The 142,402-nt window shown below is 37.1% G+C and overlaps 11 protein-coding genes and 1 pseudogene across 16 annotated transcripts; 2 read left to right on the plus strand and 10 right to left on the minus strand.

The window, feature by feature from the left end:
* Positions 1-1,221: 1,221 nt before the first annotated feature.
* LOC133868488 (protein TRANSPORT INHIBITOR RESPONSE 1-like) lies at positions 1,222-7,192 on the minus strand. Of its 2 annotated transcripts, none has more exons than XM_062305391.1 (4): positions 7,068-7,192; positions 6,302-6,815; positions 4,120-4,612; positions 1,222-2,316 (listed from the first exon to the last, which is right to left on the minus strand). In XM_062305391.1, the coding sequence occupies exons 2-4, from the start codon at positions 6,805-6,807 to the stop codon at positions 1,561-1,563; spliced, it is 1,755 nt and encodes a 584-aa protein (XP_062161375.1). In that variant the 5' UTR covers positions 6,808-6,815; positions 7,068-7,192; the 3' UTR covers positions 1,222-1,560. The 2 variants fall into 2 exon arrangements, with proteins under 2 accessions (XP_062161375.1, XP_062161374.1); XM_062305390.1 differs by having other exon boundaries at positions 6,911-7,190.
* Positions 7,193-15,541: 8,349 nt separating this feature from the next.
* Positions 15,542-22,596, minus strand: LOC133868650 (external alternative NAD(P)H-ubiquinone oxidoreductase B2, mitochondrial-like). 3 transcript variants are annotated; one of them, XM_062305587.1, is made up of 11 exons: positions 22,368-22,596; positions 21,079-21,355; positions 19,532-19,738; positions 19,057-19,307; positions 18,262-18,481; positions 18,015-18,119; positions 17,166-17,438; positions 16,951-17,072; positions 16,551-16,670; positions 16,099-16,217; positions 15,542-15,734 (listed from the first exon to the last, which is right to left on the minus strand). In XM_062305587.1, the coding sequence occupies exons 1-10, from the start codon at positions 22,454-22,456 to the stop codon at positions 16,130-16,132; spliced, it is 1,752 nt and encodes a 583-aa protein (XP_062161571.1). In that variant the 5' UTR covers positions 22,457-22,596; the 3' UTR covers positions 15,542-15,734; positions 16,099-16,129. The 3 variants fall into 3 exon arrangements, with proteins under 3 accessions (XP_062161571.1, XP_062161570.1, XP_062161569.1); XM_062305586.1 differs by lacking the exon at positions 15,542-15,734 and adding an exon at positions 15,755-15,887; XM_062305585.1 differs by lacking the exon at positions 15,542-15,734 and having other exon boundaries at positions 15,755-16,217.
* A 7,532-nt stretch (positions 22,597-30,128) lies between these two features.
* LOC133869479 (uncharacterized) lies at positions 30,129-31,246 on the minus strand. The gene has a single exon (XM_062306504.1). The coding sequence runs from the start codon at positions 31,198-31,200 to the stop codon at positions 30,271-30,273; it is 930 nt and encodes a 309-aa protein (XP_062162488.1). The 5' UTR covers positions 31,201-31,246; the 3' UTR covers positions 30,129-30,270.
* Positions 31,247-41,914: 10,668 nt separating this feature from the next.
* Positions 41,915-46,260, minus strand: LOC133869636 (uncharacterized). Its single transcript, XM_062306685.1, has 9 exons — positions 46,068-46,260; positions 44,488-45,251; positions 43,958-44,146; positions 43,742-43,850; positions 43,553-43,611; positions 43,309-43,480; positions 43,149-43,216; positions 42,435-42,972; positions 41,915-42,323 (listed from the first exon to the last, which is right to left on the minus strand). Exons 1-9 carry the CDS (start codon positions 46,198-46,200, stop codon positions 42,226-42,228), a joined length of 2,130 nt encoding a protein of 709 aa, XP_062162669.1. The 5' UTR covers positions 46,201-46,260; the 3' UTR covers positions 41,915-42,225.
* Positions 46,261-56,512: 10,252 nt separating this feature from the next.
* Positions 56,513-57,947, minus strand: LOC133869383 (F-box protein SKIP27-like). Its single transcript, XM_062306359.1, has 3 exons — positions 57,362-57,947; positions 57,198-57,272; positions 56,513-57,089 (listed from the first exon to the last, which is right to left on the minus strand). Exons 1-3 carry the CDS (start codon positions 57,617-57,619, stop codon positions 56,844-56,846), a joined length of 579 nt encoding a protein of 192 aa, XP_062162343.1. The 5' UTR covers positions 57,620-57,947; the 3' UTR covers positions 56,513-56,843.
* Positions 57,948-61,213: 3,266 nt separating this feature from the next.
* Positions 61,214-64,012, minus strand: LOC133868803 (protein BUD31 homolog 1). Its single transcript, XM_062305815.1, has 4 exons — positions 63,856-64,012; positions 62,390-62,491; positions 62,079-62,266; positions 61,214-61,591 (listed from the first exon to the last, which is right to left on the minus strand). Exons 2-4 carry the CDS (start codon positions 62,481-62,483, stop codon positions 61,436-61,438), a joined length of 438 nt encoding a protein of 145 aa, XP_062161799.1. The 5' UTR covers positions 62,484-62,491; positions 63,856-64,012; the 3' UTR covers positions 61,214-61,435.
* A 1,476-nt stretch (positions 64,013-65,488) lies between these two features.
* LOC133868889 (putative FBD-associated F-box protein At1g61330) lies at positions 65,489-67,522 on the minus strand. Its single transcript, XM_062305893.1, has 3 exons — positions 66,566-67,522; positions 65,941-66,105; positions 65,489-65,842 (listed from the first exon to the last, which is right to left on the minus strand). The coding sequence occupies exons 1-3, from the start codon at positions 67,520-67,522 to the stop codon at positions 65,489-65,491; spliced, it is 1,476 nt and encodes a 491-aa protein (XP_062161877.1).
* A 1,946-nt stretch (positions 67,523-69,468) lies between these two features.
* LOC133868510 (uncharacterized) lies at positions 69,469-75,231 on the minus strand. The gene is made up of 14 exons (XM_062305421.1): positions 74,880-75,231; positions 74,720-74,782; positions 74,005-74,060; positions 73,657-73,737; positions 73,451-73,524; positions 73,059-73,141; positions 72,617-72,723; positions 72,384-72,526; positions 72,245-72,292; positions 71,469-71,521; positions 70,906-70,990; positions 70,726-70,792; positions 70,512-70,625; positions 69,469-69,856 (listed from the first exon to the last, which is right to left on the minus strand). The coding sequence occupies exons 1-14, from the start codon at positions 75,089-75,091 to the stop codon at positions 69,732-69,734; spliced, it is 1,311 nt and encodes a 436-aa protein (XP_062161405.1). The 5' UTR covers positions 75,092-75,231; the 3' UTR covers positions 69,469-69,731.
* A 1,215-nt stretch (positions 75,232-76,446) lies between these two features.
* Positions 76,447-82,161, minus strand: LOC133869748 (bifunctional riboflavin kinase/FMN phosphatase). Of its 2 annotated transcripts, none has more exons than XM_062306826.1 (11): positions 82,032-82,161; positions 81,528-81,642; positions 80,954-81,140; positions 79,911-80,041; positions 79,712-79,781; positions 79,534-79,599; positions 78,053-78,207; positions 77,866-77,961; positions 77,216-77,367; positions 77,055-77,138; positions 76,447-76,777 (listed from the first exon to the last, which is right to left on the minus strand). In XM_062306826.1, exons 2-11 carry the CDS (start codon positions 81,601-81,603, stop codon positions 76,631-76,633), a joined length of 1,164 nt encoding a protein of 387 aa, XP_062162810.1. In that variant the 5' UTR covers positions 81,604-81,642; positions 82,032-82,161; the 3' UTR covers positions 76,447-76,630. The 2 variants fall into 2 exon arrangements, with proteins under 2 accessions (XP_062162810.1, XP_062162809.1); XM_062306825.1 differs by having other exon boundaries at positions 81,528-81,640; positions 81,985-82,142.
* Positions 82,162-104,314: 22,153 nt separating this feature from the next.
* Positions 104,315-106,547, plus strand: LOC133868890 (uncharacterized; annotated as a pseudogene).
* Positions 106,548-122,634: 16,087 nt separating this feature from the next.
* On the minus strand, positions 122,635-124,855 carry LOC133868695 (uncharacterized). 2 transcript variants are annotated; one of them, XM_062305673.1, is made up of 3 exons: positions 124,028-124,855; positions 123,545-123,873; positions 122,635-123,511 (listed from the first exon to the last, which is right to left on the minus strand). In XM_062305673.1, the coding sequence occupies exons 1-3, from the start codon at positions 124,850-124,852 to the stop codon at positions 123,166-123,168; spliced, it is 1,500 nt and encodes a 499-aa protein (XP_062161657.1). In that variant the 5' UTR covers positions 124,853-124,855; the 3' UTR covers positions 122,635-123,165. The 2 variants fall into 2 exon arrangements, with proteins under 2 accessions (XP_062161657.1, XP_062161656.1); XM_062305672.1 differs by having other exon boundaries at positions 122,635-123,873.
* A 4,093-nt stretch (positions 124,856-128,948) lies between these two features.
* LOC133868891 (uncharacterized) lies at positions 128,949-131,370 on the plus strand. Its single transcript, XM_062305894.1, has 4 exons — positions 128,949-129,245; positions 129,312-130,532; positions 130,611-131,199; positions 131,294-131,370. The coding sequence occupies exons 1-4, from the start codon at positions 128,949-128,951 to the stop codon at positions 131,368-131,370; spliced, it is 2,184 nt and encodes a 727-aa protein (XP_062161878.1).
* The last annotated feature ends 11,032 nt before the right edge of the window (positions 131,371-142,402 follow it).

Genomic DNA, 142,402 nt, shown 5'->3' on the forward strand with positions numbered 1-142,402 from the left:
AATTGATTGAGTAGTAAGATTGAAAATTTAAAGTTTGAGGGGACATTTCAAATTGCGTAATAATTTGGTTGAGTAAGTGTAATTTATGTTAATACAAAAGAAAGAAATAAATGTTGAAAATAAAATATTCCCTACGATTACTCAGCCTAGTTTTGAGGGCATGAGCTGATGGTCCAGTACTTCAGCCGAAGGGCTTGAAATAATGAATGAATATTAAGTGAACTTCTTTAAGGGACGCCGACATCATGCACATTCTAACGTCATTTTAATCCAAAAATTGAAAGTCATGGGTTTGGAAGCCCAATCACATTTATATCAATTTATTTACTTTGTCTCGATGTGGTACTGCGCTCATTCAGTTAGCCATCTTTTTCTTGGGTGCAGCAAACTCATTCTCTCTATTTATGAGTTGGGGATAAATCTCTTTCGTACCAATATTAACTCCCTTTCACCTATCTCGAGTTGAAAAATATTAAAAATATTAAATTTTTTATTAAGAGATGAATGTTAAGATGATGAGAAATTTATTTATTGGTACTCGTAATATTTCTTTTTATTAATTATTTTGATAATCTATAATGAATCAGCTCCACATCATCTTGGTACCCATCTTTTAGTAGTATTTAACACCTTTAACAATATTAGTTTTTGGGACTTTAGTGATGCTTGGACTCAACTTGGTTATAAATTTTGGGTCACTTAATTAGGCCCCATGAGCCATGGGCCATGGCCACACTCTTTTGGTTTTGTTTTCTTTTGTTTGAGCTATGGCACTAGTTGTTTCTTGTTGCAAGTTAGCACCCTGAAGAGTCTTCTTTCCAAGTGTTGAGACAGTGCTTCAATCTAAAACTTGAAATCAATAGGTTTGAACTCTATCATGTATATCGATTCTCAATTTCTTTACTTTTCTTCGGTGCTTAGACAATTTTGAGATCTGGAAAATTGTCACTCAAAATATGACGAAACATCCATGACATCAAAGCTATAAAAAGACATAAAAAATCGAGCCTTACAATAACTCCAAAAGAAAATAGCTATTGGAGTCTTGGAGAGTAGGCAAACAACAGTTATTTGTTGTTAGATATAGTGTGAAATCAGAAGCCTAAAACAGTATAGAAACGCTCAAAAGATAGGAAAAATGAAGGTTACTACAAACAAATGTTCAAGAGTTCAAAACAAATGCTTTTAACCTTATTATGACCAGTCACATTAGCTAGATAGTGGGATTGAAACAATGTCTGAAACATAATCTTAAACAATATTGTCTATGTTCATTTACAAATGAAAAGACACCAAATATCTGAATCAAGATCTTAAACAATATTGTCTACATTCATCTACAAATGGAAAGACACTGGTTTTGGTACCATTTTTAGCATTGCCTTTTGCTTTGCGAGCATAATTGCAGCCAACACGGGGAGACCGAAAGCAAACCAAAAGGAAAAATATGACCGTGATCAATGGAGTCGATTCTACCAGGCAGCTGAAGATGGCAATTGCGCGCTCTTATACCTTCTTGTGTGTAAGAGAGAGAAGGACATTACATGCACTCTGCACACCTCAGAGAGTGAGAACAAAAGGTGGAGCATCCCTTCTTGGTCCTGCAACAGAACGATAAACATAAACTTTGTCAGCCTGACTGTCATCATTCCCGTCTTCCTTCATTACCTCCACATTCAACCTGGGCATCTCTTTTGCCAAGAATCTACACCCATTCATTGTCACTTTGCAGTCTGACATCCATAGTGACCTCATGGATTCATATTTCTCAAAACCTGATAGTAATGCTGCATTCCCAAATGGGCAGTCCCTTATCTCAAGTTTCCTCAGCTTTGGACAACCTCCCAATACACACTGCATACCCCAATCACTGCTCCCAGCAAAAGCAACCGAAAGAGTTTCCAAGTTTTTGGCATACTTCCCAATGTACTCAAAAGTCAGGTCAGTCAATAAACCTGAAACTGCAAGCCTCCGGAGTTTAGTGCAAGTTTTCACCACTGCACAAAAAGCCTCATCCATAGGCTCATTTGAAAGGTAATCTGGCTGGCATGGGTTCATTATGCAAAGCCTGAAGTGGGTGAAATCGGGACAGTTCTGCACAATGGTTGCTACAGCAGCATTAGTCATCTGTCGACAAAAGTAGAGAACATAGTGTAGTCTCCTGCAGCCATAAGAGACAGCAATGAACCCAGATTCAGTCACCCCATGTACAATACCCTCCTCAAAGGGATCGGATGGGAAGACACGGAGTTCCTCAAGCAGAGGACAGTTGGATCCAATGGCCTCCAAACCCTTGTCTTCAACTGTGTCAAGGACCTGTATCAAAAATTTTACTTGAATCTCCAAAGTTGTAATGTTATCAAACACACTGCTTTTTATGATTAACATGTTGCTTGTGCAAGTCAGAGCAGTTAGAACTACAAAAGTTCTACATAAACTGGGATTTGCCATTAGAGCATATGCAGAGTGAGCTTTCAGGCATTTTGTTTACCCTAATAGGGTAAATACTATGTAAGAGGGCAGCACAAAATTCAATAGCGGGGGTTGATAACAGCCAAAAGAGAACTATGATACTAGTGGTTGTAATGGGTACAGATATTTAACCAGACAAGATGTACACGAACCCAAAATTGTAGATTACATGCATTGCTGACAGTTTGAGAATCACAGTTTAGAATATCTATTTAAAAATTGAGCAATCATGCATGCTACGTGAACCTTACTGAAAGGTGGTATGTGGACAATGAGATCGAAAAAAATTAGCAACCACTACTTACATTCTCTAATGCAGGATGAATATTCATGTCTAACAACGAGTGTAGGTCTCAATCACAATGAACAAAAAACCTTACTATTATTGTCCATTATCATACTCCGTATGATTATTCAAGATGAAACTAGAACAGTAGAAGTCATTTATGATGACTTTGCAATGCTTGTGAAATGCATGAGGTGGAGGGACTAGTGAATATCCACCGTAATTATTCCTTCTTGGAGAAGGGGAGGACTACTTCTTCAACCAGCTTTCTGATGGGACATCAGACATAAGCCACCGATCACACCTGTGTATGGATGTCGGCGTCGGAGAATGGCCCAGCCTACGACCACAAGGTTGGGTGACTGAGCGCCATAGATATTATCATGGGCTACTTTTGTTATTTTCTGCATTTTATTTACGTTGTTATTTATCTTTAGAGTAGTTATATTATTTTTACGATTTTGGGTTTTATGTTTTTTTAGTGGGCTGTCAGTCCAGGTACTACTAGGGTTAGGGTTAGGGTTTGGGTTTACCCCTAGTTTATTTAAACCTATTTTTATATTGTATTGGGAGCTTTTGATGTGTAATATTATTGACATGGTTTTGTCGTCTTCTCCCCTCTCCCGATCTTCTTTTTGGCTTATCTTCTCCCTCTTCTCTGCTTCTTTCTCTCTTTTCATTCTCTTTTCAATCTTCTGTTTGTCTTGCATCACTTTTTGTGTGTGAAGAGCAGTTACGGATTTTTCCTCTTGTGAGTTTTGAGGCACCGCACAGAGAGAACTAAAGCTTCATCTCTCGTTTTTTGCTGCACCGCACAATTAGAGAGACAAACAGAGTCGCTGCTTGCCTCAACAAAGGAGAAATTTGTGCTTTTATTTTCTTTTCCGTAGTTTCATTTGGGGAATAATCTCTTTTTTGTGAGAGTGAGATTTGGGTGTATTGAAGCTTTTGGTTTTGAGTGATTTTTCTTTCTACTATTTTTGTACTCCATCTTTGGTTAGTGAATTTCTTTGCAGTTGCCTCAATCTGTGGACGTACCTCAAATTGAATGAACTATGTAAATTATGGTGTTCTTGTGTGTGATTGTTTTGTCTTATTTACTTTAACTGTAGCCTTTTGCTCAACAAAAGGGGGAAGACAATCTAAGTTCACAGTTGTGGGGAAGTATATCTCACTTTTAAAGAGGACACCAAGATGGAACTAAGGTTTCAGACCACAAACAATGAATTTAGAAATTTAAATTGTGCATCATGATAAAGTCAAAAAGAAATGTAGCTTTTCTCCTATTTTTTCATTATTTGTACTATTTAACTTTTAGAAAATCAAAATAGAGGGAAAGATGGCAAATAGAAGTTCCTTACCCATAGGCGCTGAAGACGTGGACAGTGAACAAGAAGCTTAGCAAGTTCCTCACTTTGCAGAGCAGCATCGCTCAAATTCAAGAAAGTCAAATTTGTACAGGCAGGGTATAGAGCTGGGAGATATATGGCTGCAACTTCTGACAAGCCAGAGAGTACGTTGAGATTATTGCAGTTGTTGAATGACCTTTTAAGTTCTGAGTACTGGCGGTCCGTAAGCTCATGCAGAAATGAGCCAGTACCAAGCTCTGCTAATTGAGGTGCACAAATAAGCAGCCTTTGTAATTGTTCCAAGGTTATATTTTTATTAACCTTTAAAACATTCAACGATTTGCACCTACTAACCAGTCTCTCAAGAGCTTCAAAATTGACATCATTATGCAAATAGGCAAAGTTTAGTACTTCCAATGATGTGAAGTTTTCAGGGAAGCAACTCAACCAACTACCACTTTTATCATAGATGTCATTCTCCTGTATGTTGAGCTCAGTCAAATTCCTGTAACCAAATCAGAGGTTAGAACTTTATCTTTTAGATGAGGAAATGCAGCATGAAGAGTAAAACATTAAATTTTAAGGAATCCGCAACTGTTAAGATGGGAAAATTGGTACCATAAGAAAGTCAACTTCAATAAGGAATAAGTATCAAGATTCCTTTATCTCAATCAATGGCTAGCTTTTGCGTAATAATAAAAGGAAAATCTCAACTGGTGTCCCCTCATTTGACTCAAGTGTCATACTACATCAAAGACCAAAAAAAAAAAAAAATATGAATCCAAAAATTACATGTTGATTGGTGTGATGGTTCATACCACATATCAAAGCTCATAGCAAAATCTAACCCTCATTCACAAATGCAACAAATTTGGATCCCTAGTGAGGTTCCCTTAGTTCAGTTTATAGAATATTTATGCCCACAAAGTTGCACAGGTGCCCTGAATTTGAATGCAAAAATTCTTCACATAAAGGATCTCAAATTTGAAAAAATATATCGAATTTGTATACAACTACTATGTAATACAAGTCCACGATTTACTGTCATACCTTGACTACTATCCATACCCATTCATAATTATGGTTTCGCTACTAAAAAGTGGTTGGTACATGACACCTACTGTTCACCCATTTGATTAACAAAACCATAAAGATACTGAAGTTCTGGATAAACCTCCCTCTTTCTAGATCTGTAATTTCTGAATATATAATTCTTTGCAGTAATAGATGGAGAATTAAATACAAGAAACATATAACCGATAAGTCAACTTATTATGTTTCACTTCATCTCTAAGACAGCAGACACTCTGTGAGAAGCAAACAAGGGTCCTCCACGTTTCAAATGAAATTGATAGTATTCATTTCATGGTCAAAATTTAAAGTTTGTGTATTTAACTGTGTATGTGAGAAGCAACTGGACAAGTAGTTTTATAAAATCATATATGAACCATCCATTAAATGCCGAAATGCTGGTCATCCATCACATCAGAAAAACCAATGAGGGAGGGGGGGGGGGGGTTTGTGAGAAATGGAAGTTAATAAAATAAAATGAGCCACCCTTTCTTTTTTCACTTTGGACTTCACTCAAAGCACACAAGAAGATACTAATTGGGTGGGTTCTAAAACTGTTCCTTTACCTTATTGGTGGCACAAAAGGACTACTAATAGCCAAAAAAAATTTCACCCGATGGGAATATTTGCGTAAGTATCACAACATGGATGTACAATCCACTGAATGCTCCATAACAGGAAAAGCATCTCAATTTTTTTTTTTATCTGTTCAAAAGCATCTCATTTATAACAATAACAGGAGAGATAAAAAGTGGAAGCACTTTCATTATTAATTATTTATACAATAAGCACAACTACCCCAACAAAAATTGTTTAAGCAGCCGAAATGGAGCACTCATTAATAGCAAAATTGATACAAGGTTTTTGCTTTTCCAAAATCATAACTAATAGTCTAAATGCTCAGATCTCAGACACATTGAAAGTTTGAAACCACATCCCAAAACAGATTATAACACCCACACATAGAAAGTCAAATAAAACAGATTAAAACTTAAAAACACAAAAAACCAATTTAAAAAAGTCATCAAATTTGAAGAAATGGGGATCAAAGAGCATAGATAAGTTTCATAAAAAAGAAAATAAAATAAAAGAAAATAAAATAAAAAAATAAAAATTCACTCACTTGCAGTGACTGGCAATGGCGGCAAGCCCATCAGTACTGAACCCATCACAGCTGAGAAGCGAAAGAGCCTTGAAATTGGGAAAAGAAAGAGCCAAAAACTCCAAGCTCTCGTCGCTCACAGTCATTCTCTTGAGCCTCAGCTCCTCAAGACACCGGTACTTAGCCCCAAAAACCACCAGCCAACAACGAATATCAGCACCCCAATTGGGAGGAACCAGATTAAAATCTGAAAACCGGGGCTTCCCTTTCAGAGTCACGCTCCGAACGTTCGGGAACCGCCGGACCACGATCTCCGGTGACACCGAGTAGCAGTTTCCAATGAACACGTGGGTCCTTGACCACCGCTCGGCGTCATACCAGTCCTTGCAGACCAGAGAAACCGAGCTCCGGTCCTTGTGGGACTTCACCAGAGCCAGAACTCGCTCCAGAACCTCGTCTGGGAATGTCGAGGCCACCCGGACCGACTCGCCCGAGTCATGGCAGTCCTTCTTTCTCATAGGATCCATAGTGTGATCTGGAGCTCAAGAAATCAAACCAAAAGCTCCAAAAGTTAAAGAACAATGATGAGAATTTAAGACAACCAATATGATAAATCTAAAAACTAAAAACCTTTTCAATCTGGTGTCTCGCAGTGGGGAAAAAAAGAAATCACAGAGCCAAATGGGTGTTTACAGAAAAATAGGGAAGAAAAATCAAACCCAAAAGAAAAACTAACAGAAATAAATTTATAAAAACTCAATGCCCCTTCAACAATGCTCTAACGAACATTTCTTCAACAAGAGCTGAAAAAATATATTTTTGGTACAATACGTATAGAGATGTATATATTTTCGTAGAGCAACCGGAAATAACTTGATGGAGTAAGGATCTTATTCAGAGAGAGAACAAAAAGGGAAGATCCACGAATAATGAAGCACCAAATGCTCGGACCATATAAATAGAATAAACAAGGAAGCAGAGCCAAAAGATGAAAGCGACGCGGCTCCTCTGTGTCGCTGGCTCAAGGGTTCGCTGGCTCATTGTTTCATTTTTGTGTTATTCAAAAAAAAAAAAAAAAAATTTTAAATTATTATTAGATAAAATTCAATAATAATTAATTACAAATTTAATAATTATTTTAAAAATTACTTCATTATTTTTTAAAAAACACAAAATCGATATAATAAAAACTTCTAATATTACTTGTGCACCGGGAAATGATAGACAGAAACGGTTGTCCGTCTCTTGTCTATTTTTTAATATTAAAATAATGTATTATATATTTTTTTTTTAATATTCTTTCTGATTTTTTTATTTTTTATTTATATAATATATTATTTTAATATTAAAAGATGGGGAGGGGCGGACAACCGTCCCTGTCTATCATTTCCCCTCGTGCACTATAAGGTCATTAAGGTGTGCTAGTGCGCGTCTGGTGTAGATTACGAGGGATGATAATGATAAGACACGGACTTAGGTTGTAGTTGTTGGCTTCTTTTTTTCTTTTCTTTTTTTAATTTTTTTTCGATACCGTAAAAAACTCATGTGCATTATTATTTTCAATTCAAATTAAATTTGGATGATTTTTTTAGTAGTGCGTGCTTTTAGCATGCTCAAAGAAATATAAAAAATTAGGTTAAAAAAAATTATAATCTAATAATTCGTTTATTTATACGTAAAATAATTTCTGCTGTAATATATTTTCAAAAAAATTAAAAATTAAAAAAAAAATTCTAAGAATATTTTTCGGTATTTAACTCGTGCAAAAAAAATACCAACGGCAAAAAATATCAGTGACTAGATTCTGTTCCTAACCGACAGTATTCCGACTACTGTTGGTTGATTCTAGAGATGAAGGTCAGAATCCGATCAGTTTCGCTAGAATTTGGATTGTCGGATTCCTGTAAATGTGGCTGGAATTTGGCCATTTGTGCCAGATTCGGGCAAAGGAGGCCGGAATCCGACCATTCTAGCCGGTTTCTGGCTAGTTTGGCAGGAATATGGCATAGTACAACTTGATTTTGGCCAGTTTAGTCAGAATCCAGTGACGGTGGCCGGACATCGCCGCGATAGAAATTTTCAAATTCCGGCACCCACCGGTACTGGAATCTAGCTTGTCGAAATCTAGCAATAGTCGACTGTTTAAACGTAAAGGTTGGCTGTGTTGTTTAAAATATGATCGATTGCGTATGCCGTTTAAAGAAAATGACTTGTGAGGGGAGGCCGTCCCGCTGTCTCTTTAAAAAATTTGAATATATATATATTAACTTTTAATTTTTATTTAATATATATTTATAATTTAAAATAATTGTATTACATGATACGTATAATTGGTATATAATATATTAAATGAGAGCCACATAACAATAATTAATTATATAATGTGACATATAACATTAATTGATTATATAATGTGATATACCATTAATTAATTTGATGGTAGATCGAACAAAAACACCTATTCAAATGAGAGAAAAATGTATGGAGTTAATTGTTGAAATTAAAATTTAAAGACTAAATTTAATTAGAACTTAACACTTTCTTCTTTCTAATTGATTGTCAGAGCTTCCTGCAAGAAAATTAGCTGTAAATCGAGTAGGTAGCATCTGACACAAAACCAACCTCACGTGGGCACATCACGTGAAGCCCTCAACCGCACGAGTGGCATTTCATTGTCGCACATCCCCCCAAAAAACCAGAAGAAAGAAGAAGAAATCCTTTACAAGTCACAGCGATTGATCTCGAATGTATATGATTAAGGATAAAAGAATTATTTACATCATTTTTTGAATTTTTTTTTTTTCTTTCTTTAAGGAATTACATAACATAAGAAAAAGCAACCAAGAACAATAAATTAGGTTAGACAACCCAAGAAACATGAGAATATCTAGGAAAATCAGAAATAAAAATGAAGTGCATTAAATGAATGACGCAAGCTTATTAATACTAGGTACGAACACTAAAAAAGGAGACCGTCAATAAAGATGGTAAAACAAGGCACGGATAGGAACATGACCGTCGCGAAACCCTTCAACCTTACTTGAACTCCAGTACAATGGATTCAGGTAGGGCATGACACTCAAGATATCCTTCAACCTTACCCAAACACTTTAAGGGTAGCAACTACAACAAATACAAATAAGCAAAAGGAAATACATAAAATAAAAACAATAGAATGACAACAAAAAAGTTATAAAAATCAAAGACAATTCAACAAGACCATCACAACAAACGGGCAGCATTGGTACTGTGGACCACCGCAAAAAATTGACGACAGCAATAGGGGATGGCTGGAAGAGGAATGGAGCCGCCACGCGCCAGAACATGGATGTCTAATGGAGGAGCATCTGGTGCCGGCGGATGGTATTAGAGAACACGGTGGAGTGGCGTGTGTCAAGATGGATATGGAAGAGGAAGGTAGATCTAGCTTCGAAAAAATCGATTAGAGATCGATCCTTGACAAATCCGACAGAGGAGGTAGATAGCCGATGAAGATTGTGGTGAGAGTAGAGATATGTGAGATAGGGCTTCCAAAGAGGCATAGGAGGGAGGAAGAGGGGAGGGAAGCACTTCCCTCCTCCCATGGCGTTTGTTGCAAAAAAATGGTTGAGAGAGAGAGAGAGAGGGAGAGAGAGGGGAAATGGATTTTTTTCTCTATTTTATTTTATTTTTTAATCTAGGAAGATGCTCATTGGCTTAATCAAAAAACTAAATTTTTGTTCGTTGCTTAGTTAATGATATGAACCAACTAGTAGAAAATATAGGAAAAAAAGAATAGATAGCTACTTAATTTGAGGATGCTTTGACCCTTATAATCACATTAAACTATGTTTATACCACACAATAATCAACTCATTCCTCTTCATTGATAGTTTCTCATTTAAATAGAAAAACAATACTGATTGGTTACAAAGAGAATTACTAATCAAAATAGGACTCTTATACCACCTAATTGACCGACTAAGATTAAGACTGACTCTATTACTTATAGACTATGAATCTAACTCTACTTAGAATGTTTCTTATTGGACTCTAACAATATACTGGGGTAATACTAAATAATTATGATCACATCAATTTTTTTTTTTTTTTTTTGACATGTCCACACAAGAGGGTAAAGAGGGGTTTCGAACTAGTGACATCCACTTCATGAGGCGTGGTCCCTCAGCCGATTGAGCTATTCCTTGGGAACAATCACATCAATTAATAATAATAAATAAATAAATAAAAACATTAAGAATAGTTTTCTAAATATGATCACAAAAACAGAAAAAGACCATTCATGGTGTAAATCTGTGCAACCAATTCCACGCCTAGAAAAATCTGAAAGCACTGAAGTAAACTGGCTTTAGATATCTACCTACCGGGATGAGCCATTGGGAATACCTCTAAGAAAAAAAAGAAAAAAAAAAAAGAAAAAAAAAAAAGAAAAGAAAAAGAGTGAAGATCTTACCTTATTATTTATTTATATCCTTTCTCCATTCAATCGAAGGTCATTCATTTCTTGCACAATCTTATCATGTGCTGTCTTTCAACTGAGTTGCATATGGTTTGCCCGTGAATCACGGTGATCAACTCTAGCAATGGGCGTCCCCGATAATCTCCCCTCTGTTACTGATCAGTACTCCGGCGTGAGTTCTCAAAAAAAGCTGCCAACAATCTCAAGGTCCGAGCTTAATATAAGTAACGGGAGTGATTAGGTACTTGGCAGTCTACTTTATTTCTTTTGCAGCCGCAAAATAATGCTGCTGAACCGATCTAAATGGAGTGGCTGGCTCAAGCTTAATTAAAGAGGTAAAAAAGTGCATGCAGGCTAATCAAGCCTCCATATAAAGAAGATTAGCACCTTAATACTTTACAATCATTCTCAATTATTTTCGTAATTGACAAAGTCATTGGTGCAGAATATAATAATGTCTCACAGTGATTGACAACCACAAATAGCAATCAGTTTCTGGACTAGAGAGGAGATAATGAGGTATCAGGTCTGATATGATATAGGGATCGAACATATTGTGGGAAGAGACCTATTGGACAAGGTTGGACGTGCACCACAGCTTGAAGTGAGGGATAATATTTAGGAGGTATGCATAGGGTGTACCTATCCGCTATTTACTAAATAATTTTTAAAATCGTCTAAAATAAGTCTAAAAGATATAAGAAAAATATCGAGAAGAAGAACTTCAACTTCAATTCTATTAAAATTAACAAGCTAACATTTATCTTAGAAACGCCAAAAAAATAAAAAATTTCAATAATATTCATTAAATTTGTAAGGCATAATGGAATGACATAAATTTAAAAATAAAATGTATGTATAATAATAAATATATAAAATATGTGAAAATATCATTGGTCTTTGATATTTACTGACACCGAAAAAGGGGGTAGCCGTCGTTGATCACATCTCGTACGTATTTTCTGTTGATTGGTCGCGATTGTGATGGCATGAACAGCGATCAGAGAATTTGGTCTTGAAAATGATATATGTTACGTGGCCGAGACTAGTGAATGAGTTTTCTGTGATTGTCAGGAGACAATTATAAAGATTTGTTGGAGGATTTTAAGAGGCCCAAACATGGGGGACCGTCAAATTAGTTTCGACAAACTACTACAGTACGTACTACTTAAATGTACAGCCTGTATAGCTATTATGTCGAAATTCGGTAATAAGGTGGTCCATTTAGCAAATAAACTTCGGGACCATTTAAGGTTATTCACCCAATTATTGTTCTTAATTATCTATACCCTTCTATTTTGCAATGCAAGTGGCCAGCGGGCCTTCAACTAAGACATGCACGTGGACACGTTTTGGGTTACTCCTTTTTGACTAAAATTATTCAAAAATGTTAAAGTTTTTTTTAGTTTTTTTTTTTTTTTTTTTGAATCTTTTTATGCTGACATAACATCTTATTTTTAATAAAAAAAAATTATAATATTAGAAAAAATATCGGTCCCTTCGGACACCAAGCCCAATTGACCCAACTGGGCCAACCAACCCGAACACATTGCACTAATCGAGATCGTTGATATCTTAAATCTACCCAAGATTCAAGGGATACAAATCCCAAATATTTCGCTCCAAAACATGTGACTGAAGTCGTACCAGAGAGATAAGGATCTCGATAAATCCGTACAACCGAGTCATATGACTACGAATCTTGAAAGATCCGTGCATCCGAGCTCACCTTGCCTTCAACTGCAAATCCCTAGAAATCAGGGGTTTTCAGAGCAACTTGATTACACCAAAATCTTTATAAATACAAAGGTTTCTCAGGTATTATACACATTCTGTCTTCTAAAAATGACTGAACATTCTCTCTCAAATTCAGTGACGGAGGGGGGGCGCTGGTAAGGACCATGGCCCCCCCAATTTCTTGAAAAAAAAAAAAGGTAAAAAACTAAAATGTTAGCCTATTGGTCCTTGCTAAGAAATTTTGTTGGCCACTGGCCCCTGCTTCTATAAGAGCTTCTGTCTCCGTCCCTGCTCAAATTGCCTACTAACTTAGGCATCGAAGAGAGATTGTCGGTATTTCCCAACACAGTTCTTCATTTTGTAAATCCCAAGAGAAGGAAAAATCAGACGAAAAACTGCATCAACATACAACTTGATTTCTCTCTTGTTTTTATTAAAAAATACATAGTGTCATGTCAGCATAGAAGAACACCAGAAGAAGTTCTAACATTTCTCAAAATTCACTTAAAAAAAAAAAAACATTTCTCAAAATTATCAAGGATAAATGAATCATACTCTAAAAGTGATGTTTTTTAGAATTATTATTAGATTTGGAATATATTATTATTAAGTTTTAATTCAATAATAATTTTAAAAGCCGTATTATCTTTAGAGGGACAAGAAATGAACAAAAGCCTTCTTTCTATCATTACCCGGAGGCAAACTAATAAAATGTAAGAACTTAATAAAAATATTTTTTCATAACTTTTAAAAAGACACTTTCCCTTTAATACGTAACATTTTTCAATACATAAAACAACCAAGCAATTCAGGAAGTCATTATAGGCTTATAGCTTGGAGCACTTTAAATGGGGCCCCAAAGAGACAAGCAGCATTCCAGCCATAAATAGAGGGGTTGCTGGAATTTAATGTCACTTATCCCAACAGGTCTATTTCTTTTCTTTTGCGCGTTGTTTTGTTCATATTCACAGGAAGGAGAGAAAACGAGATGATGGTTATCTTTTGGACACAAAGATAACACGAATGCATGTCACGAAATTCTTCAACTACGTACACTTGAAACCATCAAGAGATCGATCATGAGGGGCGACTGTTTTCTCCCAAGGCGGGAAGGTTTATATTGTGGTACCCCTCCCCCACTTTTTTGTCCCCCAAACCTCAAGAACACCATGTTCTTCGTCTAAACCATCCTTTTTTCTCATCGTTATCCATTTGATTTTATGTCCCCTCTCTGTCTACGCCTCCCAAAATATCACAGGGCTAGTCTCAGGAATTCACATGTAGCAGTGGGACAAAATGGGGCTGACTTTCTGGAACTAAGAGCATTAGGAACAGATGATACTGTATAACTCATTCCATTCCTTATATATAGATTATTATTATTATTATTATTATTATTATTATATATATATATATATATATATATATATATATATATTTTTTTTTTTTTTTTTGAAAAAAGTCACAAAAAACTACCCACATCAATTTCTCTATATATTCTCTTAAAAATTAGCCATTAGATTAACACTTGTAAAAAAAATTCAAATTTATTAACACATCATTCCAATTGTATAACAGTTGTATATTAGTTTACGAAATAGAAATACTCATTCTACCGATCCCAATTATTTTGCTGTTGAGCTTTACTTGATTCTTAATGTTTATCTTTATCTATTAGTTGATTGTGGTAAGTGTTATCTCTTAAATGCCCTTTCAAACTCGAAGTAGATGGACTTATAATTGAGGTTAACTTTGAGTAAGTTGAACCTTTGTGACACGAGGTTTTGTGAGTATATTAGCAAGCTGATCTTTGCTTGATAAGAAGCGAACATTCAATGATTTTTTTTATAACACAATCTCGTATGAAAGTGGTAATCTATTTCTGTAATACCCTGAACATTTATTAGAGTTATGCAAGCCTTAATTAATGTTGATGAGGGTTTGGAATTGGATAAAAAGGTAATTTTTGATTTTTTGTCCTAGCCAAACATTTGGCTAGGGTTAACGAACGTTCGATATTATAGTACATCGAAAGTTCAAATCCCCAACCAATAAATTTTCGACGACCTAACGTATGTTACTATTCACGCATCGGCTTTGTGTTAGAAGGAACCACCAGAGATTCAACTAAGGACTATCAAACGTTTGATCTGACCTAAAGCTGTTGGATATAACAGTACACCGAACGTTTGACAAAAGTGAACAAACGTTTGACGTTTGGCAGAAATGCGTAAAAACAGCTCATCCTTATCTTCAGACGCCACAGGCCTATAAATACCCCCCACTCTCGCCTCTTTCACCTCATTTTCGTCCCTTCCTTTAGTGTGATCTTAGAGTAAGAGTGAGAGAGTGTTTTTGAGAGAGAGAATGAGCTCTCTTTGTTCTTGATCTTCAAGAAGGTAACATTCCTACCCCAACTCGTTTCTTAAGTTGTTATTATGTTGTTTAGTTAGTTTTTGTGCCATAGTTTATGGTTTAGTATCGCTAGTCTACAAAATATTATTTGAAGCAAAAATGCTTATGTGACACAAATGGTCTACAGTAAACTTAAATGCAAACTCACGGAAGAATCTATTGCGAATAATCGAAACTTAAGTATCAAATTTTCAAAATTAAAATGTCAAGGAGTGAATTCAAATCGTGCATTTACTTATAAATTTATCATACATTTACCATATATATTTTTTCTTTCTTACCAATAGGTTCTTAATATTTTATAATTTACCCACTACCCCAATATTATTTCCCTTCTTTTCCTTTTTAACTAAATCAGGCAACTCCTATTAACTGACTAAAGTATTTAATACTAACTAAACTAACTATTATTCCTAATTTTATCACTTAAAATTTTATTATTATTATTATTATTATTACCCTTTTTGTATTTTCCCATAATAGATATAACTTTGGAACAAACTGACCCTTCTTCAACTAAAACAGATAGAAGAATTATTTTGAAATATATATTTTTTTTAATGAAGTATTTTGAACTATTTCAAAAATATAAAATTATTGAATCTACCACAATTATTTAAATCATACATGTTGTGTCCATAAGATTCACATTGATTTAATACCAGCACGTGGTTTGCTATATCATCCACTTATTTTCACAATTGCACCAAAATTTGTAAGGCGCCTGCCATACATCATGATTCATACATGACTGCTAAGTCCATAGAAGGAACAGCCTAGCTTTTTTGTATACTCGATGAAGAACCATTTCTATCTTTGAATGTCAGGTAGCTTATTCCCATGCTGTAAGGAAAAAATATAAATAAAGAGAGAAAAAAAGGAAAAACTTTCCTTATTTTCAAATAAGATGCTATATTAAAGATCAAAACAAAGCTTTTGCACCCTAATTGACATGGGTGACTAATCATGTAGTTCGATTGTCGAAGAACATTGTAGCTGCAAAATCGGAAACCTCGTTACCCAGTATTCTAGTAAATGAGGAAATACGTATCAATGGGACCAACTAATACCCACCAAAGGCAACTTATCAAGAGTGCGAATGAACATATTCAACAGATCAGGTAAACTAATCAAAAGATTTAGAAACAAAATTTTCTGGAAATGTAAAAAATTGTAAATGATGCTCAAAAGAACATGGGTCACGTACAGGTCCAATATCTGTTGGCTGCCTGCCTGCCTCATATGCGACTTGAGTCCCTCCCAAAAATATAACGCCTTCCCCAGTCTGAGACCACCAATGCTCTGTTGCGCCAGCTTACTTGCTTGCTGAAAGTTAAAAGAAGGAATTTGGCAAGAATCAAAAGCTGATAAATTGAACTCCTACAAACATTTCACCAGCCCGTCCGGCTTTGTTTTTCCATAAAAGGGTTTACTATGCATATAGATCTTATCATCTTCTGGATAGGAGAGTTGTGTTTGGTATCCAAATAATTAGCTTTTTAAATGTTTATCCTTTGTGATCTATTGTACCATAGAATTCCAATCTCGAAAATTTTTGCTTGTTCACTATTCTGACAATTTTTTGATGTTATAAATAAATAACTTCAACATTTTGTATAACAAGAAGAATATGGAGGAGGAGGAGAAGAAAGAGATTACCTTGCATAGACTGAGTACCAAAGCCACTGGCTGCTGCGGCCAATCGATACCCAATCACCAGGCAGTTGTGCTGCTGTTTGCTCTCCTCCCAAAGGAGCAAACTGTCCAAAATGCTTGTACCTTGAAGAAAGATCAGCCACAAAGCAAATGAGTAAGAAATTCACTAATTGGTTTTTGAACTTTGACTTTTCATTAATGCCCAAAAATATGGATATAACATATCTATTTCCATATTAAACCTTATTACTACTGTACCACTGAACTGAAGTCCTAGTTTAGACAATTAACCTTCTGGACTTGATCCAAAATTTCATGATTATGATTAGGCATCATCTGGCTCTAACACGGTTGTGAGAGAGAGAGAGAGAGAGAGAGTTTGAAATATTAATTCAACTTGTACCTAAAGGGACGAAACCGATGACGGCCTGTTCCCCTGAACCTGAGAGGACCCTCTGGATATTTTTCACACTCTTCCATACGGTTAAAACAGTTGGCGAGGTAGTCACCTTGCTGAGCCGCAACCTGAATGGTCATTTTGGAAGAAGACAAGACATGTAAGAATATATGTCTAAGATATAATTAAAAAGGCATGGACTAAGAAAAATAATATAGTACCTGAGCTGTAGCTGGAAGATTTTTCATCTGAGAATCCACTTGGGAAAGAGCTGATTTAAATTCTTCAATATTCAGTTCGATGGATTCTTTTGCAACATCTCCTGTGGATTCCTTCAAGAGCTCAGTGATATTGCTCATCTGCTTTTTCTTCAAATAAAGCTCCACTTGGGGGTATCTTTCACAGATGTCATCAATGACTTCTTGAAATTCTTTAACTGTAAGGGTTCCCGAGTTGTCCATGTCTGCCTTACTAAATATTGCTGAAATATCTTCCTGAAAAGCAAATTGTCAATAAGAAAAAGAGAAGAATATCATTAGTAGAATGCAAAACTTAAATACCGACCGAATAGGAAAGATATATATTGGACTCACTGTTATTAACCCAAAGTCAACCATGACAGTAATTTTTAAACTATTCAAGCAGAGATTTAACCAACATAGTTCTCCAGTAATTACATAGCAAATGGTGGGGAATTCCATATCAATAAAAAATCATGTAGAATCTGGGAACTGGCAATTGCCGGCAAGTATATTTACGAAGATTTAGAAGAAAAAATGTTTCATGATTCCATTTTGACAGAGATGTTTTATCAAATCTTTGAAGTAGAGAAATGATTTGGTTGTTATCTATCTATGGTTGAGTTAGTCATGCCCACACTACCAATTTTTGCTAGTAAGGAAGAAAAAAGAAGGGAGTTACAAATTGGAAAAGATTGAAGCCACATTTGCAGTATTAAATTCAAATGAAATACAGACATCGTTAACAGTACAAATATCTATTCATTGAAAATTCAATGATTATTGGTGTGATGTGTAAATATTTAATAGAAAAGTAAAAGGTATAGGTACCATGACTTTGCGCTGATTTATTGTGGCACAATCACCAAGTGCATATACATTGTCGCATCCCTCAACCCGCAGCCATTCATCAGTTGCTAAAACACGCCTATTACCCTGTTCTTTAAAGCAACTCACATTTGTCAAATGTAGTAAACACATGTAAAAGACCTCTTCATATAGACGACATTAGAAACTAGTAAATGATAAAGTACTCAATATAAAGCGGAACTTTAATAGTTTCAGAGGCAGAACACACCTGACCAATTTGCTTCATAAAATCCATTATGACAGGACGAGTCCCAATGCCGGTTGACCAGACAGCCATTCCATATGGCATTGAAGAAATTTGCCCAGTTTTCATTTCTTTAGTAGAAATTTCTTTTTCTGCTACTTTAACAACCATTGATCCTGTTTTCACATTAATACCATCTCTTTTAAACTTCTCTAAAGCAAAACCTGTGATTCTTTTGTCAAACCTGAAAAAGCATGAGAAAGCTTCAATGAAAAGAAGAAATGATTCCACTATGGCACCATCAAACTCTTAAGAACTGCAATGCATATCTAGCGAATGAGTGATTGCACATCTAGCAATGTACATGCACTTGTGTAGTGGTTGTAAAAGATAGTCAAGCATCTAACTTGGCTACAATGAGAGAGCTCTAGAGATTAGTTGTCTAGAATACACTTAAGTAACAGCCATATTATGGGCATGATGATTGCCATACTTCCAAGAAATATTCATTCCAAATTTTTGGGTTAGATTAAATTCATCACTAAGATTTTACTCTCACTACTCCTTAAAATTTACTTTCAAAACCGTCATGACATTATGGTCTTTCTTCAAATTGTGCAAATTCAAGATTTTTAGATCCTGTCTAGAATTAACAAGATCTAGTGCACAAACTTCACATGATCCCGTACTTTTTGCTCACAATATTTGAGGAATGGTTTGAGAAGCCTTACCAATGAATTTTCTTAGTTTTTTTCACCTTTTTCTTTGAAAGAGTAAATCCAAATAAATGAAAAAGTGTTTGATGTGCCACATTCTTACATGTTCAGAATATAGTCTCCTGCCTCGAGAATTGTGATTTTAACTATTCCTTTGACTCCAGGATACAGTTTCACTAAATCCTCATTAACAAAATCATGAAGCTCTGCAGCAAACTCCACGCCGGTTGGGCCACCACCAACAATAGCAAAATGAAGAATTCTCTTCCTCTCTTCATCACTTACAGTTGGGAGGCTTGCTTTTTCAAAGCAGTCAATAACTGTTCTTCTGATCTTCTGAGCATCTTCAACTTCCTGCACTAAGATTTACAATTAATAAGATAAACAAGAAACAACAGACATGCACACATTTAACGAGTTCTGTTCCCCTCAGTGAAATTCCTAAAGAAATAAATAATTTCTTTTAACCTTTTTTATATTTTTTCCAGGGGTGAGAGCTTGGGGAATATTCTCTGTAAAAGGAATCGTTGATAGGAATACGTCAAATCATTAGTTAACAAGCTTGCCAGTGAGGTTACCTTCAAGAAATGGCAATTCTCTTCCACACCAGGAGTATTGAAAGTATTAACACGGGCTCCAATCCCTATTACAAGGTAGTCATAGTCCAAAACAAATTCTTCTACCCCATTCAAATTTTTGTCTTGAGTAGATCGACAATAGATTTTCTTGTTTTCTGCATCAATCTTGTAGCACTCTGCTTCACAGAACCGAACGTCTACATTTTTCTGCTCGAGAAAATAGGAAACACGTCATCCAATTATGTACATCATATTGTAATGACAATACCTACTAATATGTGAAAATGGCAACCATCAGCACAAAGCTACTAACCATAAAAAACCAGAAATAGTTTGATCAAACTTGTATGTGTGTTCCAAAAACTACGGGACAAGTCAGGTTCCTTACCATAAGCTTTTTGCATCCCCGTCACTTGAGCAATTCATTTTGCAGGCCTAGCCTAAAACATCATGTCAAGTTTTCTATAGTCTCTCATTTTCACCCTCGTCATTTTAGTGGTAACTCAAACTGGTTGCTTAAGGATATACCAACCCTTTTTTTGCATAGTTTTATCTGTCTTTTTGGCTTCTATCCTCCCCTTTCTTTTTCCCCCCTGCTTTGGTTTATTTGATACATTAATCAAACAGTTGTTATAAATTGCTCTTGCTTCCTAGATCCATGAACCAGAAGGTTTATTATGATTGCAGCAATCTACTGTTACTCATGGATAGTTATAAGTAACCTTGTTTCTCCAGAAAAAAAACACTTGAGCATAACCTCAATTAACTTACACCTTCCACATTCTTAACTTTTAATAGAGCAAATACTTCTTGTTCCACTACATCTTTGTACGTATACGGTAATACGTAAATATACAAACATCTACATGAAAACAAGTTTATAGAAGCTTGATTCCTGCAGTACATACGATGCAAACATTAAGTTTCAGAGATTAAGGAAGGCATCCAGTAACTGCAACAAGGTCCTTAACTACATACGCAACCTTTAAAAAAGTAGTATCAGGATAACAGTTATAGAGTACTTTGTTGAGTTGGCCTATGCATATGGAAAACATATAATAAGAACTAATTCATCAACGGAGGCATTTAACCCAGAACAAGATGAATTCTCAAATTTTTATGCCACAGTGCAACTGTAACTTGGTCTTTCTTCAACTGATTTTCTATAGCTACTCGAGAATTTTTAGTTTATCCTTTTCCACTTATGTACCAAATCTTTTACCAAGAGATGGGTACCGAAATGATGTAGGGTACCCATCTCTTGGTAAAAGATTTGATACCCTTAACATTTATCTTTTTGTGTTACTCTATGAGGATGTGTTTGATCACCAAAATTTGCAGCGCTAGTTATGTTTTCTTTTACACTAAGAGCTTGTGATATCTCATATTGTAAATTTTCAGTCTACTTCAATTGATTCTTGCCACTGGCACTGACAAGAACTGCATGCTACATGACCCAAGGCTCAAGCTAACTCCATAATCAGAAAGTAGTCTCCGTTATGCCCACAAAATAGAAGAACATTCTTATGCAATTGAAATTCATTTACCTTACGAACAATGTTGCGAATCGGTTCAACAATGCTGCGGGCTTCCACCGTACCACATGTAACACTTGGTAGCAAAGGGGTAAATGCAAAATAATTACGAGGTGATACCACTTGCACTTCGTATGAGGGGTCTTTTAGATTCTTCAAAAAACTTGTTCCAGCCCAACCAGTTCCAAGCACCACCACTTTCTTCTTCTTGCTCTCTGATTCAGAAGATGCAATGGCGTATGCACCATTGGTTGGGTTTGCCTCAGCATAAGCCACAAGACCCCCACCACTGGAACAAAAAGACAAAAAGCAACAAGCCCAAGCCAAACAACAAGAAAATTCAGAACACAAGTTCCAATACCATGTTATAGCAGTTTAATTTAGAAATGAAGTGAAAATATACTATGTTCGAGAAAGGGAATAGCATAGAAACAGTCATTAATCTTTAAACATAAAAAGAGGCATCAGAATGAATTTTGACTATAGATTCACAAAATTTACTCCGTTTACTTTACAATCTTATAGAAGTCGAGCAATTAGTATTCAGTACGCGAGCACCACACTATTAGAAGCACGACTTTTACTTAAGCAACATTGCAAAAAAGAAAAGAGTAAAAAAAAAAAAGAAGAGGAAAACAAAACTTTTGTGGAAAAGGCCCAGTACAAGGACCATACCATAAAATCATATAATTGAATCGCTAAAACTGTCCAACATGCCATAAGAAGAGACACCAAAAGCAAAAGGCGAAAAAAAAAAACAAAAAAAAGTCGCTCCATATGTGCCATGTTTATGGCAGAGTTAGACGGATCTGCAGGCGGTGCTGCTCTAAAAAGAATGCAACATTTTAGGCTCAACATGTTGATGTAATTCAATTTCCTCAAACTTCGAGTTGTAGATCTAATACTCTAAAAAGTTGCTCTTCGACGCTGTTTTTTTAAACAATCTAGAAGAATCCGATTCCGGAAAACTCCAAAAGAATTGGAACGCTACAGGGTATATCGAATTCAGGACGAGAACGCGATCAAATCCTAGAACCACACAACAATTACAAAAATACAATTACCACCAAGTATTACAAGATCATCCACGTTCTTCACGCATTTATCAATATTTGAATCCCAAAACACGTAAATGTCAGAAAAAAAAAGGTCAAAAAAATCAAACAGGAACTGAAATCAAACTAAGCCACTCTCTGAATCAAAACGCTTGTATAATCAAACACAAAACTCAAAGAAAAAAAAAATCATATAAGGACGAAGTGAATGGAACAAAGTAGAAGATGAAAAAGCAGAGGGAGTACCTGACGGTGAAGAGCACGAGCACCTTAGAGAGCGAAGGATAGTCGTGGAAAGCTCTAGAAACTCTCTCATAGAAAGCGAAGCTCCGCATTCTGCTATTTTTCTCGCTTCAAGCTTTTCGCTGCCGAGATCTGTAGCCAAACAGCCTGGAAGAAAAAAGAAGAAGAAAATGGCAGAGAAAGAGGAAGGAACGGTCGTTGTAGAGAGAGAAAGAAGCAGTTGCTTGTAGTTTTATATGTATATGACAGTAAGAGGCGTGGCGTTGCTTCTAAATGTTACAGACTTTTTGGTCAGAGTCCACCCACACCAAAAAAAAAAAAAAAAAAAAGATATGGAAATCCGGGGAGGTGGGAGAGCTCGCGGTCACGATGGCTCCATGTTTCGCTGTGATAGCCTTTCTTGACTTGGCGGGCAAAGTAATTGGCGGCACGTGTGTTGCGGAGGGGTTGCAGGAGTTTGACACGTCGGTGTTGGGTGGCCCACCTCTTCTGCTGGGCCTGATATTTCAGAAAAATATAATATATTTATAATTTTTTATATTTGCTGCACAATTCTAACAATTTTTTTTTTAAATGAATCATTAAATATGTAAAACCTACTTATAAAAAAAAAATTTCAATAATTAGTTTTTAAAAAAAAATTGAAGTTGTATAATAATTATTTCAAAAGTTATACAACAATTACTTTCTTATTCCTTGAAGCCGAGGGCCACACACTGCATTAGTGTATTTACAACTCTATGTTTCAAAATGCAACTTATTTTTCTTTTTATTTTCTTCCCAAAGCATCCAATAAATAATTTGCTGGTTTGTTTAACATTTTTGTTCTGTCTTTTTTTTTTTTTTTTTTAATCAAATATGTTCCCTCTTTCTCTTGAATCTAATTTTTTAAGGGTGTTATATTGAAATAATTTCAGCATTCTAGTATTTTGATTAGCCTTTTCGTAAAAATTGGCAAAAATTCATATCCATTTGACTAGTCAATTTAGCTAAAAGAAATTTAACAAACATATTTCTAGAGTTTGGTTTTTCTGTTTTGTATTTTCTTTATTTTGGTTGTGGAAAGAAGGAAAGGGAAAACTAAAAGATTATAATTACTCATAATTATTTTTTACTTTTCTTTTCTCTTCCACATGATTTTTATGTTTTTTCACCGAGCAGATTTGAACTCTTTTAAGGTCAAACAAACAGTAAAATGAGAAAAAAAGGACCAAAAAGACAAAAGCAGCCAAGCAGGTAGGAGGCTTCAATTGAATGGAAGTTGGTTACGGCTGCCACAATATTGGAGAAAGCTGTCCATCTGGCACAGTGCATAATTGGTACAGGAATTTTCTGGCCTCGATTTCTAGAAGAATGCTAGTATGAAGTTTCCTTACATGCCCCTCAATTTGGAGCACAAGTCCAAAAGTATTACTTTAATACTAATATTCTTTGTTACAAAAATATTGCATTGATTTTGAATACTGTGAATGATATTCTAAATCTAGAAAGAAAGTTTGTTGTTATCATATTAATTATTTTTTATTACTATTTAAATAAATAAAAAATTACTACAAAAGGAAGCATTTTTTATTTTTTCATAAGAAAATTATAAATTTTTTTTCTAGTTTATTTTACCTCAATCATTTTTATTAGTATGGAACAAAAATTATTGCTCCCGGAATTGTTACTAAACGGTGCCGCACTTGTTGGAATAGCAACGTGGCCGTGGAACACGCCTTTTCCCATCAATTTCCACGTAAGCCTCTTTCTTAGAATAATGAAATTACGTGGTTGGTATGAAACATGAAGAAAAGGAAAAAGAAGAAAAAAAGAACCTTTTCTCTTGTTGCAGGCTTGCAGCCACAGCGGCACGAATAAAGCATTTTTTTTTTTTGTGACTTTCATTATTCCAAGAAGTCATATCAGGCGCGAATATTAATCAAAGAGAGGGAGATTGAGCTGAAATGAGGGAATTGGAAAAGTAGGGTGGTAGTTTTGAAGTATTTTGTTTGTGTCGTTTTAAAATTACGTTAGGTATGTGAGTAATCCACGTCGTTTTGTTGTGGAAACGACATGAATAAAATTGGTGTCTTTATTCATGTCATTTCGAAAGATAAAAATGAACGTGAGTTATATATTCACTTCCTTTCTTTAAAAGGGACTTGGAATTTACGTCTTTTCTTAAAGGAAGTCATGTTATTTGTTGTAAAAAAAAATCGTAATTTATTATGTTTACGTTGTTTGTAAAAAATTGACGATGTGAAAATTACATCATTTTAAAATAAATGACGTCAACTCACAAATTAATGTCGCTTGATTTAAATGATACAAAATAACAATTTTTTTTATTTATTTATTTTGTTTGTAGTGATTGGCATGGAGTGATGGAGAGCTTGCATGACTCGTGAGGATGATTTTAACGAAAGAAAATGCCACCTTTGTATTTATAGTAAATGACTTTTGTTTGTTAAAATTTTCTTCATCTCGCTTTTGTTTTCTTATTTTTAAAATAAAATCATTTTCACTTTTATATGACATGAAAACAATTTTTTTTAAATAAAAAACAACCTCTAAAACACATTAACAAAATAGAATAATATAAGATTTGCACTGAACAACTTTTATGGGTATCACCGTCCTGCGTCCAAGACTTGATGAATATGTGCGCATGTCCTTTCTTTAGTACAGCAGTGGGGCAGTCACATTTTTATTTGTTTGTTTGTAATATTTATTTTTTATGCTTTTTTCAAGTGGAATTTCCGTAATAATAAAATTGTACCAATCTTTTTTTTATTCACAGGTAATGATAGATTTGAGGATAATGAAAAAATGAGTAGCACAAAAAAAAAAAAAAAAAAAAGGAAAAAAGAAAAAGAAAAAAAAGGGATTTCAAGAATGAACCCATAGCATTCACAATCATGATTGGGAATTTGGGGGAGTGGCGATGGGCTAGGTTTGGGTTGGACGTACCTATGCCTAACATAGGCCCAATAAAAATGAATTGGGGAAGTGGGCCCTTGGCCTGTCTTCTGAATATGATTTGAAGCTTTTCAAAAAGGAAAATTCATACTCTTTCAACATCGTATTGAGGCTATCCTCTTAACCTTTTTTTTTTTTTTTTTTTTTTTTTTTTCCAAAAACTAAACAATATTCTTATAAAGTGTGGTTATTATATCTATTATAAAGTAAAATATACCATTTTAAAACACATCATCTATTTTTAGATGATGAGAGTTGAGTTTTGAATGTTTTAATAAAATATAAAATATCTAGATGGATTCGATTTTAGACTCGTTTACGTTTGTTTTATCTTTTATTCTTTTTCAATTTTTATTTTCAAGAAAATGGACATGAATATTTTCTTCCACAATCCTTGGAAAGTTGGTTTCCTAATAGATCGAGGTCGAAGTAATTCGATTCCTTCACATTTAGATCAGGAATGCTTGGAATCCATATCATGCAAGAAGAAATTGGTTTGCTAATTCGAATGGAAGGATTATATACAACCGGTCTATTAATTTCCGGCATCATATCCATAGTCAGCGTATTCGTCATGGTTAGAAGTTCCAGCTCCGTATTAGGGTCACAGTCACCTCTTCCTCATTCAATTTTCCTAAAACATGGGATTGAGGTGTCGCAATTTCTCTCTCTTAAATCTTTGATGTTCTTGTCAAGACTATGTCATGCAACTACAACACTATATAGTGTTATTAGATGATTTTAATACCATTTGTAATACTAAAAAAAAAAGAAAAAAAAAAAGGTGATATTACTTCAAAAAGAGTAATTAAATTATTAATAAAGCTTTTTATAGATAATCACTCATAATTAAAATTTAGTCTCACCTAATTCATAAAAAAAAAATCCATAAGAAACTAGCATTCATAAATATCTTTTATAAATACACCCAAATATGTAAAACTATTCATCGCTCCAAATGACTGTTTATAGCTTGGCAAACCATTTCTGCCTGCCCAGTGGTTTCTTTCTATTTTCTCCGTATTTCCTGGAAATATGAGCCAAGTGGTGTGTATTGTCATAGAGGGTAAAGTGAGGAAATTAAAAGATGCATAAAAAAAAAATAAAAAAATAAAAAAAATAAAAAAATAAAAAAATGTGGGTCTTCGGCGTTGGAGCTGCTGCTTGGTGTTCCCGGTGTCGGCGCATGTTCTACACGCGCTGCCACTCCGGCGAAATCTGCCTTTTCTCCGCTGTTTGGCGCCTTGTTTTTTTGGTTTTTTTTCTGCTTTTGTGTTGTATAATTTCTTTGTTTTCCTGGTACAGACTGTCTTTGTATTGTATAAATTTTATTGAAATTTGTGTTGGCTAATTGCTAGATTGATCTTCTTTTATTTTGAGAGTGCGTTAATGTAAAGAGAGGCTCCAATATAATTTTTGTAATGTTTATGTTTCTGTTTTAATAATTATTTTTAAGTCAAATCCTTCTTAGTTAAAGTTATAAGGGTCTTAAACCTCCTTCTCGTATAAGCCTTCGGGCCTCATCAGTTAATACACTGGACAGCATACGGTAACATGTTCGAAAAAAAAACAAATTGGTTCAATGAAGGAGAGAAGTAGCATGGTTTTCAGGTGTACCCATATATTATGCAGATATTTCTATGCATTTAGACATTTGTATTCATTTTCAGCAGCACTGTTTTGTTGCCATTTCAGTAATGGCAACGCCCTCATGATGCCACCCTTTGCTGGCCTAATTGGATGCAAAAAAGTTGAGTTAACCAATATGGGATACCGTGATCACGTGAATAAGTTTCTTTCGCCATCATTGATCTCATCGTTAAGTCGTCGGAAAACTGTTTAAGATGGGCGTTTAGTGAAGCTCCGTCTAATCACGCTTTCCCAATTGACCACTGTTTTGTTCTCATCGAAAATGGGAAGGATGGCGCTCCAATCGATGTTGCCAGGTCTCCACCTTGAGAGTTGAGACGTGGAAAATTGATCCCTAGATTCACAAATGTCATTGCTTTCATCTTTTCATTCTTTCCGGTAAAATTCTCTGAAATTATTTGTTTTTCTTAAATTACTTGTTTGGATGCGAAAGAATTCCGTGAGGTGATCATAAGAATTAATAATTTTGAATTCCAACCTTAATTTTTTTATTTATTTTAATTTTAATTAAATATTTTATGTTTGAAGCTTCACTTATTAAAAGAAAATTTGAACTCATACATAAAAGGAGCGTTAAAATTTACTTTTTCTTATCAACTTAAATTTTTAAAATAAATGATAATTTAACATGATATTAAAACAAAGATTTTGAGTTTGAACTATGTCTCCTTCATTTACCTCCCAGAGTGAGAGTGTCAAAATATCAGCATATAAGTGGTTGGTTGGATAGATTAATTTTTATTTGTTCAAGTAGGTCCTATAAATAATTTCTCACAATTACCTTTTTAAATTCGAACAAATAATTTGAAATGATCATAATCCCGGTTCTTTTGGGTCCATTTAATGCGCACCTTATATTACAATAAATAATCATAACATTAAATATTATATGTCAAGCATGCACCATAGATGAAAAAAGTGACGGGAATTGAGGTGTAAGATCATATTTCACCATTTTTTATATAGAAGTTTTACCAATCTTGGGAAAACACTTGTTTATACACCAATTGGTGTTAATTATCTCATAGAAAATGTGCATGAAATAATAATAAAAAAGTTTCTCTATAACCAACTTCTAAAATGGATTTTGAATTGAAGATGCAAGAAAAAAAAATTATATAAAATTTTTTTTACTGCCCCTCTAATTCAAAATAATGTCTTCCCCACTTTGACTAATTATTTTACATTTATTTAGTTGCCTCCTTTTCAAAACAAACAAAAATTATTACTTTATGAAAATCAAAGTGGCCGGCCCTCCTCCTAATATTTTCTCAATCTATATACTCTCAAGTAATCAAATTATCTTTCTAAATTTTAATATTTGAATTGTTCTTTTAAGTTAATGTGCCAAAGAACATATAGACATTTCAAAATATGAAAAAAAAGACAACAATTAAATAAATTAACGTAAAAAACAAATCACAATAGTTAGATTTATATGTTTTAAATTATCATTTATTTATTTTGTTACTCACATAATCTAATATATTTTACAACCAATTTTGTTTAAATTCTTTCTTTTTATTTTGGCTCCTTTGAATTAAAATTCTAAGATTGCGTTTAAGATTGCTCGTAGACAAAAATTGTGATTTTAAAATAAATTGTAAAATACAAATTATTTGAAAATTACGTTTTTAAAAAATTGCCAATTAAAAACGCAGAATTTTAAAAATTAGCCTATAATTTTAAAGATCAAATTACATTTTTAAAAATTATTTTTTTAAATTATTATTTTTAAATCACACTTTTTAATTTCGTAAACCTAAATAAACTCTAATTCGGCGTTAAAGATGACTAAAAAGGTAGAAAGCGAAGAGGAACCGACTTGGTTAATCTTTACAAAAGGCAATCGGTTTGAAGATTGAATTTGAAAAAGGATAAAAGACCAAAGCGCGTAGACCTAAGTCGATCACCACTTTTACACTAGATTTTTTCTCTTCCTTTTGTGTGTCAAATCTCTATCACTCACCTTAGTGACATGCCCATTTCATCGAGTGCACTTTTGAACCAAATTCCCTGCAATCCCTCGTTTTTTTCAAACCTACCACGTGTCCATACAAACCCCAAAAGTTTCATTAATCCTTTTTTAATAACAAGGAAAATCATGTATATATATAGTCAACTAATTAAATGTTGTATTGCAAATAAGAATGAAGGTTCAAATCTTAGCCAATAATGTGAAGAACGTACCAATTTGCCAAGGCCACGATCGGACTCATTAATTTGAATCCACGTTCAGATGAGGGTGGCTGAATCATCCCACGGCCGGTTTGGGATGGCTAAACCACCCTAAGAGCCAAACCCTAAATATTTTCTTTTTTGTTTTTAGCCATACAGGAGTGATCAAACCATCCTTATGGGCCACATCCCAGACCGGCCAATCCAAAGTGGTTCAGCAACTCATATTTTGCCCAAAGGAATGACTCGAGCTGTCTCTTTTTGATTTTTCAATTTTTGTTTACTATTTTTTAAAGTTTGTATTTTAATTTTAGTTTTTATTATTTTTAATTTTTTAATTTTTAATTAGGCATAGGACATGCGTTAGCTTATTGAAAGTGTTGACGTAGACTTTCGTCAATTTTTAAATGAAAAGTTAGATAAAGATACTAAGGGTGCGTTTGGGATTGCGATTTCGTAGACAATAAGTGCGATTTTAAACTAAATCGCAGAACATAGATCGTTTGAGAACTGCGTTTTTAAAAATTGCGATTTGAAAACGCAGGAAATCTACTTTTTCAAATCGCAGATAAGATGGTACTTTTTTGAAAACGCAGAATTTTAAAGGTAAATTCACGATTTTAAAGGCTAAATTGCGATTTTGCCAAACGTTTAACTGTGTTTTTAAAAATCACTTTTTTCAAATCGCACATTTTAAAATCGTTATTTTAAATCGCAATTTTTAAAATCGCAAACTCAAACGGACCCTAACTTTGTTTTTAACCATAAACGATATACTATTTACGGTACGAAATGAACAGAAGCATAAACGAATTTCACCATAGTTTTTAACCCAAAAAAAAAAAAAAAAATAGTTTATTAATCCTTAACTGAACCTAACCTTGAGCCTGCCGCATGTCCATACAAATGTAAACGTCTCATCAATCCTATCCAAAAAACAAAAATGAGGGTAGATTAGTCATTCCAGCCAATCCATTTAAATCTTTGGATTTAGTGCTTAATTATACCTCCACATTGTCTATTACACAACGGTAAACCAGATGTCAAAAGAAAAAAAATCCAAAAACCGAAAGCCCAAAATCCCATTATCTCTAATTGATTCCTTTATTAATCCACATTAACTGAACCTAACCTCACCGGCAAATATCAATTTCTCGCCGGGTAATTCATCGTGTCTCGTCGGAGAAATATCAATCTCAATCAAATTCTCCTCCTCTACATGGAAACCCAGACCTCTCTTGTCGTTCCCATCCAAGGCAATCTCTATCAAACCCTCTCTGTCCTCCTCATTCCACGTGAAGCTCGTGCCCTCCGGCGAGTACCACTTTCCGTCAGCTGGAAAGTCGCCAAGGTCGCCGTCCGACGAGTCTTCCGAGTCCGATTCCGGGTAGTACAATGACAGCGAGGGGTACCTCTCAATACCTACATTCCGGGTCGCTTCCCTCTCAGTCGGGTCCGGACCCATTTCATTCGGATTCGGATCCCCTGTTTCTTCGCCTTCGTACTCTTCGTATATGACCTCCAATGGTGCCCTCACGTCCCATTCCACGAACGAGCCCTCGAAGCACGGCGTCGGGTCGAAACCCGTTTCGGTTTCGTAGTCTGTTTCGGAATGGGACGTGACCCACTTGTAATCTTCATCGAGAAAGTCGGGTTTTCCGGGCTCACGGGAATCGATTTCCTCTGTTTCTTTGTTTCCATTGACTTCGTTTTCCAATCTCTGAATCGCACCGAGTCTGAGTAGAGCGAATAACAGAATCCCAGTTGCGTTGAGTACCGGCGAGAAAACAATTTTCAGGAAAAGGTGTGGGAAATAGAGGAGAATCAGAGCGTAAAGACAGACAACGGTTGAGAAAATAGGGCTCGAGGAGACTGACGACAGTTCATGGGAAAAAGATTTCATGGTTACCGCAATAAAAACCCAATTCAATTCCCATAGAACTTTCTCAGAAAAACATGTTTTCATTAGAAATTTGTGAGTGAGAAATGAAACCCCATTAGAGACACTTCCTAAAGGATTAGAACGGTATGGGACATAAAGAGGCATAAGAAAGAGAGAGACGTTCAGAGGGCCAGTGTGTTGAAAAATGAGGGGGGTGTTTTAGAGGCTTTTGGAGTGCGTGGGTGAGAGGCATGGAATATCAAGAGGGGCAGGAGGGGTGGATGCTGCAATTACCGAGATGACCTTTGTCAGTTTGTCCCACAAAATCTACAAAATAATAATTCTTAAAAGATGTATGCATTTGATCACTGGTTTATCATCTTTTTCTTGTTTTTCAAATTATAATTCGTCATCTTATTTTATGTCTTTTAATTGTCATCTTTTCTTTTGGTGTAAGGATTTTCAGTTGGGCTATTTAGTTAGGCTGGATGGTTCTTCGATTCAAGAACCCACTCCCCCTTGGGATTTCAATTTGTATATGCATGATAAGTACAAGTGTTCAATTAAATTGCTCATTCGAAGTTTCCAACTTTCTCCTTTGGGAAACCGTCTTTATTGAAAACTAGTAGGATTGAGGACCAATCTCCTCGGATTAGTATTTGGTCCTTATCGTCAACTGCAGTGATTTTTGCGACCCCGTAGAAAGTTAATTCTACATTGGATCTAGCTAAAATTTGTTTCTTGATCACTATAGTTGGTATCAAAACAATTTAATAACACAACGTGGCATTGGAGAGCTACAACGTGAAGTAGGAATATGCCTTATACTTTACTTTATGCTCCGCTTGTTTCGGCTTATAATAGTTTTCGTCGTAAAATATTTTTTGAAAAGTTATTTTTTTAAAAAAATGTTTTTCGTCGAAAATATTTTTTGGTGTTTAGCGCGTACAGAAAATCACAAATGTTTTTTTATATTTTCATTCAATCATATTTATTTATAAAAATCAATTTTTATTCGCGACATAAAAATATTAATGTAAAATAATATATAAAAAAAAAAAACTAAAAAACTAAAAAATTATGTTTAACTAAGATATACACATTGACTAACAATAATCATATATTTTACAAATTTGGATTATTTTAAAAAAATTATTTTTAAAGTGGCCGGAATCTAGCCAGATTTCGGCCGTTTTGGTAAGATTGGCTAAAATCTGGCACAGTATCGTTGAAATCCGGCGATAGTGGCCGGATGTGGCCAGATTCTGGCAGAATTTCCAAATTTCGGCACCGGCCGGATTTCGACCAGTATTAGAATCTAGCTTGTCAGAATCCGGCGATGGTTGCAGGATTTCGGCAATGGTCGATTGTTTGAGCGTGAAGGTCGATTGCGTTGTTTAAAAGAGAGTCGACTGCGTCTGTTGTCCGAGGAAAATGATTTACGCTTTTAAAAAGCGTAGATCATTTCTTGAAATTTACTAAATATTTTTTGTTAAACGGAAATCATTTTTTGGTTGACTATTATTTCCAAACTCACCAAACACCAGAAAATGCCGAAATTATTTTTCAGAAACTATTTTACTGCGAAACAAACGGTGCATTAATTTCAAAATAAGTTCAATGAGTATTCGTGTATGAATTAGGTTGAACTTTTCAAACATCTAACATTGGCATTCAATTATTCCTTCAATTCTAAAATAAATAAAAGTTTATAAATAATATACATTTCAATGAAATGAAATAAACATAATATGTTTTCTAAAATGTCTTTAGATGAGCAAAGCAAGGTGAGATCATATTTGGAAAAAGTGGATTCCCATTTGGAAAAAATAAAGATTCAAAAGGGATAATATTAGAAGTTAATTAAATGCAAATATTTTAAGAAAATTCGTCTTTTAATGAATGAAAACCCTCATATATTTTATGACAATCCAAAACAAAAAAACAAAAAACCCATATGTACTACGTTTGTGTCGTGCAAATTTGATGACCTAAAACCAACCTTTTTGATGATATAATGAGGGAGAAGTTGAAATTTGGTATTGGGGCTACTCCTAGGTTCCAAATTGTACTGTGTCATGAGGTCGACCACAAAAGGGTCAACTACCTTATTTTGAAGGATTTGATTTAGGTGTTGTAAAAAATTTACCACACATGTGCTTAGATTACATTACATTCATATACTTCCTAGCTATGGTTTTATTTTTCAACCGATCGACCATGTAAATTTTTCAACAAGTCCTCTATAAAAAGTTAAACTTATACCGTTAATAAAATGTCTAGTATATCTCAATCAAATTAAAGGTGCTATACTTTAGTACAACAACTAATGCAAAATGATTACCAATGTGATTGGACATGTTCTGATATTATTTATAATGATTCATAAAAAGCGTTAATCATATGCTCTATTACTCCAAAAAAAAACTTATCAAATTGTCTGTATATGTTAAAACTTAGAGATAGAAAACGAAGAAAGTAACCAAATAAAGAAAAACTTTGTACAAATTGTTTATTTTTCTTGATGTTTGAAATCACATGGTGGGGTATTTATACAAGAAAATTGGGAAACATAGTCTCGTGGGTATTAACTGTAATTATTCTATACATGGAAGTCATAGCTATAATTCATGGCTGGAGTTTTCTTTCTCAGTCGATTTGTGGTATATAGGTGAGTGAACGTCTTTCCTTCTTTGCTCAGATTTTCTTCCTTAACATCGATCATAAAATTAACTCAATCTTACCTAGTAAGAAAATAATGTAGGACTTAACAATAACCCCTATAGATACTGTTGGGGATAAATCCCACTCAACCCGATCCAAAGAGAAGATTCAAAAGTCAAATAGGTCCAAACAGATAAGAATAATGATCATATCAGAGGTCTAAGAAGATATCAGATCAGAAGTCTAAGAAGATGTCAGATCAGAAGTCTAAGAAGATATCAGATTGGAAGTCTAAGAAGATATCCAATTAGAAGTCTAGTAAAGGATTGAAGTCCAATTAGAACTCGGACATCAGTTCTAGATCAACAAGGAGCAGGAGTCCTAATCCAGGTTTGACTCCACCTCTATGCCTATAAATAGGCCCATACCCCAGGTATAAACTAAGACTCAATTTTATGCATAAAACATTATTTTCTCACATAAGCTAACTTAGGCATCGGAGCGGGACCCCCGGAAGGGTCCCTAGGTTTTGTTGTTTTGCAGAGTTATTGAGAAGCGTGAAGAACATCAAAAGAACGTGCAGATTCACACCATACCGGAAACTGTACCAACAGTTTGGCGCCGTCTGTGGGAAACGATTATTCGTTCCTCATAAAAGAAAAAGAAGATCCAGCATGGTGATGAACACACGTTCCGGAAGCCAGACCAATCGACAGCCCGTGGCCCCACAGGAACCGGCTATTCAGAATAATTTGCAGCCTCCACCGAACCCTCCCCCGGGGGGTGGAGATCAAGATCGCATAGCAGCGTTGGAAGCCCAGATTGAAGACTTAAATGCAGAATTGTTACGCATGAGGACGAGACAGCCCAATCCCGAGATGAACAGGGATGAGCGTGAGGAAGAAGATCACAATAGCAACATTAATCCTCGGAGGGAGGATGACCGTCAAGGAGATCTGAGCAGAATTATTGCCGAGCTGGAGAGAAGGTGCACGGACATGGAGATGGAAAGAAAGGACAAAGGCAGATCCGTAATGGTGGACAAGCTCCTAATGGGTACAGACTCACCCTTCACCAGACGGGTGGCAGGCTATCAGCTTCCCGATAAGTTTAAGGTACCCCAAATTCTAAGTTATGCAGGAGACAGAGATCCCTTGGATCACCTAGAGAATTTCAAAGCTCATCTAGACCTTCATGGGACACCCGATGAAGTAGCATGTCGGGCCTTCCCTCTTACTCTTTCGGGGAATGCCCGAGACTGGTTCAGGAAGCTGCCCCCGAATTCTGTTGATCAGTTCAAGGAATTGTCCAAGATATTCCTAACAGAGTTCTTGGCTTTCCGGACAAGGAAGAAGCCTTCGGGATATTTGCTATCATTGCACCAGCAGGGCAATGAGAGTCTTAAGGAGTTTATGGCTCGGTTCAACCGAGAGAAGGCTACGGTCGAAGATCCGACCGAGGATATGATTTTTGCTGCCATTTATCAGGGAATTTCACCCGAGGAGCCTTTGATGAAGAAGTTGATCCGGAAGCAACCGAGTACCTTGCAGGGCCTCATGGATAAGGTAGAAGAATTCATCAATCAGGAAGAGACGCTGAAGTCTATGGCCAGTTCTAGACTACCCCGAGAGACAGCCCCAGAAAAGAAAAGGAAAGAACTCAAGAAAGCTGATTGGGAAGAGCAGAGGCAGGTAAAGAAGTTCAAAGATTACAACTTTACACCTCTCAATGCCGAGATATCAGAAGTCCTCATGGAGATCAAGAGAGATCCGGCGTTTCGGGAACCGCAAAAGATACCAGGTAATCCTCCTTATAGGAATGCAGGGAAGTATTGTGATTTCCATAAACAAGCAGGTCATTACACCGAGGGGTGCGTAACCCTAAGGTTGTTAATAGAAGAATTCATAAAGAATGGCAAGTTGGTTCGGTTCTTGGGAGAGCGACGGAACCATCAAGGAAATAACAGGCCTCGGAATCATCAGGACTATCAGCCCCGAGATCAACAGCCACGGGATTACTATCCCCGAGACCGTCCTCAGCTAGACGAAAGGCATCAAGAGAATGCTCCCCGAGATGACATAGAAAGAAGAGAGGACCGAAGAAGCAGAAGCCCACAGCATAGAGAGCCGAGGCAACAACAGTATCTGCCCGTGATCCCATAAAAAGGACTCTCGGGAATTTCAGGCTTGCTTTTATTTTTTATTATTTATATTTGCAAAGAACTAGACTTTTATTTTTAATTCAGACTAGACAGAAAATTCCCCAGATTTTGGGAATAAGTATTTTCAGAATAAATGAATAAAGCTGACTTAAGCATCGGAGTGTTCCCGGTCTAGGGACCAGGAACCCGTTGATGTTGTTTCTTTTGCAGGCAAAAACTCTCGGATCAGTCCTAGCCGAGAGTCTCGGATCAGTCCTAGCCGAGATCAAGAAGAAAGGGGGGTCGTCTCGGATCAGTCCTAGCCGAGATCAAGAAGAAAAACTTCTCGGATCAGTCCTAGCCGAGAAGGAGCCTCTCGGATCAGTCCTAGCCGAGAGCAAGAACAACTTCTCGGATCAGTCCTAGCCGAGAAGGAGCCTCTCGGATCAGTCCTAGCCGAGAGCAAGAAAAACTTCTCGGATCAGTCCTAGCCGAGAAGGAGCCTCTCGGATCAGTCCTAGCCGAGAGCAAGAAAAAACTTCTCGGATCAGTCCTAGCCGAGAAGGAGAGTCTCGGATCAGTCCTAGCCGAGAGAAAGGAGCATCTCGGATCAGTCCTAGCCGAGAGCAAGAAGAAACTTCTCGGGGGGTCGGATTTAACCCGCGGCTTTTGCAGGTTTTTCAAGATACAGGGAGAAAACCCTAAGGAAAAACAAGAAGGTAATTGGGGGGTAAGATTTAACCCTCGGGTTTTGCAGGTTAGCAGGTTTTCAGAAGGAGACAAAGATCGGGTTTCCTTAGACATGGAATTCCCATTATTCAAGCAAGCTTCGGATAAGGGAATTGGGGGGTAACTGTTGGGGATAAATCCCACTCAACCCGATCCAAAGAGAAGATTCAAAAGTCAAATAGGTCCAAACAGATAAGAATAATGATCATATCAGAGGTCTAAGAAGATATCAGATCAGAAGTCTAAGAAGATGTCAGATCAGAAGTCTAAGAAGATATCAAATTGGAAGTCTAAGAAGATATCCAATTAGAAGTCTAGTAAAGGATTGAAGTCCAATTAGAACTCGGACAGCAGTTCTAGATCAACAAGGAGCAGGAGTCCTAATCCAGGTTTGACTCCACCTCTATGCCTATAAATAGGCCCATACCCCAGGTATAAACTAAGACTCAATTTTATGCATAAAACATTATTTTCTCACATAAGCTAACTTAGGCATCGGAGCGGGACCCCCGGAAGGGTCCCTAGGTTTTGTTGTTTTGCAGAGTTATTGAGAAACGTGAAGAACATCAAAAGAACGTGCAGATTCACACCATACCGGAAACTGTACCAACAGTTACCTTTATAATCATATCCCCTCAGAACTCAGTATGAGCAAATCACCTGCTCAATATAAGACTTAACTTTTTGGGTGTCATCTCATGATCTAGCTAGTGCATCAGAGAGGAACCTTGCTGGCACTCAATGTGATTGTTATGACCAAATTATTCACTTTTCAATTGGAATCACTTTCTATACGAAGAGAGTGTACAATTCAATGTCGTAAGCTTTAAAAAACAGTGATGTCCTTTTCTTTATGTGTACTCAAAGGCCTTAAGAAACTAAGAAGGTTTCCCTGTCGGCTGTTCCTGTCAAAGCACATAATATATGCCATGCAGAAGGGTTCTAGTTGTAATGCAGTAACTTAGGTTGAAGGTCTAAACAATGTTAGAGAGGGTGATTATATATATATATTAATTAGTTCCGTGGGCATAATCGGTGTTAATTATCAACTTTGTTAGAATTGTATCTCCATTTCTCTCATTCACTTTAGCATAAAGGTCGTTTGCATGGGTCATCTTTCTTTTCATTAGTCACAGGCATCAATCTGCCTTTTCAGTGAAATGTAACGTGGGGACTTTGTTGAATTTGAAAGGCTTTCTGAAAATCTTTGCGAATCCCCTCATGTTTTCAGTAGACTAAACGTAATCGAAGCAATCATTTACTTAGAACCAAAAGTTTTCTGATTATTCGCACGCTCAATCTTATAAACTATACAATGTTAATATAGACTTTTGGACGGCCGAACCGGCAATGGATTATCTGCAAAATAAAGAAAAGGCTATCGGGGTGGCGCTGGGCCGATGGAGGGGCCGGCGGAAAACCTCTGATACTTAAGTCAGCAAAGCTCTTTTTATAAGAAAAAGCTAAAAAGAGAGTTTAAGAGAAAAAGTCTGTCATTTCGTACATGGGGTGGGAGGAGGGGCTCCTTACCCAATATGATATATATAGCATTGGTACCAATGAGATGTGATTTACCACGTTGATAGTATGAATGGCCATTAATTTGGGGATTGATGAGGTTGTGTAGTTTCATGTGGAAAAGATCTTTTGTGATCTAATAGCTTGATTACTCAATTTCCATGTAAATACTGCTAGCTAGGGCGATTATTTAACGTGTCACCGACATATATCTTTAGGGATTAGATAAAGTGAAAATTGTTATGTCATCATTCCCGAGAGTAAATGTTGTTTATTTTTTTAACATAGTTGAGCTCAAACCCATATGTTTAAGGTTTTGGGTTAAGTGGTATCCCAACATGTTAATGTACATTTTGGTGTCATTGAAAGACTTTCCAAAGTCTCGGTCTCCCTAATACAATTCAATCTTCATCTTCAGTTTATTTTCTATCCAGCATATATATTAAGAATTCCTTGGTTGCATTAAAGTGTTATGATAAGATTCCTAAGAATAAAATAAAGTTGAAACAAATACTTAAGACAGGCGGCTTGTACAATTAATTAGCAGTACTGGAGCATTATTAACAAGTCATTGGATAATTAAGCACTTTATTTGGGAATTTTAGGAGCTATTCCTTAAGCTGTTCAGCACATGACTAGTGCATGCAAATGTTTACACATGGACCACATCAATATATATGTTGGCAGGCCAACATAGGTGGTACTGTCACTTTGATGTTGAAATCACTTCCATTATTCATCAAGACCAATATTTGTGAAGCATTGCTGGTCCATGTGGGCTTTTGGTGGGCAAGTTAATTGACAAATTAAGGTGAGAATGGAGGGGCATTAATTAATTGGGGCATGCCATACCAGTTCCCGGCCCCCTCCTATTGCAAGCCTAGCTTGTTCCAATAAGAAACAATATCATTATCTCATTCGGGTACTAATCTTTCGATCTAAGTGTTTTATATGGTTCAAGTATAATCTTAATCTTATGTATATAAGTTTTTAGATACTATTCCTTTTTAAGCCGGTTTTTAAAGCTAAAGCTCTACCCAACGTCAGAGCATGAGATCGAATAGATTGCAATTTTGTGGCTGAATCTCGAAAGGAGTAATGTATAGGCTGAATTAAAATATCTTGAAACAATATCGGGTTTACCATATGCTGTCTATGGTCCAAAAATGATGTGAGCTATGAATCGAAAAAAGCCTAACATATGATATGACGTTTTATTATGCTCACCATTCACTTGCCCTGAAAAGTTATGGCGCGGGTGCCCCGGGAAGGCATTTTGAAAAGGTAATCAATTATAAAGAGCTGAGCTAAAAGAAATATCTTTTTCAGTTCTCGAACTTCCGGGTTGGTTTGGTATATATTGATATAAGAGCAGTAGACTCTCTCTCTCTCTCTCTCTCTCTCTCTCTCTCTCTGCCATAATAATTTGAAACTTTGGGTGGTCTACCACTAAATCCTAGCTTCACTTTCAAGTAAATTATGCAGAGTTATGATTGGATAGGAAAGAACAATGAATTCAACCGTAGGGACCTCCATAAGCTTTTAAACGTACGTGTATGGGCTAAAGCAGAGAACCATTTTATCCTGATAAGATTATCATATTTTTATTTGGCTCCCAAAAAACAGAAAAAAGAGATAGAGAGAAAGCATTAATTACACTTCTTTTGCGTACGTTACCATCCTTCATATTAGTGACTATAAATTGTTTGTAATTCTTTAATTTGTTTGATGCAGAATATATATATATATATATAACTGCTTCTTGAAAGGAAGCGATTCTTTAGAGACAGCGTTTGATAGACATTGTTGCCTTGTTGGGTGTGGCAGACAGAGAATGTAGGCGATCAGTTCAGTGTTCAAAGCCATAAAATGTTAAAAATGGTGATGAAGAACATAACTTTACGGGAGGCCGATCACATGGGTTTGGGCCCCTTGGATGCCAAATACATTGGGTTAGCTTACAAGTTACAACTTCTTCCAGCACATAGACAATTGCATTAGGTATAAGCCAAGCCAATTGGGTTCAAAGCTTCATTTGCTTGAGAAGACAAAGGTTGCAAAACTTTCAGAAAAATGCACCCAATTTTCTCCACCACTGTCCAAGCAAATATAAGCCCAAATTTTATAAGTGTTTCTATAAGTATTTTGAAAAGTGTTTTGATTTGAAGAGAGTTTTTAATGTGATGGAAATCGATTGCGAAGTGTTTTCAATGGGTCTAAAGTTGAAAAGTTTGATAAACCTTTTAGTGTTTAGTGTTTTCAAAGAACAAAACTTATTTTGATAAATCATATTCATTTTTTTTTTCAGGTGTAGAGGTTAATTAGCTTATTTCTCATAAAATAAAATAAAATAAAGAGATCTTCGCATAACCACCCCAACAAAGGAGAAATGGTGGCTTCACAAAAATCTATACTACACGGCCACCTCGAATTTATTTAAATGACCGTGCAGCTTTCTCATTAATTTCTTCTATTGAGGTTGTTGTGTGTCCACCTATATATATATATATATATTTTTTTTTATTTTTTGTGAGTAACAAGTCACTTCTACTTCTAGGCCTAAAAAAATAAGTAAATATTAATTTTTCTGAAAATATTATTATAAGAAAGTGCTAAAGGAAAAAAGAATTTTCAAAAAACTCTTGATAAACATAGCTCTAAATGAGCAACTGCTGTCAAATGTCGGCTGCCAGTTGGCGCATGCTATCATCTACTATAACTAACCAACATGACGTGGCTAGAAAGCTAGCTTCATTCAATCACTTCGCCTGAACCAATCTTGATCATTCATAGGCGTGATTTACACAATACCAAAAAGAAAAAGTTTTTTCTTTTTGCTTGGACACAAAACTTTTGCCCGGGAGATCTCACTGGGTTGAGGTTAGGGCAGCTTTACTTGCCGTTTAATAAAAAGCTATGAAAGAGGGTTTAAACAATATATATTATTATTCAAAGCCATTCGCAAAATGTTATCCATGCCTTCCGTGGCTTCCATCAACTCTATTGACAACTGGACCTTTTCATATCAGTAGTTAGCCAGCTTTTGAATTTTTTGTTTTTGGTTCGAAAAGTTCATGGCAATGTCAATGCGCATGATCTTGCTAGTGAGCATTCTCATTTGATCTCTTCCTCGGTTATCCCAATTAGTGATTTGAATTTCCTTAAGCTTCTTTTTCCTTGTTTTGTTCCTTTATAGTTGGTTTTTCTCTCCTGGTTTGTTTGTGTTGTTCGTTACGGAAAAAGAAACAAGAAGAAAGAGAGGTAATGTTAATTTGTTATTGCATTTTCCGGGATACTTTTTGAAAAGGGGTTTTTTTTTTTTTTTTTTTTTTTTGGAAAAAGAAATATGTGTTTTTAGGGGACGCTTTTTCTGGTTGGTTTGAAAACTTGTTATGATACAACATAAATGTGAAAATTCAGTGTTTTTAAGAGAGTTTTGGGTTTTAAGTTATTTGTTAATGTTTTCTTGATTTTTTTAAAAAAAAGGTCTTTGTTTTTGCACTATATACTGTTCACGGATACGATGTCACATTCTCAAGAGGATTAATGGACATTTTTGTTCATAGCAACCAAGTGAAAGAAACTCGGACCGAACAAAACCTCAAGCCCGAGTAAGTAGCAAATTGAACCTCCAACCTATTAATCCAACCTAATGCCATTTGATATACATCACTTTTATCACACCTTGCTAACGTGACTACCAATTAATTCTTGATTATTATTTTTTTGAAACAATGGTTGATCAAAAACTGATTGACAATATCACATCAGTAAAGTGAGATAAACGTGTCGTGTATAGCATTTCTCAAACATAAATAACGCAGCAAATCAGAGAACGGGAACAAGAAACCCAAAAGTAACCATCACTCCCAGGATTTCAAAATGGTTCCTCGTTTAGAACTTATAATGCTATACATCCGAAAGATAAGAAAGGGACCACCAAAAAAAAGGTCATCCTAGCATTATCATGTACAACCTTTTCAAAAAGGCAAGCCTTCAGTTGCAATCGTATCATGTACCCCCTAGTTAAGATTCGGCAATTCCACAAACTGAAATATCAACTTAATCACCTTTAACGGATGGTCCAAAACTTCAAGGAACAGCCAGCAAATCTGTACAGAAGTTAGTAGTAGTATCATTCATGGACGGGGAGGGGCATATCCTCCATAATACTGCATATGGCTGGGAAGATTTCCACATGGAGGAGGTCTTGGAATCGGAGTTCCATAAGGTGAACCTGAAAGGCAGAACAATAATGTGGCTGATAGTTAAAACATTACTAGCATGGTTAAATATTAATTACTAGCAAATTGCCTCCAACAACAATATAATTAATTAAAGTACCTACCAAATGCAAACGCTTGAGGCGTGGACAAATATGTGGGGGGTCTTGGGCCCTGAAGATCAGCGCCAGGACCTCTCATGTCCTTAAAGTACCTACCAAATGTGAACGCTTGAGTGCTGAATGGCATTGTACTTGCACTTCCAACTGGAGAGGGTTCAACCATGCTACTACTGTATGGGTAAGAAGCGTCACCAAGAATGTTATTCATGGCTTCAGTGTTAGGTCTGCCGTAGGGGCCACTCGCTCCAAAACCGCAGTAAGGGGCAGCACCACCACTAGGAATGCCACCATAACTCGAGTAAACAGTATCATCTCTAGGAAAAGAATTCTCGTAGCTTGAATAAGTTTTGGGAGGGGCAGCTACCCAAGATACAGCAGGATATTGATTGCCATGATATGCTTCAGCATCTGATCCTCTGCTTCCATGTAGTCCAGCCCTCTCATATGCTGAATTCACAGCAGGATATTGATTGCCTTGATATGCTTCAGCATCTGATCCTCTGCTTCCATGTAGTCCAGCCCTCTCATATGCTGAATTCACCTATTAATTTAAGCAGATTCGTTAAGTCACTTACCCAAGATAGGTTATAAAAAACTTAGAAATGGCAAAACAATTAGAACTTTAACTAGCCAATAGGAACCTCCAGTCCGCTGATAAATCATTTTTTATGGACCATTGCTCAAAACTCAGAGGATGAACGAAACACTTCAACTTACTTGGTTGGGACCTTGATAATTACATGGACTGGGTGGCGAATAAGAGCTTCGCCAATGTCCTCCAGCGACTGAAGTGTGAAACATTGTCAGTATCATCTCCACATAATATAAAAAAGAGTCGGATCTTAATTTCAAACTCAGATAAGGTGAGAGAAAAAACCTGCTGAAGCTCCCTGATTTTGGGGTGAAAACCCAGTAAATGACTGGACAGGACTTTTCCCAGAATAAGTTGAAGAGTTATTTGAGTTCAAATTGGATGCAGATGCAAGAGCATGCTTCATCTCATCCAAATGTCTCTGAGACTCTGCTCGATTGAGTTCTGCAAAGATAACCTTAAGGATTCCAAAGCATTAGCAATATTACAATGAACAGAAACATAAGGATCCAAGTTGGTAGATAATTACCTGATCAAAATACTCATCCGTTCCAGGCATATCCTTGCTCTTGGGCAAAACAAAATTAGCTGCCAAACACATCATTCAGAAGAAAATAAATTAACAAATCATGAGGAGGGAAAGAAACAACAAATGGGGGAAACAAAGTGGAGCAATATAACTATTTAAAGATGTGAGCAAGCTAATGTTGTAAGATACCTAACATTTCATTTACTGCATCAGCTGGTACCTCCTTTCCCATTTCTTTGAATCTCTTAGCAGAACGAACCTTCAGCTCTTCTGGCCTCGGAAACACCACTACAGCAATCTGAAAAAATAAAAGTAACTAAGGCATTCATAAAGATGAAATGAACATTATGAGTCCTCCCGTTAAAAAACCTTCCAACAAAAAATTTATCAAGGATTGGTAGTTACCTTCCGAAAGAATGCAAATGGTTTCAGTTTACGTTTACGTGCATTCTTGTAAACATTTGTCTGATCAATTATGTAGTTGTGAGGTCTATTGGCCGCCCGCGATAAAAGGGTATTAAAAATCCCAGTTGCCTTATCCATTAGACGATCAAATCGTTCACCATAATTGTGCTTACGCTGTAACCCCGGAACCTGTACAAAGATTCGCCTTTATTAGGCAAAAAGTTAAGAGAATATTTAGCAGCAAAATTAACAGCACTATCAGTGTATCTAGCTGGAGCCCTTGGAAAGGCAAGAACAAAACCATTAAAAAAAAAAGGGAACAAAACATAACCCTTCATTTTATTCAGAACTAGGTTTGTCCCAATCAAAACTAGCCAGATCCACAGGAAAGGCCAAAAAAGAAAAAGAAAAGAGGAACAAAACATAAACCTTTATTTTATACAGGACTAGGTTTCTTTCAAGCAAGACTAGAAGGGCCATTGAAAAGTCAAAAAGAAAAGGAAAAAAAATAAAAGGAATAAAACATAAACCTTCATTTGATCCAGAGCTAGGTTTGTCCCAAGCAAAACGTAACGCTTCTCAGGATGCTCCTTCATCCATTTTTCTGCCCAAGTACTCTTGCCTGACGCAGGCAATCCAACCATCATCATCAATTCACAATCCCCTGGCTTAGGAATAGAGGGGCCCATTATTGCACTTCCATCTTCAACAGCAGAAGCCCAAGGCTTATAATCTTCTTCAGGAACAAGTCCCTCTTCAACACTAAATTGCAACTCGACCACAACATTTTTCAACAAAACATGGGGATAGAGGGCCGATTCCCATTGTAATTTTCTCGTTGGAGAGTCCACCACTCCCAGACCACTAGGACCAGCGTCAATTTTCTTTGCAATACCCAACCATTTACCATTCTTGGAGAAACCAATCGAAGCCAACGGTTTATCTTCAAGATTAACAGCACAGACAATTGTATCACCAATCCCGAACATTTCACCGTAATCCAAAAATTTGCCCGCACTTGAAAATTTTCCAGTGCCCCCAAACCCAAAGCTGTGTTGAGTTTCCCCCAGGTTCCCCACATTGTCATCCCCTCTAGAAATGCCTAAACGGCAAACATGCTGCTGGTCAGGGGCAGTGTCCTCCATATCAACTGGCTGCATTGAAATTATTTTGCAACCAAAACAGTATTTCCCTCGTGTTATTCCAACATTGGCCCGAGCACCAGACCAGCAATAAGCAAACCCCTGCTCATGAAGTGCAGATCCTTGAAGACCATTGCCTTCAATATTGAAATCTGGAGAAAGGGTAGCAATTCACATCAGCATTCAGACAAAAATAACTAAAACTGACTTTGGAACTGTTCTACACACAATTGAACAATTTAGATATTTAGGTGGAGTCCATTTTGGTGTGGAAGCAATAAAAGGCTAAAAAATGCATCCCCATCTTGTCCCTTCCTTTGATACTTCTTGATTTTTTTTGTCACTTCAGGAGAACAACAAGATTGAGTCAAAGTTTCACTACATTGCAAACTCATGCAAGTTAACTGGAAAGAACAATACCCATATAAAAGTGGCCCTTCACATCCAAGCAAAGAACAATAATGCACACCAGAAATTATTCTTTGCTCTTTGGCTCCTAATCTTTTCTCATTCTATAACATCTTGCTCCTTTTAGAACATAGTGAGAAATATCTATGCCACACAATAATCAACATTCTCCGATCTAATTCTGGACGCTCCTGGACCAATCCTCATTTATTGTAGTAACATACCTATCACTAACTTTCATATCTTTCTCACTTTTTTTCTTGTCTAATCGTTTAAATTTAATTGTATCATACATCATAAATCATTAACATGTACCAATGTACTAATCTTTTCAAGATTATTCCTAGAAACTTTTATATAATAAGAATTTTAAAATTCCTTAATTTCTAGATTCCTAAACCCTATTTAGAAAACATATACGAATTTTTTTTTTAGCGAATTCTGCCAAAAGATATGGAAACTTGAGAGAATTACACCTATAGAACAAAATTAAATTTTAATGATAAACCCTAAAGAAAGAAATGGAAAAAAATAAAAATAAAATTACGAGCAGCAAATACCTAAGTTGCAGTCGGCAGGGTTGAGCACCACGCGCTCTGCGGGCTTTGATTCCGGAGCCTCATCGTCAACCTTTGCCTTCTTCGCCACCAGTTCGCGTTGTTCGGAACGTTCGTGTTTTGTTGTCGACGCCATTTGAAGATCTAGGAGAGTGAGAGTGAGAGAGAGAGAGAGAGAGAGAGAGATGAGCGCGAAATAAACGATCCTGGGAGAGGGATGTTGGGCAGTATATATAGCGTCAAGGGAATAAAGTGTCGCCGTTTGATCAATCTCTGCCGAACCGACTTAAGGGTAGCAGAAGTTGACTATGAATATGAAAATGGTAAAGAAATCTTTTTTCATGGTTTGAATTTAAAAAAGATACATGTATAACTGTAATTTAGGAGTTTATAGCCGGTTGCGATTGTGGTTGCGGTTATTCCTTTCTAACCACAATCGCAACCAGTTTAAACAGTTATTCATTTTTAGATAATCGAAACTAAAATTGCTAAGGGTGCGTTTAGAATTGCGATTTCGTAGATAAAAAATGAGATTTTAAACCGAAACGCAGAAAATAAACCGTTTGGAAATTGCGTTTTTAAAAAATTGCGATTTGAAAACGCAGAAAAGTACTTATTCAAATCGTAGTCAATGTGGTGCTTTTTTGAAAACGCAGTATTTTAAAAGGCTAACATGCGATTTTAAAGGCCAAACTGCGATTTTGCCAAACGCTTAATTACGTTTTTAAAAATCACTTTTTAAAATCGCAATTTTTGAAATCGCAAACCCAAACGGACCCTAAGTCGGTTAACGGTTAACCGCAACAAATAGTTTTTTTTTTTTGAACAAAAAAGATCTTCATTCCATAGTAACTTAAGAAAAAAAAAAAAAAAATAGTGATCCCAACAAAGGGGATCTAGGGACAATTCTGTTCCCTAAAAACAATATCACTAAGGTTCGTTTGGGTTTGCGATTTCAAAAAGTGCGATTTAAAATCACGATTTTAAAATGTGCGATTTGAAAAAATTGATTTTTAAAAATGCAGTTAAGCGTTTGGCAAAATCGCAGTTTAGCATTTAAAATCGCAAATTAGCCTTTAAAATTCTGCGTTTCCAAAAAAGTACCATCTCACCTTCAAAGACGAAAGAATTTCTATGCAGCCATATGCGCCGGGCTATAACGGCCATGAGGGCAAGGTCATTTCTGTCAAAGTGCTCCATGCAATACTCAATCAAGGTTCTGAAAGTAGTTCCTGCAAAGGAACATTTTTGAAAACAGGAATTTGCACTCCCCCAAACATCCTTGGCAGCCGGACATGACAAGCATGGAGGGTGCTTTCTTCTTCTAGCAAACAGCACGGGCAATTGTTGGTCTCAGTCACTTGTCGTTGGAAAAGATTAACCTGGGTAGGCAACACATCATTACTGTTGGGGATAAATCCCACTCAACCCGATCCAAAGAGAAGATTCAAAAGTCAAATAGGTCCAACAGATAAGAATAATGATAAGATAAGAATAAGGATCATATCAGAGGTCTAAGAAGATATCAGATCAGAAGTCTAAGAAGATGTCAGATCAGAAGTCTAAGAAGATATCCAATTAGAAGTCTAGTAAAGGATTGAAGTCCAATTAGAACTCGGACAGCAGTTCTAGATCAACAAGGAGCAGGAGTCCTAATCCAGGTTTGACTCCACCTCTATGCCTATAAATAGGCCCATACCCCAGGTATAAACAAAGACTCAATTTTATGTATAAAGCATTATTTTCTCACAGAATCTAACTTAGGCATCGGAGCGGGACCCCCGAAAGGGTCCCTAGGTTTTGTTGTTTTGCAGAGTTATTGAGAAGCGTGAAGAACATCAAAGGAACGTGCAGATTCACGCCATACCGGAAACTGTACCAACAGTTTGGCGCCGTCTGTGGGAAACGATTATTCGTTCCTCATAAAAGAAAAATAAGATCCAGCATGGTGATGAACACACGTTCCGGAAGCCAGACCAACCGAGAGCCCATAGTCCGAATGGAGCCAGGTATTCAGAATAATCAGCAGCCTCCACTGAACCCTCCCCCGGGGGGTGGAGATCAAGATCGCATAGCAGCGTTGGAAGCCCAGATTGAAGACTTAAATGCAGAATTGTTACGCATGAGGACGAGACAGCCCAATCCCGAGATGAACAGGGATGAGCGTGAGGAAGAAGATCACAATAGCAACATTAATCCTCGAAGGGAGGATGACCGTCATGGAGATCAAGAGAGATCCGGAGTTTCGGGAACCGCAAAAGATACCAGGTAATCCTCCTTATAGGAATGCAGGGAAGTATTGTGATTTCCATAAACAAGCAGGTCATTACACCGAGGGGTGCGTAAGCCTAAGGTTGTTAATAGAAGAATTCATAAAGAATGGCAAGCTGGTTCGGTTCTTGGGAGAGCGACGAAACCATCCAGGAAATAACAGGCCTCGGAATCATCAGGACTATCAGCCCCGAGATCAACAGCCACGGGATTACTATCCCCGAGACCGTCCTCAGCTAGACGAAAGGCATCAAGAGAATGCTCCCCGAGATGACATAGAAAGAAGAGAGGACCGAAGAAGCAGAAGCCCACAGCATAGAGAGCCGAGGCAACAGCAGTATCTGCCCGTGATCCCATAAAAAGGACTCTCGGGAATTTCAGGCTTGCTTTTATTTTTTAGCATTTATATTTGCAAAGAACTAGACTTTTATTTTCAATTCAGACTAGACAGAAATTTCCCCAGATTTTGGGAATAAGTATTTTCAGAATAAATGAATAAAGCTGACTTAAGCATCGGAGTGTTCCCGGTCTAGGGACCAGGAACCCGTTGATGTTGTTTCTTTTGCAGGCAAAAACTCTCGGATCAGTCCTAGCCGAGAGTCTCGGATCAGTCCTAGCTGAGATCAAGAAGAAAGGGGGGTCGTCTCGGATCAGTCCTAGCCGAGAGTCTCGGATCAGTCCTAGCTGAGACCAAAACTTCTCGGATCAGTCCTAGCAGAGAAGGAGCCTCTCGGATCAGTCCTAGCCGAGAGCAAGAAAAACTTCTCGGATCAGTCCTAGCCGAGAAGGAGCCTCTCGGATCAGTCCTAGCCGAGAGCAAGAAAAACTTCTCGGATCAGTCCTAGCCGAGAGCAAGAAAAACTTCTCGGATCAGTCCTAGCCGAGAAGGAGCCTCTCGGATCAGTCCTAGCCGAGAGCAAGAACAACTTCTCGGATCAGTCCTAGCCGAGAAGGAGCCTCTCGGATCAGTCCTAGCCGAGAGCAAGAAAAACTTCTCGGATCAGTCCTAGCCGAGAAGGAGCCTCTCGGATCAGTCCTAGCCGAGAGCAAGAAAAACTTCTCGGATCAGTCCTAGCCGAGAAGGAGCCTCTCGGATCAGTCCTAGCCGAGAGCAAGAACAACTTCTCGGATCAGTCCTAGCCGAGAAGGAGCCTCTCGGATCAGTCCTAGCCGAGAGCAAGAAAAACTTCTCGGATCAGTCCTAGCCGAGAAGGAGCCTCTCGGATCAGTCCTAGCCGAGAGCAAGAACAACTTCTCGGATCAGTCCTAGCCGAGAAGGAGCCTCTCGGATCAGTCCTAGCCGAGAGCAAGAAAAAACTTCTCGGATCAGTCCTAGCCGAGAGTCTCGGATCAGTCCTAGCCGAGACCAAGAAGAAAACTCTCGGATCAGTCCTAGCCGAGAGTCCCGGATCAGTCCTAGCCGAGAGCAAGAAGAAACTTCTCGGGGGGTCGGATTTAACCCTCGGGTTTTGCAGATTTTTCAAGATACAGGGAGAAAACTCTAAGGAAAAACAAGAAGGTAATTGGGGGGTAAGATTTAACCCTCGGGTTTTGCAGGTTAGCAGGTTTTCAGAAGGAGACAAAGATCGGGTTTCCTTAGACATGGAATTCCCATTATTCAAGCAAGCTTCGGATAAGGGAATTGGGGGGTAACTGTTGGGGATAAATCCCACTCAACCCGATCCAAAGAGAAGATTCAAAAGTCAAATAGGTCCAACAGATAAGAATAATGATAAGATAAGAATAAGGATCATATCAGAGGTCTAAGAAGATATCAGATCAGAAGTCTAAGAAGATGTCAGATCAGAAGTCTAAGAAGATATCCAATTAGAAGTCTAGTAAAGGATTGAAGTCCAATTAGAACTCGGACAGCAGTTCTAGATCAACAAGGAGCAGGAGTCCTAATCCAGGTTTGACTCCACCTCTATGCCTATAAATAGGCCCATACCCCAGGTATAAACAAAGACTCAATTTTATGTATAAAGCATTATTTTCTCACAGAATCTAACTTAGGCATCGGAGCGGGACCCCCGAAAGGGTCCCTAGGTTTTGTTGTTTTGCAGAGTTATTGAGAAGCGTGAAGAACATCAAAGGAACGTGCAGATTCACGCCATACCGGAAACTGTACCAACAATTACAAGCTCTCCATAAGAAAAGCGTCAACTGATTAGGAACCTCAAGAGCCCAAAGAGCTTTCCAAACCATCACCCCCTGGACTTCTGTCGAGCACTACCCCACAACCAATTCTTGAAGCTCCTTCCTCAAGTGGTAGGCACTACATACTGAAAATTCTCCATGTGTTGTCCCTCTCCAAATCAGTTTGTCCTAGGGTAGCAAAGGACTTAAGGGAATGTTGGAGATGGTTTTAGCTTCCTCCTCCGAGAAAACCTCTTGAAGAAGGTTCACTTTCTAGCTCCTTTGCTCTTCATCTATCAAGTCAGCCACATGGACGATGCATCAAGAATTTTGGGGCATGACTGAACAACAAAGGTGGTTGGAGTGGGCAGCCACCTATCACCCCAAATTTTGACTGATTTATCATCTCCTATTCTCCATATAAGACCTTGGAACATAAGGTCTTTAGCATTGCAAAGGCTCATCCATGCAAAAGATGGTTTTGACCCCAGTGGAGCTTATAGGAAAGTACAGTTTGGGAAATACTTGGCCTTCAAAATCTGTGCTGCCATAAAAGTCGGATCCTGCATGATTCTCCATCCTTGCTTGGCTAAGAAAGCTTTATTAAACACTACCAAGTCCCGAAAACCAAGCTCCCCAATAGATTTTGATCTCCCCATTTTTGCTCTACCAAAAAGTTTGCATCATCTGATTTAGCTCCTTACACAAAGAGATAGGCAATTGAAAAACCCCCATGCTGTAAGTCGGAATAGCTTGGATCACCGCCTTCAAAAGTACCTATTTTCCAGATTGGGAGAGGAATTTTACTTTCCAATTTTCCAGCATTTGGGACACCTTCTCTAAGATATACTTGAAAGCCTCATTTCTGGATCTCCCCACAAAAGAGGGCACCCCCAAATATTTATCTATGCGGTGAGTCTTTGTCAATCCTGAGAGTAATAAAATTTCCTGTTTTCTCTCCATACTTGTATTCCTGCTGAAAAAAATGGAAGTCTTGTTCAAATTTAGTTTTTGTCCGGATCCTGCCTCATACATCCCCAAAATTCTGAGCAGTCTCCGCCATTCCACTAAATTGGATTTGCAAAAAAGTAAACTATCGTCAGCGAAGAACAGTTGACTCAACTTAAGGCCCCTAAGGGGAAGTCGGCACCCCTATAATGACTCCTCTCCTCTTAACCCTTTGGAGAAGAGCACTAAGATCCTGCCTAATCCCCCTTGAAGGCTGAATAAGTCCCACTGGATTCCCATTCACTACAACCGAGTAAGACATAGTTTGGATACAAGTCATCACTAAATTCACCCATCTCTTCGCAAAACCCAGTCGGATCATCATTGCTTCCAAGAAAGCCCATTTGACTCAATTATACACTTTACTTGTGTCGAGTTTAATGCCTACAAAACCCACCTTGCTCCACATCCTAGTCTACATTGAGTGCAGAGTTTCATAAGCCGACAGGATGTTATCTGTAATAAGCCTACCAGGTATAAAGGCACTCCGAGTAGGAGAAATAATATCTGACAGCACAACCTTCAATATGTTGGCCAGCACTTTAAAAATGAGCTTGTAAATGATATTACATAGACTTATGGGCCGAAATTCTGTAACACTACGAGGCTGGGCAATTTTTGGAATAAGGACAATATGAGTATTGTTTATACTGTCATCCATTATACCAGTGTTTAGAAAGTGAAGGATGGCAGAACATACCTTAGGGTGGACTGTGGCCCAGTTTTGTTAATAGAAACATTAAGAGAATCCATCTGGATCCGGAGTCTTGAGCGGAGGCATCTGATGGAGGGCCATAGAAATCTCTTCCACTGTGTAAACAGCCAGCAGCTTGCCATTCATGACATTAGTTACCCTACTGTCCAAGGCGGCAGTGCAAATGTCAACCTCTAGATTTGCCCCACTCTTGAACAACTCATTGAAGTAATCCACAAAAGCACCTTCAATTTCCTCCTTTGTAGTGCAAAGTTTGCCATCTTTGTCTTTAATAGTGGAGATCCTGCCGCGACTATGTTTTTGATTCACGCATGCATGAAAATTTTTTGAATTACGGTCCCCAAATCTCAGCCAATTATCCTTTGCACGTTGTCTCCATTTGAGATCCTCCTACTCCAACAAAACATTAAGTTCCTCCTTTATAAGGTCCTCTTGGCTATAAGTATCCCTATTCTCTTGCATTTGGATGGATTTGAGCTCCTGTTTCTTCTACTTGATTTGCACCTCCACTGTGCCAGCCTGTTTCCTTGCCCAAATCTTCAAGGAATTCCGACAACCATTGAGTCTGCCTTTGAAATTTGTCCAAGGTTCATTAGTCTTTGGCTTAATCCTCCAGACTTTTTTAATAACTGCTTGCGGTTCCTTCGTCTTAGACCAACTAGCTTCATATTTAAATACTCTACTTTTATTCCATTGGACATCTCTGGTGTTTGAAAAACTCGCTAAAAGGGGATGGTGATCTGAAATATTTCTAGCCAATACTGTACCTCTATCACGTCAAATAAGCTAGTCCAATGCACATTGGCTACTGCCCGATCTAGGTGCTCCATAGTAAAATCATATCCACTTCGACCATTACAAGAAGCAAATTTAGGGCCCACGAAGCCTAAATCAGCAAGGTCTCCATCGGCCAAAGCCTGCTTAAACTCCTGCATTTGCCTGGGGGGCCGAAACGAGGAGTTTGATTTTTCAGAATTAGATAGAATCTCGTTGAAATCTCCTACACAAAGCCACGGTTCAGGTACTATTCCAAAGAGATGACGAGGTAGAGCCCAGGAGGCCGGCCTATGGATAACTTCAGGATGACCATAAAAACCAGTAAATTTCCGTTCCTTCCCCACACTACTTGAGTAATAACAACATTTATATGCCTCTTACTATAATTTTGTATTTGAACCGAAGTATCTGACTTCCATAATAAAGCCAAACCACCACTACGGCCGACCCAATTTTATTTGACTGATTCCATCAAACCGCAACAGATAGTTATGCGGTTATTGAATGCTGATTATTAACCGGTAAACACTTTTTATAAAAATTTAAAACACCTTTCGTTTTATGCCATAAAATGTTACACTATTTTTTTCTTTTTAAACAAAAAAATAAAAAATAACCGCATGTTCTGCTTTGTTCTGAGACGAGACCAAAAAAAAAAAAAAACAAAAAAAAACCAGACCAATGTCTCCAAGCCCATGGGATGAAATGGAAAAAGAAATATCCTGAAAAATTTAAATATATCCATATTGGCTTATCCAAATAGAAAAAGCTCTCTTTCATGTCAATACCCTTAGATTGCTATTCTTATCCTAATTGTATCTTCCAGATTATGATCATTAATTGAAATTTAGCAAATCACACAAAAGGAATCGGGATGGAGAAGCTCTTATGAACAGGGCCAGTGGCAAAAATAAAAAAAATAAAAAAATAAAAAAAATAAAAAAAATTGGTAGGGGCCAATAAACTAAATTTTTACCTTTTACCTTATATTTTTTATTTTTTTAGATTTTTTTTTCCAACCTTATAACTTTTTTTTTTTAAGAAATTCATGGTCCCTGCCGGCCCCCCTCCCTCCGTCCCTGAAAGGAGAAGTGATAAAAAGTGCTCAAATCTCTCATTGTAATCTCCGATAGACTGATATAAAAGAAATCTTGTATGAAGTATCAAGTGATGAGGATAGCTCTTGAAAGCATATGGAATGCACTTCCTTCTGAAAAATGGATGCTAATGAAAAGTCAGACTGCCGTCAAAGGAATTGATGGTAAAGAGACAAAACAGAGTATAAAGCAAAAAATATTGCCATTTGGATGAGCAGTAATAAATTCATCATACCAAAAATACTCTGTTTTTCAAATATTCATGGTGATTTATTTTCTAGGTAATAATTTCATACATATTGCTTTAACCCTAAAAAAAGCTGGTTAATATTCTAACACTTGGACAACACAAATATAAATGTATGTCAAACTTCTCTTCAGCCAAACGTTGTGAGTCCTATATTCGAACAATTAATGTTTTAGATTCATCCCATCGGATTTATAATATTCTTGAAAAATTTTTTAACGAAGACCCTTCAAAACAATGGACGAAAAATTTGTGATTCTGTAGTTTAAAACTAAAAGATTCTAATGTAATAATTAGAGTCAAACCCACTATCTATAGTGAACAAAATATAAATAAGTTTAAGGTTTGGCTCGTTTAATTAAATAGATCAGGTTAGACTTAATTTATATAGTCTTATAACCATATCTCAATACGATCTGAACCCAATATGCAAATACGAATTGCCACCCGTATATCACATATCTATGCTTGGAAAGGATGTGAGACTGTCACCACCGCGGTCGCCCTTACGATGGTGAGTTGGTAGTCGTGGGGTGAGATGGGCAACAAGGATTGTGCAGTGACTCCTGAATTTGAGAAATTGCTGTTATTTCAACCATTTACTTTTGTTAGTTTGACACTAAGATGTAGGAATTTGTATCAAATGGAATATTCCAACAAATATGAAGACTGAAAATTGTAAGCTGAAATCGTAGTGCCACAGGCAAGATTAATAGCATGTCCACGGATTTTCCAATTTATATGCTGTAGTTTTAAGGGGAGAGATGTGAAGATCAGGGTCGGTCCATGATGCAGGAACCAATATGTAAGGTCCGTTTAAATTTATGATTTTAAAAAGTATAATTTAAAAATAGCGATTTTAAAACATAATTTATAAAAGTGCGCTTAAACGTTTGACAAAATTGCAGTTTAGCTTTTAAAAAATTGAGTGTTTTCAAAAAAACACCATCTTACATAAACTTTTTGCGATTTGTCATACTTATTGTTTTCGAAATTGCAATTCTAAACGCACCCATAATAGACAAGCACAAATACACAGAAGTGGCTGCCACAGTCAGGCAAGAAAATGATGGCGATTAAAGGCCTCCACCTAACAACAACATGGCTCTTAAAGTAATGACTTATTAATCTTATGAATGCAGATAATCCCTAGAAGAACAGAGCATTACAAGAATTATTTATTATTTCAGCAAAAAGAGGAGGGGTTGGGCGGTGGGGGATTCCTTCCTTGGATGTTTTGTTTAAACCTTTTCTTCTGCCTTAAGTTTTTCCCATACTGGAAAAGAGCATAGAGACAGCTTATATGGAAATGAAATTTTTCCAAAATAAATTAAGATGTAACAGAACCTTCCAATTTCCATATCCATCAGGTGATGGACAGAAATAATTGCAGAAAACAGAGCTCAATGATGTTACATAAAGGATGAATTCACCATCATCCTCCACCCTTTCACAATCAAATCTCAGTTCCATCAATATACAATATTTTCTTTCCTATTTCGTTAGTTACAATAATGCAATCAAATCTCACTCTCTTAGTGCTTTCTAACAGAGGAGAAGGTTGACTGGAAACATAAAAGGCTAGTCATTGAACTCAATACGAGAAAGATCTAAAAATATAGGGGATAGAAAATTTTAAAACTAAGAACTAAAATATAGGAGACAGAAAATTTTAAATTTAAAAGCAAAAACATAAGCTTTCTGCAGTTACACTCTGTACAGCTGGTATGATAACTATCTTCTGTTGGAACTGAAGAAACATTCACCAATAGCTGTTCCTGACTAGATTCTCAATAGATGTTTTCTCCACCATTTCCTCGAGCATAGGGTTTGTTTGGCAACACTCTTTAGCGGGCGTTTTGGATTGTTTATTAATGCATTTGCTTTTTAACTAAAAAGTAAAGAGCAACCCAAAAAAGCGTTTTCAATCGAGCCCATCACCCCGGTTCCCAAAAGATGTGCAACTGTACTTCCTCTAATTGTCATCTAGAAAGAACAATGGCTTCTGCAATGTGGTCTCTGCCTAATTGTGAATGTGAATAAACATAAACACATCAATTTTTCTTTTGCAAATTCACAGTAGCAATTTAGACATCTTCAATTATTTGCAGTAGAAAGGGTGATTAACTAGAGATGAATCTGCAACTTCTTGAAAAGCTGCTCTTAAATTGGAGCACACAAAGAACAAGTATATGTATATGGAAACATATCTCATTTTATTAAGCTCAAAGAATACGCAGAATCAAACTATACACCCTCAAATTTTATGACACCAGAAGGGCCCAAGATTGCCCTTCAAATTAGAATCCTAAATCTCCTCTGTTTCTCTTATACGTGTACAAAAAAAGATAGGAAGAAGCCAACTCCATCTTCAATCAAAGCTCTTGAAGAACTGGCTTGCAAAGATTTCTTTACATGTACAAACGGACGCGAGAAGCTATAAGCACATCCCTAATCAAAACAACTAGAAATCTACAACAACAACGAGGAACACAAAATGTATATACAAAACCCTCAGAGAATCGTATCTATGTACTCATAAATAGCACTTTCCTCGGCCACTGGTCTTCGTCCGGAGAAGCAAACAATTCCGCCGTTATGTCAGAGAACTCCTTGCTCAGGAACGGCTCCAAAAGCTTGCGCTGCTGTTTTGGAGCATTGGGAGGTTTGACATCTTCGAAATCGCTGGAATCCTCCAAATCAATCGCGTTACGAAAAACACGAGTCTTTTTTGGCGTACAATAGGCAAAATGCGATTCCTTTGCAATCAAAGACTGCAATTTGCCAACATAAAATCAAAATCAACTTCCACATTCACCAAATAAGCAAAGATCAAAAACTTAATTAACCACAATTAATGGTTGATGTAATAGAATACTTACAGCTTCTCTGATCGCTTTCGAAACGTGGAAAAGCTGGTTCAGATCCTCATGATTCACACCGCACAATACCCTAATCTGCAAATCAAAAACCGAAAATTTCAACCTCAAACTCTAAAAACCGACTAAAAAGCCAACAGATTGAAGCTCAAGAAATTGGTACTGACCAGAATGTCCTGAGGCAAGGCTTCGAGGAGAGACCTTTCAGCCTCCAAAACCACTGACTCGCCGCATCGCTTCTTCGTCGGAGTCTTGAGAGCCGAATCCATCGGCGAAGCCTCCATATCATTCGAAATAAGAACCCTCTTCCTCCCCAATCCTCGCGTGTACCTCACAAACCCTAACCCTAACCCCTCTTCACCAACAACACGACCGCGCTTCAATCTCAAACTACTTCCGCACCTCCTTCCCAATGCCATGTCCATTCAATCCAATCAAAGATTCAATCCTTTCCAACAAATCCCCTTTCTCTAATCTGTAACAAATCACTTAGAAAACAACAAAACCAGAAGCAGAACTGAGCGCGCCTAATAACTAATTCAATACCGAATCTAAAGAACACACTTTCTGAAGAGCACTTTTCCGAAAACAGATTCCAAAATCAACCCTAAATCGATCGCGTAACGAACCTCTTTAAGAGATAATATAAACAAGCCCGAGATTTTCGTGTTTTTGTGTGAGAGAATCGGGGTGAAAAAATGGCAACACAGAAGTTTGGAACGACCTTCCAACCACAGAGTCGCTTCTAAAGGTGACAGGTCCCGGTTATATAGAAGGAAAAGATATGTGCTTTAGCCTTTTGAATTAAAAAAGAGATAAAAACAGTAAAAGATAAAAAAGTAAAACAATTATCTACGCGTTTTGGGGAATCTACTGGAATTTTCTATGGAAACATCTTGGTTTATACGCGTGCGGGTTATAAGGTTATTATTTTTTATACCCTTGGCGGTTAAAAGGCTGTGGGGCTGAGAACTAGCCGTTGGAGATGGGACACGTGGCGCAAAATAGGCGGGATGCGAAGGATCCTGCGTGGTGCTGGTTGGTGAGGTGGCGATATGGTCGGTCAAAGTCGGCTGTGTCTGGTGGCTTGTGGAACACGTACAGCTATCCTAGACGTGTGCGGGAAGTTTGGCAATCGTGACCGTCAACGTGGGCTGTGACACGTCATATGGCGTTTGGACTTTCGACACGTGCAGTTAGGGAGGTTGTGTACTTGTGTTGACGGTGGGGATTTGGAGAGGACGTAGGCATGGGAATATTGGTGGCCAATGGTTTGTTTGACCGATGTTCTAAATGGGCGGCTGACGGCTGTTACAGGTTTTACACATACAATGCTAATCCAATTCAGCGTCAAGTACACGTCAAGCTCTTGGATGGTCCCGCCATGCCATTTCTATGAGCCAAAGCCTGAAGTTTCGAGCACTAGTGTAAAGCATTGTTTGAACCAATCAAATTAGCTGCACCGACATTCTTTTTTTACTAATGGAAAAAAATACTAAAGACCTTCGGTCAAAAAATAAATGGTTTTTAGTAAAACAAATAATTATAATTCTCTTCCAATCATCTTATTTCCCCAATTTACCCGGTTATTTTTTTACTCGGGGTAAGTCAAACTCAAACTTAAATAAAGTTCAGATGATACTAAGTTGAAGTCGACATTTAAAACAACTTTCTTTTGATTGATTTATTATTTTTTTCAATCTTGATGGTTTGGATTTTGGCTTAATTAATGTCGAAGCACGTTAAATCTTTTAATATTTTAAGTACCAAATAATTACCGAATGATATTGAACCTTACGGGTAACTCCAAAAAGATTATTGTATCAATGAAACTTGACTTGCCATTCAAATTTCATCCCTTAATTAGATTTCTTCTTGTTAACCTACTTTTTGTTTTTAATTTCTTGTTAAACTACTTGCACACTAAAGTCCAACATTCTTGTTAAAAGGTGCTTTCTATAACATGTAGTTTGTATGAACTTTACAACATGTAGCAACTACAACGCAATAATTAAATAACTTGTGTAATTAATAAAATACATAATTGAAACAACCTCTTTGATTTGCTCAACTATCAACTAGGTTTTCTTTTCCTTGACCTAACCTTTATATAGAAAACTTTAATGGAATCTTTCTATAGTAAACTCTTACCTTGATTAGGGTTACATGCCTACACAATATTTACCACGATAAAACTTTTATTCTTACACAATTAAACAACACGAAGTCCAATAGTACAAATAGGATAATGTGACAATAAAAATTACTTTTTTTTAAAAAAAAAAATGACTGATTTTTACTGTCACATTATTCCAATCATATGACAATCGTATATCAGTATACTAAATAGTATTTCACATAACTTAATAATCTCTTGATAATTACTTGGGCTTACCATTTATTATACTGAGTATATAAATATCTAACCGACTGAAAGGAAAATAAAACACAGAGCAAAAAACCATTTATTAGAACTTTGAAATCAATTTTGATATTTTCATAATTAAAAATCTATTTGAACTTAAAACCAAAATATTTTTCTTTCTTTATTCAAGCATTTGAGGTCGAGCATGTGTTTATTTGTGGGGGAGGGGTAACGTCTAATGTGTCAAACTGGTTTTAATTTGGAAAGATGTAAAAGTAAAAGCAAAAGCAAAAGCAAAAGCCGAGCCTTGATGGCCCCCTTTCCCACTTACATTTTAGTATACTTTTTGTTGGGTGTTATGAACCTTCTAGTAATGGCAATGTTGGGTGTCATGAACCTTCTAGTAATGGCAAGTTCGGGTATTCAAGCTGCTCCCACGCATCCCTTGTAACCCTTTCTTCATTTGTATGATGAAAAAAAAAAAAAAAAAAACCTGCCACCACGCCTTCCTAATTGATAAGATCTAAAAACTAAATTTAATGAATTGTGGCAACACCACAATGTTAAGGATCCGTAGAGCTATAACAATTACAAGCCAAAATTCCCTACGATTCGAGATCTCGGAAAATTTCTCCTACTATTATAAGAGCATTTACAATAGATTATCTATTTTCACCTTTAGGCTAAAATAAATAACAAAAACACTAAAATGCACCTCCAACCGGTTATGTAAACAAAATCTAAAATACATTTTCCTTGCATATGTGAACAGTGCAACTCCACATCTCTATCTTTATTTTATTCTTTCTTTCACCTCCCTTCTTCATTCTTTCAGCTTTCTTTTTCTTTCTTTCTTATGCAATAAATATTGACGTTATTATATAGACGTAATTTACCTGAAATTAAATGTTGTTGAAATACAATTAATATTCTTGAGAGCTGTTGAAATGTTGTTGTAGAGAAAATTTATTGACGTTAATAAAATCAGACCAGATAGACAAGCCAACCCCACATCTTCTATCTCTTAAAAAAAAAAAAAGACTAAAAAAATACAATAGTAAAAAAGTAATAAAAAAGAATAAAGAAAGAATATAGAGTTAAGAATAAATAATCGGATGCCATTTAAAATTCATTAACTAAACTAGATAAAGTAAGTTTTAATTTGCTATTTTAGATTGAAATATACACGATCCGTAGTGAATGCTCTAGTTAGATAGAGGAATGTGAAGAAGCTTATAGGCCCGTTACTGCTTAGGCTGGGGGCTTTCCTATTCGGGCAAGGAGTCACTCACACAGGGCTCTACATTTCCCTTAAACTCTCCTCTTTGGGTAGGGGATTGTAGAGAATCCCCATCGAATTGGGCAAGAATATCCAATTATGCTGTAAGTTATAATTGGTTTAGAAAAATATTATTTAGTAAACTGCTATACGAGAATAATATGCTAGTAAAAATCAGATTTGAATCCTTCAATTAAAACCAACCAAAGATGAGCCGGTCCTTTATAAGTGGAGGGCAAAATTGTCAAACAAAATGTAAATAGACAGTCTTGCCCTCTACTTATAAAGGACTGGCTCCTCTCCAGTTGGTTTCAACTGGAGAGTATCTGTTTCCATAAAAATCAGCATTTGATTTTTCTTTTTTATAAATTCTGGTTTTCACTTTAAATCATTTCAGTTTTATAATAATTTACTAAATAACATTATTACATGGTTAATTATCAAAACAATTTGTCAGCCTCAGGATGATTAAGACAATTGTTACCAAAAAAATAAAATAAAAACGGCCCAGCCTCAGGAATACCAAGAAAAAGTTTACACAGATCGTTGAAAAATACATGGTACCAAGACCTTGGCTTTCTTGGAAGAAGAGAAGAATTAATCCCCACTTGCACAGCCCCCACAACCGCAATGGACACACTCTATAACCTTCTCCTCTCTTAGGTGCTTTGGCACTCGGCACACACATGTGGTAGCAAAATTGTGATCCCGCGGTTGTATGCATCTTAGGCAGCAGAGACGTTCATAACCCGGCTGCAATTTAAACAGAACCATGAAGTTAAAATAGATCAAAGTAATGAAAAAACTTGTTAAGGAACAAATGATATCGTCTTTAATAAGTTCAATAGATAAATTGAAGGGGAAAAAAAAAAACAAATGATTTCATTGTAATATTTCCTTAATCTTTCAAATAAATCTACACTATAACACTTCATATCAACCATTTCCCCAATTATGAAAAATTATTTTGAATAAATACAGTATTTACACAATTCACCAAATATTCTCAACATCAGAATTATTATATGGTTTTAGCCATCTGGCATGTGCTTGTTCCTAGTACGATTCATGCTTATATCCTTTTAGCTTTAATAATCAAGTGTTTGTGAACTACAGTGGAGCACATAAGAATTGCTCCCAAGTTCAGCATGTGTCACTATGTATGTCCCATTCAAATGCTAAAAAGGAAGCAAAACATACTCAACAGAACTAATTAGATTACAGAGATTTTGAGACAAACCTTTTTCCACTTTGCAATTATATTACGGTCAGCATAGCCTTGGTCCAAACAGAACTCATACAATTCCTTGGATATTTCCTTCCTCCGGTGGTAAAGGTCAAAAATATAGCGACTCTTCTGATGTGCTATTTTAAAAATAGGCCATAATGTCTCACATTTTCTCTTACCATCATGTGTATCATTCTCAGCTGCCCAAAGAACAAAGGATCTATCACTGTTAGTTTCACAAATTTCGGTAAACCATGTGGGAATTTAACACACACACACGCACAAAAAAAACCAAGTTATGCACTAAATGGGAAGACATTTACCTTCTCTCATCTTTGCTTGCAGTTCACGTAGAGTAGGCTCAATTAATTCCCAGCCCTCTGGGTATTTAACACGGTTTGTTTTCACCTTTGGCATTCTTCTACCTATCAAAGGGACAAAAATTATCAATATTTAAATTGATACAAATTGCCAGACTTCCCCCTAGTAATTCCTTAATACTATCTACCATTTGAACATGATCTCAAAAGGGAATAATGTCAAATAAATCTAATAAGAATGCGAAAACAAAAATTGTTTATATACAAAACAATCAGCAAATGTTTCAACAACCCAAACAAACTTAATTTTGGATATATAACACTTCACTAAGTTCCAATATTCTCATGCACAGGCTGTATCTTAACTCAAATGGGTCAAGGATACTATAGCATAATACAATGCTTTTCCAATATACTCAAGAAAAGATACAGTTAAGTGAAATTGCTCCATCAATATGTAGCAGGCAGAACAATCTCAGTTAGTATACAGTAGAGACAAACAGTTGAATCTACAAACTTAATAACAAAAAGTTCCTGCAGGCTAACTGACCAACTAGAATGTGCAACAATCGATCTCAAATTTCTCATATAATAAAGCAAGAAGCACATATTGAAACTACAAGAGAACTTCACTAAAATAACTAAAATAACCCAATATCCAATTTAACTTGGAAATAAAACTGAAATTCCAAGTGAATTCTATGCAAGCGAGACATATAACAACCAGCATGTAAGTAAGGTGTTTAATATCTTTGACATTGTGACAATCAAAAATTTGAACTACCAAGCTGTAACTTACAACCCAAAGCACAAAATAATAAGAAAACACACCAACCAACGATCTAGATAACAAGTTCACAACCAATAATTTTTGCCACTCTCTTTTAGGTAACATTATTTGGTGTCACCAACAATAACTAAAAGTTTGTAATATGTACCTAGTGATTGAATTCCAATAGGACCAAGAATCAGAAGAGGATGTCTAAACAACAATAATTAGTATGTAAGACATTAAGAAGAAAAATCCCTTGTCGAGCGCCAACCTCAAAACTACCCCTAAATTCCCTTTTGTGAACGTTTGTACATGTAAATCAGGTCCCAAATAAACAATAAAACCATCTATTAAAACGATTAATTAAAATCGGCAATAGTAAAACCTCCACATTTGGCCTACCCAAACCCCAACCTCCAAATCCTCCAAAATTGTACAAAATAAAAAAACTACAACCCTAAGGCAAAAACTCCCAAATTTCGGCTATCCGAAACCCTAACTTCCAATTTCTTCAATTTCCAATAATACAATTGAAATTAACTAAAAGTAGCACCAAAACACCATAGATAAGGTCAGAATACCTAAACCGAAAGAGAAAATGATGAGCTCAAAAATTTACAGTCCCAGAAGTACTACAATGGTTACAAAGACAAGAGGGAAAAAAAAAATAAAGAAGAAGAAGAATAATTCAACGTACCTCCAAGCTTTCAATCAGAAGGAAATTTAAGATTCGAGCGCAGAAGCTATAGAATCTGCTGCAAACCTAGCAAGAATTAGCTGGAGAGGATCGACTAGTCCAAACGAGCGAGAGCATGCTTATTGTGTTACTAGGAAACCTTTATCAAGAGCTCAGGAAAAAAAAAAACATGATGAAGTTCTCTGAAACGACATCGTCTTGTGGGCTGGGCTGGGTTGTTCACTGGTCTCTGCTGAGGAGAATTTCTAAACTTGGGGCCTTTTGTGACGTTGGAATCGAACTGCATATTACGATTGAAAATTTGGAATAAAAAAATATATACAACAGATATTATTAGAATATTAATCAAATTTATCATTTTTTTTATTAATTGAAGAGCAATGGTTTTACTACACATCTAGTTTGAACTTTATTTTCGTAATTTTTTATTTTATTTTAATTAAATATAACACATGATGGGTTCAACTGAGAAAGTTTGAACGATAAAAAATATTAATTAAATCACCATTTTGTATAACATTAAGCTTTTTGAGATTATTAATTATTTAACAGATGTTTTAGCCAACACATGATCTAGAGGTGGCATCAATTGTTGACAAAAATTAGCAAAAAATAAAAAATAAAACAAAAGGAGACGAATAAAAAGAATATATAAGAAAAATAAGCGGTCCACAGTATATGAAAATTACACGACCCAATTATTGCGGTGCAATCCATCCATCAAAGTAAGGAACACCCTCAAAATTCACATGATAGTTTCCTGAGAAAATAATTTTCCTTTTGCCAAATTGGTCCATAAGGGTAAAAAGAAGAGAAAAATTAAATTTGTTGAGGAGAAAGGCTGATCATCCCAGCTTTGCCATTTAAGTTTTCTTCTAAAATAGATCGAAGAATCTAATTAATCTATTAAATTGATATATGTTTTCAGATCCTCTCATGCATTGTTAATATAATTAACCGATCACATGCATATGTTAATTTAATAGAATTCTTCCAATTCAATTTAGGAAAAAAAAAAAAATTATCCATTTAGTTTTGTTATTTAAACTAATGGCAAGAAATGTATCGTTTCATAGTGCGTTTTTAAAATTTGTGATTTAAAAAATATAAAAAAAAATATGCGTTTTCAAATCGTATGTAATGGGGTGCATGTGTTTTTAAAAACACGCGATTTTAAAGATCAAACTGCGATTCTACCAAACGCTTAATTACGTTTTTAAACATCATGTTTTTAAATTACATCTACTTTTTAAAATTACTATTTTTAAATCGTACGTTTTGAAATACAAATCCAAACGGAGCTTATGTCACAAGTGCAGTTCTAAAGGAAAATAGTGCAACCGCCAACCAGCAGGGTAATTAATTCCTTAATTTAGATAGCTTTCTTCAATTGAATCCCAGAGAGTTAAAAAGCTCACCTTAATTAATTTACAGCGAACATTCAGGCTAACGTTATAGTTTTAGAAACGCTGTAATTAATTCTTTGTAATTAAAAATCATACAACAAAATGACATGGAAGACGTACAACAACACAAAATCCTATGCCTTCCTTAGTATGTAATTAAATCACCTGTGTCTCTGTGTTTTGTGGTTTCCATTAATTTCCCACCATCAATGTAATTAATCTCTTGATTACGACCGATTTTTGGAGTGTTTTGGATTAACGAGAGTCCTGTCGTTCAAATGATCACATATGACTATACTGGCCTTTGGAGACGCTCTCCAGGAGCAAAGAAGTTGGTTATATATCAGTGAATCTGGACCATTGATTTTGATGCGGCCATTTTTGGGAGTGACAAGAACCAGAGCCTCCAAGAACACTGCCTTCCCAAGGAAGAACTTCACCAACTGTAGCTCACGCATCTCAAACTTGAAACCTTTCACTTTTATGAATCTGAGGGTAGTAAAGAAGTAATGGAAATTCTCAAGTATTTCCCTCTGATGTAATTCCCAGTAGAATCCGTATTCAAAAGAGAATTCATTCAGCTGCAAAAGTTTCAAGCAATTAGATCATGAAGAACATAATTAAGTATATATAGTCAAAATTTGTGATGGATGAATGAATATTACTGATCATCACTCACATCAACAAAGAGCTTCTGTAGGCTTGGGCAGTTCTTGAGAAAAGAAGCAATGTCAAAAAGATTGCAGTAGCTTGTTCCTTCCATGTACAAATGAAACTCCTTCAAATTCCAAAAGCAGAATTGCATATCTCTAAAACTTCCATCTCTTACTCTTCTTGTGAAACCCTTAAAAGTACAAAACCAAGGAAACATGAATTACAATTCCCTGTTATTAGACTTCCCACCAAAATTCACAGAAATTCATACAGCCTAAAGAGAAGGATTGTGGGACCCACCTCCCCCTCATCCTAGGGTTGTTCGAGGTAGGTGAGCCCCACAAGTACAGTACTATCCCTTTTTGTGAAATTCGGACAGTCTAATAACTAGGAATATTCCTCATCCTCGTCCAGAAAACAAATCGTAAAATTAATTAAACCAAGAAACGACATTCACCTAACTACCATATATTTAAGAGTAATATTAGAAATTATATTTTTATTCACAATGCTGACATGTCAATTTTAATTACGAATTGTCACATTAGATATAATCGTGGAATAAAAATATAATTTTTAACATATTTCTATATTTAATTTTATAATGAAGGGAATACAGAAACCAAAAGCCATTGAAAATAATCACATACCTCAAGAAGTGTACTAGTAGTAGTGAGAACCCTAACATGAGAGAGAGCAGATACCATAGTTTCTACTACAATAGAAGCCTGTGTAAAGCTTCTACAAGGCATGAAATTAAGCACCACCTCGTCCAACTTCGACACCTCGGCAAATTCGAAACTGACAACATTGCCGACGTAATAGATCGAGCGGAGAGACGGGGCCTCGACATGAATCCACGTAATGTCCGAACAATGCCCCACTTTTAGTAACTTAAACCTTTTAAGATTCCGAGCAAAAACATTCAGGCGGCGGATTTTGTGACACTGCCATAAGTCCAGATTCTCGAGGAGCAAGCAATGGCGAAAAAACGTTTCGATCACTTTGGTCGTGATGTCGACCTTCCGAAGTTCGAGGGTGCGCAGGAAACTCAAACCGTTCAACTTTGGTGGAAGATCAACTTCACAATAAACGAGCTTCAATGCTTGTATTGATTCAACGTCGATTTGTTGTGAAGAAAGCTTGAAAGGATCCCTTCCTATATAAAAATCTAAATCCAGCTCTTCAACGCCTTTCTCGGTGCATATTTTGATCCATTTTTCAACCGTTGATTCCACGCCGGTTGGATCAAAAGATAACCGGAGGCTTTGGATTCTAGAACCCACGTGAGAGCGAAAAACACGATTAATTATCTCGAAAAACTCGCCTTCGTCGCGGCGTCCGGAGAAATCTCTTTCGAAGAACAGGTTGCGATTGAAAACCCAGGAGTTTCTGAACCGGGTTGATAGAACTCCAATCTGAACCGCTTTTTTGACAGGCAAGAAGGAGAAAATCCGGTCGAGAATGTCGTCCGGAAGATTGGGATTAGAATTACTTACACCGTTTACGTGACTAAGATGATCGTCATCACCATGATGACGAATCCTCTTGGTTCTCTTTTGCGGTGACTGTAACAGTGTTTGGCTCTGTCTTTTGGGTACAACCATTGGAAACAACAAGAAGAACCCTAATAATTAAAAACAGAGGAAAAGAAAAGAAAATTAGACGAATTCAAGAGAACAATGAGAAGAAAACAAGTCTGAATGAATGAAATATAAGAGAGAAAATCTAGGCGGCTTTTGGGTTTTTAATGAATTTTCTCTTTAATTTCATGTTAATTATCATTCATTACGTACATGTTGGAGCTGTTGAGAAAATTTAGCTTCATGGCTGGTTTTGCCTTTTCTGGCATCTCCGGAGGACTGAAGCTGAGCTCAGTGGGGAACGAGAAAAATAGTGACGTGGCAGTAAATGTTTACAAGGATACCGGGTCAATAGACATTAAAGCTACCTGTTTTGCACGTGGTAAACAGAAAAGCGGTGTCGTTTTGGACCGGTAAGTTTAATGTTTGCATGCCTTGTTCCCGGTAGCCTGTTTAGTTTGATTCCAGAACGCCTCCTGGCCTTTGCTTTGTATGGCAGCTAACAAGGATAATGAATGATTATGCCTTAATTTTCTAACCAAATGAATGAGATAATCCTTAAATGTTTTCTTCAAACGGAATCAGCAGATAGAATCAGACCGATTTCTTAAATGTATTTTTTGATATTCCTCGATGTCTTGGCTATTTACGAAACGTGAAAAACAAATGATTAATCGATCCTATGCTTTCGGAAGAAATAGAAGAATTTCTTAAAACAAAACAACACGATCGATTTGTTCTTTTTTATCGGACAGAAGTCAAAATTTCATATATATATATATAAATAGAGAGAGAAAGGGTGTTGAAAAAGTCTAGCTTGCCCCTGATTGTAATTAATAGGACTGTTTTAAGATTGCCCTTTGGTTTTCATCCGCAAATTAAATTGGTGGTTTCTTTAAATGAATTGTCACTGTTGTAGCACTTACCATAAAAATTATGAAAACGTCGGAAGAAATAGAAGAATTTCTTACGAATCTTACACGATCGATCGATTCGTTCTTTTTTATCTGACAGATGGTCAAAACTTCATGTATATATGGTTGAAAAGTCTAGCTTGCCATTTATTGTAATTAATAGGACTGTTTTTAAATTGCACTTTGGTTTTCATCCACTAAATTGGTGGTCGCTTTAAATGAATTGACACTGTAGCACTCACAATAAAAATTATGAAAACGTTTTTTGGATGTAAATTTTCTAATGATAGGTTTTGGGTGAGTGAAGAAAGAATATTACACTTTAAGACAATCAAAATTTGTAAATTATTTGTCACATGAATGATATGGGGTTCAACCTGGGTGAAAAAATTAATAATAAAATTTCGACAAAAAAATTTAATTGTTTAATGACTGATGTGATAGTTTACATAAGCATCACATAAATTGTCACATTAGTCTTTAAAATACTTGTAATAAAAATTATAGTATCCACAGTAAAACTCTCAAAATTTTGCCTTCTCTTTACACGCTTTGGAGCATATTTGTCCATTTATTGTATAGAAAAGAGGGAATAAGGAGGGATTGTGTAAAAGACTAATTCAATTCCAATGTCAAATTTCTGAAGAAAACTTAAGAAGTTAAAGGGAAAATGATCATAGGCAAGAACATTTCATGAAGAAATTTCTGTATTCCATGAATATGCCTATATAATCTACTCCATGATTAGAACGAAGCATGGATGCTGCTTTATAGATGGATTGCTGTTTATGTCCATTTCATGAAATCATTACCCCCAAAAAAACCACGAAGACAACTAATCAAATCCCAAAATGGTATGAGAAGAATGAATTTGACTTAGGTGTAGTAAAAAAAACTACAGCATCAACAGTCCAAAATTTAATTTCACTAAATATGGACTGTTGAAAAAGCTACTGTGATTTTTTTTTTTTTTGCAAACACCTAAGCAAAATCCGAGAAGTATATGAAGCATTCATTAGAGAGAGAGACTAGCATGCTAGAAACTATCCTTTGACATAAACTAAATGAGAATTTAAATTAGCAAAAGCCTCCAAATGAGTGTGCATAACAAATCTGCCCATTTTCAGCTCAAAATTTGGTATTTACTTATGGGCATCAAGGCCAGATATAAATTCGGATATCTGAAACCATCGATTCAGTAAAACATTGTACAACAGTTGAGCAAACAATGCCCGTTCCAATCATAATTGTAACAAACGCTTATATGAAGCTCATAAACTTGATTATACACAAGGCTATTACCAAAAAAAAAAAAATACTCAAGGATTGTGGTGGAGGTTTTCATGTTTGGACAGATTGTTAGAATCATCACCATTTATCTCAGTATCATTCTCCATCATTGTGGCAACTGAAAAACTCCACACTGAAGCACAATTTTCATTACCTACATGAAACAGTAACAAACTTTTAATAGGAAATAGACGCATCTATGAGAACAGAACAAAGTAATTCATAAAATACCATAAACACATGTACCATATTTCGCTTCAATAAACCAATCTTAAATTTTGTGATTCCATAAAAGGCTCAGAATACATAGATAGAAGCCAGTCTAAACTTGGAGAAGCTCGAAAAAAAAAAAAACAAACAAACAAACAATATGTGAACACCAGTATCACTCGGCTTTTAACCATATTGCCTTGTGACTCAAATACTTTCCGACTTGAACCCATATTTCATCTCTACTAAACTTCAACTCAACTATTTTTCTATTTACATTCTCTTTTTATATTTCCTTGGTTTAGCCAACACTCAGTTTGACCAATTAACAAAGATATTAGAACAAAGAAGTTGAATTTAAACTTAAAAACAAATCCCATGTAAACTTCACTACTTTTTGAATCACTGGAATAACATCCTAGGTGGCAACTAATGAACAGAACACTGAAACAGTCATGACAATAATGCAATATAACCCAAAAAAGAGTGTTTTCTCAAAATGACTCAAAAACAAGACCAACATTGGAAGGAAAGATAGGAACTCTTAGAAGGCATCTTCAAAAGAACATAGTTTGCAGCACTAGGGTAACTGGAGATACCACTCAAAGGCGGCATATCCTCATAGGTGTCATCAGGAACTACAAATCTTCGGTGCCCTGATGAGGAGGCAGCCATTGGCAGAAATGGATGGAAAGAGAATCCACTTACAGTGTCTGTATGGTAACAGATCAAAACTAATTAGTTATAGAATAGACTAAGGATATACGCAATATTTAATCAGCCACATCTTTGAAGGATATGAAGAAGCAATACCCAATGCAGCATGGAAACTTGACACCCACTGCCCTGTCTGAAGATCATATATGTGAACAAGACCATCCTGCAACCAAAAAAGCAATAATAAACGAGTACTGAGATAATTAAAATGGCATAATGATTTGGTTATAGCATGATACTTTACCACAGAGACATGAATAAAAACTAAGATGATACCTGACCACCTGTACCCAGATGTCGGCCCGAGGGCTCAATATCAAACAATATCCGCTGGTTAGTATTTTCTGATGACCTATATAACCTAATCACAAGGTGCACATAAGAAATTAAGGGCACTTCAATAATGTCTGTCATGTATGGTGACAACAAACTTGCATTAACAGATACTACAAGCTTATTAACCAGACTCAAAGAATGAAGAAAAAGGAAATATGCAGAGTCAGCAAGTGAACAGAAAATGATAAGGTACTCATTTACTTTATGTTAAGAAACCTTATGCAAAGACTAGATATCAATTGCAACTGAAAAGTGCTGAAGTCCTACTCATACAAACTTGTATTACAGTGTAACATAGCTCACATTATAAGAGGTAATATTGGCAAGTCATTAGGGAAATGACCAACCCTCAGTTATAATTTTCATAAAATATCAGGTTTTGCCTTCGGTGGCATTGGAATTGAATTTGGGTTGGTTGAAGCAGATAAGAAGAGTTAAGGCTGTTTAAAGAGGTACCCACTTGTTCCTTTTGATGCATTTGAGAAGAGAATAAAACTACTTACTTGTACACAACATCAACGGCTTTGCGTATATCCCAGCACATTATATAGGGGTCCTTCAAGGAAATTCAAGGCACCACAATGTAAATTTGAAATACAGGAGGATAGAAAACATGTAAACATAATGTTAACATATGATAACATTATGTTGAGTTACCCACAAGCTCAAACAAGAAAATGCAAACAGGGAGAGAGAGAGAAAGAGCAGCTTTGCTGCACCCTTACAAGAATAAGGCCTTAAAAGTAAAATCTGTAGCGCAGAAAAGATCAATGGTAGCCATAGATGCAGACAGAAGCATTGATTTTTTTTTTTCTTCCTATTTTAGGGGCATTGGTTCTATGCAATACAAAAGAGGCACCATCTGTGATCTCACAAAGACAACCCCAACCCCCCCCCCCCCCCAACTAAAAATAAATAAATAAATCCATGAAGAAAGGTGGGATACATTAAATGATTCATCATTACATCTCAGTGGCATGTTGACAGGTAGGTTTGGAGTTGACAAAAACTTGCATGAATCTCCTCAACATAGACTTCAATTTTATTATTGATTATTAATTTTTCCAAAAGTAAAACTTTAAATGTTTTAGTTATTTACAATCTCAAGCACAATTTTAAAAGGAAAACTGCAGATATTATTTAGTTATGGTCTCCGCAAGAAAAGTTCATTATCACGCCTAACCCCTCTTCTCAACACTTTAAAAAAGGGGGAAAATACTTTCTTTGTTGTATGGAGGCTAATAACTTGAACTGAAAGAAGGTGTCTACAATATCTTACCTTCCGGCCTCCTGTATATAAATAATTTCCATCTTTTGAGAACTGGACCTGAAGGAAAAAAATTAAAAAAAAAAAAAAAAATTGCTTTTACTTGATACAATGATCGGAATCAAGTAAATGATGGGGAATTCTGACTTACATGTGTTACCCCACCTTCATGGCCATGTAAAACATATAAAAGTTCCATATTATCTTCTCTATATATTGCAGTGGTCTGGCTGTAAGAACCCATAGCTAGCAATCCAGTATGAGTTGGACAAAAAGCCAGAGCAGATATAATGCCTGTAACACAAATAGAAAAGTGAAAGGATATGTGCTTCATCATTTCATTTGTCATCAGAAAATTTTACCCAGGTAGCTAAGAGCAAGTACCTGCAAGGCCTTCTTTATTCCCTTGAAGTGTTGAATGTTGTTCAAAATCTCTACCAGGGCGATGTATGTCAAACACCCTAACAGTCTTGTTGTATCCAGCAAATATCCTACATGACAAAACAAGAGTAATAAAATCATTGGATCATCTGTTAATTGGCACCCAGAGACAATGCCTACTTCATCCATTAACTTTTAGTAGATTGGTTTATGCCAAATTAGAAAATATACTGGGGAAGTTTAGATGACAACTGACAGAGGCAATTATAAATCCCTATTTCAAATAATGCACCAAGTTCATTATAAAGTATTAGCATCTCATTGGAGTCAAAGGTCATAGTAGCATATACAGCACCTAGTATTGCAATCTGAGAGTTTAATCATAATATAAAATATGAAATAGCAGCAGTTGCAAATTATGAACCATTGTAAAAATCGTGCTTACTTCGTCCCATGAGGATTGAATGCAATTGAAAACGCAGCAGCAATTTCGTCCATGGCATCATATGCCCGGTATGTACAACGCAGCTGAAATTTTCAGTCAAAGGCAATGGTCATTAACCAGATATAATAATAAAGAAACCACAAATGCAGCAACAAAGCTGCTTGGAACATCTGTCAAATGAGCATGTAGACTTTTAAAATGACATGCTGTAATATACGTGTGGTGAATCTTAAGGGTTGGAACCACAATGTCTTCATGATGTAGGAGAGGACAGGTGTACACAGGGAATGGCACTTATACTGTATATTACAAATCCATTTTTCAAGTCTTAAGAGTTCACTAAACCACTAATCTCTTTAGCAAAAAGTATATCAGCAGAAACAACTCAGCACCTCGCCTGAAGTAGCATCCCAAAGGTGAATTGGATGGTCACGAGTCGTACTTGCAAAAACACAGCTAACTGGGTCTGAAATGTCAACCAATTCTCAGAATCAAACCTCCACTTAGACTACCATCGGTCAATTGCAAATACAATTCTCTAAGTGTAACTGAAAGTATGTAATTCATAGCAAAAGCATGTGAGAGATTATAGAAGCACCTGAGGCAGACATGTACGGATACCAACAGAAGTCATACACTGACTCTCCCTCATTCACAACAACATTCGCAGCATAGGAATCTGCGTCTTAAGAGTTACACCATAAATATACGTATGACAACAAAATAAAGCATGTGAGCATAAAGAGCTTAGACACTAAAGAACCCGTAATTTGCTTTTACACATTGGCACGAATTAATTAGAATTCTTGTTCTTAATCATTCCCAGCAAAGAGAAATTAGGCACTTGCTATTACCCCTTATTGTCTTACTTGAAATCATCTTTGGAGAGAGCTAACGGTAGAGTAATAAACTAAAAGTCCTAATATCTCCTAAGCGCAAAACTCACCTTCGTCAGAAGCTGTAGAACAAGTGCTAACATCACCACCACTTCCATAATCTGGTCTGTTGAAGACTTCAACAAAATACTCGGTAAATGTGAAATTTAAAAATTAAAATAAAATAAAATAAAAAATCCATAGTCCCATGTAATCCATAGTCTCAGTCAAATGACAAAATACAAGCAGAAAAACAAATTAAACTCTTCTTAACTGTAGCGTCCAACAAGTTCTTTTTTGTTTTCTCAAGCATTCTCAAAATAGCTTTTTGCTTTTTAAAACAACAGCAAGAAAATTACTTCCAAAACTCGAGCATATATATCCTTTGTTTAGAAAAACATCACAAGCTCGTAATGCACCAAAAAATGACACCCTAATGCAAAAAAGTGGCTAATCCTTCTGGGTATAGCACAGATGTATTTAGCATTTCCCTGAGTCATGACATTAGGAGTCCACACATTCTGGTTGTAAAAAAAGGACAAAGTTTTATTTGAATCCAGCCTATTAAACTGACAATATCTATCCCTTAAAGCATGTCGGTTTAATGTAATGGACTTTTTTCAGTTTGGAGCAAAACTTTGTCTTAAAAAATGCATGCAAGAAAAGTAATTCCAAAATGATACTCAAACAGCACTCCTTTATTTATAAATATAACTTTGCATATTCCCTATTGAACTCTGAATAAAACGAAAAAAAAATAGCAAATAAATAGCATAACAAACTCACAATGTGAACAGACGAAGCGTGTTGTCCTCAGAGCTTGTGAGGAAACACGACCCATCTGGTGACCTACAACCAAAAACAAAAAAGTTCAAAATGGGGTAAGAACAAAAAAAAAATTACGCAAAATTGCTCAGAGCACAACAGGGAAATTAGTAAAATGTACCATTTGACGCCTTTTAGAAAGTTGTTAGGGTTTGGACCGGTCCTGAACTGGTGGTAGAAGTGGTAGGTTCTGTGTGGCGGAACATCGAACCGAATCACAGGCCACGAGTGCTCTTCCTGGGTAGCTTGTGTAATTTCTGCGTCTCCGGATGACGAATTGGACTGGTGTTTCTCCTCTTCTTCTTCTTCTCCCATTGCTTCCGTCACAGACATTGATAATCAAAGCGCGGCGTTTTAGTTGGACTCGGAGTTCGTCTTTGAGATTAGGCGCTAAATGGTATTCGGAGGCTCGGAGCTGAGTTGGACACTGGGCTAGTGAGGTTCCATTGGACCAAGATGACCTACTGGCGTTATATGAGGCAAATTTTGTCAAAGAGTTTTCGTTCACAAGTCTATAAAATTGACGTGAATTTAAAATGCATATAATTTTTATTTTTATAGAATTATATACATTTTCACATTCTCAATTTAAATAAAAGAAAACTACAAAATTAGTGCGTGAGATTTGAAGGTGTGACAAATAACTTCTTAAAGTTTAAAAAGTAACAAATAACTTCATCTGGTATGGCATGGGTAAAATATTTTGGGGCTATCTTTTGTACAAATTTTAGTATTTTTTTTTCTTCAGAGCCATTAAGAAATTACACATTTATCTTAAAAATTTATAAAATTAAAAATAAATAAATAAATAAAATCAAACATTGGCCTTGGAGGTGGCTGCCTCGGGGTGTTTCAGCCACCCCCTATGGCGGAACCACATCCATGACCTTGGAGTGGTTCAATCACCCTTAAGATAAACGCGCTTATTTTTCTTTTTCTTTTTTATTATTTTAATCTATTTTTTTTTTTAAAAAAAAAAAAAATCAAGGTAAATGTGTAATTTCGTAATAACCTGGCGAAAAAAAAAAAATCGCCAAAATTTGTACAAAGGGAGTTATTTGTTACACAGGCATAGCACAAGTCGTTATTTGTCAATTTTTAAACTTTAGAGAGTTATATGTCCCAACCTCAAACTCAATGACTAATTCTGTAATTTTCCTTTTAAAAAATTATTAGTCCAACCTTTTACTTTTGGACTATTATTTTGTATTCAACTGGTGAAGGAGTGTTGTTTCAAAAGTATTAAATAATTTATACATTTTTAGATAAGAATAATTAAGAAAGTAGGAGTATTAGGCAGTAAAGCACTTAAATTAATGCTTCATACACTAGTAGGGTTTCTAAGTGTAAACTGTAAAGTGTCCATTTTGGTTTAGTAATTTCAAACACTCAGTTTTGCCTGCGTTTTAAAGACATGATTTTTTTTCTACGTTTTTAAACCCCACCCCTTTGCATGCTATTCAAAAACATAAATTTTTTCACATTTTCAAATCACCATTTTTTTCAAACTCTCTCAAACGAAATACTTTTCGTGATTTTGTTTAAAAATGTGCGTTTAGCCCGCAAAATGAAATGCGGGACTATACGTACTCTATGTCAAGTCAAGTGTGTTATAGGTTATAAATATTTTCCTTTTTTCTGCTAAAAAGAAAAATTAGTTAACCAGTTCAAAAAATGAGACAAGACTCTTAAATGATTATCTTTCTTAATCGCTTCTTATAAATGAGTCGTAATATGTTATACAGAATGATTTTTGTCTTCCCACAGCACTACATCAGACCCATTTGTGTTCATGGGACTGCATAGAATCTCATTCAAAATGAAATCATTTTCATTTTTAAATGAGAGGAAGCATCATGTATTTTGAAAAATTCAGGAGTGACTACCATCCTTGACAGAGCATTTCAGATATGGGTCGTCCCTGTAAGTTGAATACAATGGAAGATCAAGAGCTCTCTCTGCGATTCTCCCGTCCTCGTGAATCTTTGCTACCAGGCTCTCAAGGGATGGAAAATTGGCCTATTACATTTCACACCAAGGTTCAGCATGAGAGTGGAAGAAGAGGACTATAATTAGCAAGTGGACGAAAAATTGGAAAGATTAATCATATAGAGAAATGTTATTTAGTAGACTACTATACGATTATTATACAACTAAGATGACGGGATAGTGAGAATCAGTCACTAGTTTTTTTTTTTTTTTTTTAATAAGTGCTAATCTAAGGGCTGAGTTTCACTGTCACGTCATCTCAGTTGTATGGCAGTCGTATAGCATTACTCATTGTATATAATAGCACCTCAGGTCGTATATAACCAACTACAACAAGACGCAAATCCTCCCCATAGAAATCTCCAGCAAAGTCATGAAGCAACCATGGCTCCTGCATTATAAACTAGAGTTAGCCAGGAAAAGGAAAAAAGAAAACAGAGGCTACAATTTATGTCTCGTTACACTCACTATAGTCTTTTCTGGGTTGTTAAAATATGGGTTCCAGCCAATGCTCATGACCATTTTAAAAACGCCTATAGTTGATACTCGGGCCCAACCAAAATATACCCCTGAGGGTTGTTCTGAAAGGACAGTTGAATAACCCTCGGTGGATAGATTAGCTGAAAATAGAAAGAACTTTTTAGATTAACACAATGCAGCAAAATTATCAAGCAAAAGAGAAACCCCCAATAGAGACTGGTACGATTCAATTCAACATTTTGTTCATTCGGGTTTGATTATGTCGTAACTCTATAATTCGGATTAGGTTTATCATTGGATGGACTGCAGTGCTGATATTGACCCAAAAAAATACAAAAAAAAAAGGGTAGGCACAGCTAGTCCGTGAAATTGCACAGTAGAAATTGGATAGGTTTGATCTAAGCTTACTAACATAAATGACATCTCAATAATCTCAAGTTCAATCAGCCGAAGTGGGAGCTGAAGGATACTGTGGGAGCAACCACATAAGAGACTGAAAGACCTATAGCCAACTCAGGCTACCAAAAAGTAAAATTAATACTGTGATTCAAAGCAAAAAATATTCAGAGGTCAGGAAAATTTTCATAACAATTTGAGCTGAATGAGAAAGGAAAAGAACTTTTGGGTTTCTTACACACCTGTAGGGATTCCAAGTACCTTTGAGCCACGACCATATCCCTTAATGACTGGCCCACCAATGTACCAAGCTTCTATCGGCAAAGTACCCTCTATCCCTGCAACAGCAAATCAATAGTTCCATTAAAAATGGTTGATACAGATAGAACTGACTAAAGTTGGTTAAAACAAGGATTGAGAGGAGTTTACAATCTTGAAATGGAGGTAGGCCCCACTTTTCAGGTCGCAAATCAAGCAGAGAGTTGATCAACTCATCTGCTGAAGTGTAAAGATGGGATTGTTTCGGAATGGATGGTACAGCAACCACTTCCATTTCAGAAGCCTTACCTGCTGTGACACCTGGTCTGACAGCCATATATACAACAATTAAGAAAAGAAATTATATAACATCAAATGAAACAAATTTATTATGGAAATCCTCATTATCATTCCAATCTTTGCAAATTAAAAACCATGCTTATCTGTGTACAAGTCAGTATAAAAGCAATACATCGTCATTAGAATAATACATCGAACTATGTTGAGTAAATCATGCCCTGAGGGATAACAATATGTTCAGCCCTCGAAAAGAGAACAAGACTACATATACCATGTACCATGGTTGAACGCAGGGATTGTGTGAAACATATAAAGAGTGGACAATCATAGCATATGAAACACTAAAATGTTAAGTACGATTATGCCATAGTTTTTCATTAGAAGGTAATACTAGTGGAACAGACACCTTATATGCTTGAGTGATGCTAAAACCATGGCAGAACTTAAAAGAAGAAAGAAGCAACCTTAGAAAACAAGAAATACAGAGTTGCGAAGATGCATCTACCTCAGTAAACTTCATGCACATATTCTAGCAATAAAACAAGTCATTTAAAAATTGATATCCATACACTGAAATTCTGATGAAGTACTTTTCAGAGCTCTATAAAGGTTTGGGCCTAAATATTTCAAACTTTGGATCTTGCACAACAGAATGAATGTCAAATAAATTCACAGCTATTGATCATTTCAACATCCTGAGAGATAATAGGTATAAGAAAAGGTAATGCTCTCTATGCCTGCTGATTGTGCAACCAAAGTCCTAGAAAAATCAAAAGCTGAAGTTATTGAGAATCAAAATGGTTGCAACAAACAGCGAGTTAGTTTGTACTTCAACAGCTATAAAATGGACTGGTTCTGCCTCAAGGGCAGATGACGTGGAATATGATGGTGGAATCACACTGATTTGAGTAGCTTAATGGCTTTCACGGGATTTACAATACAGAGCTCCAAGTAATCTAGATGGAATTTCTACCCTCAAAATTTCTTTTCTTGCCAATCTAAGTCAAAAACATGTGTGAAGACATATTATTTATGAATATATTTTTACTCCAATATAGCACATGGCAAGTTGCAAGGGAAGTAAGAACTTTCAGTACTTCATCAGGAAATAGTCTGTATGCCAAAAAAAAAGCAGCAACGTTCAAGGTTTCATGTTTGGCCATGGACCCCAGTTGTCAACTTAATTCTTCTATCAAAGGCTTTAAATATAAGCAGCTATTTAAAATATTAAGTGCATGTAAAGCATGGGAAAATCCTCAAGGGAAAATGTGTACTATAAAAAGCTAAGACCCGGATAATACATTGAAAGGACAAAATTCAGAATTTCTAGAATTGAAAGTTAGGTCACTTACATAGAGTCTTCAATTACTAGACAGGCTGAAGGTTCAACATTTAGCCTTTTAGCTGCTTCAACGAATCTTAGATAGTGAAACCACAAAGTTAGAATATCATACTAACATGGACTTTACTGTCACACAAAAATTACTAAAGAAAGACGTCAAGATCAAAAACTAGGCTTTTGCATCTCACATTTCAGGAGATGGTTTCCCAGATGTCACTTCATCACCACCAATGATGACAGAGAAGGATTGCTTCCACCCTATAATTGGAAAATAATGAGTAAACAAGCTCAGAAATGACAAACGCAATACATAATACCCTTGATGCATGTTACAAGCCAATTTCCCAACCAAGTTGCACTAAGTTATTAAGGCTTGAAAAAGTATACCTTGATGAGAGGAAATTTTGCTTTCTATGTTTACCCTCGGAGAGTTTGATGCCAATGCCATTGGGACCCCATGACTGCTGAAATGTTTAATCAAACGATTGGCACCTGGAAGTGCTTTGATGTTGCCCCACCTACACTTAAAATTGTAAATAAAAACTCAAAGAAACAATTCAAAATGCCTTACCAGAGTCCTAATATTTCTAAAATCATGAAAAATAATATTCAATTTATGGAACAATATGAGTGAAATGGATTTGGTATTATCCATATCATCTATAATACCACTAACCACTTGCCCAAACCCAACCCCCCCCCCCCCCCCCCCCCCCCCCCCCCATAAAAAGGCTAAGAAGATATGGTCGAGCCCTTTTTCTTTGACTTCAAGGTCAGCTTCCACTTTGAGGAGCTTTGCATCTCTATAGCAAGAACAGCCCAGTGATACAAAGAATATGAGAGTAATACCAAAAAAAACTAAAATGGAAGTCATCATTTACAGGGATGAAAATTGCCAAGATGTCAACACAGAATAGCCCCTTGACATGAATTAAAATATTTGGCATTTGCTGTATTAGTAACTTACTGAATTTGAAACGAAAACCACTTCTAAGAAGTATTAAATAGACACGAATTAACGTTCTAATGGATTTTTCTCACATTTATAAGAACAGGATGGAAGGTGCAGTCATCGTTCAAGACACATCATATGCGAGTGTGCAACTTAACAATTATAAAAAAAAAAATTAATAATAATAATTAAAAAAGAAAAAAAAGAAGAAGAAGAAGAAGAAGAAGTTAAAAAGCATATTGAATTTGAATTTAAAATGTATACCCCAGTTCTCAGAGGTCGGTACCATTTTTCAGTGCGTCATGGAAGTTATGGAACAATTTTACATATTTATGAACCATGATGCATCTTTGGCCTTAGAATCTGTTACCACATAGGCTAAAACTATCAAGCACCTGAGTTTTCAAGAGCTTATTAAACAGGTATTTTCAAGGCATATGTGAATCTAAGCACATTAAAAAGCATAATAGATAATTACTTTTCAGAGAAAATTGGGTTGATTTCTGACATAAATTCACTTGTAGTGCAAGGAAGCTCATAATCTTCCACAATAGCAGCTGCAGCTTCAAACGGCGTCTTTCCTACTATTTTGTGAACTTCTCTTCCATCCCATTGCTTCCCATACTTACCCAAGAAACCTCTTAAAACTTCAGTGACAAGGCCGTCTGTCAATAATCGAAAAATAAATATCATGACAAAGTAAGAGAACAGCACTAACATCAACAGAAAGCAATTAGCTATTTCATGGAAATATGATTGCATCAGCATAGGACAATAAGAATCAGGATCGGTCTTTAGTATTTGAATGTGAGGGCCACATCTACAAAGAGATTGCAAATTTGCAACCATCTAGTAAGTAGGACAGAATTTGGAAGTTCCTACTAACTATATATTACAAGTAGTGGAAAGAAGATGGTGAAAAATCCCATTCTCTGCCTACCAATCTTCAGATGAGTATGCTTATGAAAAACATTTTTAAAACAATAAGCACGATGTTAACAACGAAAATTAAAAAACTGAAATTATAAACGACGCCAAGAGCACAAGCTGACCTGTGTTAAGAAGTGTACCATCCAAATCAAGGATAACACACGACGCTAACTTCTTCAACGGCTTTGCAAGTGACATTTTATCGATAATCTCCCAGTTAGAGATATGCTCCCATCTCTAGAATATATACAAAAATGACACAAAACCCATTAATTCAAATCATCACCAAGAAATCAGAGTCTAATACCAACATCTCATACTTGAATTAATAAAGATTGATGAACCAAATTCATGACCATATATCCACTTTCTTTCACCGTCTTTCCCTGATCCATATCTTACACAACTCAATTCAACATGGCCTTGTCTTAAACTACACCTTATCATATATAAGAAAGCAGTCAATGGTAACAATTTTAATCATTTTACGATCACAAAGATTAGTTCATGTTTCGGAAACTGATATCAGCAACAATCTAGTGATGAACATAAATTAATAAAAAGAGTAACCGTACGCACCGTAAAGTGAGAGAGTGGAAAAATGGAAGGGAGGTTCAGTCACTCACGTAGGGATCTCCACACAGCACAGAGTGTTTGTATTTGTATGACCGTTTTCCGGAGGAGAAACCGAGAAACCGAGGAGCAAAGCTGCTTGTTCTGTTCGCGTTGGATAGAAAAGGTGCCCGCTTATGTACAGTGCAGCATGTGCAATTCGATAGGTATTTCCCAGTGAGAATACGCCACGTCAAATATTTAATAATAAGAATAGAGAGAGAGGAAGATCCCATTTCAAATTAAGGTAAATTGAAAGAGAAGAGAATGACTTCTATACGGTTGTGGCACCAAAACCAACCTTTAGTGCCCTTCAATGAGAACTTGACAAGTCAGCCCCGAACAACTTAAGAAAAACAATCAAAAACACTGAATCATAACCACTCTACTAAAAAAGAAAAAAAACTCACACATCTCTCTTCAGATTTTGTCAAAAAGGAAACGAAGAACGGCACCGAGAAAACCCTTTTAGTGCCTCTCTCGTCCACCATTTAAAACCCCATTTTTAATTTTTTCCCATTCAAGCTAGTCATAACACCGCCGGAAGCTGTGGGCGGTGGGTTTCTCTTGGGACCAACAATTTCTCCTCAGTCTCCTCCAAATCCAATCAAGCCAACAAAATTGCATGAAAACTCACGTTCTTTCATTTTCCCCACCTTCTAAGACACAAACAAGCCAACAAAATCGCATTGCAGACTCTTTTTCTTTCATTTTTCCCACCCAGTTGCTTTTGGTCAATCGTCCCTAACCCACATATGATAGTCCACTTCTTCCTAATTCTTTGACCCAGTCCTTTTCGCTTCTTTAATATTTTCTTTGTTACCACTATTCAACCAAAGAGAATAGAAGTTATTATGAGTCTAACAGTCAGAGTCTATGCCCTCGGTGGCGTTCTTTTGAATGGGGGAATTAGGGAGTTTTGAATGGTGGAAGAAAGAGACCAACAATAAATTTAAGAACATACCGATGGTGGAGCAGCGCTGGAAGAACTGTTGGTGGGGTTCAGTGGCTGTCGGCGGCGCTCGGAGGAGCAGTAGCTCGGTGGGGTGGGAAGTGGCGTAGCTTTCTCTAGAACGGTGAAGGTGTTTCTTAGATGGAAAATGAAGAGAATTTGTACGATCTTGTGTTTTCGTCTTCCTTTCATTTGGTGCAATAGTCTGACGTGTTCATTCTCTATTGGTTATACAAAAGATCTAGTTTATGCTACATCCTCTGGAAGGAGAAATGTTTGGATTTGATATTTTCTCTATATTTTCTTTTTTATTGTCTATTTTCGTACAAGAAAAAGAGATGAATAAAAGATGAAAAATAAATGAGTAATTCTAAAAGTTTATTATGTATTATTATTTTATATATCAAAAGATGAAGTAATTTTTAAAATTACTATTTGATCAAAATTCAATAATGATTAACCACAAACCCAATGATAATTTTAAAAGCCACCTTATTTTTTTGAGTGATATAAAAAAGACTTCTAGTATTTCCTCAAATAAATGGATGTGTATCAAATTTGGAGGAATCATAAGGGCTTGTTTGGCAAACAACTTGCTTCCTCCTCTACTTTTTTGGAGAAGGATCCTCTCTATTTCAAATCAAATGGAGAGCAGGAGAGGATTCGTTTTCCACTTTTTTTTCAAAAATATCAATTTCAAAATATTCTACCTTAAAATCATTTTTTATATAAAATCATTCACTTCTTCTTATTATTCAAATAAAAATACCCACTACAAAATAATTTTTTTTTTATTTTTTCCTACAAATTTTTTATTCTTTTCTATTACGCGTTTACCATTCAAAAACAAAATTCATCTAAAAATAACCCAACGCATCCTAATAGTAAGATTTGAGTTGAGTTGTGCAAGATCCTCTCCATTTTTATGGAAGAAAAATGTTACATTTACTTAAATTTTTACAAATAAAACCTTACTAAAGATGTGTTTGAGATTGCGATTTTATAGACAATAAATGTGATTTTAAACCAAATTACTGAAAATAAATCGTTTGGGAACTACGTTTTCAAAAATCGCGATTTGAAAACGCAGAAATTTGCTTTTTTAAATCGCAGGTAAGATGATACTTTTTTGAAAACGCAGAATTTTAAAAGCTAAACTGCAATTTTGCCAAACACTTAACTGCATTTTTAAAAATTATTTTTTTTTCAAATCGCACATTTTAAAATCGTTATTTTAATTCACACTTTTTAAAATCACAATTTCAAACGGATCCTAAAATGATGTGAAACTTATTCATGAATACTCGTAGCTTTTTTTTTTTTATTAATTATTTTAATAATTTTCAACAAATAAATTTTATATCAATTAGTATGACTCCGATTATAAAAGTTTAAGTAGATGTAGTTCTTTTCAATGTTCTGTTTCTGGATTTGGAGCTTCAATGTCTATTCCGCAGCTTTATACACGGCAGGTCTTTCTTTTTTTCTTTGTAAACTTTAAACTAGCTTTTTGCTTCTTTAGCACTGCTACCTACCTTTCAAATATATTAAAAAAAAAAAAAAAAAAAAAAAAGATAAAAAAAAGAAGATAAACAACCTACTTTTTCTTTTCTATTCAAATAAATTTTATTATCCTTTTCTTTATATCATTTAAATATCCTTTTCAATTAAATATTAGAAAAAAAAAAGTCATTTAAATATTATTTTAAATAAATGCCAAAATAAATATGAAGCCTTTTTATATTAAAATAATGCTAAAGGAAGCAAAATTGCTACCCTAAATTTAGGTTAACACTTTTGGTTCCTTTGGTTTATGAAACACTAAAAAAGTTTGTTGATGTAAAGATTTTTTTTTTTTTTTTTTAAAGAGTTTTCTTTATATTTAGGGGAGGGAATGAAATTTAACATTTGGTTCTCTCGGTTTAGGGAATACTGAGGAAAGTCTGTTGGGGAGAATTTTTTTAATAATTTTTCTTACATTTAGATAAGAAAATGAGATTTAGAGAAACTGTTGTTAGTGCTCTTACTTGTAAGACCTTTTTAATGTTCTTCTAAATTTTAAAAATTTGTAGGAAAAAAGTACATTTAAGCTCCTTATACTAACAATCATTTTTAAAATAACTCCATAAATTAACAAGTGTGACGCTTTGATAAATCAAACTACTATTTTATGTGAAAAATAATAATAATTTAATATCATATCAAAACTATAGGCTAAGGATAATATTCAATCCCAATGATCCTGTATTTTTTTTTTTTTTTCTATGTTATTATCTTGGGAAAACTGCAATTTACCCCCCTAATGTTTACACAAATTTTCAATTTTGGTACCAATATTTAGATTGCTTCAATTGCACCCAAGAAAGTTGAAAAAAAATTCAATCCACCCCCTTCCATCCAATTACTCCGTCTGATGAGACGGAAATGGACCCACGTGCGTGGTATGTGACTTATATGCAGATAACCGGACGAAAATACCCTCAAAAAATTGATCCGTTGTTTTCTAAGTCACCCGTTTTGTTTCATGTATATTTGGTTCAAATATTGGGGAGAGAAAAATAGAAGATAAGGTTTCAGGAAAAACAAGGGTTTCGAATTTGAAGGCTGACGGAGACGATGGACGCCTCGACACAGGACTCGACCCCTGACCAGATACCCGTCTGTTCTGGGCAATCGATTGGGCACTCGAAGGAGAGGATGGAAGCAAGGTCGGAGTCCCCACAGAGTGTTGCCACTTTTTCACGGCAACGAGTATGCTACTGCGAGCGGCCGATGAATGTGAAAACGGCGCACACGAGCAAAAATTTCGGAAGAAGGTTTATGGGGTGTGAAAATTAGAAGGCAAGTAGTACTTATTCTGATCGATTTTAGGGTTTAATTTTGTATTTGGGAGTTCAAATTTGCAATTTTATAGTCGGCTTTTGGAATCTGGCTTTTCTGCATATATACCATTCGATGTTGGTGCTAAAAAGTGGCAAAATCTGGAATGCATTCCAGACAAGTTGGACAAGTTGCAATTTTTTCATTATTTGTTGTGTTTTGCAGATCCACAAAGATTGTGGTTTCTTTGAGTGGGTTGATCCCAAAATGTGTGCACATGGTCAGAGGGTTGTTGGTCTATTGGTTGAGTGGCATGAAAGTTTGGTGGCAGAAACTAAACGATGTGAAACCATGGTTGAAGTAGAAGTTGGGAAAGTGAAGGCCGAAATGGAGAAAGAGATTGAGAAGGTGAAGGCCGAAGTTGACAATGAGAGGAACGCAGAAATTGCACAATACCGTAAAGAAATTGAGATTTGGGGGATCAAATTTGAAGCAGTGAAGAAGAATTACCACACAATGCTTGTGTGTTCGTGGATTTTATTTGCATTGTGTTTCTTCTTCGGACATGCAGCCAAAAACCAGGAGGACAATAGGGTTGGTTATTTGAGGTTGCCTTGAGTTGTATTGTTAGACATTTTTTGTACACTTCTATGGGGCCATAGAAGCTAGAAGTGAACCATTTTTTGTGCACTAAGTTGTGTTGTGGTATTTTGGTTGCCTTGTTGCATGTATTTAAGTGGGATTGTTTGTAGTTGGAGCTGCTTGTATTTATAAAGTAACAGAAATTTATCCCATTATATTTTTCACACTATCATTGAATTAAAAAAAAAAATTGATCCACAATCCGATGATATGGACCTGCTTAAAATTGGATACCTTAGAAACAACTCAAGACAATATTATGTATCACATCAACAGGTTCCCTTCAAATATTGTAATGTCATTCCAAAATCACACAAATATCAAACTTGCAATGCATTCCAAAACCACACAAATATAAAAACCTGCAATGCATTCCAAAACTACACAAATGTCAAAACCTGCAATGCATTCCAACATCATAAAACACATTGTAATCATTACACAAAATAAGCAATTCTGCATTGCTAGTACTGTCTATCAAACACACAACCACCAATCCTGCATTTTTAGTATTGTATCAAACACACAACCACCAACTGTCAAACACACAACTACCAACTGTCAAACGCACAACTACCAATTGTCAAACACATAACTACCAATTGTCAAACACATAGATTATGCACGTGTGCATTAAATACAAGCACATATTTAATTAACGCTTCCATTCTGGCCTCATTCTCTTCCTCTTCGCTTCAGCAATCTCAATTGCCTTTTCAACAGTGGCCACCACACGTTTGCCCTTGCTTTTGGATGCCGAATTAGTTGCTGTCCCACTGGTTCCCGCACTGCCACCTCGAATTGCATGGCCCCCTCGGATTGTAGGGCCACCTCGGATTGCAAGGCCACCTCGTTCATCACTATCACCCTCAGTTAGATCAATAGGTATGGTGGGACCCGGTTTGGACTTCCCAAAAATAGCCGCGACCCTTTGTGTCTTCCGTCTCCTTGGAAGAGGTGGGACCGGATTTGTTGTTGCTAGTGGAGGCGGTGGGACTGGATTTGTTGTTGCTAGTGGAGGCGGTGGGACTGAATTTGTTCTTGCTGGTGGAGGCGTTGAGACCAGATTTGTTCTTGTAGCCTGTGTAGGAGTTCTTGAGGTGGTACTTTATGTCTGTTCCAAATGAGTCAAATAAGGTGTGGGACTATCAGTATGCATATAGTACATAATAAAAAATAAAGGATAATAAAGATTAATAAACTCACACTGTCTGGAGGTGGGGTAGGCAGTACAACACTTGCTTGGGTACTTCTCATTGGACATGCCCTTTTATTGTGCCCTCTGCCCTTACACATGGAGCATTTCATCCTAGCACTAAATTTTCTCATTCTGTTTGGATTTTTTGGATCTCTACGTTCATCAACTTGCCTTTTTCTTACCTTCTTTGGTCTACCCGGGGCCACTCTTGATACTGGGGGTTCCAACTTGTCATGCTGGGTTGGTATCCACTGCTCTTGACTAGGCATTGGGTATATAACTGGCTCATATGCTTTCTTGTACATCTCCACAGTGAAGTACTCATCAACATAATCCTCTGCATTCTTACAACTATGTCGAATAGCAGCACATGCATGCACGCAGGGGATTCCAGACATTTCCCACACTCTACAACCACAACTTTTTCTCCTCATGTTGACTACAAATTGTCTACCATCTGGACCAGTCACTTCAAACATGTCATCACCAGCATATAGGGCAACACAGTCCATTGATTCATTCTGTATTGCATCCAACTTATTTTGGATTTTAGGAGTTAACTTCCCTGTCAAACTTTGAATGCCATCCCTCTTAGCCTGGTATCTCCTCATCAACTTTTTTCGTATCTGCTCCAGCATGGTCAAGATAGGCTTATTGCGAGCCTTTAGAATGTATGAGTTAAAACACTCACATATATTATTCTGCAGAAGGTCACACTTTGAATCCGTAGCAAACCATGCTCTTGACCATGTACTAGGATCAATTTTGGCCAAGTACTCATGGGCATCACTCTTCATTCTCTTCAGCTCACCCATTACCCTTAGAAAATCCCCTTCAGTGTATGCAGAAGCTGCAGCCCATAACTTCTCCTTTAGGGCAATTCCTCTATGCCCCCCAATGTCCCTATAGTTCGCATAAAGATGCCTTACACAAATCCTGTGATCGACGGTTGGCATGACATAATCAAAGGCTGGCATTAGACCCTACGATCAAAAAACCACAACATTAGATTAAGAATGTTAAACATTTTAAAATAAAATGAGATCACACGGGGCACTAACCATGACTTACCTTCTGTCGATCCGAAATAAATGTTGGCCTGCCATGCCGCTCATGGTTCCCAAGATTAGACACTAGGGTTTCCAAAAACCAGATCCAGCTGTCCTTAGTCTCAGCTTCAACTACGGCATATGCAATCGGATACATGTTATCATTGCCATCGCGTCCAATTGCAGCTAGAAGTTGCCCCTTAAATGGCCCTTTAAGGAAACACCCATCCACCCCTATCACAGGCCTGCAACCTTTCAAAAAGCCCTTCTTCATGGCTGCCAAAGAACAATACAGTCTTTGAAACCTTGGATTCGCCTCGGGTACTGTCCTATCCACTTTCATCACAACACAACTTCCTGGGTTGGTTGCTCTCAAGGTCTCACAATAGTCCCACAAGGCCGCATACTGACCCCCATGGTTGCCATATATTTTTTTATTAGCCTTGATTCTTGCCCTATACATTATGCTCGGATTCACATCTATCCTCCATCTTTCTTTCACTTCATTCTGTATCACATGTAATGGCATGTCGGGCTGAACTCTAAACTTATCAATCAGTTTATCTTCTATTCATGTAGAGTTTACAATTGAGTTCCTAAATTGCCCGCCACACACATGTCTACCTTGAAAGCTGATTATCTGGAATGTAGCTTCATCATCCACCTGTCTAGCATACACTCTATAATTACACTTTGGTTCTTTACATACAACAATACACTTTTTTCTCTCATTTTTTTTAAAGGTAATGTCCTTGCCCCTCTTCAGATTGAACACCCTAACAACCTCCCTAAATGTCTGTATATCTGGGAATCTCATCTTAACTTCCAAACTTGGATCCCCTCGGTCAACTGCATGGAACTCAGACCCTCTTGACTTAGAATTTTCAACTTCTTCATCACTAGCTACTGGTGAGACAAGTATGTCACTTCTAGCCATATCAAAGTTATTGTCATCATCATCATGACTAACTTCATCTTCATTATCACCATTACCACCCTCTTCACTATTCTCATCATCACCACCCTCTTCACACTTCTCACCACCCTTTTCACTATTCTCATCATTACCACCCTCTTCACTATTCTCATCATTACCCCCTTCATTATCCTCTACATTACCTTGTTCAACCCTAGGATTATCAGGTTGTACATTAGAGGGTCCAGCACTATCAACATCAACACCAACATCAAATACGTCTTCAGTATCAGTAAGCTTATCATCCCACCAAGGATCATCCAAATCAGCCCTACCTCCATATTCATTATCATCTTGACTATCCTCTTCATCACCTCCTCCATCCCCAAAAGACACAATATATAATTGCAAAATGGCATGCCCATCATGGCAAGCAGACAGGTTCAGCATATCATGGTCTGAAGTAATTAAATGCAACCCATTAGCAAGACTCTTCACGGGGTCTTTAAAATACATTAAATCCCCTAACTTATATCCATATTCCTTACATATATCTTCAATTTCAAAGAAAGATAGTTTATCAAGGTCAATACTATCTTTGTGCAGTTCAACTTCACCACCCGTATACTCACACCCAAAACTCCGGTCAAACCTACCCCCAAAATGGACCTCAACCACTAGTTTATTGTGTGCCATCCTACGAGGTAAATTTAATAAAACATAGTAAGTGACATGTTGTAAAATTAAATAAAGGCCAACAACACATTAAGTGACATATGGGGACCACAACACAGCAACCAATATACACAACCACAACTTCTCATCTGGGGACCACTACTCTTTTTTGAACACACAATACAGCAACTAACTTCACACACGGGCACCATTTTTCTCATCTGACCACTGTTGTTTTTTAAACAGACAATATACCAACTAACTACACACACAGACATAATCATGTACCATTTTCTCCTGATGGGGACAACTGTTGTTTTTTAAACACCAAATCAACACAAAGCAGCACATCATGCACATGTAAAAGCAAAGCACATGGTCCCATCATCATACAAAGCCACAAAGGTAATTGAAATTCAACAAAACACACAGACCCAGTAAGAAAACAACTTTTCAATAAAAAATATACAAAGCCAATCATTGAAAGCATCTTCTGAATAAAACAAAGATTTCATAACAAAAAAACAACGGAACCCTAAGCACATTTTAGTTTGGTTCTTTCGCTTCATTCAAGACAAAATAAAAGAATTATCGAATGAATTTAAAAGATATCATAACACAAAAATGACGTAACCTACTTTTGCACAAAACCCTAAATTTAAAAGATGAGTATTTTTATTTGAACATACCTTGATCGAACACCCACTTTGGTTGGTTTAATCACGACAACCCTTAGCCCAAAGTCGATTTCGGCTGAAATTTGTTGTTGATGATAATCCGCAAAGGAATCCTAAATCAAAAATTTGTTGTTGGTTCCTTCTTCGGTCTCCCAAGATGTTTTTCGGGTTTTTACTTTGCATTTGAAAGTGATTTACAAGGACCGGTCTTTTTTAACTTAGAAAACAACAGCTCAATTTTTTGAGGGTATTTTCGTCCGGTTATCTGCATATAAGTCACATGCCACGCACGTGGGTCCATTTCCTTCTCATCAGAATGAGCAATTGGACGGAAGGGGGTGGATTGAAATTTTTTTCAACTTTCTTGGGTGCAATTGAAGCAATCTAAACATTGGTACCAAAATTGAAAATTCGTGTAAACATCAGGGGGGTAAATTACAGTTTTTCCTATTATCTTTGTCTCCATAGGCAACACTTTGCAATTTCAAAGATATAAGAGACAGCGGTCATGACTCATCATGATGACAAATCAGAGGACGTCATCGTTTAAAACCAACCCAGAAAGAGACAATAAATTTTGGTGGATTTCTCTCAAAGACTCTGCAAAGGAGGTAAAAAAAAAAAAAAAAGTGGAGGAGGAGGAGGAAATTAGTTGAATATATATATATATATATATATATATTAAAAGAAGCCAAGTTACCCTTCTTTTTTTTTTTTTTTTTTTTTTATTGGCCCTTTGTTGGCGAATTATTTGGTATATTGTTAGTCCTTTGTTGACTCAGACCTATCTTTTAGTTTTTGTGGTACTCTTTAAAGACTCATGTCCATTTAAGGCCCATAATTGACTTCATTTTTCAGTCCACATTTGGCTTCTATTTATGGCCCATAATTGGTCCATCATTTTTTTTTTTTTTTTTTTTTTTTAATTTTTTAATTTTTTTTTTCCTTTACCTTTGTGGTATTGTTTAAAATTCAAGCACATTTAAGCTCATAGTTGACTATTTTTTTGCTTGTAGTTGGCCTATTAAAATTTACAACGCATCTTCAATCACTATCGCCGATCGCCTCTAGTCATCGTTGTTAACTATCGTCAATCATTATCATCTCCAACGAAAAAAATAAAAATAAAAAATAAACTCAAGCTTCCAGATTCTTTCACCTTAAGTTTGAGAGGGAATGTTAATGTATTATTTACTCTCATAATTCTCAATCGTTACATATTGATTATGTAACTCTTATAATTATCATAAGTTACATATTAATTACGTAATTATTATATTTATTGTCTCATTTAACTATGAATAGGTCATTTAATTGTACAGTTTTCATCAAAGAATAATAGCAATAATATAGTCATTTGGGTTTTATTATGTAGACGTAGATCATAAATCGAACAACCTAAATTTTTTTTTGTCTCTTTCTCTTTATTCCGCTTTGTCTTTATTATTTTTTTTTATTTGATTCTCTTTTCTTTCCCCCCATGAAAATAGGGAGAAGAATAGAAGATGCAAATTAAGGAATAGGATAAAGGGAAAAGATGACATTCTCTTTTCTTTTTTTCTTTTTTTAAAGTAAAAGATGGTATTCTAGTTGTGCTAAAAGACGTTGGAATAAAGTTGTTTAACACGCTTCAATCAAGTGCTGATATATTTGAATAGGTTTTTTTCTTTTTCCTTATTATTTTTTTTTTATTTAAAATCGTACCAATAAGTTGTTAGTATGACATTTTTTTAAGAATGAAGTTCACAAATGAAGGTGTCAATGTAATTGAAAACGAGTAATGTCAACGATTATCTTTTTATCCTTGAAAAATTTATGTAATTTTTAAAATTATTTTTGGATTAAAATCTTATAATAATTCATTCAAAATCTCATAATAATTTTGAAAGTTATCAGTTTGAGCCGATAAAAAGTTAATTTCTAACCTTAATCAACTAAAACCTCTGTCTTTATTCCTTCCCTTCAGTTTGGGTGCAGGTATCACATTTCTCCATTAAAAAGGCCTTAACTTTGAATAAAAAAAATGAAGTAAAAAAGAGAGGCTTTAACTTGATACAACCACAAGAAGCATATGTGGAGTTGGCTTGGCATGCTAGCTTGAGATTCAGATTCCGAGACAAATTTTTCAAATCGATAGAAATGTTTAATTCTATTATCTTGTATTACTAATAGCATTTTTCTTCAACTTTCTCTTATGCTCAGTTTGTTTTGACGTAAAATAATTTCTGAAAAATGATTTTGATATTTTTCAGTATTTGGTAAGGGCGAAAATAATGGTCAACCAAAAAATATTTCCATTTAACCAAAAATACTTAATAAATTTCAAAAAATGATTTACGCTCTTTAAAAGAGTAAATCATTTTCCGTAGATGGTAGACACAATCGACTCTTTTTTAAACAACGCAGTCGACCTTTATGTTCAAACAATTGACTATCGCCAGATTCCGGCACCGACCAAGATTCCGACACCGGTTGTTGTCGGAATCGAACAAATTATGCCGGAATCCGGCGACATCCGGCAATCGTCGCCAGATTCCTACGGTACCATGCTAGACTAGCTAGATCTCCGAGATACTGGCTGGGATCCCAATCAGATCCAGCCATCTGGCTGGAATATTGACCGGATCCAGCCTGGATCTGGCCAGAACGGTCGAATCCGTTCAATCTCTGGCAAGTCCAGCCAGGATCCAGTTGTTTGTGCTGGATTCCAGCAAAAATCGCCGGAATCCAGCACAAATGGCCAAATTCCGGCCAATTTTGCCGGAATTTGTATGTGTCAAATATAAAAAAATATATATATATTTTTATATTATTTCATATTAACATTTTTTATTCTGTGAATAAAATTTAATCTTTTTAAATTAAGATGATTAAATTAAAATATAAAAAATATTTGTAATTTTCCGTATGCGCCAAACACCAAAATATGATTTCGACGAAAAATATTTTTCTGAAAAATGACTTCCCTGAAAATATTTTACGACAGAAATTATTTTACACCGAAACAAACGAAACATTAATTTAGAAAATTAAACCATTTTTTTATTTTCTTATTTAAATGCATTCTACGATAACTTCTCTTATCATTTCTCTATACCATTTAAATATATTTTTTAAAGTAAATGCCAAGAGAAATAGAGATGAAAAAAAAAAAAACCATTTAAATATTGTTTCAAATAAATGCAGAGGAATGAGAGATGAAAAATATATTTTTTTTTTTTTTTTTTTTTTTTTTTTTTTTTTATATTGAAATAATATTAAGGGATAGGGAATCACTTTTGCTTCCAGTAGGGTACAATTTTTTGTTCCTTTGCTTTTTGTTTCCTTAGTTTAGAGCACTAGTAGCAATCACCCAAAATTTTTTCCTAAATTGAGGAAATGAAATTGCTTTTTGCTTCCATATCTAAAAACACTCACTAGCTTCCTTTAATTTTTTCCTAAACCATTAAAACATTATTTTTTTACTTTTCCTTTATTTTTTTTCTTTCATTTTATTATTATAATGAGAATAGAGAATTAGAGATGATGTGAGAGAAGAAATAATCGAGTTTATGATTATAATAATAATTATTGAGAATGCAACATTGCTTTCCAATGCATTAGAAAGTACTGTAGCATTCTCAATGTTTAAAAAACCTGTAAGGAATCTACTAAATGTGATTTTTTGTAATTTTTTTTTTTTACATTTTCTTTATATTTTCTGTAACAACAAGAGAATATGATTCAATGAATTTTTTTTTAAAAAAATTTATATACAGTAAAATGAATAAGAGTCGGTGAAGCTGTTACTATTGCTTTTATACAATTTTTTTTGTCCATATCTTCAACTGCATGTGAATTCCATTTGATCAAGTAATAAATTTTTTAAAGAGATTTGCCAAAAAGAAAAGAAAAGAAAAAGAAAACAACAACAAATACATTCTTGAACCAGAAGTCCCAGTTATCTTGGACCAAAAACATCTATAAATCGGCTTCAAAAAAAAACATCTATAAATCACAGCTTTAGTTTTAACTGACAGCAGATCTTGGCTTCGCATATCTGTGTGACACTGGCAACTCTCACTTGCATTTGTGATTTGTTATTTTTCCAAATCTATAGCGGGATAAAAAGATTGTCCCAATACAAACACTCTGTGCTGCGTGGAGATCACTAAGCGAGTGAATGAAAATCCCCTACCATTTTCCCACTCTCTCACTCTACGGTGCGTACGTTTACTCTTGGTATTATTTCTGTTATTCACGCGCTTTCGACTAATTTGTGACTATCAGATGGGTCCAGGGGCCGAAATTGCAAATTTTAGAATTTTAGCAAAGGAATTTATGGGTGATATTTTTTTTTGTGTACTGTTTACGCAATAATGAGTGAATCATATTGTTCATCATCTATATTGTTGCTGATGTCAGTTTCCGACACATGAACTAATCTTTCTGATCGTACAATGATTAAAATTGTTATTACTTTTTTATATTGGTACATAAAGAAAATTACAATTAATTAAGAATAAAACAGTAGGGCTGAATAACCTAACAAGAAGCACCAAAACAAAAAAAAAAAACAAAAACAAAAACAAAAAGTAAATGAGAATATATCAAATGAATGACGTAGGCCTATAGATTTTTATCACGAACACCAAAAAACAAGACCGCCAAAAAAGGCGGTAAAAAAGGGTGTGGATAAAAATATGACCATCATGAGACCCTTCAACCTTATTCGAACCCTAGAGAAATGGACTCAAATAGGGGCATGACCCTCGTAATACATTTCATCCATACCAAAACACCTGAATGGGAACGGAGACAATAAACACATAAAAAAGGGAAAGACATCAATTTAAGAAAACAATATTAATTACAACAAAAAGCCCAGGAAAAACAAAAGCAACACAGCAAGACCAGCACAGGTTACTAACAAAAGGCTACTGCCTTTGATCCCACGCACTGCCACATGGTGGTCATGCTCCGGCTCAAAGTGGCCGGAAGAGAGAAAACCACCCCAGAAGACCGATAGTATAAGTGGAAGACAGCAACTGAGGCAACACACGAGGTGAAGGGTTGTCCACGAGTCGGCGTGTGCTCGCTGGATGGAGTCGGGACTGTGGTAGATGGAAGCGGTGAGGTCAAGGAGCAAAGTGGAGTGGCGCGTCCGAGGGTAGAGCTTCCTGAAGTTGACAAATTTGAGTTTGAAAAACCCAAATCCAAAGACTTCAAAGAAGTGGCGGATCTACGGATGGAAACGGCTGGAAGAGGCTGAATTCGAACGATTGGCATGGAGGAAAGGCCAACAGAGTTGGTGAACATAGATAAATCACCAAAGACAATAAATAAGGCTTCAAAAGAGGTGGATGGAACCTTTGAAAAGGTGGATAAGACCTTTGAGGAGGACTCAAAAGAGTCGGAAAAGAGAGGGGAGAGGACTGAGGAGGAAGATGAGAGTAGAGGGGGAGGGGGAGGCTCCTCAGCAGTCTGGGAATAACTATGAGTTTTGGTTTGAAGAGAGAAGAGAGCATTCAACTGGAAAGAGGCCAATGACTAGTATGTATATGGCTCTAGTACGCAGCAAGCACCACCACGAGTAGAAAATAGTTTGAACGTGAAGATATGATAATATTAGCCATGTTTGGTAACCTATGTGGAGAGATTTTTTATTTTTTATTTTATTTTTTTAAATATGAATAAAATGTGATTGATGTGAGATAAAATAGAAATAAGTTTGAATTTTTTGTATGAAAAAGTTTTATTTTGTAGTAAATTTTTTTATTTGAATGGTAATAAAAAAAATTAATGTGATATAAAAAGTAAAAAAAGTAAAAAAAAAAAAAAAATGTTTTGATGTTAACTTTTTTTTGGGGAGAACTTGAAAAAAGAAAAAAAGAAGAAAAAGAAAGGTGGGGGTGGGGATCGGAGGAGGAGAGGAACTGAGGAAGTTTAACAAACAAGCCATAACAATGAATAATCAGTCCACAATCTCGAAAGTACTTTGTTATGATTTCTAACACTTTTTTCAAAAGGAAAATGTTATACATCTCAATTTTTTTTTTTTTTTTAAAGTTAATTTTCAAATGATGTGTCACAATTTCATGTGATCTATAATTTTAAGAAATGTGCCACAATATCATAAAATTGTGACATATCATTTAGAAATAAACTTTTGAAAAAAAAAAAATAAATAAATAAAACTATCTAGCATTTCTCTTTTCAAAATAATGCCTTGCTTATGAGAGTTGGGAGAAAATATGAAAGAATAGGAACTTTCCTTTTCTTTCTTTCTCTCTTTTTTTTTTTTTTTTTTTTAAGTAAAAGATGGTATTCTAATTGTGTACAACCCAATCGTACATCTCCGATCCGGCAACGGCTGAAGCTTACGTAGCACATCGAGGTGTGGACTTTTATAGGGAACTAGGGTTTCGGTCGATAATCATGGAAGGCGACTCGATGGAGATTGTTTTGGCACTTCGAAAAGATGAGGGATGGCCGAGCAAGTATAGCAGCATCATAGCAGATGCCTGGAATACACTGTCGACCTTTCAAGCATGGACTGTGAGTCTGTGAGTTTTGTGCAAAGAGATCTAAACCAAGTAGCTCATGAGCTTGCCCAAATGGAGGGTAAAGCAACACCTTCACCATGTATGGCTCGACACGTGGCCAATAACGAATAGTCTGGACAGAGCTATGTAATGTTTTTACAATTTATAAAAATCCAGGACCAATTTCAAAAAAAAAAAAAAAAAAACACATACACACATTGGAATAAGTAAGTTGTTGAACACGCTTCAATCACATGTTAATACGTATGAAAAAGTTTTTTTCTTTTTTCTTTTTTTATTTTAGTCTTTGGAATAAGTTGTTAGTATAACATTTTTCTTATAAGCAAGTTCACAAAGGTGGCCTATGTAATTGAGAACGTGTAATGTCAAGGATTATATTTTTATTCTCTTAAAATTAATAAAACTTTTAAAATAATTATTAGATCAACTAAAACCTATTCTCTTTATCCCTTCCTTTTAGTTTGGGTGCAGGCATCACCTTTCTCCATTAAAAAGGCTTCAACTTGCTTTACTCAACTAAAACATATTCGTCCCGTTTGAAATTCCTCACCCCTTTCCTCCCCTTAGGAATTTTTTTTTGAATGATTGAAAAATAGGATTGATGTGATATAAAGTTGAAATAATTTATATGGAAAAGTGAAAAAAAAAAAAAAGAAAAGAAAGTATTCTAGTGAGTTTTTTATTTAAAAAGTAATAAAAAAATGTTGATTTGATATAAAAAATGAAAAAAGTTAAGAATGTTTTGAAGTTGATGTTTTTTTGAAAAAAGTGAAAATAAAGAAAGGGAATAAAAGGAAAAAGTGAATTTCAAACAGGCCAAAATTTTCTTTATTCCTTCCCTTCAATTTGGGTGTATTTATGACCTTTCTCCATTAAAAAGGCTATGACTTGGATTAAAAAAAAAAAAATGGATAATTGCACTATTGGTCCCTAGAGTTAGCCTAAATTACGAATTACTCCCTGTGATACAAAAAATTATTGTAGGGTTCTTGTGGTAAACTGAAATTACGAATCACTCCCTAAAGACGTTTTCTGTCCACAAAGTTAATAGAAACCGTTAAGTTAGGTTGCCACGTCAGACTAATAAAAACGCAACACTTGTCACTATTAATAAAAAAATTAGTATATTAAAAATTTAAAAAACTAAAAACCTAAAATTTTATTTTATTTTATTTTTTTTAAAAAATGGGAAAAGGAAATGGGTGGCTTCCCAACCGGCAGCCACCCCTTGTCATTGGGGGTGGCGCACAAGTTCCTTTGGGATGGAGGCGCGCGACCCTTAGGATTCTTTTGGGGTGGCCTGTGGTGTGGCTGCCCAACCGGTAGCCACCCCTTTGATTTTTCCAATTTTTTAATTTTTTTTATATTAAATTTATTTAGATTTTTAATATATTTATTTATTTTTATCAAGAGTGGCATGTGTCGCCATCTTATTGGTATTGACGTGGCACCTAACGGAATTTGTCAAAAATTTTAACAGAATTTGATTCCAGGGAGCGATTTGTAAATTAGGCCAATTACAATGATCTCTAAATTAATTTTGATACGACAGAGAGTGATTTGTAATTTAAGCCAACCACAAGGACTAGTGGTGCAATTTTTCCAAAAAAAAAAAACAAAAGAAAAAGGCTTTAACTTGATACAATTACAAGAAGCATATATACCGGAGTTGGCTTGGCGTGCTAGCTTGAGATTCGAATTTTGTGACAAAGTATTGAGAGAAATTTTTGGTTTTATTCTCTTGTAGCACTAGTAGCAATTTTTTGTCAACTTTTTATTAATTTAGAAAATTAAACCACTTTTTACTTTCCTATTTAAATGCACTCTACAATAGCTTTTCTTATCATTTCTCTATCCCATTTAAATATACTTTAAATTAAATGCTAAGAGAAATAGAGATGAAAGATAAACCATTTAGGCCTCGTTTAGTTCGCGGAATAGACTCCTGGAATGGAGGAATAGTCATTCATTTGTTTGGTAATGGTCTATCCTGGAAAATATAGTCTATTCCTAATAGACTATATTTTCAGAAAAAATCACTAATTATTTTTAATTTTCTCTCGATTTGTTTTTTTTTTTAAAAAAAAGAAAGAAAGAAAGAAAAAAAAAACGCCTATTAATGGGTGGTCGGCCAACCACATATGGAGCCGGGGGTGGTGCGACCACCCCGAAACGCCTCACGATGGACCCAGTGGCAAAGCCAAGATTTTTGTTCAGGGGGGTCAATAATTTTTTGTATGAATAAAAAAAAAATTAAATTTGAACAAAAATTAATTAAAATATTAAAAAAATAAAGTTGATTATGTGCACTATTGCGAACCCCCACATGATTCTGCATGTAACTTCTCTTAATTTTTTTAATATTTTTTTTCCAATTTTTAAACCATTAAGTAATAAACGAGTCTCTACCTGCTTGATTTCTAGTGTCTGATTTGAAAAGATAACAAAACAAGCAATATGCAACATCTTTTGAAATGTTGTATTTCAACCAATTATCATATTCTTTGAATCATGCTAAATTAATACAATGCCATGTTTTTTCAAATTGTATTTGTGGAAAATTATGGTTAATTTGTTGGCAATGCCCATTTTGTAGATATGCTCTTTGAATTTGATCTGTATCACTATGATGGTAATCATAAGCTTCTTTTTTTTTTTTCTTAAACAAGATCTACTGGCAAATTTATTGAATCTACATCACACGAGCTCGTTTAGAATTTCATTGGAGTTCAATATAATCATTGCTCTCCATAATATTAGGCAACTACAATTATATATTTTATACAATTAAAATATGAAACAAAAACTATATATATTCGTTAATAATTAAATAAAAACAATTATCAAAAAGAGCAATCTAAATATAAAAAATATTAATTTTAAAAAAATTCAAATATAAAAACTAATCATTACAAAAGTTTATTACATACGTAAATGCTGAAATTTTTTAAGAAGAAATTGTGCCTTATGAATTTTATTGAACCATTCAATTTTTTTATTTTTTTTTGCTTTATCACTTTGCAAATGAAACTATCAAAGTTTAGAAGAAGACAAAAAACTATTTGAGACTGAGAGTTTAGATGTGCCTTGGTTTTTTTTTAATCATAAGTTGTGCATTATAAGTTTGGGCCTTCAAGAGGGGAGCTTTGTTTAAACGAGCGTTTCAACATCGCAACTTAGTTAAATGGCACGTTTTGAAGACAAAACAAAAAAGTGAAAAAACCCTCTTCGTCTTCAACCTTCACCCTTCTTCAATGTCTGTAATTTTCTTTGACCTAATTACTGAAACATGAGTTTGTGACAGAAAAAATCAAACTCACAAAAAAAAATCACGATAGTGGGTAAAGGGTGGGCAAATTTGCCCCTTGATGAATTTCTAAGGGGGGGCAACTTAGACATAAAGAGAAATTTACTAAAGGTATCGAGAATTTTTAGGAGGTGAGGGGGGGGGGGGGGGGGGGCATTTGACCCCCTCGACCCCTCCCTCTACCCCTGGGTGAACCCCTGAGGTGTTACAAGGTGGTCATTATTTCAAATAAATGTTAGAGGAATGAGAGACGAAATATAAAGTTTTTTATATTAAAATAATGTTAAGCGAACCATTTGTGCTTCTCTAAAGCTAGGGTACAACTTGGTTCTCTTGGTGTTTCCTTAGTTTAGGGAACAATAAGGAAATATGATCCAATGAATTTTTTAGAAATTTTTCCTACATATAAAGAAAAGAATGAGATTTAAGAAAATTGCTACTAATACTCTTACACATTTTTTGTCCATTTCTTGAAACCGCATGTGAATTCCATTTCTTGGAATAGTTTGGACAGAGCTATGTAATGTTTTTACAATTTATAAAAATCCTGGACCAATTTCAAAAAAAAAAAAAAAAAAAAAAAAAGACATTGGAAACAAGTTGTTTAACATGCTTCAATCACATGCTAATACGTGTGAATAATTGTTTTTTTTTTTTTTTTTTTTTAATTTTTTTTTTATTTTAGTTCTGTGAATAAGTTGTTAGTATAATATATTTCTTAGAAAGAAGTTCACAAAGGTGGCCTATGTAATTGAGAACGAGTAATGTTAAGGACCATCTTTTTATCATCTTAAAATTGATGAAGCCCTTAAAATTATTATTGGATCATATAAAACCTGTTCTCTTTATTCCTTCCCTTCACTTTGGGTGCAGGTATCACCTTTCTCCATTAAAAAGGCTTTAACTTGCCTTACTCAATTAAAACCTCTTCTCTTTATTCAGGGGTGGAACCACAAATTTTTTTGTGGGTCCGAACCTAAATAAATAAATAAATATATATATAGTCCATCTATATGTGCGTGCGCGTGTAAAATAAAAGCTCACTAGTCTTAAACTTAACTTAATACTAAGTTATAAGTCACAAGTACTGTATACAAAATTTACATGTTTATAAAATCATCTTTAAAAATAAATTTTCTTCTGAATGCAAAAGTATTATAGTTTGCTATAAACATGTACAAAAGGATAAAAAAAAAAAAAAAAAAAAAATTATATCTTCTTTGAATTGTGCTCAATGAAAGTATTTTATGGAATAAAATTCATTCATTATCATTTCTGTAGTGAAATCCTTAGTAATTTATTTCTCAATATAAACTAGCAAATAATATGTCAGAAATTCATTTTCCATTCTACTATGTAATCTAGTTTTTACTGGTAGTGAAATTTTTTTGGGAGATTGAATTTCCTTTTTGCCGGGACCATCATATGATTAACCCTTAAAAAATATTTTTTTTTTTTTTTTTTTTTTAAAGGGTTTTGAAATTTTTTTGGGGGACCATAACCTACCCACCCTTGAAGGTGGCTCTGCCCGTCTTTATTCCTTCCCTTCAGTTGGGGTGCATGTATCACCTTTCTCCATTAAAAAGGCTTTAACTTGCCTTACTCAACTAAAACATCTTCTCTTTATTCCTTCCCTTTCAGTTTGGGTGCAGGTATCACCTTTCTCCATTAAAAAGGCTTTAACTTGGATTAAAAAAAATAGATATTTGTACTATTAGTCCTTAGAGTTGGTCTAAATTACGAATCACTTTCTGTGGTATAAAAAATTATTGTAGAGTCCTTGTGGTAAACTAAAATTACAAATCACTCTATGAAGTTGTTTTCCGTCCACAAAGTTAATAAAAACCGTTAGGTTAGGTTGCTACGTCAAACTAATAAAAATGCGACACATGTCAATATTAATAAAAAATATTAGTATATTAAAAATTAGGGTTAAATACCCTATTGGTACCTAAGTTTTACGTGTTTTTAAATTTAGTACCTCAATTTTATTTTGTATCATAGGTGGTACCTGAATTAGGGGTAAAAACCTATTTGGTATCTCTGTTAGATTTTTCGTCCAAATTTTAATGGCTCGCCACGTGTCAACCGCTAAGGTTGACATGTGACACTATATAAAAAATAAAAAAAATAAAAAATCTTTAAAAAATAATTATTAATAATAATAATAAAAAAAATTGAAAAAAAAAAAAGAAAAAAAAGAGAAGAAAAGGGTTGGTTGAGCCACCCCCTTGGCCAAAATGAGGGTTGGTTCATATTATTTTTTATATTTTTACTATTTTCTAAGACGTTTTAGAAAACAAATGTTAAAATTAAATGAGTGATGTTACACACACTCCCACTTCTCCACACCCTTAAGTGACTTTTAAAACCACATTAGATTAAAATCCAATAAAGATCCATATCAAAGCTAATGATGATTTTAAAAGCCACTTAAAGGTGTAGAGAAGTGGGAGTGTATGTGTATAATAGTCCTCAAATTAAATTATATATAATGAAAGACCAGCGCCATCTGCTAGTTTTTATAATTTATTTTAGTCTTTGTACATGTACATGCGCATAAAATTACTCTAATAGAAAAACTGTTAACAAACTTTGCTGTCCATATATAATTGAACCGTTATATTATGCGGTAATCAACTTTTACACAAACGCCTACAACAACAACAACCAAAGAAAAAAAAAAAAAAAAAAAACCCTTTTATACCAACAATTATATATATTGAGTAATCATGTTTTGACTATCATAAATAATTCTATATAAATCGACTTGTCATTCAAAATAGCATAATATAAATATATTATATATATCTAACTCCTGCTTTTGTTTTAGCAACTTTATTAAAAACTAGGGAAAAGTACACATACACCCTTCTAACTACCATTCTATTGTCAATGCATGTGCTCCCAAACTACCAATTGTGTCAGTGTCCCCCTAAAACTAATAAAAAGACAAAGATAACACTAAATTTTTTTCAATAAAACAAAAATATCTTTATAAATTCGAAAAAAAAACTATAACTAAAAAAAAAAAATTGAAAGATTGAAGATATATATATATATATATATATATATATATAATAAAAAAAGAAAAGAAAAATGAAAAACCAAGGGGTTGCCCAAACTGAAAATTATATAAAAAAAAGTTTTTAGAAAAGGGATTTTTTTTTAAAAAAAAAATGAAAAACCTTGTTTTTTTTTTCGTTTTTAATTATTTTAAAAAATTATATATATATTTTTTTAATTTTTTAGAATACTTTTAGTTTTTTTATTTAATATTAAAAAAATTATAATTTTATGAATAATATTTTTGTTATTTTAGGGGATATTGACATTTTTTAATAGTTTAGAAAGATATTATCATAATTAATAATTTAGGGAGCACGTTAATAATTGGATTGCAGTTTGAGAAGAGTATTAATTTAAAACTAACACGTACTTTTAAGTTCTCTTCATCAGGCCGGCCGGGTGAAAGAAGGGAGAAAGAAAATTAAGCAACCAAAGGAATTGAAGGATATGTGTTTCTCCATCCTTACCGTAGTCACGAAGTTCTATGATGAATGGAACATCCAATGTTTCATTCTGTTCAGTGTCTTATTACAGGTTGTTCTAATTCTGTTTGCACCATTCAGAAAGCGCGCGGGAAATGTGATGGTAAAGATTTGGATAGCTTACGTGCTGGCCGATTGGGTTGCTTGCTTTGCAGTGGGACTTATTTCGAACAGTCAAAAATATACTCGGAAATCTGATGATCATGCTGCCCTTCTGGCGTTTTGGGCTCCCTTCCTTTTGTTACACCTTGGCGGTCCAGATACCGTAACTGCTTTTGCTCTGGAGTATAATGCCCTCTGGAAAAGGCACATGGTCGGGCTCCTAAGCCAGGTTGTTACTGCTATTATTGTCTTCGGCCAAACTCTTCCTACAAACAGATTATGGGTCCCTACTGCTCTTATGTTTGTTGCTGGAACCATCAAGTATAGTGAGCGAACGAGTGCTTTATTTCTTGCGAACCCGGATAAATACCGAGAATCTATTGTTGTTGTTGCAGCTGATTTCCGGCCATGGGCTACCTATGACAAGCTCACGCACTTCTTGGAGAAATACTCTTGGAAGAAAGAGGAGGCCAAACTCCCAACTGATCAGGTAGGATTGATAGTACAAGAACCTAATAATGATCAAGAAGTTCCGCCGTGTTGGGATCATGATGTTGGGATGGTGTACGTTGCTTATTGCTTATTCAAAATGTCCGAGGGTCACATCGTGGATGTCATCTTGACTTCCTTCGAGCGCCAGCAGAGCCGATCGTTTTTCCAAATTAGAGACCAGGAAGATGCCTTTAAAGTGCTGGCGGTTGAACTCAACTTCATGTATCTTCTCTATACCAAGGTTGTCGTGGTGCGTTCATTGCCTGGGTACATCGTCCGGTTTATATCGTGGTGTGCGGTAGTGGCAGCCCTCTCAACCTTCTATTCAATAGATAAGCAAGGTTTTGGCAAGATTGATGTTGGAATTACTTATACCTTGCTCTTTGGTGCCATGTGCTTTGATACAATTGCTCTGTTTATGCTGGCTTTCTCTGATTGGACTGCTGTTTCCATGCCGGAGTACTTGTTGCCGAGGGATAATATTAATATAGGGAAAGCCGCTATAGGAAGATGCTTCCTCCCTCTCCTAAGATACTTTCTCCAACTCAAGAAGATAAACTGGGGGGAAGATATAGAAGAAGAAAAGAGTTTGTTGGGATGGGGTAGACGAATCATATTCCGGAGGTGGTATGAATCATTACATACATTCAACCTGATAGAATATTTTCTAAAAAAACGTCCAAGAATTAAAAAAAGCCTTCCACCCTTTGAATATGATGGACGTATATTGATATTTTGTGTCATTGAGAAATTGGGCCTTGAGGATTTTTATGATCGGATGAAATATGTTTCCAAGAAACCATTAACAAAAAAGCTATATATGGGTTTTCATCTTTGATGAGCTGAAAAAGAAATCCGAGCTCCTAGACGATCCTGACAATGCTAAGAAACTATATTCAGCCCGAGGGGATTGGGTTCTACGACAGAATAGTAATAGTGATGGGATTAATGAGAGTCGTAGCAACTTGATGCATTATATTATCGACTATGACTATGATTATGATGAGAGCCTTCTATTATGGCATATTGCTATGGAACTCTGCTATGATCATAAGGAGAGTCATGATGATAGTGAAGATATTGGCCAACTTGATGAAGATGATGCTAAAAATCGTCGTGAATTTTGTAAAATCCTTTCTGATTATATGTTATATCTTCTAGTTATGCAGCCCACTATGATGTCTGCTGTAGCAGGTATTGGCCAAAAAAGATTCCGTGATACATGTAAAGATGCCCAAAACAACTTCTTCGATTACCGAGGACAAGAAACATATCAGGAATATAAACAGAATTTTACTAGAAGCATTGAAGAGCTGCAACGGAACCCAAGAAAACCATCTCTGCTGTTTATGCATTTGATCTGGCCAGAGAGCTAGGAAATTTGGAATGGCAGAAGAGATGGGGTGTAATGAGTCAAGTGCGGGTGGAATTGTTGTCTTATGCTGCAAGCCATTGCAGGGCCAATGCTCATGCTGCTCAACTAAGCCAAGGAGGAGAGTTTTTCACATTTGTCTGGTTATTAATGTCTCATTTTGGCATAGGGGATCAGATCCAAATATTTGAGGGGCCTACAAGAGCAGATTGTTTGTGGGCAAGTAATTAAGTACTCAATCCAATGGCTTTTTTTTTTTTTTTTTTTTTTTTTTTTTTTTTTAATTTTTTTATAACCCCCCCCCCCCCCTCCCTTTTTTATTTTTTATTTTTAAATGAGAACTTTACTTATAATCCTTGACCTTTCATCATTTTTGCAAAAAGGTACTCAAACTTTAAAAAGTGAAAATTTAGGGTATTTATCTTTCAATTTTTTTCTTTTTACAATTTCAACCATTTTTAGAATTTTCTGTTAAATCCTGTCAAAATATTCAAAATACCCATAATTTTTTTAGGAAAAAAAAGAAAAAGAAAAAAATTGTTAAGATTTAGGTGTTGGTAAGAATTTAACGGAATTTACAAAAATACTCATGCCTGAATCTTTGAAAATTTTTCTAATATATATATATATATATAAAAAATTAAACACAGGGTATTTTAAAAATTTTGATAGAATTTAATAGAAAATTCTAACGGAATGTTGAAATTGAAAAAAAGTGAAAGATTGATACCCTAAATTGATACTTTTAAAGTTTGAATACATTTTTTTAAAAATGATGAAAGATCAGAAATTATAAATAAAGTTATATAAAAAAAGAAAAAAAGAAAAAAATGAAGGATGAGTACAAGATTTTGCTGCATGTGTCATTATTTCGATCCTTCCGGTAGGAATTGAGATGTTCGTGATGTATGTGAAAACTCTAGTATATCTTGGCTTCGCACCTAAGTTTAACTCAAAGCAAATGCTTCTCATGATCAGCATCATGAAATATTTGTTGGCTGTGACTTTTAGTGGCTCGCCCGAAATCTTTTGTTACAGGAACTTGGGGACACGCATGATCAAATTCTGCAATTATTTGCAAATAAACAGTACCGGTTTACAAAACGCAAGACTTTTTAAATATAAAAACTTCGATCTCTAAAATGTATATATATACATATGCATATACGTAGAAGTGTTCTATGATTTGTGTCTACAAGAGTACTTTTTAAAAATAATTATTTTCAAATGTTCTTCGACCATCGATCAATATAATTATATATCGATTGATGCATGTTACACCCGGCCATTAATTGATCAATGACTTGCACAAGCGATTGATGAGTAACTTGCATAATCTTTTAGGGTTTTTTAGCATTTTGTATGTGAGATGGGTGACGGGTCTCATTTCTGCACTATTTCAATAACCCAAGCTTAGAGAGAGAGAGAGATCGAGGCCATTGAAGGTCTTCCTCTACAAAGTTTGGAAAAGCTCATACCTCGTAGTAAGAAGGTTTAACCCAATTTTCAATCCTCATTTTTTTTCTTTTTTCTTTTTTTTTTCGCATGCATGATTATTACTGTTATTTTCATACTTCAAGTATGAGTAGCTGTTTTCATTTCATATGAGTTAATTAAAGTTGGCATTTGGAAAGCTGGATTATTGCATGCAAAATATGAAACTTCAAAGATGGATTTCCTTTTTATGTCAAAAAATATCTAAGCGTCTATATTTCAATACTTTAAAACATTTTTTCTTGATTAATTTGCAACGGATTATGATGATGAGATTAAAGATAGGACCTTTAATGTTTTTAATTACGTCTGTCTTTTTTTTGAAATTCGTTTTTCATATAGAATGTAATCTAATTTCTCATTTCATATGCAAGAATTTGCTAAAGACAAAGCATAACTTATTAAATTAAATAAAAAAGACAAAATAAGACCCACCCCCCCCCCCCCCCCCCCCCCAAAAAAAAAAAAAAAAACTACTTAGTCTTTGAGTTAGACTTGCGTGTACTCACTGAATTACAAAGCACGTCGTCTTTGCTTTATCTTCTCTTTTTTTTCTTTTTTTTTTCCTTGTAAATTTACCAATTGATCGATGTTCCAACAGATCTTTAGGCATGGAAGACTTTTAACATGTTATGTGATTTTCTTACTTATTTTAAATAACACGTGTCATATGTTCTCATTGCCATATACTATTTTTTTTTTTTTTTGACATGTCGCTTCATGAGGCGTGGTTCCCAGCCGATTGAGCTACCCCTTAAAGACTCATTGCCATATACTAAAGACAACAACATGAATTATGCTAATTAATGTCATTCTAGTCCTTCGAAACCAAAGCATTCAATAATTTATCGTTTTCTTCATTAATAAAAATCAAATTTGAGGACACTGTTTTACAATAAATCAAATACATTTTAAAAAACACAAGATTTTAAATATTCAACCATAATTTTATTATACATTTAACCATATTTTTAAAAGTTTTATCTTGAAAATGATAAACTAAATTAAAGATCTATTTAGATTTATAATTTTAAAAAGTACAATTTTTTTTAAAAAAAATTAGAAATCTATTATGTTTATGAATTATAATTGATGCAACGAACTATTTAGCCCAAAGTAAATGCCATTTTAAAGAAAATGAGTTAAGGTGTCGGAAAAAAACCAGCAATTGAAGATGTGCGTGACTTTCATTTCACACGGTAAAAGGGGTGATGGTATGTTTATGGGAAAGCATAAAAGCAAAATACGTTCTATATATATATAATTCATTGTGTTTACTGTGCAAGAACTGATAGCCCGGTCATATTTATTGTCATATTTCATATATATATATATCTTTTAACAGATTTTCTAGCTACGTACTCCTTGTTCACAATAAATCTTTTGGAAAATGGGAAATACAGAAAAGCACTGGCGTAAAGAAGACTGGCTCACTTTCTTTAACGAGACCGAGACCTTCCCACTAGTCTATGGTTGATGCATCTATCTGAGGAGTGAGGACCTGACCGAGCCTACGCTTAGGCGTGCAGACCAATACTCATTCTTAACCGTCACTGAAGCAAAACTGGTTTAAATTGTGGGTGGGTGGGTGGGTTGAAGACTAGTCTCATCAACTTTTAATGATATGCAACACTTTTTTAAAACATTTCACTTTCACTCTGAATGCGTATTACCCTACTCATATGTTTTTGTAATGCTAAAATTACAATTACTACACGCTAACCGAATGTAACGTCCCAAATTTTAAGACATAAAATATGTTTTAAATTAAATTTAAGATCTAATAATAAGATAAAAGAATAAATATAAATATTTATAAAAATAAATATTCATTGATTAAAAAAAAAATGTTTATAGTTTCAATTCAATATAAGTTCAAACAGACCTTAAACTTTGGAACGACAGAAATAAGGTCAAACGAACTCTGTTTTGGTCGATTCAAAAATTGTTGTGCTCACAATAAAAATATTTATCATATAGTAAAATTGTGAAAAATCCACCGGTTGACTTTTTAAATTTATAGTTGACTATTTAGGTGTCAAGTGGCACTTTTGGTTGAACTTTAACCTCTAAATTTAGGCTTGATAAATATGTTTTTATGGCTTATAATTACTCAATATAGTATATATAAAGTTTATACTTGAATTCTGTGAAGTCAGAATTCAATTTGGTAACAGTTAACTTTTTGGTTAAAACCGGTGCCTAATTAATCCAACTGTTGAATTTTTAGCAGAAATGCGTTAAAAGCTCAACACTAGTTGGCCCTAACTCCCTCTAGATTTGCATTTTAGTATTAAATTCTCCTAGTGGCCAGCCGTCATGTGTGTGTGTGTGTGAGAGAGAGAGAGAGAGAGAGAGAGAGAGAAAGAGTTGGCTTAAATTCCATTTCTTTAATCATAATGCAAAATGCACTACCTTAGTAATGATAAACAAACCCATGTACCTTGGAGATAAGGCTAAGATGCATCAACTCCCATCCATTGGATCAAAATGTGTCTACTTGATCCTAACCATTCATTCTCTTATAAATAGAACCAAGATGCAATACCCATTAAGCTTCACTCACACACACACCTACGGCCAAGAGAGAAAATTATGAGATTTGTGTAGTTTTGTGTGGTTCAAGGCTTGAAGTGTGTGCTAGGAAGTATTTTGGTAAACTTCCAATCATTAGTTTCATTAATTTTATGGTATAGGTTTTGATTTCATTACTTGTTTTATGAGTTGTTTAAAGACCCAATAAGCTTAAGAGATAAAAGAATTAAAATAAAAAGTAGGAAAAATTACAGTTTAGCCCCCCAAATTACCACCCGTTTTGCGTTTAGCCCCACAAATTGCCAGCACTTCGATTCCGACCCCCTAAACTACCAACGACTCCGAAAATGGCCACTTCGTTACCTCTTCCCGTCAAAATGGATGAAAAACCCTTCACGTGCTGTGCAGGTGACATTTTATGACACAAACTACCAAAAATGCCCATGTCTGAGCTAACGTGGGAGAACGGCTAGCTAGCTATGCACGACTTAGGTCCACCAAGAGTGCCTGTAAAGGTCGCCACCTGTACAGCCACGCCGCCATGGCTACCGTCGCCTATACTACTATGACTATGGATGCACTCGTGCCGTGTCCCAACAGAACTCATTGGTGCTCCGGCACACTGAGACGAGGATCTCGTAGACCGTCTCTCGAAGCTCCGAGTCCGAGAGGTTCAAACCCAGGTCGCCAACGAGGTTGGTAGGTGTTGTTGCTGGTGCCGGTGTTGCACAGATTTCTAGAACTCGTTGTGTCTTTTGGAGCCGCCAAGTAAGTGTCTCTTGGAGGATCCCAATATTCAGTCTCTCAAAATGCTGGCCATTGTTAGTCCGATGGGTGGGTCAGTTCTGTTTGTTGTGTGTGTATGTGTGTCTCGGTTTTTTGGGTGCTGAGAGAGTGGGGGTTGGGTTCTGTTATTTCTAAATTATGATGGGAGGAGTTCGAGTTGGGTCTCTCCAACCGACTAACCCAAGCTTTTGCCTCTAAAAATTCCATGCACGTAAGTAAAGAAATTCAACGAAACAAAAAAAAATCCACAAGCAAGCACTCATAAAAAACAGAGACCACGACCAGATTTTGTAGAGCAAAGTCGTAAATGGATTTGCCACCCATTCTCAACACCTTGTTCACGTAGGCTTCAGTTCTTCCCACTAAGCTTCCGACAGCATGGTCCTCGGTCATCTCTAGATACTCTGCCACGCATCGGAATATGCCTTGTCGGTCCCAAATTCACAGAACGGGCTTTGGCTGCAGTTGGTGCATATGCCATTGCTGAAGCCAGTTTTGAATCATTTTTCAACTTGTCGGTCAACTTATTCTGGGCATATTTCACCTTAGAAACATCAGGTGACCGATAGCCACTTGATTTTTGCATTTTGGCAACAGCCTCTGCAATAGTTGATTTGGCCTTTGCAGAATCATACTTTTGCATGTCATAAATGAGCTATTTTCTGAAGTTGCTTATCAGTAACCAATATGTCATCGATCTCATTCTTGTAGTCCTTGAGAAGGATTCTGAGACATTCAGGGGGCTGTTCTTGCTTTCTAACAGTCGTTTCAACTCTATAAATATGGGGATGGTATTTTGGATAAGGCCCTTTCTGACTGCTTGAGTTACAGCCCTTCCTCTTGCAGTAGTTGCTGATGCTCCACTATCTCCGCCTTCTTCATCAATATCTGCTGAGTTAGATGATGATCCATGGTTGGACGCGATTCGGATCTCTTTGTAGGCAAGAATTTGGAAAGCATCCTGCTCCCTCAATTAAAATGCAGATTTTACACTAACACTTGTGATCACCTTGATAATTCTCACCATATTCCATGATAAGAATGTATGAGCTCACCCACAGCAGAATTATTAAATACATGTTAGATTAGTACCTGCAGAATAGATTGTCCACTAATATCTTCTATATTGAGCATACCATCAAATTCCGCAACAAGAATCTATGCACATAACTTTGCAAAGGTGGCTAAAAGGTGCTCTGGAGCCATTTGTTTCGGAAGAGAAAATATAGAGTGTAAACTAATGAATCCTCTGCACCAAAAATACAGAGTGTAAACTATTATAAATAAAAGAGAACAGAAGTTTTTTTTTGCTCTTTTTTTTCATCGGGACAAGCTCCTCTGTTCACCAATGTTTTAATGTTCTAAAACAGAGGTGAATAGAGCCATAAGGATTTCCTAACAAAACTTCTGCCTTAATGCTGTAATTTTCTGCTGCTGCGAAGCAACCCGATTCTCTGTTTCCCGTTGCCCAGAATTCTTCTCATAGCACTCCACCACTATTGCGTGTTTCATCATCAGCCTAGTGTAAAAACATAGCATTCCTGCATATAAGGACGTGAAACAGAAGAGATAAACAAGCTAGTAGCCATTGGAGACAACACAACAGCCTAACGAAGAAGACGACGACGTGGAATGCAATGGACGAGTTGATCTTGGATTTCTTGATGAGTTCCACGAGTTCCTTTCTCATCTTCTCGACCTGCGATGTCGGAATCGTCCAGACTCTCCCTCGTTCAGTGGAGGATACCTCGCCCAGACGCTCCCTTTTCGGAGACATCGAAACTCTAGACGCCGACAACTTTGCCGACGTCTTCGTCAGGACGATGATCAGAGGTGGTTGAGGGATATACGACTCAGTACGCTTGTTTTGTTTAAAAGGCAATTTCGTAATTTCAAGAAGACATGGGCATTTTTGGTAGTTGGTGTCCTAAAATGTCACATGCACGACACGTGATGGTTTTCCATCCATTTTGACGGGAAGAGGTAACGGAGTGGCCATTTTCAGAGTCGTTGGTAGTTTAGGGGGCCGGAATCAGAGTGTTGGCAGTTTGTGGGGCTAAACGCAAAACGGGTGGTAATTTGGAGGGCTAAACAGTAATTTTTCCTAAAAAGTAATATAATTGCTTTTATATTTCATTGTCCTCATGATTTTCATGAGTTGATCATATTTATATTCCCTTTTATATTTCATTGTCCTCAAGATTTTCATGAATTGTTCGTATTTATATTTCCTTTTATATTTCATTGTCCTCATGACTTTCATGAGTTGATCGTATTTACTCTTATAAACAATAATTTGTTTGTTAGATAATTGATATATATATATATATATAATGCAGAAAAGAAGATTAAGGAACTACAGTAAGGAGAGTAAGTAATTATTACTTACTGAGGGTGATGTTGAATTTCCATGATGTTGTGGTTTTTGCTTTATTTCATCGTTTGCGCATGTTGAGTTCGCATATTTTTTTTATTTTAATTAATGAATTTATTTATAAAAGAGTTGGTAGTGACGTCTCCTAACGGACCAGGTAGTGACGTTTGCCTGTGCCAAAAATATTAATAAAGAACAGAGTAGGGAGTGATGTCTGCCTACGGACCAGGGAGTGACGTCTGCTTGTGCCAAAAAAATAATAAATTATTAGAGGAGTGACGTCTCCTTAGAACTCGCTAAACGGGAATGATGTTTCCTGTCATTCGCTAAACGGGAGTGACGTCTCCTATAACACGTTAGACAGGAGTTATGTCTCCTAATACTCGTTGGATGGAGTTATGTCTCCTAGATTCTATTAAAGGGAATTATGTTTCCTTGAACCTATTTGTTAGAGTTACGTCTCTACAAGGCGAATGCTAGTAGATAATGGTTATTTAAATAAATAAGATTGTGCATATAAAATTGTTATTACTTTATATTATTACATTATATTGCATTTACTTAAATAAATCAGTAATCATATCATTATTGAAAGTAGTGGACTCACTAGGTACTTTTGTATTATTGTTTTTTCTCTGTATTATATATTAATACAGGTTACGAAGAAGAGGAGTATCAGGACTGTCTAGACCTTTAGGTTATCTTGATAACAGTATCTGAGGCTAGGATGCCTCCCACTTTTGTGGACTACTATGTCTAGTCCATTATTATTATTATATTTGGAAAACGATATTTATATATTTATTGATATGTAATAGTGATACTCTGAATGATTTCATTGTAAATTATTTGTGACATACATGGCATAAATAATATTTTTAATGTGTAGTTATCCAATTACATTCTTTCTATATATTTTGAAGTATTTTTGTTAAAAGCTCTGATGTGTTATCATTAGAAAAAAATATATTCCGCTTCCAAATTATAACTCTGATGATGTCGTAATGTCACTTGAAAATCAAAATTTTCACTTACGTCTTTTTACTAAGGGCGGGGCATTACAGTGAACAACTCTGTTAAGGAAAATATTAGTTTTTCAAAGCCCATCAAAATCATTTGGGCCCAACCGGTTCAACCGACCTAACCACCACGACCACCCGACTCGGGCAGTCGACCCAGATACCTTGTAACACCCGAGTACGCGAGATACCATCCCGAGCCACGGATCATCCCGAGTCGAGGGTGCATTCCGAGCCGAGGATTGCATCCGAGTCTAGGATCTTATCCGAGCTGAGGATGCATCCGAGCCAATGATCCATCCCGAGCCGAGGGTGCATTCCGAGCCGATGATCCATCCGAGTCGAGGATCTCATCCGAGTCACAGATCATCCTGAGCTGAGTGTCCATCCGAGCCAAGGATCCCATCCGACCCAAGGGTGCATTCCGAGATGATGATCATCCCGAGTTGAGGGTCCATCCGAGTTGAGGATCTCATCCGAGCCACAGATCATCCCGAGCTGAGTGTCCATCCGAGCCGAGGATCCCATCCGAGCCAAGGGTGCATTCCGAGCTGATGATCATCCTGAGCTGAGGGTCCATCCGAGTTGAGGATCCCATCCGAGCCAAGGGTGCATTCCGAGCCGATGATCATCCAGAGCTGAGGGTCCATCCGAGCAGAGGATCCCACCCGACTCGGGTAGTTGACTCGGATACCTTGTAACACCCGAGTCCGCGAGATTTAAGGGACACGACGCACGATACATAATTAGATCGTGCGCCCAAAGTTTCTCCAACAACATGTCACCCATAAAGGATTGTGCGCCCGAGATAGGCGGTCATGGAACCCGAAATGTCCGTGCACCCGAGGCCACGTCTTCCTCAACTACCGATCCCCTCACAAACCGGGAACAATCCTAACTGCTCTTCAATCTCTATAAATACCAGAATCTCTTCAAATAATTAAGGGACATTCTATGCTTCTAAAAATTATGCTGCTCATATTAAATCAATCATCTGACTTAGGCATCGGAGGGGGATCGTCGGCACCCCCCCGACGCAGTGTTTATTATTTTGCAAATCATAAAGAACAAGGTGAATCTTCAGGCGAATCATCATACGACATGTCACCATGCTGGAAACTGTCTCAACAGTTTGGTGCCGTCTGTGGGAATGACAAATCTTTTCTTGCGAAAAAGAAATCCACAATGGTGACTTGCAATCAGATCACAATTTTCATCAACAGAGGCAGATTTGCGCAAACATGGGCTTACATGCAGTGGATCTGAATTCAAACACAACAAATCTGCACCCACACACCACGGCGTCACGTGGTTGTTAATTTCGGCAAAAACGTGGAACAACACGCAAACCAGTAGACGAACGGCTATGGATCCAGATTCGGCAAGAATCATCCTCACTGCATCCCCACCAGCCTTGCAAAAGGCTAGGCTGACTAACTTTCGTTGATGAAAACCGAGCTCGACGCTCGGGATCCAGAACCAAGCCGGAGACTTCCACAGCTCCGATCCTCACTCGCCTGCCAAAAGTGATCATCAGTGGGAAACCAAGCTCGGCGCTCCAGGGAGGTACTTGGATTCTGACTGTGACTCCCTGGAGCTTGAGACCAGATTGCGTCCCCGACCTCTCTCGGCTACCAAGCCTAAGCTCCGAACTCCCATAGCGAAGTTGAAGCACCTCATGCACCATCAATGGAAACCATTGCACTTGTAGATGTCTCCGGTACAGCTGGCATAGAAGCCCGCACTACCATCGTACGAAAGAAGACCAATGTAGAATTTATCACTACTGGCGGATAATATGCTTATCTCCTCGATATTATTTACTTTTCTAGACTCGGGAGGTAGCATGTGCTCCTATAAGCCATAGTTGGAAAAAAAAAAATAATAAATAAATAAATAAATAAAAAATCCAAAAGCCTCTTTTCTCTATGTTTCTCCAAGCCAACCACAATGCCATGCCCAGACCCAGGGGCTATGACTCCGAATTGGAGGCTCGTGATGCTCGACAAGTCAAGAACCGAGACTAAACCAGGCCTCGGTGACCCAAAGGAGAGGAATAGCAACCCAATCCAGATCGTGAAAAATCCCAAAGGCGTCTCTTCGGGTCGGCCACATGCCCGAAATGCCACCTCCTCATGTCAACCTTCGGATTGGGAAGGCGACGAGACAAACGCAAGCCAGGCATGGGATCCTCAGATCCTGGGATTTCTTTTGCACTCACTGACTGTTCTGGGATGAGAGTGAGACATCGTGATCAACCCGGAGACCCAAAAGCTCGAGACTAACAGTGATCTCATCCATCCAACGACCCAACCTTAGTGCGTAGATACCACGAGTCTTGGAGATCTGATTCTCCCAAATCGCCTTGCAATTCCATGGGTATTTTGGTGGTCCTAGAGTTCTGACCTTCTAATCGCACCTAATCATCAACAGAGGACCGGGCAATAATAATAATAATAAAAAAAAAAAAAATTGGAATCACAGATGTGAGATCGTCCCAGCCCTTTGAACCTGAGTCCAGAACAAAACCTTGGCAAGCTGAAAGTTTCTACAACTTCGAGCCTTCGCCACATTTACAGATGTGAGAGAACTCTGTTGGCTGCACCAACACCACACAAAGAGGATCGGGTAAAGCTCACTTCAGCTTTGCAAGAACCTTTCTCGATGCTTCTCTGTGAAGCTAGCTTCCAAAGGAAGTTTTTCAGCTTAAATAAAATACAGACTTACACGTGTGTGGACAGAAAACAACAACAAGAAAGTATGGGCCCACAATGGTATGAAGCACCTGTTGGCAATTGCTTTCAGTCAGGGAGTATGTCCTTGTTTCCAGGAAATTTTGTTCATTGTGGAGGCCATTACATGTCGTCCTCGCACAGTTCAAGTACCATCAATTCCCGTGCTCTAAGTGCAGCCAGCATAGCTCATCGTTATCAACCATTTAGTCCTACCAATTGTGACACTTTGAGGGGCACGGGAGGATCCCATCCGAGCCACGTACGAACCCGAGCCAAGGGTGCATCCCGAGCCGATGGTGCATTTCGAGCTGAGGTTGCATCCGAGCTGATGATCCATCCCGAGCCGAGGGTGCATTCCAAGCTGATGGTCCAATCTGAGGACTCATTTCGAGGATCCCATCCGAGCCGATGATCCACCCGAGTCAAGGATTGCATCCGAGTCCAGGATCTTATCCAAGTGGAGGATGCATCCGAGCCGATGATCCACCCAAGTCGAGGATTGCATCCGAGTCCAGGATCTTATCCGAGCTGCGGATCATCCCGAGCTGAGGGTGCATTCCAAGCCAAGGGTCCAATCCGAGGACTCATTTCGAGGGTCTCTTCCAAGGAGCCCCAGTGCACAACCTCATCAAAATATCAAGATAAGTTCACTCTTTGCATTTTCGTTTATGCTAGCCTACTCATAAATTTGTAGACAGTCAAATATGTATCTCATGCATCGATCGGTGACATTAAAAATTAGCTCTTCACCGTAACACATAAAAATGATAACACGTCATCACTTATTTTAGCATAAACGGGAATGAAGCAAGATGAAATAAAAGACTATATCAAATCGCATGATTGAATCTCAGTGCAATTGTGTATACTTTGCATTAATAAATTGTTAACTGCTAGACTGTGCTACATATATGCATACATATGCGCCGTATAGACGCCGACGAAGCTAATATTTCAGGCTAGGGGTCTCTATCAAGTGAGATTAGAAAATTCAGAAAAAATGCTCACTCGTGAGCAAAACATGGCCAGGCAACTTCACCATACCCATGTTCTGTCAAGCTTCTCCACAGCCCTTTTGAATTCTATGTCGCAACAATGGGAGGTATATTACAGGCAAAAAAAAAAAAAACTGCATTACCCCGGGCTTGCGCAAGACGCAAAGGGGCTTTAACACCGCCTTTCTCGGTGACAAATAGAAGCCTCACAAGAATCGATAGTCACTCAAAGCATCTCTTTCAAACACATGTTTTTGATCTATTCGTCTCCTTGTGCTGTGTTAATATAAGGACTCCACTGAAAAGCTCAAGAGGAGAAAAGACAAAAGTCTTGTCATGCCTTGAGTAGACTCGGCATGACTCGGGCACCAAAGACTTGTGTCCTCGAGCAGCCGTAAGCCTCGAGCCACCATAAGTCCCGAGCCACTGTAAGCCTTGAACCATCAAAGACTCAGTTTACTGAGCACAAAGCCCCGAGTTGCCGTAAGCCTCGGGTCACCATAAGTCCCGAGCCTCCGTAAGCCTCGGGCCACCAAGTCAAATCAAACCAGATCAAATCAAAGTATTGTCTCCCTCGGTTTGAAACACAACTGGCTCGGAACACACACCCCGATCATGTCCCCCGGTAATAACGGGGGGTGACTCGGTTCAAATCAAACCAGATCAAATCAACAACAATTGTGCTTTCAAAGTGCTATTTCTGGGTTGCAACGCCAACAACCACAGCTGTTTGGAATCAGTCTATCAACTCAGGTATGCAAACTAATCATTATTCAATATATATACATATGTTCTAACAAATTTCAGGGGTCCTTCTTCGGCACATACCATATAGGGAGGAAACCCCTACAACAAACCCGATCATGTCCCTCGGTAACACGGGGGGTGACTCGGTTCAACTTAAACCAGATCAACTTAAAGTGTTGTCTCCCTCGGTTTGAAACACAACCGGCTCGGAACACACAAGCGGGGGGTGACTCGGTTCAACTCAAACCAGATCAACTCAAAGTGTTGTCTCCCTCGATTTGAAACACAACTGGCTCGGAACACACACCCCGATCATGTCCCTCGGTAACACGGGGGTGACTCGGTTCAACTCAAAGTGTTGTCTCCCTCGGTTAAAAACACAACCGGCTCGGAACACACACCCTGATCATGTCCCTCGGTAACACTGGGGGAGACTCGGTTCAACTCAAAGTGTTGTCTCCCTCAGTTTGAAATACAACCGGTTCGGGAAGGCAACTAAGTCACTCTGATTATCTCCCTTGGTAATGATTCAAATACAACCGGTTTGAAAGACAAATCGGTCACATATACGAGCTACCTTCCTCGGATTGTACGGTACCACGGTCAAATAATCAACACCCTTGGGAATAACTCAGACAACTCAGTCAAATGTCTGCCTTGCAATTTTACTCGTTGTTTTCAACTAACCTTGAGCTTCCGATCCCAAGTCTCTCAGTCAAACCGGAACACTCAGTTCTTGGTCTCGAGCCTGGACATCCTTCTTCAACTTCTCTACCTCAGGTGCGAACCTGCATCTCGGCCACTCAAGCCTCTGGCGAGGGATTAACATTTATGAACTTTCAAGATCCCCCACAACACAACCAACTTGACAATGAACGAAAAGACTGAGAAAACAAAGATTTCATCTCGGGATCAAACAGAGATTCTTCTAGGACATGCTCGACACTAAGAGCATCCCTTGTGGATATATGCTCCTTCGGAAATTCATACTCCTGATGGCTGAATACACTCTTTGCTTGGCCTATAAAACCAAGCACAAGCTTGCCCGAGGCCTCTTTGTAGCCTCATCGGTCATGACACTCTCCTTGTTAGCGTTCTCGCGCTTCTGTGCGGCAATCTTCACTCGACGAGAAGCAATCGATTGATGAACAACCCATCAACTCCCGAGGAGAGTTAGAGTTCTCTCCCCCCCTGGACACATGTTCCGCTGCAGTTTCTTCTGCTATGTGGAAATTGGGCAAAATCATCATTGGGCTCAAATCTTGCATAGCCTTGGGAGAGCCCTCAGTATAAACTTCAAGAACGGTTTCTCGAGCTATGGCCTCGATCGGTTGCTTGGCAATCCTCATTTGAAGCACACGCCTCAAAAGAGATGCAACCAAAGGAAGGGGGCTAGGAAAAGTTATTCAAAGTTTACCAAAATTCGAAAACAAAAATTACAAAAGGGAACTCCCAGGTGAGTCTCCATCTGCGGATGCATGCTCGGATTCCGCGGCCGGAAGAATTGCTTTCTTCCCAGTTATGCCCTGTTCCTTTTCCAGATCGGCTTCCTCTCAAGCAGTCTTAACAGCAGCTAGATTTCATCAGAGAGAAATATTCACTTTACAAGTTGTCCAATTCTTCTTCACAATTGCCCCCAATACTATCAGTTGGGGACTCAGAAGTCGGGAATGAATTTACCATGCCAAGAGTTAGGGGCCCGCTCGCCCCAACACTGGAATATCCGAGAAGAACCCTCGACCCAGTTGGTGAGTTCAGATGCCACCTCGTCAGGTATACTGACTAGGAAGGAACTCCTTCGAAATCTTTTATATCGGTCTTCAGCACTCTATAGCAACTTGATTACATCTTACTTCCCGGCCACAATTTGTTCCTTCTCAGCCTTAGCGGCATACAGTTATGCAACCAACACTATTTTCTGAGCTTGAGATACATTAAGCTCCGTAAAAGATGCTCTTGGCCTTTTTGGGAATCAGTCAGTTTAGTCAACACCCATCAAGTCACCTATTGTCGGCATGCACCGAAGACTGTGCGGGCCCGTGGTCGAACCAGAAGATAAGTCTGGTTGACCAAAACCCAAGATTTTGAATGTGAGAGCAAATTTGAAATTTAGAATTTGAAAAAGTGCAAGATTTTTCCAAAGATGACTTCCAAAGACCTCCGGACTAACACTTTTCGAGTGAAGTAACGACTGAAAAGTTGGAACCTTCCCGGTAACATGCACCCGACTCAATTTTGGAATCCGCAGTAAGTTAAAGCCGCTTAATTGTTCCTAAATTCCCTTACGCACAAAATTTGCATAAGAGAATTGGGAGGTAACTGTTAGGAAAAATATTAGTTTTTCAAAGCCCATCAAAATCATTTGGGCCCAACCGGTTCAACCGACCCGACCACCTGACTCGGGCAGTCGACCCAGATACCTTGTAACACCCGAGTACGCGAGATACCATCCTGAGCCACGGATCATCCCGAGCCGAGGGTGCATTCCGAGCCGAGGATTGCATCCGAGTCTAGGATCTTATCCGAGCTGAGGATGCATCCGAGCCAATGATCCATCCCGAGCCGAGGGTGCATTCCGAGCCAATGATCCATCCGAGTCGAGGATCTCATACGAGCCACAGATCATCCCGAGCTGAGTGTCCATCCGAGACGAGGATCCCATCCGAGCCAAGGGTGCATTCCGAGCCGATGATCATCCCGAGCTGAGGGTCCATTCGAGTCGAGGATCTCATCCGAGCCACAGATCATCCCTAGCTGAATGTCCATCCAAGTCGAGGATCCCATCCGAGCCAAGGGTGCATTCCGAACCGATGATCATCCCAAGCTGAGGGTCCATCCGAGTCGAGGATCCCATCCGAGCCAATGATCATCCAGAGTTGAGGGTCCATCCGAGCCGAGGATCCCACCTGACTTGGGTAGTTGACCCGGAAACCTTGTAACACCCGAGTCCGCGAGATTTAAGGGACACGACGCACTATACATAACTAGATCGTGCGCCCAAAGTTTCTCCAACAACATGTCACCCATAAAGGATCGTGAGCCTGAGATAGGCGGTCATGGAACCTGGAATGTCCGTACGCCCGAGGCCACGTCTTCCTCAACTACCGATCCCCTCACAAACCGGGAACAATCCTAACTGCTCTTCAATCTCTATAAATACCAGAATCTCTTCAGATATTTAAGGGACATTCTATGCTTCTAAAAATTACTCTACTCATATTAAATCTATCATCTAACTTAGGCATCGGAGGAGGATCGTCGGCACCTCCCTGACGCAGTGTTTATTATTTTGCAGATCATAAAGAACAAGGTGAATCTTCCGGTGAATCATCATCCGACACGTCACCATGTTGAAAACTGTCTCAACAAACTCCAAGGCCCATTGGGGTGAGCAATGTGCCTTGGGAGTTTTTTGGTTCAGATTTTATCAAAGCTTTTTGATACAAAAAGGTAAAACGTACAGAATCTACAAATGGGAACGGTAGTAAATCCAATTGCCAGATATTAATATATTAATATGTCAAAAATACAGATTTTTTTTTTAAAAAAAAAAAAAAAAAAAGGTATAGCACATTATTTTACTTGTTTTTTTTTTTTTTTTTTTTTTTTTTTTTTTTGTATGAATTAAAGCATTTTATAGAACAACCAGTCTAAAACAACACTCCAGTTAAAACTGGAAACAAGCTTCCAAACGGAAGAAACACACCCTAAGCAAAAAGGGCTCCCTACACCTCTCAAAACAGCAACTCAACAATTACACCAGAATTTATAAATTCCAGTTTTGGACTAGTTTATCATTCTTTGCATTCTTCTTGAACCGTCCCTTGGCCAAGATCCTAGTCCGTACTTTCCATCGTATTTGTAGCTCAATCTTCTTCTCTGTACGAGGAGTATTCCCATGGCAGAGGTCGTTACGTTGCTTCCATAAATGATATACTGTAGCTGCAATACAGAGCCTACAAAGATCAGCTTGTAAACTTTTCCCCTGCAGAACCTCCATGCTCCATTTGGCTACATCACTCCATTCCACAAATGGATCAGCAATCAAACAAGACTTCACAAATTTCCCCCAAACCCTTCTACTAAACCCACACTTGAAAAACAAATGTTCATTCTCCCCTTCTTCGAACGAACTCGTCCTCGAGTTTGCGTCTCCAAGAAAAAATTACGATGTTCCTTCCCCTTCGCCACGTTCATCTTCCGAAACCGGAGTAAACTCGAAAGCCGAAGGTTCGGCGTTCTCACCCCAATCCGGGACGTCCGGAAAATACCGCTGCCCTTTTGTGCGAAGCTCGCGACGTGCATCGCCAGGAAAATTGTCAAGGGAAAACCTATTCTCAGTCGCGGGGTCGAACTGAAAATTCTTATAAGTACTTCTGTATTTCTTATCCATCCAATTGGCGCCTCGGCCCCAACTGATCTCCATGAACCACGGCACCCCTGCGAGCTCCTTCCGAAAACGCTTGGCCTTGGACTCGGAGTGTTGGAACTTCTTCCGAATCTTCTCGTACCTCATCTCAGCCTCCCTCTCCATCTTCTCGTACCTCATCTCAGCCTCCCTCTCCATCTTCTCGTACCTCATCTCAGCCTCCATCTCCTGCTCTACACCCCGAGCTCGAGCCGCACTAAGTTCAGCGGAATGAACCTTCTTAGCCTCATTGGCCTTGAACAGCTGACCCCGCAGCAATGCGTTTGTAGCCTTGACTTCGGAAACATCGTCTTGTAGCTTTTCTATCTGCTTTTGTCTAGCCTTGATGTCACTCTTCAGACGCTCTACCTCGGCGTCCGAAACTTTGGGCTGAGAGCTTGCACTCACAAAGTGAGCCTGCATCTCGGACGCATTCATAACATTCCTAAACGACTTACGCAGGCTCTGAAATTTTATTTTATTTTTTATTTTTTATTTTTTTTAAAAAAAAAGAAAAGAAAAGAAGAAGAAAGAAAGAAAGAAAGAAAAAAAGAGAAGTTAGAAAAAATGACCCAAGTATGAAGTAAGCAAAATGTGTCACCCGGAAAGAAGACCTTACCTCCACGAAACCGGTTTGAGGAGTAGCGATAGCATGAACGGCAGCATCAACGAAAGCGTCTACGAAAGCTTCGGGGTATCCCTGTAACGTTTCGACCTGCTGTTGCTCCTCGCTCAGGTGCGGCTGCTGCTCAATGGTTTCGACCGGTCGCGGCTCCTCGACTCCAACATGCTGCTGTCCTTCATCCCCGACCGGAATGGGATTCATGGCAGCTGATTTTTGCGTATCTTGAGCGCAAGTGAATTCCGGCTCAACTTCCGGAAGCGAGAGTACGGGCCCTGGAATGGGACTTGGTTGGGGAGAATTCTGTGGTCCGCTTAGCTCGGCTCCAGACTCCCGGGAGAAAACGTGTTCAGGTACGGGACCAAATAGGTTCTCGATCCGGAAGGAAAGACAGACTTCCTCTGAGGGTTCTGAGGGAGATCTGGGCCTCTTCGAAATTTCTCGCACCTTCTCTTCGCCCTTACGTTTAGAACGCGTACTCGTGTGGCAAGCCTCGGAGGATACCAAATCCGTTTTAACGAGACAAAGATCATCGGGATGCTTCATTCTGGAGGCTGCCTTCGGAAGCCTAGTCCGGGAGTCCGCAATTGGATTCTGAGTCTTCTTTTTTGAGACCTTCCACGAAGGACCCCCCGAGGCCTCATTCCCAGGTCCAGTCTTTTTGGGAGTCTTGTTCTTCCCCTTCTTGTGCAAGAGATCTTTGTTCTTGCGTATCCACTGATACCCGAGAAACTTCCGCAAGTTGGACTCTGTAACAATTTTGTCAAAGTTAATCTTGTCGAAGTTTGACCCGGTCTGGGAAGACTTGGAAAAATTTAACATGCTGTCGACCCTTTCCCTCTCGATTTCGCTCAGCTCAGGAGGCTCTCTCAAGTCATCAGCTAGAGGTGCCCAATCCTGAAGCACCCTCTGGTCCTCGGAAAGAGCCTGCGAAGCTTCCCATTCGCCGGAAACTCAGAAAAACTGTTGCCTCCAGCCTTTGTTGTTGGAGTAGGACTGAGAGAGGAAGATGAAAACGGGTTTCGCACGAACAGAAAACTCCACCAACCCGTCGCGTCTGCCGGCCGGACGGTAAATATTGAAGAACTCCCGAATAGTCATCCGGGCTTTGAGCTCTCTCTGCCACAGGATGAAAGAGGCAAATAGGTACCTCCACCCGTTCGGTACGATTTGGCTCGGAGATACACCCAGGAAAAGCACTAACTCTCTAGCAATGTCCGGAAAAGGAAAGCGGAGCCCGGCCATCAGCATCCTCTCGTATATGGTGATCTCCCCACCATCAATCGTCCGGGTAACCGGATTCTGGAAATGGAGCCTAACAGAGTTACAAATGTCGTATTTACAGCGGAGCCATTCCTCATTCGCGACAGTGAGATCCGCCGCTCCTCGGTTTTCGAGTGGTACCAGAGCCAGAGGAGCTCCCCCGGCCTGGATCTGCTCCTCATGGAGCTCGAAAACGTTGTCGTGATCGGCTTCCTCCCCGGAAGACATCTCCGAAATTTGGGAAAACTGAGAGTGAAGAGAAAGAGGAACGAGAGCAAGAGTTAAAAATGAAGTGGTGTTGTCACCGACACCAGCCGGCTGTAAGTGACCGCGGGTCCGATGTCTTTTCACAGAGAAATATGAAAAGACACTCGAATTTTTTAGATAAATTAATTAAACAAGTACACGTAGAAGAGTAGATATTTTGTACATGAAAAGACACTCGAATAGTCGAATCTGGTTGCAGAGAGTGAGAGAGAATGTGAAAGGCCATAAGTGTCCAAAATATCCCTGTTACAATCTTCGAGAAATGGGAAAGCAGGCTGGTTATAAAAAAAACCAGGGAAAGGGCACGAAATGGTTTCTTATTCTATTTATACAACTTCGTCCAACAATTGTGATAGTCAGTCTCGACAATCAGGGGATCAGTCCGACGTAATCTTTTTTTTTTTTTTATTATTATTTATTATAATTAAGCTCAGAGATAGTAGCAGCGCATATAAACTTATTATTTATCCTAATTGAGCTGGGACTTCTAATGGTGTGTTTGAGTATTAAATTTTTGAAATTAGAATTAAATTTTGAGGCAACAAAGTGTGTTTGAATGTTGAATTTTTAGATTGAAAAATATTATTTTTTAATTGTAAGAAATGATTAAAAGTTTGTAAAGTTGTGTATAATAATTGGTATTGTGAAAAGTTGTGTGGAATAATAATTTATTATATATTGATTGCTTAATTAAAAAAAATAAATAATCTTTTTTAAAAAAAAACATAATTAAAATTAAAATTAAAAAAACAAAGATGCAAGGGGGTGGTAGTCACCCCCACAGGGACGGAGCCAAAAATTCTAATGGGCAGGGGCCAATGGCCGAATTTTTTTTTTTGGTAAGGGCCAAGTACACTAAATTTTTATTTTTATCTTATATTTTTTAATTTTTTAGATTATTTTTTTTCCTACCTTTAAATTTATTTTTTTTAAGGAATTTTTTTTTTTTTTTTTTTTTTGGGGGGGGGGGGGGGGGGGGGGGGCCATGGCCCCTGCCAGCGCCCCCTCCCTTCGTCCCTGCACCCCCAGGATCTTAGGGTTGCTGCACGGCCACCCCTAGTAGTCGAAGGAGGCCGCACGACCACCCTCAAGGGTCGGGAGTGACCGTGCGGCCACCTCCTATGGTCGGGGGTGGTGCGAGGCAACCCTTGGCCACCTTTGGGGGTGGCGCGCAGCCACCCCCAATGGTAGGAGGAGGACGCACGGCCAACCTCCGGTCACCTATGGGGGTGGCCGCAGTTTTTTTTTTAATTTTTTTAATTTTCTTTTTGTTGATTTAATTTTTTATTATTGTATTAATTAAATGTGAGATTCACGCGTTTTTTGAAACAATTTGTCCTGCGCGTGGATTTCGATCATCAAATCAGACTCATAAGAATGTCAACCTTGAATTGAAACAAAATTTGGATAGAATTCGGGTGATTTTGGTGGGTGGGCCAATTTTTTCTAAAACTCAAATAAAATAAAGATTTTATTCTGAATCCAGGCAAACTATAAACCTTCTTGGAATAGGATTTGGAATCCTACGTACGCAATGTTTTCGGAGTGCACAAATAATTCAAAGCATTGAAACAGAACAGTAAAAAGGAATACTGAAAATCACTGTTAGATGCTGCCACAAACGAAAGATCTTTCATAACCCCAAAAGAGGAAAAAAAAAAAAAAGGAGGTTAGAGTTGAAAATGGAGAGGATCCAAATTCCATCCACAACCTGTTTCTTTAAGAGCTACAGTACAAACCTAGAGAGTAATATTGCTGCAAAATTTTATAGGGATAAACACCTTTTTAGTACCTGAGTTTTGGCAACTTTATTTTTTAGTCCCTGAGTTTCAATTTGCATCACAGACGATACCTAAATTTTTGGAAATGACCAAATAAGTACCTCGGTTAACTTCTCCGTCCAAAAACTAACGGCTCGCCACGTCACTGACACTTAGCACCACTAGAATGTCGACATCTGTCCAGTGAAACACGTCAGCATTCACTTAATTTCCAAATCACCCAAACACCTCCACATCACACACCCATGTCATTTCTTCATTTTGGGGGGAAAACTATTTTTTGCAATTTAAGAAACTGAAATCCCCCTCGGCCGACTCTCTCTCGACCGGCCGACTCCCTCCCGGACTCTCGGACTGTCGCTCGATTTCTCTCCCGTCGACTCAACAGAACCGGTTGACTCCCTCCCGGACATCGAAGAAAGGGGATTTCACCTAACCTCGGCCGGACGTCGAAGGAAGTGGATTTCGCTCGCTCATCAGGTCGGCACATTCCGAGGTATTTTGCCCATTTTTGTGTTTTTAGAAGTTTGTTTCGTCCTATATATATATGGATTGTGTATTGTGCTTGTCGATTGAATCTTTGTTTTGGTTTTTGGAACAAATGCTTGTCGGTTGTTGGGCAAAGTGATGAGGTTATAAAAACCGAAACTTTCGGTTGTTGTGGGTGTATCCCGAGTTGGGTAAGGCCTGACCATCGTCACATGTTTTTGTCTTTTGTTGGGTAAAGAAAACCAACAACCAGTTTGGTTGGGTTGTTGTCCAGCACATTGCATTATTGAATGTATGACTTTATTGCATATCTGTCTTTATCTGTTGTGTTTGTGGTTGCACATGTTGGCCAAGAGGGTCCCAACTGTGCAAAAGGGAACAATAAAGTACAAAAAGCACTATACATCCTGTCTACGAAGCATCTGCAATGTGAAGCATCTGTACAAAAAGCACTACACTCCAATGGTGTTGTTCACAAGGTTATCAATATTTTCTGCTTTAGCTTTATAAAGCATCTGCTTGACAACCAAGCCTCCCATGCTGCAGACAAGAGAAAGTCAATCTATTAAAAATAGATATGCACACGAACACACACCAAATATATACTCATGCTGTGAACAAACAGAAGCAAAATTTAAATTCATATTCACTCTAGAAGTCATATAACTTTTACCAATTACAGGATTAATTCATTTTTTTCAATTCTTCACCAATTAACAGACAGACTTATTTTTTCAAAACAAAAACAATGACTGACACTTAGGATGATTTACATTTATTAACTAAACCAGACCCACTAACATAAAGTTCCTATTGTTCGGGACAGAAATCATTAATAAACTTGAGGATGAAGGTTGAATGACTATGCCTATCTGAAGGCAAGATCATTTTTTGAAAAACATCCCAAAAATGTGTCATGTTACTTACTACATCAAAAAAAAATAAAATAAAATAAAAGAGAGGAAAACAAAAGAGACTTTCTAAGAAGCCCCTCTTTTGTGCCTGTGTGAGTTTACATTTTACATACTTTCTTTGCCCATCTCTTTGGTAGTTAATTTTACAGTTTTTATTGCTAGAGTGTGACGATCCTTTTTTGTTTAATTCACAGGGTGCAGAAAATGTCAGATCCAACATTTGACCTACTTGTTTACCATAATGGGTCACTATCTGGACACAGGATGGCCTATATTGGCAGAGACATTCTTACAATCGCCGGTATAGATGCATCCCAATTCAAGTTTGGAGATTTGACAAACATTTTGGAGTGCTACCTGCAATATGAATACAGCAACATACCCAAAATGTACTACAAGTTTGATGATGAGACCAACGAGCAAATACATGGTCTTACCAAAAATGGTGATTTCGCTACTCTAAAAGAAGGGCTGCTGAGTAGTGGCAGGAAAAAGCTGCATGTTTTTGTGGATCATGAAGAACCTCTTCCAATTGAAGTGGTAAACCCTGTTTTGCTTTTGACCTAGTCTCCTCCAGAAGTGCCAGCAGTGCAACAGACACCCCAAGAGCCAGCAGCAGTACAACATCCACCACAGGAGCCAAGGAAACGGCCAGCCGGGCGGCCAAGGAAACAGAGGGAGGAGGAGGAGGAGGAGGAGGAGGACATTGAGTTGAGTGATTTTGAGTTGACTGATGGCGAGGAGGAGGACATGTTTGTAGGGAAGGAACAGGATGTCCTACGGGAACCGAATGATGATATAAATACCTGGTTTCAGACTTGGGATAAAGATTCCAACGCGGGAATTGGAGTCGATGCAGCAAATGACCCGGACGCGGATTCATATGACAGTGAGTACTTTGACAGTCTAGACAGTGGTGAAGAAGACAGTGAAGGGTCAACTGTAAAGCGTAAGAAAAGGTATCCCCAGTGGAAGAAAAAGCGGGACTGGAGTCAGACAGTGGAGTTAAGTGTAGGGTTGAGGTTTACGAACCCGAAAGAATTTAAAGAAGCATTGCAACTATTCGCAGTGCAAAATAACTTTGATTACAAGTATGTGCATAACGAGCAAAAACGGGTAACCGCCCACTACAAATCGTTATGTCAATGGAAAATACATGCCTCCTGGACGCCATGTAGAAAGTATTTTCAGATCAAGACTCTCCATGATGAGCATAACTGTGGCAGTGATTACTACAACAAGAAGGCAACTATCAGGTGGGCTGCAAATCGATATGTAGAGATTTTTCAAGACCAAAGAAGCTTTAAGGCTAGGGCGTTGAGGGAAATGATACGCCGAGATTACAACGTGCAGATGACAATATTGAGTTGCCATCGTGCAAAGAAGATGGCAATCGAAATCCTCGATGGAAGAGATGGTGAACAATATTGTCACACCCGAGAGTATTGCAATGCATTGCGGAAGTGGAATCCCGGTAGCTCGGCTTACATCCAAAGGGACGGAGTGTTCTTCCAGAGGATGTATGTTTCTTTGATGGCATGTAAAGAAGGATTCTTGGCAGGATGTAGGCCGATGATATGTGTTGATGCATGTTTCATTAAGACGAAATGGGGTGGGCAGTTGCATGCCGCAATCGGCCGTGACGGTAATGATGACATATATCCTATTGCATTTGCGGTATGCGAGACCGAGAACAAGGAGACATGGACATGGTTCTTGGTCCAACTGTTGGAGGATATTGGGCTACCGCGGGAGCATATGTGGTCGTTCATGTCGGACCGACAGAAGGTAATATCTAATACAATTATCGTATGGTCATTTTTATTTTAATAACATTTGTTTGATATTTATTTATTGTTTACACAGGGACTAATCGATGCTCTGGAGGATCTAATGCCCGGCCTCGAGCATTGTTATTGTGTTAGGCACCTGCATGCAAACATGAGGGGGAAGGGATGGAAGGGGAAGGAGTTCAAGGACGCGTTATGGGGTGCAGCTAGGGCACCCAATGAAGTCCAATTTAAGTACTACCTCTCTGTCATTGAAGGTATGGACAAAAAAGCTCTCGAGTACATTGAGGGGGTTGACCCAAAAATGTGGGCAAGGCACGCATTTCGAACCACCAGCTGCAGCGACATCTTGCTAAATAACGTCGCCGAGAGCTTCAATGCTTGGGTGTTGGAAGCAAGAGGCCAGCTGATACTAACTTGTTTCGAGACTATACAGCGGCAGATTATGAACCGGTTCAGCAAGAAAAATGCTGGGGCAGCAACGACACCGAATGTAATTTGTCCAAAGATTGTGAAGAAGTTGGAGAGAAACAAGTTAGAGGCGAAGAACTATATTTGCCGGTGGAGCAATCAGATGCAGTTTGAGGTCGATAGTGCCCATGAGTCTCGGCGGGTGGTGGATCTTCAAGGAAGAACATGTGGCTGTGGGAGGTGGCAACTTAATGGTATTCCTTGTCCCCATGCAGTTTGTGCAATATACCTCAATAAAGGAAAACCCGAGACTTATGTCAGCCATTGGTACATGATGGATACGTACAGAAAGTCCTATGCCTCCGGGATTTGTCCTATGCCTGGCCCAGATGAGTGGCCTGTTGATGAGGGTGTGGAACCTATAGAACCACCGCAGCCAAGGAAACAGCGCGGGAGGCCCAAAAAACAGAGGAAAAGAGGAGTTAATGAGCAGCTAGACGAGAGCATCAAAGTGAGTCGCAAGGGATACGATGTGCGGTGTGGAAATTGTGGTGAAAAGGGGCACAATGCTAGGAGTTGCCGTGAACCCGACAACCCGAATAGGAAGAAGTATCCCAAACAGCCTAGGAAACCGAAGGTAGGTATTTCTGGTCGAATAACTATATTTCTATTTACTGGTTCAATGACCATATTTCTATAACTAATGTGTTTGTCAAATATGGGCAGGGAAGTACATCAAGGACAGGGCCATCAGGTGTAAGCCCATCTACCCCTGCAGGCCCACCTACCCCTGCAGGCCCACCTACCCCTATAGGCCCATCTGCCCCTGCAGGTCCATCAGGTCAACCGGCAAGGACACCTCGAACACGAAGCATACCTCGAGGAACAAGCATACGTCAAAGACCAAGAGAAAGGAGAATGTCTTCCGTGTACAAGAGGCAACCAAAGGTTGGCCACATACTAATTTTTAACTTTTGTTACCCTATGTGGGCTGGTTAATTGTTATTTAAATACATGTTGATTGACCTATCTCTTGGTTGGGTTGCAGCAAGGTGGATCACAACCAATTCAAATAGATTGATGTACAAGACAAAGACAAGACACATTTTATGTTAATGGATGCTTGTATCCGGGTTGTGGATGCCCGAGAGTATTGTTAATGTATTTTGTTACCCTACTGGGTGTTCATGTGATGTGCACATATTTTGTGTTGTATTGATATTTTGCAAAAAGGGTTTGCAAAAAGGGCTGTTGATGTACATATTTGTACATGTTTGATTATTGGATGCACATATTGTTAATGTATTTTGTTACCCTACTGGATGTGTACTGGTTGTTGATATAACTATTTACACATATTTGTTAGGCAGGCTATTTGTAATCAAGGCACAGGTTGCTCGTGTAACGAGGTACTATGTGTGATACTTATATAAACATAGGTACCTGCTATGATATAAATGGAAACATGATGTACTCTCTGTGATAATTCCTGGAGTTCAATTACATAAATTGTTTCGACCCAAAATTTCAGCACAGAGTGTACATTTGTTGACCAATTGCAGCATGAAGGGATATTGTTTGTGTTTTACATTAAAAACTTGTTAAAACCCATACGTATGTACTATGTGTGATACTTATATAAAACCTAGGTACCTACTATGATATAAACAGAAACATGAGGTACTCTATATGATACTGCCTGAAGGGCAATGGAATAAATTGTTTTTACCCAAAATTTGAGCACAGCGTGTACATTTGTTGACAAATTGCAGCATGAACGGATATTGTTTGTGTTTTACATTAAAAACTTGTTAAAACCCATGCGGAGGTACTATTTGTGATACTTATATAAAACCTAGATACCTACTATGATATAAATGGAAACATGAGGTACTCTCTGTGATGCTTCCTGAATTTCAATTAAATAAATTATTTCGACCCAAAATTTGAGCACTTAGTGTGCATTTGTTGACCAATTGCAGCATGAAGGTATATTGTTTGTGTTTTACATTAAAAACTTGTTAAAACCCATACGGAGGTACTATGTGTGATACTTATATAAAATCTAGGTACCTACTATGATATAAATGGAAACATGAGGTACTCTCTGTGATACTGCTTGAAGGGCAATGGAATAAAATTGTTTAGACCCAGAATTTGAGCACAGAGTGTACAATTGCAGCATGAAGGGATATTGTTTGACATAACATATTAACAATATTTCTCCAGCAGCTCCATCCATAAAACTTACATACTTCTCATAAATATACAAAATACATATCCAAACTACATAATCTACAATTCATATCTCAAACTACATTTCATTTCATAAGTGCAACACAAGCAATCAACAGAATTATAAACCATGAGAAGAACAAAGCATACATCAAAAATTTCTCTCTTGTCCTATAGTTGTCATTTTCCTTCTCTAGACACCTGATGATTTCCATTTGTTTATCATCCCACTTCTGTGATTGCCTAACTCTTTCCATGCAACTGACATTTTCATTCTCCAAATCCTTAACCCTTGCTACCAAAGTACCCTTTGCATCCTCTACTTCGTTAAGCTTCTTGGTAATCTCATCTAAAACCTCCACACCCCTTGCACAAGTTGGCTTGTCCAGCCATTTGAAAAATTTGCATGCAGCTTTTGTCTGCATGTTGAAGTGTAGCATTCAGTCAGCAAAAACTCACGACCGACTATCTATAATTATAACAAAATGCTTACTCTTGAGTTGTAAGTGGCGCAACCCCAAAATCTTCTTCCAGGGTTTTCCCTAGTCCACGAGGTCTTCAAAGGGGCGGGTAAATCGCAGAAACAAAAATAGGATATGTCAACACGGCCCACTGAGGACGATCCGGATGATGACTTCAAGGAACGGACAACACAAAACACATAACAAACAAAAAATTGTCTAAATCTTCAAACGGAAATTAAGGAAAAAATTAAAAAATTACAAATTTTTTTAAAAAAATTGAGCCTAAGAACCGACCTTGTCTACACCACGGGAAACTTCCTTCCCTTTGGAATCTCGTGTGCGACAAGAAGCCATCAACTTTTATAACCTCATCACTTTGCCCAACAACCGACAAGCATTTGTTCCAAAAACCAAAACAAAGATTCAATCGACAAGCACAATACACAATCCATATATATATATAGGACGAAACAAACTTCTAAAAACACAAAAATGGGCAAAATACCTCGGAATGTGCCGACCTGATGAGCGAGCGAAATCCACTTCCTTCGACGTCCGGCCGAGGTTAGGTGAAATCCCCTTTCTTCGATGTCCGGGAGGGAGTCGGCCGGTTCTGTGGAGTCGACGGGAGAGAAATCGAGCGACAGTCCGGGAGTCCGGGAGGGAGTCGGCCGGTCGAGAGAGAGTCGGCCGAGGGGGATTTTAGGGATTAGGGTTCTTCACTTCTTCACTTCACAAGTTAATTTTAGGGATTTTGATTTCTTTCTCAGATTAACGATGAAATGATTTAAGTTTTTTTGTTTGAAATATTTGAGTTTCAGTTTTCAGTTTCTTAAATTGCAAAAAATAGTTTTCCCCCCAAAATGAAGAAATGACGTGGGTGTGTGATGTGGAGGTGTTTGGGTGATTTGGAAATTAAGTGAATGCTGACGTGTTTCACTGGACAGATGTCGACATTCTAGTGGTGCTAAGTGTCAGTGACGTGGCGAGCCGTTAGTTTTTGGACGGAGAAGTTAACCGAGGTACTTATTTGGTCATTTCCAAAAATTTAGGTATCGTCTGTGATGCGAATTGAAACTCAGGGACTAAAAAATAAAGTTGCCAAAACTCAGGGACTAAAAAGGTGTTTATCCTAATTTTATATATACTATTTATAGATGAGACTGATATTCACGTGGATAAATACAGTTATTATTTGTAAACACGAGCATTATTATTATAATCAATACCTCATTAGATATAAAACCTATCCAGCTTCGTATACACAGGCATTGCCAACTTAAATTGACTCGATTTTGTTCAGTATTCTAACGGGTGACGTGGACCTTGCAAACACTTGCCACAATAAATAGTTTAAGGGTCTTGTCATTTGCGCTGTCCGTGGACAATAGGAACACAACACTCCTTGTGCACCTGAGGGCTTGTTTGGCAAAGACATGTACAGAACAAAACAGAACAGAGTAATGGGTTGTTAGTTTTTAAAATTAGTAAAAAGTGATGATGTGATATAAAATAAAAAGAATTTGTATAAAAAAGTGAAAAAGTTTTGTATTGTAGTGAATTTTTTTATTTGAATAGTAATAAAAAATTATTAATGTGATATAAAAAAGTGAAAAAAGTGAGAATGTTTTGATGTTGATTAGTAGTGAAAAATATAAAAAAAAAAGAGGAAAAAAGTACATAAATAGTACTGTAATGTATTGTTCCTCGACAAACAAGCCCTGAATTGCAATAGCATTTTGCATAGTTCAATACTAGTCGGCCTCGGGTACGTGTTTGGAGCAGCTGAAACATTAATAGAAGTGGGCAGAATGGGTGAACTTCTCAAGACCTACTCTACTGTGATTAATGTTAATAGACCCTTCAGTTCTCGAGAATAGACTCATTATTAGCATGACGTGCCGTCGATCCGTGCATTGGGCCTCACGTTCGTGTTTCCAACCCATGCTGCAAATGCTGCTTCATTAATGAGTACTCTTCGGTTCCCGGGAATATATATGAAATTAAAAATTTTATTCAATTTTTTGAATAAAATTGATCACGTACAGAAATTAGAGGAGCCAAAACCACCTAATTAAAAATCCTTGCAGGCCTTTTCATTTTTCTTCTTTGGTTGTGCCTTACAGGTTGTGATTAAATATATTTGTTTAATATCATTTAAGTTCATGGAGAATTCATGCTTCTTTAAACGATAAGAGAAGATTCGACTATGCTCGTTACTTTGCCTTTCAGAAAATCAAGGAAAATGTGGGACCTTTGACAATGCAATTAATATCATGCAAGAGGCTCATTATAGTATTCTTAGTAACCTCATCAAATTTTACTCACAAAATTAGTTAAAAATCACATTTCTCTATTTTGGTGAGTCATTTTTTTAAAATTTTCCTAACAGCCTCACCATTTTAACTATTTATTATCACTATTCTATTTAAATAATATTTTTTTTCATATTTATCAATTCTTTCTCTATTTAATTTTTTGGGGTAATTACCTTTTCACCCCATGAACAACCAAAAAATGCGCGATGCCCCCATGAACTACCAACTCGACTAAAATAGAGCATTCAACTACCAAAGACAACCCTTTTCCCCCCTTCCGTCAGTCAAAGGGGTTAAAACAAACGGTCAACGGGTCACGTGACCGTCACACGCCGTTTTACCCTCATTTTCTTCCTCTTTTCCCCCCATGAACTACCACCATCTACTTCTTTTTCCCCCATGAACTACCACCATCTTTCAACATGCCCCCATGTAAAACGGCACTTGACCCGATGACTGTTTCTTTTAACCCATCTAACTGACGGAAGGGGGGAAAATGGTTGTCTTTGGTAGTTGAATGCTTTATTTTGGTCGAGTTGGTAGTTTATGGGGGCATCACGCATTTTTTGGTAGTTCATGGGGGAAAAGGTAATTACCCCTAATTTTTTTAATCTTTTTACAAAGAATCATTCATATCCATGAAATAAGGACATTATCGTGTGTGAGAGATAGGAGATGGGAGAAAAAAATGAGAGAAAAAAAATGAAAAAAAGTGTGCTGATCATGTGAGAGAGAAAAAAGAAAAAAGAAAAGAAAAAAGAAAAAAGTGGGTTGATCATGTGAGAGAGAAAGGTGAAACAAAATTGGTGAGTAAGTTGGTGAATGAATATTACTCATCAGAATTGACGAGTAATTTCACTAATTAAAACTTTTTGATTAAAATGGTGAGGCTGCTGAGAATGGTTTTTTAGTATTTTTATTAAATTGGCTCACCAAAAGTTATTTTGATGAGGCTACTAGGAATACTCTTATAATGGCTTGAAAGTGATAATTATCTGTGCTATAGTTGATGCAGAGGAGCATTGTATGCAACTGAAAGGAAATGGTCTTTTGAGTTCGATTGATCCATTTCTTGTACTAGAATTCTGCTCGTATGTACATAAAGTCGAAAAGCCCATATTAAGATGAGCCTTTGTTATCATGTTTGCCATGTTAAAACATATCTACAACTATACATCAGTGTTGTTTATTCAAATGGGCGGTAAATAGTTTGTGTGCATTTGTATCCAAATTTGAATGGCATTGCTACTCATAATTTTGAAGAGTAGAATGAAAAATAAAATTTGCACAATTTCATATCCAAATCTAATCCAAACCCGCTAACAAGATCGATGATAGAATTATCAGCAATGTGGTAACAAGAACAAAGATCTCAGAGCTTAGTAGTCCTTCATAAACTGCATTTGGTCTATCACTCTCGTCCTAATTCAACCCATTTACATATCTAAAAACTACTATACATTCTATCCATACTCATGATCCAAAATTCTTGCATTATAGAGCAACAATCTTGGTGGATCCGAGAAAAGGGAACGACATTTGCAAGCAAACGCTTTGACAAGCTCGGTAGATAATTTGCAAATATCAGACTCCAACAACTTTTTCATTGTCACTACAATCCCTCTATGAAATGCAACACAAAGCTATGAATTAGAAATATAGTTTAGGTATTCACACCAACATAAACACAAATTTAGGTCGTCAAGTTCTGCGACACTAGCACACGGCCCACCATGAAAAAATCAAAAGCATTCCAAACATGTTCTAATTAACTTGCAATCATATTTCTCAAAACAATTGGTTGACAGATGAAGCCCATGGATAGGAACCCATAGATGAAGCCCATGGATTTTTATTCCATGAGGCTATTCTATATCTACTAATAGAAAAACAACAAAAAAGCTAAAAAGCAAAATCCCATTGCTGTTAATGAATAGTTGTGATACACTGGCCATTGAAAACCAAAATTAACATTATAGCCCTTGTTCTTCCAACAAATAAAAAAGGGACCTTTTCCCCCACAAAGTTTATGGGTTCCTCAGCCATCACTTGCAGACGGTAAGCAGCCAGATTTGACAACCAAAAACCAATCACCATCGTCTCACTTATTTCAAAGCACAACATGCACCTTGTATATAAGTACAAAGCATCTTCGCAATACCTCACAATACCTTGACAATGACTCGAGCAGACGCTGAAAATCAAAACGAACCCAAGCACCGCAATCTGAAACTGGCAACTCCTTAAAACCAATCTATGGTGTTGATGCAAATTTTTGTCCGGTGACGTGGCATCATTAGAGCCGTCACTTTGTCCATGTGTTGACCTGCAAGACAGCAAAGACCCGTCGGGGGTTGGCCCGCGAAGCCTCCTCCGACGATCAAGTCAGTCAAGTGTCTATATATAGAAGAGAGGGAGAGCCAGAGAGAATAATAGATCCTGATCAAAAAGAAATAGTTCAGATACTCCCTTTTTATATCACATACACGTGCATATTCCCTTTTTCCTCCCTTTTTTTTAAGAGAAAACATTGTCATAATAAATATCTAGCCACCTCCTTTGTCCCTCTGTCAGGCACGGTGCTCTAGGTATATATTTGATATGCATAGATCTTACTTGATTTAACTGGGCTATTAAACAAAGACTAAGATGTCTGGCCAAGGCTAAGATCCAAGGTCCACCCCAGAGTCCGGAGTCCAGGGATTAGCCCAAAGGGGTTGATTTGACCCCACCAATTATAGGTAAGCAAATATTTCCTCAACAATTACCCCCCAATTCTCTTACCTTTGCTATAAAGGTGGAGAGAATTTACTTGGTGAAAATTTTCGAATCTGCTCTTTCCGCTACCTACTATTTTCTTTATTCGTGCATTGTTTCCTTCCCGTTTTGCAAAAGTTCAAGCGTTCCCTTTGATCGTCGTTCCGCATGGCTCTAAGCCATTTATGGCAACTAATCCAGAATTTATTTTCTGTCCCGAATTCCCTGTCGGTTAGACGTACCTGTCTTCCCATAAATCACGTGCGTATTAATGGCTTTCTCCTTATATATTGGTTCCTTCTCTCGCTGGAATGTATTGAGTTCTCAAATCACTCTATTTTATCTGTCCTTCGATTTTCCCAATCCCTTTTCTATGCCTCCCCAGCCCTAGAGTAATTTCCATGGCCAAACTGGTTTGTAGATTTGCTAACAACGGGGCCGGACTGGAAATACCAGGTCTTGGAACATTGGCTCTTCGCTATGACCTGACTGGATGTGTGATCTCCAGCTTTAATTTCATAGGGATGCGCGGCCTACGGCTTTACGCCAACTTGTTCCTATCCAACTTGCAGGAACTGTGCAGCGCTCTAAATCCTAGTCCTTGCATGTCTTATGCACGACTAGAGGATCCGCACACCCTTAGGAATTCCTCGATAGAGACACTAGCAGATGGGATGCACGCCAACGAACCCTCCCAGCTTCTTGTCGTTTGGGAATTCCTCCAACATCCCCACTGGGGGGTGGCGTCCAGAGCACGAGAACCCGACTCCTCTGGTTGCCCTGTACCTTTGCGCGTGAGGCTCCTCGAAAATTTTCTGGCTGTCCATCTTCACAGTGCTAGGATTACTTGTAATCAAATGACTACCTTGCAAAGTATTCTTTTGATGTTGTATGTTCTCTTTGTCTTCATGTATGTGTATATTCTAAGTAAATATAATGAAATCTTCTTTTTTGGTGAAAGTTATATCTTTGCGACGTGAATCCCAAATCAATCTCCAATAACTTCATTGGACTACCACCGAAATGGATGCCTTATAAATCATAAAATTGTACCCGCATAACATCATGTCGTGCATTCGCATTGTGCTTCCCCAGACAATAACTCTAATGGCACTTTAACATACCCATTACTCACAATAGTTGGAAACTTATTGCCGGACCGCCAATTTCCTATGGTAGATAGATGCTTGTTAACTGGTATGTCTGAAGTCCAGGGGCTACTAGAGGCGTAGTGGCCCTTTCCGTTTCTTCGAAAAGGTAATGGGACACCGAGGAGCTGTTGTGGGTAGATGCCCTTAGGAAACAATTTGCCAAATTCATTCGGACTAAGTACCATGACCAATGAGGAGGTCAATCATCTAGTCGATTTCGAAAGCCTTGTTACCTACGAGACCTTTATTAATAGTCCTGGTTTCCCTACTCGACTTCTAGGTCGTCAAACCAGAAATCTCCCATCCTTAATATAACTCCAAGCGCAAATAGCTTTTGGAAAATTGATTTCAGCCCGATGTCGGACAAACCGTGTGACTAAGTGGAACTGTCCCCGACCACAATGGTTTAGGCTAAGCGTAGCCTGCCACTGGAGAGTTGGAATGCTATCGTAGATCTGGAGTGCTGAGGGGTTCCTTACCTAAATTATAGGTTTAGCCCGTCAACCCTTCTACTTGTCCAAGAAGTGTTTCGAACGGAGATGGTGGTTCCAGGGTCGTAGCACCCCCCAGCTTTCAAGCACTTACCTGGCACTGTGACAAGAGATGACAATGCAATAAAGATCGATATTCCAAGGAAGACGTTCCTCAGTAAGTGCACCCTACGTTTCGAGAGTCAGTTGGAACCACTGCGGCTCCTCACGAACATCCTCACTTATGAGAGATTTTCCCTTTTTGACCCAGTGTCTAGGTCAACTCACCGCACTGAGACACTTTCCCAGTTTGAGCCTTATATAAGGATTGGTGCCCATTGACCCTTGTATCAGATACTTTGACATACAAGTCAGAGGACTTCTCCATTGCCTTAAATGACAGTGTTTAAACCTTGAGGGATATTGGGGCTTCCCTATTCACATACACCAACCATGGCTTGGTCCTTCAATCTCCACCGTCGGAGTCATGTACTAATAATCATTCCTCAATCGCTATTCTAGCACTCCTTGGCCTTGTAGATGATACATACATTTTTATCATTCTTGGCTTGGCTTCTCCATTTTTCCCAAATCTATGCCACAAACCTGCAAGCATATCAACACTGTCGGACCCGAACGCTTAGACCTTCAAGCTCGAAAAGAATGCTGCCATAACCTTTGACCTTTCCTCTCTCACCGCCATAATTACTTCTGTCTTTGCTAGTGTGGCCAGTGGTTCTGGCTATCTTTCGTATGGCTTCAAATTATGAGCATTCCAAGGTCCGACTTTGCCAACTTCCCTAGTGAGGTAAAAGTTCCAATCATCGACAAGTTAACTGGTATCAGCTCCTGTTGATATATCTCTAGCAGCAATAGTTTGCCGCTGGAGTTGTGTCCATCGACGACGCACCCCTGCCAAACATGCCTGAAGGGAAATTAAGAATGTTTTCTTCACAATGAAATTCCTTGACTCTTGCAGCTTGATTCGGTCTTGAAGATTCCAAGGGATCTTATTATACGATAGTTCAACACATTCGTCTCCACGATGTCGTCCTTTCATTGCGAAGGATCCTTGTTCTTTCCCACAAAGTCCAAGTAAGTTGTGGAATTTTCTGCTCCAGGTGCTCAATACTCAAATTATTAAGGTCATTGACCAATTGCCCTCTTCTCAAAATGCAGTGTGCAGACATGTCATGTTTGCTTTCCCTCACAAGATCGTCGGTTATTGTAATTTCTCGAACATCCTCTCGTTGGAGGATATCTCTTCCTGATTGGGCAAACAAAGTAGTTTCGACTTGCATTTGGCCTCACCCTTTTCTGTAATGAATTGAGGGGACTCTTTATTGTTTAGGGTGACAATGTTTGAATCACAACGGGATGTCATAGACGACCCCCACCCTTTAAGGCTCACTGTCATCATCGGTATCCCAAGCTAACCTTTTTAAGGCTGAGTGCAAAAATATTCCGAGCCCTAATTTTATCCATGTCGGATTTTTTCTAATCAATTGTGTAGGCTCTGGTAAGGCATCCTTTCAAGTTATGATCTCTATGTCAGAGGTGCTCGAGGAATCCGTTTTGGGTAGGTAGGGTAGCCTGAATCTTGGAAAGGTACCTCGATTCACAATTTGGAACCCACCCACTCAAATCGACAAAGTTTATGTGAATTTTCTTTCTACCCCCATACCCGAAGGGGAGTGGTGTCTGAAGTTGTCCCTGAGCTACCCCCCTCTTTATCCAATGAGAAGATAGTTACCGAGGTTGCCTCTCCATCCAAGAGAGGGTAATCATCCAAATCCAAAGACATGGTCCTTTGCCCGAAGGAGGTTGGCCATCATGGTTACCTCTATCGCATCACATGTTTTCCGAGGACTACATCGGTCTCCTCATCTTAGGTAAGTCCATACTCCGTCCAAAGAGGAGCTTCACTTGCTGCTTCCTTTTCAACTTAATGGATCCAGTCTGCAAGGAGCTAACGTTTGATTCATCTCCTTATTCAAAAGAGGACTTCTTGTCTGAGGGGGAATTTTTTAGTTTCCTTATCCAAGAAAGACCTCCTTATCTA

Source organism: Alnus glutinosa, chromosome 5 (genome assembly GCF_958979055.1).
Source record: "Alnus glutinosa chromosome 5, dhAlnGlut1.1, whole genome shotgun sequence".
In the NCBI taxonomy this organism is placed as follows: Eukaryota; Viridiplantae; Streptophyta; class Magnoliopsida; order Fagales; family Betulaceae; genus Alnus; species Alnus glutinosa.

What these genes read in the sequence shown, in the direction of transcription:
- LOC133868488 (XM_062305391.1), bottom strand. Translation starts at nt 6,807, where the DNA reads ATGGATCCTATGAGAAAGAAGGACTGCCATGACTCGGGCGAGTCGGTC. An exon ending in GCCATTGCCAGTCACTGCAA is followed by an intron (nt 4,613 to 6,301) that starts GTGAGTGAATTT and finishes ATTTGGTTACAG; the next exon opens with GAATTTGACTGAGCTCAACA. An exon ending in CACGTCTTCAGCGCCTATGG is followed by an intron (nt 2,317 to 4,119) that starts GTAAGGAACTTC and finishes TTTTTGATACAG; the next exon opens with GTCCTTGACACAGTTGAAGA.
- LOC133868650 (XM_062305587.1), bottom strand. Translation starts at nt 22,456, where the DNA reads ATGCGGAGCTTCGCTTTCTATGAGAGAGTTTCTAGAGCTTTCCACGAC. An exon ending in CTCGTGCTCTTCACCGTCAG is followed by an intron (nt 21,356 to 22,367) that starts GTACTCCCTCTG and finishes TTTTTGTTCCAG; the next exon opens with TGGTGGGGGTCTTGTGGCTT. An exon ending in GGAGACTATATTCTGAACAT is followed by an intron (nt 18,482 to 19,056) that starts GTAAGAATGTGG and finishes ATGCTTTTTCAG; the next exon opens with GTTTGACAAAAGAATCACAG.
- LOC133869479 (XM_062306504.1), bottom strand. Translation starts at nt 31,200, where the DNA reads ATGCCTCTTTATGTCCCATACCGTTCTAATCCTTTAGGAAGTGTCTCT.
- LOC133869636 (XM_062306685.1), bottom strand. Translation starts at nt 46,200, where the DNA reads ATGGCGTCGACAACAAAACACGAACGTTCCGAACAACGCGAACTGGTG. An exon ending in CATTTGCATTCTTTCGGAAG is followed by an intron (nt 43,851 to 43,957) that starts GTAACTACCAAT and finishes TTATTTTTTCAG; the next exon opens with ATTGCTGTAGTGGTGTTTCC. An exon ending in AAATCAGGGAGCTTCAGCAG is followed by an intron (nt 43,217 to 43,308) that starts GTTTTTTCTCTC and finishes TTCACACTTCAG; the next exon opens with TCGCTGGAGGACATTGGCGA.
- LOC133869383 (XM_062306359.1), bottom strand. Translation starts at nt 57,619, where the DNA reads ATGGACATGGCATTGGGAAGGAGGTGCGGAAGTAGTTTGAGATTGAAG. An exon ending in CCTTGCCTCAGGACATTCTG is followed by an intron (nt 57,273 to 57,361) that starts GTCAGTACCAAT and finishes TTTGATTTGCAG; the next exon opens with ATTAGGGTATTGTGCGGTGT. An exon ending in CGAAAGCGATCAGAGAAGCT is followed by an intron (nt 57,090 to 57,197) that starts GTAAGTATTCTA and finishes GGCAAATTGCAG; the next exon opens with TCTTTGATTGCAAAGGAATC.
- LOC133868803 (XM_062305815.1), bottom strand. Translation starts at nt 62,483, where the DNA reads ATGCCAAAGGTGAAAACAAACCGTGTTAAATACCCAGAGGGCTGGGAA. An exon ending in GCAAGCAAAGATGAGAGAAG is followed by an intron (nt 62,267 to 62,389) that starts GTAAATGTCTTC and finishes TTCTTTGGGCAG; the next exon opens with CTGAGAATGATACACATGAT. An exon ending in TAATTGCAAAGTGGAAAAAG is followed by an intron (nt 61,592 to 62,078) that starts GTTTGTCTCAAA and finishes TTTAAATTGCAG; the next exon opens with CCGGGTTATGAACGTCTCTG.
- LOC133868889 (XM_062305893.1), bottom strand. Translation starts at nt 67,522, where the DNA reads ATGGTTGTACCCAAAAGACAGAGCCAAACACTGTTACAGTCACCGCAA. An exon ending in CTACTAGTACACTTCTTGAG is followed by an intron (nt 66,106 to 66,565) that starts GTATGTGATTAT and finishes TGTACTTTTAAG; the next exon opens with GGTTTCACAAGAAGAGTAAG. An exon ending in TACAGAAGCTCTTTGTTGAT is followed by an intron (nt 65,843 to 65,940) that starts GTGAGTGATGAT and finishes AAACTTTTGCAG; the next exon opens with CTGAATGAATTCTCTTTTGA.
- LOC133868510 (XM_062305421.1), bottom strand. Translation starts at nt 75,091, where the DNA reads ATGTCTGTGACGGAAGCAATGGGAGAAGAAGAAGAAGAGGAGAAACAC. An exon ending in TTCTACAGCTTCTGACGAAG is followed by an intron (nt 73,738 to 74,004) that starts GTGAGTTTTGCG and finishes CTTAAGACGCAG; the next exon opens with ATTCCTATGCTGCGAATGTT. An exon ending in GAATAAAGAAGGCCTTGCAG is followed by an intron (nt 72,527 to 72,616) that starts GTACTTGCTCTT and finishes TTTGTGTTACAG; the next exon opens with GCATTATATCTGCTCTGGCT.
- LOC133869748 (XM_062306826.1), bottom strand. Translation starts at nt 81,603, where the DNA reads ATGTCACTTGCAAAGCCGTTGAAGAAGTTAGCGTCGTGTGTTATCCTT. An exon ending in CAAAATTTCCTCTCATCAAG is followed by an intron (nt 79,782 to 79,910) that starts GTATACTTTTTC and finishes TTCCAATTATAG; the next exon opens with GGTGGAAGCAATCCTTCTCT. An exon ending in CCTACCTCCATTTCAAGATT is followed by an intron (nt 77,962 to 78,052) that starts GTAAACTCCTCT and finishes TTGCTGTTGCAG; the next exon opens with GGATAGAGGGTACTTTGCCG.
- LOC133868695 (XM_062305672.1), bottom strand. Translation starts at nt 124,852, where the DNA reads ATGTTAAATTTTTCCAAGTCTTCCCAGACCGGGTCAAACTTCGACAAG. An exon ending in CTCAAACCGGTTTCGTGGAG is followed by an intron (nt 123,874 to 124,027) that starts GTAAGGTCTTCT and finishes ATAAAATTTCAG; the next exon opens with AGCCTGCGTAAGTCGTTTAG.
- LOC133868891 (XM_062305894.1), top strand. Translation starts at nt 128,949, where the DNA reads ATGTCAGATCCAACATTTGACCTACTTGTTTACCATAATGGGTCACTA. An exon ending in GTGGCAGGAAAAAGCTGCAT is followed by an intron (nt 129,246 to 129,311) that starts GTTTTTGTGGAT and finishes CTTTTGACCTAG; the next exon opens with TCTCCTCCAGAAGTGCCAGC. An exon ending in TGGGAGGTGGCAACTTAATG is followed by an intron (nt 131,200 to 131,293) that starts GTATTCCTTGTC and finishes GGATACGTACAG; the next exon opens with AAAGTCCTATGCCTCCGGGA.